Source organism: Zootoca vivipara, chromosome 8, assembly GCF_963506605.1.
Source record: "Zootoca vivipara chromosome 8, rZooViv1.1, whole genome shotgun sequence".
In the NCBI taxonomy this organism is placed as follows: Eukaryota; Metazoa; Chordata; class Lepidosauria; order Squamata; family Lacertidae; genus Zootoca; species Zootoca vivipara.
The window spans coordinates 57,005,648-57,134,463 of record NC_083283.1 but is presented as its reverse complement, the minus strand read 5'-3'; the positions used below and the strand labels follow the sequence as shown (position 1 = coordinate 57,134,463).

Sequence of the window (128,816 nt, the reverse complement as noted above, 5' to 3'; positions counted from 1 at the left end):
GGATTATCTAGTCCAACCCCCTGCAGTGATGTAAAGGCTTGAAAGGATGAATGATATGTAGATCTCATAATAATAAGATCTACACTAATAATGTGAGAAAGATAAAAGCAATTCCTGGGTGCTCTAGGGAGCAGGGTTTGGATTCTAGTAACCAGGAAACATTTATGTATGTCAGCAGATTTACATACAGGCTTCTTTTATGTAACAATGTCCCTTCTTGTGGACTGGAGAGTTTATTTCACACATTCTCCCAAGCTTTATGGATTTATTTCCTCCTCCTTTTTCAGCATATGTCTCCTCTCCTTTGGAAAGCCAAAGATCCACTTAGGCTATGGACTATATAACAACCTTGTAACATTGCTGAGTGCCCCAAATGATGCCATGGGCAACTTGAGCGCACCTTTTTTCCACCCTGGATCTCTTGCTTTAGCTTGAGTTTCTGTCAACTCACTCTCACACAGACAGACACTACATAAGAGCCTGTCAGACAATAAACAAACTGCGAGCTGGGTGTCGCCAGCATATAGACGATACCAAAGTCCAACTCGCCGCCACCACAACCTCCTATGATCAGAGGATATGAGGGCACTCTATGGAAATCCAGGAGCAAAATCCATAGAGGGATGAAGAACCATTATCACTCCACCCTCATGCTGTTTATTTCTTTAAATGTTCATCTATAAATACAGTACATGAAAGGATAGTAAGTGGCAGGGCTTCTCTGTGTAATGAGTCCTCCTAGTATTTTCTTTTCTTTTCCGGATGCTGGCTGGTAAAAATACATTATGTTCCGAGTTTCAGTTTAACTTCAACATAGGAAGCATTAGAGCATAGAGTTCTAGCCTTGATTACACACCTTCGAGGGAATGAAAAGTGCATTAAACAGAACAATCTGCCAGGAAGGCCACTTAGCAGCTCTGTTGCTGGGCAGTAACGGAGTGCACTGCATCCGTAGCTGAGCAGAGTGAACAAATGTCAAAAGCAAAACATCATGCATCAAATGAGGCCGCTGAGTGCAAAAAACTTTCCTTTACTTGAACAAGCTGTTGCTTCTTATCAGCTGCCTCATTAGAAGCAGATGGAATCCTGATGATGATAGAGCTAGTATAATGGGCAGGCCGCTTTGCTTTCCCATCCATCAAGCGGTTTTTAGCTCCTGACCCCTTTTAAAAGAGGCTTTATGGATGTTAAAAGGGCACAAAACACAGGCAGCTAGCTTCTTTGTTTCTTTACATCAAGATACATTTGCACTAAGAATGATAACAAACAGCTTAGTGTCATTGTGAAATGCATTGTGAAATGTCCCTTGCAAGCTCATAAAGACTGGCTCTATCATTAGGCAAAATGTAGATGCCGGCCTCGGGTGGCAGATGAGTGAGGGCGCTCTGCTACTCACATTCCATACCTTGTACCTATTTCTTCTCATGACTCAGTAGACTCCTAATCCATCAAATTGGGATGGATGCTCATGGTCATATAAACTCCCCACAAACAAGTCAGAACAAATGCTCCATAAAGACCAGACATTGCCCAACTGCCGTGTGAGCTTTGTGCAAGCAAATCAGGATGAACGCTCAGTAAACAGGTCGCCTGGCGGAGCCCTTACAATAGCAGCCTGAGGGAGGGGGGCAAAAGAAAGAGGGCAGCAAAGACAGAAGGGGGGTTGGAAAGAAGAGGAAGAAAAAAGAGCAAGTGGGTTTGCTACTGATGCACCTTGAATAAGAGGAGGTGCCTTTTGCTGCTTCACTTCAAGCAGCAAAATGTCTTAGGCTGGCCCTGTCCTTATAAAACTGCATGGCTATGTAAAACACACATAAACATGTCTAATCAGCTTCCCACTGTACTGCAGACTGGTAGGTGTTTCATGGTAGTGGAACAGAAAACAGGAACTGCAAAGCTAGGGTAAAGCAATGCTAAAGAATTTCTGGATTCAAACATAGCTACTGATCTTAAGCTTTGACATCAGGTTAACTTCCTTCTCTTTCTTAAACTTAAAAGTAAAGAGACTCTGGCTGTTTCTCCAAAGTCTTAAGCTCAATACTTTGAGGCTGGTATGGACAAGCTTCAGATGTTTCCTCTAAAGAACTCAACAACCACACAGTGTGGCCTCTTTCCCTAATTTCCAGGTTCCTATTCTATTGCTAGGACGCGGGTGGCGCTGTGGGTTAAACCACAGAGCCTAGGGCTTGCCGATCAGAAGGTTGGCGGTTCGAATCCCCGTGACGGGGTTGAGCTCCCGTTGCTCGGTCCCAGCTCCTGCCAACCTAGCAGTTTGAAAGCACGTCAAAGTGCAAATAGATAAATAGGTACCGCTACAGCGGGAAGGCATAGCTGCCAAGTTTTCCCTTTTCTCGTGAGGAAGCCTATTCAGCATAAGGGAAAATCCCTTTAAAAAAGGGATAACTTGGCAGCTATGGGAAGGTAAACGGTGTTTCCGTGTGTTGCTCTGGTTCGCCAGAAGCGGCTTAGTCATGTTGGCCACATGACCTGGAAGCTGTACACTGGCTCCCTCGGCCAGTAACGTGAGATGAGGACCGCAACCCCCGAGTCAGTCACGACTGGACCTAATGGTGAGGGGTCCCTTTACCTTTACCTTTATTCTATTGTTATTGTTCCACTGGGTACTGTGTTGGGAGGTTATTGGGGAATATGTTTACTCTCTTCTCTTTAGGTCCGTTTTTGGCTTATGCCAATGGGAGAGGTTGCCATTTCACCTTTCTGTTTCAATTTTTAAAATATTATGTAACAATGGACATGCCAATGCAAGTCCTTCTCAAATAAAAATAAATCCGATCTTTAAGAAAACTTTAGCATTTCATTGCCAAGTAAAACAATCCCAAGTTCATAGGCACAGGAGGAGTTTTAAAACCAGGAAGCCTAGAACATTTTGTGTGATTGGTTCCTTAGTAACTGGCGTTTTAAATGTACAGGATAAATTATACTTCTTATGATATCAAGGCTTCATGACAAACTGTTTGAAGACGATACTGGTGAGGTTTCATAGGAACGAGACAGCTGGGGATGGGGTGATTTAAGCAAAATACAGATGGGTAACTTTTCAAAGTATACGCAGCATATCAATATTATTGTAGTCGGGAGTCATGCCTTTGACAAATCATTTAAGCATATTCTTCAAACAATCAGGAGTTTATTTGTTAAAGGCACTGTGATATTTATTAGGTAACCTCTCAATACCAGCTGTGTTGAGGTACTCTCTAGGTGGAAGTCAACATTGCTCTAGAGATCTTTCCATCAATGCAAGCATTTCTATCTCCACCAACCCCCACACCATGTGCTGTTCTAGGAGGAAGAAGCTTGGAGGGAAGAATTGGGAGGGAAGTCCCACTGCATTAGCAGGACTCATGCAGGCATCTGTTAGTGCAAGAACTTAGTTGAATCTGGCCCTATAATATTTGTTTTCCTATTCTCAGTTTCTACGCATCAGTTGTTAACCACCTGGTGGTGAGGCTTGGATCTTCTGATCTCTACACATCCAGTATTGACAAAGCATATGCTAATTCTGCTGCCTGCTTCTAGCTAATATGGCAGACAAGGCTGAATCAGCAAAACTGAATTGGTAGCATATGTGCCAGGGTTTGCTGAGCCTTTGTGGGAATGGCTAGGATACTTTGCACAACTTTGCAAAGGATGTCATGATGCCAAAGCAGCTTGCAAATATACTGGCAGAAACGTTTGGGGTTGGAATATCCATCTTAATAATCAGCAAGTCATATTAATTTGCAGCAGCATGTTCTAAAACAATAGAGCATTGTGCCCTGTGGCATTAATGAATGACATTGGTGGCTTTTTCCTGGCAAGGATCTTGTGGAGCAGGTGCTGCCTCTCCTGGCCTGCAGATACAACAATGTGGAAAACTTGATCAATTGAATTTCTCAGCATCATTTTACTACTTGTTCAAGACACAGGAACCCTGCCCAGAAAAAAGTTAGCAACTCTCGGGAAGAGGATGATCATTTGTTATTACTTGTGGCGACTTATCACTCACTAGTTACTATGCCGTAGGTCTTATATATTTTGCAAAGTTGGTTGTTTGGTTTTCATTTGGACACCTCTTAAGATGCCAGGTTGTATCCAACTCAGTTTTACTTTGAGTAGACCTATTGAAATTAATGGACCTAAGTGGGTCATGTTCATTAATTTCAATGGGTATACTCAGAGTAGGACTAGCATTGGCTACAATCCATCATAACCAATTTTTGCAGGATGGTCCCTAAGATCATGGGCCTGGTGTTGGTCTGTTTGGATACAACTGAACACGATTTGAATCAAGATGGCAGACTAAACTTCTGTTGTTGTTTTTAAGAACTAAAATTTATATGTCAATGATCCTTCGAACAAGTTTTGATCTCCCCTATATCATATATCTCCATGACAAAGGGTTCCGCCTCCTCTGAGATCTGCGACAATTTTCTCCAATCAAAGCTGTTGTGTTTGCACAGCATGCAAAAATTAAATTCCTTTTTAAAGAGGACATTCCTTCTGCAGGTGCAGAGGTAAGATTTGGGATCGCCTAAAGTTCATCATGGTGTGCACACACCCAGTTCTATATTTGTAGTTGTCCTCTGAAGACACCACATATTTACTGATTATAACAGTCTTTTGAACTTTCGTGCAAATACAGAATTAGTAACCAACTTCAGTGTTGTTTACATACACACACATACAAAGTTTTTGCCTTAAATGAAATCTAGCAGCAAAAGTTTTCATCCCAGGGTAAGGAATTGAATCTGGCCAAAGGGCCAGTTCTAGAAGTGGCCAACTTTCCACAGACCACTTTGACAGGTGGACAAGGGAGCCTACCTGTCAGTCATCTGATGTCATGTGATTTAAAATTGAAGGAAGAACCAGGAGCGTACTCTGAAGTGTGTTTCAGTTCATCCTTTGTAGCCACAATTTAAGTTTAAAAAGAATTCAAGAGGGAGGAGAAAATGTAGGAATTGCTTTTTTAAAAAAAATAATAGAGCCTGCTTCTTCTTCCACTACCTGAAAAGCTCCCATTAACCCCTGAAAGTAAGAAATGTGTACACTTTGCCTTCTGCACTTTCAGTTACATCCCTGATCCTATTTTTGGGCCCAGCACATCCACATGCAAAGCACAATTTCATGAAGGGAAGGAATGATTATAACCCTGATCGTTTCCATTCCAGAAGTTAGCTTTTACTCCCTCTAGAGGCAAGAGCTAGCTAAGAAGTGATGGAGGGTTCCTCTCTGTAATACAGGCATAGCTGATCTGGGTATCTCGCCAATCTTTCCCCAGAGGTATGAATACTGCTATCTCGCCACAAATGTTCAGATTAGTGGAAGCCGTCCAGTGCAAACTTCTAGTGAATCCCTTATAACATTAGCTAAGTTGTAGCCAACTGAGTTTTTGAAATCGACAATTACAAGCACCAGTGTTATTTACCTCCAGGAGGACTGCCAATCTCATCTCCCTTAGAAAGCGGCTTACTGGCAGACTGCTCTTCAAGCTAATCTCTTCAATCCCTTCTTCTGCTGGTCATCCAAAATGTAATGCGGTAACACTTCCTCGTTTTCTCTCGGAGTTGTCCAAGGTTTGCCGGGGGGGAGGGGGTTGGGAGGTGGGAAAACCTTATACAGGTAATTATAAGCAACCTGTGGGGAAAAAAGATAAAGTATCCAATGCTCCTTTTTAGGAAACCAATATTGGTTTCATCCTAGTTGTGTTGCTCTCAGCAAAGCAAAGCCCTGAAAGCATTATGAGGCTATTTGTTCATATAGCCAAGAAGAATCGTAATTTGAATGCTTCCCCACAGCGTTGAGGAGCCTTACATTTCAAGCAGCTGGAGGACTCAGAGGGAGCTTCCTGTGTGTCAGTTCCCCAGAGCATTGTTTCTTGAAAATTAAACTTGTTCTTTTGACAAAGAAATCCCAGGTCCTCAGGTCTAGGCTAAGACCACCATATGTTGTTCTCCCAAGATGATTTAAAGCTATTGGGTGGGAGAATAACCTCATTGCAAGGGGATTACACACACCGCCCACTGCTTCCTTTCATTAAGCACACTCTGAGTAATGTGTGTGCTGCACCTCTGAAAGGGGGGGGGGACACACAGTCAAGAATGACTGCCTCCCCATGTTATCTCCTCCTGCACCTCTTCCACCCTTAGTCAAACTCTGCCTCTGGTTACAGGAAAGGGAGAATGTCTAGTGATGGTACTAAGCATATACAAGATGGTGTTACCTAGTAGAAGACTACATGGTGCACTTGCCTAACTTCGTGGCAGGTGAGTAGAGGCTGCCTATTGAGAGGGGGCAGCATGAGGCAGCAGGGAATGCTGCGCAGTGCAAATGCACCAGCAGAACCAAGATGGCTGCCAGCACCCTGCCCATCACCCCAATCTCATTCATGTCTACTCAGAAGCAAGTCCCACTGAATTGCTCCCAAGGAATGGGTATAGGATTGCAGCTTTATTTTCAGATTATTATTATTATTATTATTATTATTATTATTATTATTATTTCTATATCACCCCTCATCTGCAGATCCCAGGGCAGTTTACAATATAAACACACAAAAATACGCAACATAGTAACAAGCAAAAACAATACCATGGTGTAAAAGACCATAGATTGCTTCATTAGCCAAAGACCTGGGAGAAGAGGAATATTCTTCCTTACAATATGTGCCTTACAATATGTAATGAGGGGGTCAGTTTGAGCCAGTGTACAGTGGTCCCTCAGGTTACAAACGCTTCAGGTTACAAATGCTTCTAGTTACAAACTCCGCTAACCCAGAAGTAGTTACCTCGGGTTGTGAACTTTGCCCCAGGATGAGAACGGAAATTGCGCACCAGCGGTGCGGCGGCAGCGGGAGGCCTCAGCGAAAGCGCACCTCAGGTTAAGAACGGTTTTGGGTTAACGGACCTTCGGAATGAATTAAGTTTGTAATCCGAGGTACCACGATGCTGTACTCTTTACAGATCACCTGCAAGCATGAGTGGAAGCCCACTGCCTTCTGTGCAAATGGTTCGATAATCCACTTCTCTGTATCTTTTCTTGTGTTCAACTGAAACTTCAGAAATTTGCAGACAACTCCAGTTGCCATGGTTGCATTCCTCTGTAATTGCCATGTCAATCTTTACTGCCTCCCTTGCTTCTGGTGAAGAAGACCAAAGCAGTGATCCTATTGATCAAAAATACAGAGTCAGATAGGCACCCAAAGTAATCTTTTAAAAAAAACAACCCATCTTGAAAGCTTTTCTACTACACTGATATTCTCACCTAGAAGATGATAGTGCCCTACTTTAATGAGGCTTCCAGGGGATTTGAGTGGTTGTTTCTGCAAATATTTGTAAGAGGCTGGAGACAATTACAGTTTCACTGGGCCGTTGCTGTTTTGTATATTTCAAACTCGATTTAATGGAGAATTTAAGAACGCAAATAATTCGTTGCTATGAAAACAATCATGTGCCTGAAAAAGAAAATAACTTTTTTTTTTGGCCTATCACTGGAAAAGTTGTTCAACAGTGATCCTATACAGAGAATCATAGAATTATAAAGTTGGAGGATCTTCTAGTCCAACCCCCCTGCACTGCAGAAATCTCAACTAAAGCATCCATGACAAATGAATATCCCACCTGTGCTTAAAAACCTCCAAGGAAGGAGAGTTCACCACCTTCCAAGGGAGTGAACTTAGCATGTGTTTAAAGGAGAAAATAATGTACCACCGCCTCAGATTAAGGCAAGGGTGAGCAGCTCTTGGCCCTTCAGGTGTTGTTGAACTCCAGCTTCCAGCAACCCCCACCAGCATGGCTAATGGTGAGGGATGATGGTGTCTCCCCACCCTTCCAAAAAAAATATCTGGAGGACCACAGGTTTCCTCATTCCTGGGTTAAGGGGAGGAACTATATTCAGTGGAAATTAAAGACATTGTGCCCGTGGCTGAGGACAACTCTTTGAACCCTTGCAATGGATTATGGGTGGGGGAGGGGGGGAAGGGAAAGGAAAGGAAAAATGGTACGGGAAATTAAAAAGTGGAAGGAGAGAATATAATGTATGTAAAAATTCTCGTACTTTAATTAAAATCTTTAAAGGGGGGGAACTATCCACAGGAGTTTCTTCTGCTCTGTGCTAAAACTGTTCTGTCTTGATTAATTACCAGAGTGGGAAAAACCATAAGAAGTACCACATAGACCATTCTTATTCTTGCATTGCTTTCACACACACACACACAACATTGCAAATTTCCCTTTAGTGTTTAATGTACTGTACATCTCTATCTTGAGTTGGCATTGGAGCTTTTAAAAAAAAAATCTTTTCAAGTTTTGTTTTTCAAATGGAAAGCTTTGAATGGAAAGCTCCTGTGTTCAAGCTTATTAAAAATGTTTGCTGGGATGTGTCTGTTGCTTCCTGGTTGCTTTCCGAGGGGCCTCAGACCTTCTCTTCCTGTGGAATGCCGAGGTACATCTGCTCCACGTCAAAGCTGACTAGATCTTTCCCTGCCCTCTGTTGTTCTGCAGTATTTCCAGTCCGTTCTCCACTCCTTGTTTTCTTGCTGGCATGGATCAACCATGTCACCGAGGGCACTACTATTTCATGTATTACTAAAACAAAAGGCAGCAAGCCTTTGTTATTGTACCAAGACTATCAGAATCCCTGATGAACTTCCAGCAACCCGGCATGAGGTATGGCCTCCTCAGGCTGTTACTGATACCATTTCCTGCATAACTGCTGTTTGTTTTATTAGCTTTGGGGACCGTTGCTGCAGATATCCAGATGGGTTGGAGTTTAGATTACAAAGGTAGCTTTAACACTGCCAACTGCAAATTTGGGCCTCCACGGTGCCCTGTTTTATTATGAAATATCCAAAGTGCCAAAGTCCACAAAAAGACGTGTGACAAGTCAAAAAAACACTTTGCGCTCCATAATACTGTCGACCTGTAAATCCCAATCAAAATATTGTTAAACTGTGCAATCAAAATATGGTAAAAATGTTGACATTATGAGGCTATCAGTGGGAAATGTTGGCAGGCTATATTGCTAAAATACAATTCTAGGCAGAGCTAAGCAAATTGGATTTCTTATTAATGGGGAAGACCGGACTATCACTTGCGAGGGTAGAATGACTTTTATGGAAGCTAATGCTGTTTTTTTCAACATGCATCCATTCCTTTAGCAATGAGATTATAAGATCATATTTAATGGCATTGCTACTCTTCTTGTAAGAGAAACTGTGTGCCCAAGACGCCTTTTAAGGTCAGATTCATACTGGTGAAAGTGTGACAGCAAGATACAATCTCCAAATGGTTTTGCAGATCTGCAAAAACTCCCAAGAGACTGCGATCTACTCACAGAGTTAAAAACTGGCAGTGATCTACCCCCTTTTTGTGGGTTCAGGTCAAAGTTCTTGAGCTTTTTTTAGGAAGGAGGAAGGCCCATGGGGGGGGTTCGGGTCAAAGTTGTTGAGTTTGTTCTGGGAAGAGGTGAAATGTTGAGGTTTTTTAGGGGAGCCACAATTGTTCAGCTTCTTTGGGGGGAGCCAATGATCCACCAGTGATCTACTTCAGACATCCAGTGATCTATCTGTTGGCCGATCACGCCCCCCTGCAAGCGCGGGAAAACGGCTCCTGCCTGCAACCCCTCCCCTCTGGAATGGAGGAGAGGTCTTCCATTCAATACTGCGAGCCTTGATCTTCTGACCTGAACAGTTAAAAATGCTGTTTTGACTGTTTTAACTTGTGCTGTTTTAATGGGATTTGCTTATTGCACATTTTGGATGTTAAGATGTGGGTGCTTGTTTTCATGTGTTGATTGAGTTGCTTTATTGCATATTTTAATTACGTGTGCTTATAATTTTTTAGTAATTGGTGTTATGCCTGTACACAGCTTGGAAGCCACTTTGGCAATTAAGTGCTATGCAAATGAATAAGTAATGACGGTCGTTTGGGTGTGCTGCTTAATACAGTGGTACCTCGGGTTACAGATGCTTCAGGTTACAGACGCTTCAGGTTACAGACTCCACTAACCCAGAAATAGTACCTCGGGTTAAGAACTTTGCTTCAAGATGAGAACAGAAATCATGCGGTGGCGGGGCGGTGGGAGGCCCCATTAGCTAAAGTGGTACCACAGGTTAAGAAGAGTGTCAGGTTGAGAACGGAACTCCAGAACGAATTAAGTTCTTAACCCGAGGTACCACTGTATATGAATTGGCCTGCATCCAAATCTATAGTGGGAAGTGTATGGCTTGCTTCCCACTCTCCCAAGTAGTGAGAGATCCTAGAGGCTACCTGGACAGGGCCGGCTCTTCATAGACCCCCGGTGGCGCAGGGCACCATGGCGCCGGCCCGCCAGGAGGGCGCCGTGAGCTGCACCCGCCCGCTGGCCGGCCGGTCCGCCGGTCCGCTGCGCAGCTGCGCGCGGCGCCCACCTGCCCACCGCGCTGGGAAACAGGGCGGGAGGGCGCCGGAGAGATCGCGCTGTGCCTGCCCGCCCGCCCGCCGCGCAGCAGCGCCGCGCCCACCCGCCCACCGTGTTGGGAAACGGGGCGGAAGGGCGCCGGAGAGATCAGCGCACCATGGCGACAGGGGCGCTTAAGACGGCGCTGTACCTGGAATTGGTTTGGCTACCTTTGAAAGAGGATATTTATGTTTTATTAATAGCTGCTTTTTTTACAAACAGACAGTAGAGCTTAAGCAGAGCCAACCACCGTGTACAGTCCTCCCAAGATCTTTTCACCCTGCACAGGATTCAGCTAACTTTCAGATTCCTGCATGAGGCTCTTTGTTTCCCCAAACTGCTTCTCCCCTTGTGCCAGGCCTTTCTCTTAGCTGCAGGGTAGAGGCTGGGGGAGAGGAGGGTCATTGTGTCATCTTCTCCAAACTCTGATGGCTTTCCCATTCCAAACATGCTTGTATCAAGGAACTACTGTACGTTCTAACAGAGCCTATAAAACGAGAGTTATACTAGTCATCCCAGTCCACTAAGAAATATTATTTTAGCCATCTTTGGGGCAAATCCCAAACTCTTATCAGCCTTGCTTTGAGGCAAAGCCATGGAGACAAGACTATTCACAGCAAGTTCACAGCAGTAGGAATTTTGCATGGCTAGTTTTAAATCAGCTGGGGATTTGCCGCATAACAGGTGATGGACTAGGTATCTGCTCCATCCAAGCCAACAAACAGTTGAAGAAACGGCATACATTTAAATTGCATATGTACTGTATTAAGTTAGGTGTGTGGGTTTTGCTAACCTCAGGGGCCGGGCGTTAATAGTTGTAACAACTACATAGTTTTTAAAAGTGGATCAAGCCATTATCATTATTCAGTTTGATATTTGAAATTTAAAGCTAAAACCATCTTTAGAGCTGATTGGAGAACTTAAATGGACTATTCCACATTTCTCATGAGTATTGGGCAGCTGTAGTTTTTGTTCCCCCCTGAGAACTTTCAGCCACGCTACCCTGGGTTGGGCCAATGGCATAACTGCCAGCAACATGTTCTGAACTCATCATAGGTTTATTTATTTCACAGGATTTGCTTGCTGGTTTTCAGCCATTCACAACCATAAAATCAGATTTATAGGTGGAAGATACTGCCGTCACAATGGCGGATCCCATAAAATGTATTTGGGCACTGGAGAAGATGCTTTCTGAATACTGCTAGTCGGAGGATTTATGAGGCTGTGGAAAATAGCTTCGTTTTACGCTCCCTGCCTTCAGAATATTAGGTGCTGCCTCTAACAATGGTTTATTTGTAACTCAGATGCAGCCACTTGAAAGGTGCAGCTACAATTGACTGCCAAAAGCTGATCTGAACTGACTTCAGAGCATGTGTCACACAACCTTCTCAGCTCATGGCCATGTGGCTGCCAAGTTGGCATGTATTAACCCAAAACTGCATCTGCCATGGGTTTAAGAGGGTAATGAGAATAGACTCTATAATCTAGAGGGACAGATCCTTCTGTCTTTTTGTCCAGTCCAGGGAAACGCCTGGAGTGGGGGCAAGGAAGGTGAAGACTGATTGTCAGATACAGCATAGCTGCCAAGTTCCAGCCTGAGAAATAAGGGGCTGGACCGGAAGTAGCAGACCGGAAGTAGCGCTGCCGCCATTTTGGAACTGGGCGGAGCATGCTCAGAAGCTACTTTTGATGCTGCTCTGCCCTGTTCCAAAATGGCCGCCACACCAGAAGTCGCACTGCAGCCATTTTGGAACTGGGCAAAGCGGCATCAAAAGTCACTTTTGAGCATGCACCGCCCTGTTCCAAAATGGCCGCTGCACCAGAATAAACCAGGAAAAAAAAATCCGTTTTTTCGGCTGGGAACAGCTGGAAAAATGGGGGTTTCCCGGGGAATACGGGAGACTTGGCAGCTATGGATACAGTCATACCTGTGATACCATAAAACGGGGGTAGCCATGCTTTTCAGATATTCTTGGACTCCCATCTCCCATCATCTCCATCCAGCATGGCCAATGGCCAGGGATGATGAGGCTTGTTGTCCAGCAACACCAGGAGGACACCACTTGACTGCACCTGCCATGAGATGCCAATAGGCAGTGATAACATCATTCCGTTTCTGCTAGTTTCTTTCAGGAGAATCATTTCATGTTTCATTTCCCAGAGGACTTATTTTCTTTTCCCCTATGAAGGCCAGAAAGGCTGCATTGTATGGGATTGTATGCTTGTTTTCCTTCTACCTTTGGGATAGGCTGCAATTGATTGGATGCCATTGCTGGCATTCAGCGGAGCCCATCTGAAAGCTGTTATCATTCCCACCAGTTAACGTTCTGCCGTATGAGATTTGAGGATGAAGCTCGCATTCCTGAGTGAAAAAGAAGTTCAGTTACATCCTGTTTATTCCCTTCTCCTCATCTCTTCTTGCCATTTTTCCAATCTGGCTTTCGCAGAACACACAGGCAGTCGAACTATGCCACCTACAGGCTAGAGGGAGAATCAGAATTTGCAATGTGATTCCCCTCACAAATATCGTTCAATGCCTATGGCTTGTGCAATCTATGAACTCCTGCTGGGGTTAAGTATTTTTCATGTTGGCACGTATTCCCTGCTTGAATCAGAAAGAGCAGTTTGGCCATCCGATAAGGGCTAGGAGGTTGTGAAATGTTCTTTGGAGATAATCAAGAAAAGGCTTGTTGTGAGTGCTTTAGGTTTAGAATGTTTGCTGTGATTTCATTGTGATTTATTCATACAGGGTCTGGAGCAGGGGTAGGCAACCTAAGGCCCGTGGGCCAGATGCGGCCCAATCGCCTTCTCAATCCGGCCTGCGGACGGTCCGGGAATCAGCATGTTTTTACATGAGTAGAATGTGTCCTTTTATTTAAAATGCATCTCTGGGTTATTTGTGGGGCCTGCCTGGTGTTTTTACATGAGTAAAATGTGTACTTTTATTTAAAATGCATCTCTGGGTTATTTGTGGGGCCTGCCTGGTGTTTTTACATGAGTAAAATGTGTACTTTTATTTAAAATGCATCTCTGGGTTATTTGTGGGGCCTGCCTGGTGTTTTTACATGAGTAAATGTGTACTTTTATTTAAAATGCATCTCTGGGTTATCTGTGGGGCATAGGAATTCATTCATTCCCCCCCCCCCAAAAAAAAAGTAGTCCGGCCCACCAAATGGTCGGTCTGAGGGATGGTAGACTGGCCCACGGCTGAAAAAGGATGCTGACCCCTGGTCTGGAGTAAAAGGGGTGGATGTGCAGAGTCTCATTTTTATTCAGAAGCACACACTTGCTGTTTTATGTTTGTATGTGTATGAGAAGAGACTGAATGGTGCGTATATCTGTTCCCAAAACTTACCACAGAGTGTATCTATACGTTTATTAACAGGAACATATGTGAGACTGTGTGTGTAACATGTTATACAGTAACACATATAAGCCCTCTGTGTTAGTCCAGATGTTGGACTATAATTCCCATCAACCCTGGTCATTGGCCATGCTGGCTGGGACTGCTGGGAGTTGGAATCCGACAACATCTGTAGGGTACTAGATTTCCCATAGATGAAGCCCTGGTCCGGGTTAATTCCTACCTTCAATGTTTATATTCTGCAATAATTACATAAGGTGTTTAAAGACTGTCAAGAAGGACCAGCTCTGATATTAGGGTGAATCCACAGGATGAAGACTACATAGTGGGGAAGGATTTTGTCAGAGATGCAACTACAGCAATGGTTCCCAATTAGCTAAGTAATAATAATAATATTAATAATAATTTATTATTTGTACCCTGCCCATCTGGCTGGGTTTCCCCAGCCACGCTGGGTGGCTTCCAACAAAGATTTAAAATAACATTAAAATGTCACACATTAAAAACTTCCCTGAACAGGGCTGCCTTCAGATGTCTTCTAAATTTCAGGTAGTTATTTATCTCTTTGACATCTGATGGGAGGGCGTTCCACAGGGTGGGTGCCACTACCGAGAAGGCCCTCTGACTGGTTCCCTGTAGCTTTGCTTCTCACAGTGAGGGAACTGCCAGAATGCCCAAGTGTCCAAGCAGAATGATGGAGGTGGAGATGCTCCTTCAGGTATACTAGGCCAAGGCCGTTCAGGGCTTTAAAGGTCAACACCAACACTTTGAATTGTGCTCGGAAACATTCTGTGGATTACCTGTTTTTCAAAAGCCAAGCCATGGACCTCCTACTTTTGAAAACGTTGATATCTCTGCAGTCATTTTTGTTAGGTGAATGGTGCCACCATACCCTCCAACATGTCTCAGGGCATAACCAGGACACTTGGCTCCCAGGCTGCACTCCCGCAATGAGTCAAATGAGACCCACCTGAGAGTATGGTGCCCCATTTTTGGGTGCCACAATCTTGAGTGTTTTCGGGTACCAGGCTCTCATGTGACAGCACGACCGCTCAAAACGGGATGTCCTGGACAGTTGATGGGTAAGTGCCATGGACCCCCCTGGGTGGGTTACGTAGACCCCCTAGGGTCCACAGACTGCCAATTGGGAACAGCTGAACTACAGCATCCCTGGCAGATGGCCATCATGCCTCTTCTTAAGGTATGGGGAACCTCTGGACCTCCAAAGCTGCTGAATTTCAGCTCCCATAATCCCAGGCTGCTGGCCATGTGCTGGCTGGGGCTGATGGTGGTTGTAGTTCAGAAACCTTCCTCTCAATGTTTGGTTGAGATCTAAACACTCCTTTACATTTGCATCCGTTTCTTCTTGTGACTAGATAAATATGGCCACTACCTTTTCAGGGAGGCGGCGTCTTAAGAACCAGCTATGTCTGAAACTGTTCGAAATACCCAGCTTGTCTGTAGGTGGCAGCCAGACTTTATTTTCCTCCCCGGTTATGCTGAACTGATATGCTGCTGCCTGTGAAAAGTAAGCAAACAGGTTAGTCTTGGGTGAATGGAGAGGGGAGGGGAGGTGAAGATGTGAAATTCTAAAACAGGTTGATACTCGCTGTCAGAGCAATCCTCTCTTCCTCTGAAACAGCTTCTTCATTCCCGTAATCACAGTGAACAACTTGTGCTTTCACTGACTCTCTCCAAAGCAGGTTCACCACTAAATCAAACATTTAATGAATTGGCCTTCATTCTTTTTTTTGGATCCTAATTTACAAAGCTGAAGATAATTTAAACATTTTTGAAAATGTTTTTCCCCCCCATGTAGGTTTCCTAGGTGTTATGTGCAGCACTGAGAACATAGCATGGTTCAAAAGGCTATGGATCAGGGCTTTATTTTCAGCCAGAACTCACCAGAACTCGGTTCCGGCACCTCTCAGGTGGGCCCCATTGCCATTATCAAAGAACAAGGGAGAAGCTCATGGTGAGCTCCGGCACCTATTTTTCTAGAAAAAAATAGCACTGCTATAGATCATTATTTTTCAACTTTATGCAGAATATATCATTTGAATGAGCAGGGTAGATGCCAGACCTCAGCTGGTAGTAGATGTTGCACTCACCCTGAGAAAATGTATGCTCTGGCATTGTTCCTTGTGGAATGATTGTGCAATTTCGTCACCAAGCACCTGGCTCCCAATTTATCTCCCTGCAATCATGTTATATCACACCACTGTTCAGTGCATCTTTTTTGTTTTGTTTTTTGTTTTGCAAATTGCTGCAGTTAGGCAATAAACTAGGAACAATCGGGAACATGTGCTGGAACAAGCCTCCTGCAGGAGGAGAACAGGGCACTCAGGGATTTTAGTTTTGGCCCGTGTTAATTGTATAGTCGGCATTTATGGACTGCTCCCTGGTGTTTACTTAAGGCTTGATGCAGAGCAGTGACCTGGAGATCTAACTAGCTATCCATTTTGCTTCCTCATAGCTGATGTTCAAAGACCTCTTGGCAGCTTCAGCCCATCTGCCCACATGGCTGAATTCCCAATAGCACTGAAATAGGAGCTTTCCAGATGTGAGATCCCCTCTCCTTTTCAGCTTTGAAAGAAAGATTACATACACAGTCGCAAGAGTGATGAATGGCGTGCTACTATGTATTGAACTTGCATTCTGGCTAGGAGGCGAGCTTGTGCTCATCAAGAAGCTGAAGGCAGAGCAGAGAAGAGGCGAAATTCTCCCAGTTGCCATGTAAACTGTTGCCTTTTTAACAGCAGGCACCCTTTGTTTGGCTGATAAATCAATTATCAGCTGCAACAGCTTCGTTGCAGCTGCATACAGCTTGGCTCGCAATCATCTAGTCGTTATTTATTCCTTCTCTGTTTCTTGGCTGAGTCTGAATAGAGGGGGGGGGTGAGGGAAGTGCCTATGACTAGCTTTTGCATGCTGCGGAGTAAGTTACTGAGATCTGGCGTAAGGGCCCCTGTACCAAGGCAAGGGCAGAGCTTGTCTGCTCATGCCCGCTCTGGGTCGAAGCCCAGACTTAGCTACAGTGCAGCAACTGCCGCATATGTGCTGGGCCTTAGTGTGACACAGCAATGACACACTTAGAGCTTGTATGGTCCCACTGGGAACTGACTGAGGAGCAGGTCTGGTTGAAGAATGTCGGCATAACTACAGTATGACTCAACAGAGCACTTCATTTGCATGAACTGATATAATCAACTGTTGCAGCCTTCCACAGAGTCAGGAGTGGGCCATGGGTAACAGTTAGGAGACTGTCAGAAGCCAGGAGCCTGGAGTTGGCAGGGTACAAGATCACAGGTCGAACCAGGAGGCAGGAATGTGCAACAAGTCAGGAGTCAGGTCTAAAAACCCACAAAGCCAGGAATTTGTAAGCTAAGATGACATACATGCCCAATACCACACCCAAGGAATAAAAGGTAAAGGGACCCCTGACCATTAGGTCCAGTCGCAGACAACTCTGGGGTTGCGGCGTTCATCTCACTTTATTGGCCGAGGGAGCCAGCGTACAGCTTCTGGGTCATGTGGCCAGCATGACTAAGCCGCTTCTGGCGAAACCAGAGCAGCGCACAGAAATGCCATTTACCTTCCTGCCGGAGCGGTACCTATTTATTTACTTGCACTTTGACGTGCTTTCAAACGGCTAGGTTGGCAGGAGCAATGGGAGCTCACCCCGTCACGGGGATTTGAACCACTGACTTTCTGATCGGCATTAACAATAATGTACAACATTTTGACACCTTCTAATACATGAAATCTTAAATAATATGCACAATGCCAAAATAATAATAACACATGCAATTCAGTATCTCAAAGACAAAATGTCCAAATATTCCTGAAATAAGTCCATGAGAACAATTCTCTATGTGTATACTTATGCGATCCCAATGTAACTCTGACAACAAGAATCCCGGATTTCAATCTCTGTTTCATGAATCTTCTTCTGGTTGGCCTGAAAAGGAACTATACAATTCAGTCGTCGTCGTCCCCCCCTAAAAAAGAGCAAATCGCCTTTCTAAGGTTGGAGTTGACCTATTTGGTGGAACATTGAATTGAGTTCTGTTGGGATTGCACTAGAACAAGTATACACATTGAGAATTGTTCTCATGGACTTATTTCAGAAATATTTGGACTGTTTGGCTTTGAGATACTGAGTTGTGCGTGTTGTTGTTATTTTGACATTGTATATATTATTTAAGATTTGCTGTATGCCCTGCAACCAGCAATTATGTTGTGCTAGCGTACAACTTACCCTTCATGCGTCTAAGCCTTTTTTGCCTGATCCTGATCCTTCAGGCCCAAATCCAGAGAGGGAGGACAAAGTGCTTGGTACCAAAGATGCTACACATTCTGCACCTGCATTGCCTTTTGAAGCATCTGAGCCTTACTGTAATGTTAGAGGAATCCTCCTGTGAGTTGACCTATACCTTTTTAATATTACACACCCCAGCTTGGTAGCTGAAGAATAGCAGTACCTGCCAGCACTATAACAGGCTGCCATTGCTGCCTGCTTTCCCCCAACATGCAACTGGGAAGAGAAGAAAGTTTGGTATATTTGGCTGCAGCAAGGTATTTGCCCCTAGGTCAGATTGTTTTGGGACCTTGGGTTGTTCCATTTAGAAGCATTTACATTTAAAGGCGCATTACCAGCTGGAAGTATCCACGTTTTTGCAATATACACAAGGATTAAGGACAAACAAATCAGCCCCAGGTCCAGCAGACTGCATAACATAAGCATTTCTTTAAGAATACACAGTTTCTTCTTTCAGGATCATATGGGAAAGATATCAGGTTTTCTGTGGGGGTTTTTTAAAAAAAGAAAGTCTAATGGTTCCTGTATAATTTCCCAAAGATTTCCTGTTCAAATTCCTCCTTTTCCAGAGCTGCCTTTATTTGAAAGCAACGTCTCCATTGTGCATGAACTCTTTCACCTCTGACTTCACTACAATACAGAAATTCTAGAAATCAGTGTCTTCCTGCCATTCAAACGCTCAGTTTATTAACTCCTGGCATGCTGTACAAGAAGGTACTCTTAGGATCTGGAGATAATGTCTTTATTGTCTTTACTGGAAGTTCAATCTATTAAAAGTACTTATTACTTCCTAGAGGAACACTGAATTTTAGAACAGCAAAAGCAGCTGTTACATGTGAAACATTCCACATGCAGGCTGTATTCTGTGTTTTCTATCTAATTCATTATTCAGTTGGAAATAAACCTGGAGTCCCATAGAATTATCTGGAAACATCAGATGCTGCAGCATTATTGAAGATGACTTGCTAAGCAGCTGGATCACACCAACTCTGTTGACCATTTAAGGTAGCTGGACCAGGACCCAGGTTGGGACCCACAATGCTTTGCATTCATGGTACTGACAGCTTCCAGTGTTCTGGCCAAGAAGAAATGTATTGGGGTGATTGCCAAGCACCTGACATTTAAGATATTTTATTTACAGATAAAGTTTATTTTATGGTGCTGTGGGTTAAACCACAGAGCCTAGGGCTTGTTGATCAGAAGGTTGGCAGTTCGAATCCCCGCGATGGGGTGAGCTCCCGTTGCTTGGTCCCAGCTCCTGCCAACCTAGCAGTTCGAAAGCACATCAGAGTGCAAGTAGATAAATAGGTACCGCTCCGGTGGGAAGGTAAACGGCGTTTCCGTGCGCTGCTCTGGTTCGCCAGAAGTGACTTAGTCATGCTGGCCACATGACCCGGAAGCTGTATGCCGGCTCCCTCAGCCAATAAAGTGAGATGAGCGCAAAAAAAGCAAAAAACAAAAACCACAAAGAACAACAATATTTCTTACTACTTAACATTGTTCTGTAGACTTCCTCGATTCCCCCCTCACTGGGTCCATTTTTAATCCATCCTTAGCAATTTTCATATTATATCTTAAACCATTTTTCTTTCAACACTTGTACCTGTGTACAATTGTACTTGTACATCCAAGCCTTTCATTCCTGGCACAGGATACCAACCACCCTAGCTCATCTTAACTAAAAGCAGATTTGAAAAAGCCTGACAGGCGAGCTCATCATAAGAAAAAATCAAGTTGACTAGAAAAAATCAAGTTGACTAGCTTGAAAGCATTATTATTACTATTATTATTACTATTATTATTTACTACAGGGCCAAGCTTGACTTGTTACTAGAAATATATATATATATATATATATATATATATATATATATATATATATATATTTCTAGGAATAATTCCATTTTCACCCGACTGTTTCTGTACCAACCTTTGTGGAAAGAATCCAGAAAGAGAAAACAAACCAGCAAACACAAGACAGGATCATAATATAAAGTTTAGAACTGGAGTGGAAATAGAGGTCAATATTAGAATGACTCTAAAGAAGCTGCTACTTATTTGTTTATGAAAGTACTTCTTTCGTCAAAAGTAGCATGTTTTCCCTTGGATTTCTGAACATGTGATGGAAGATTACAGTAACCGGAATAACCTTGTCCAATTGCCCGTCAACAATGCCTGACAATAATGGTTCTGCCATCCCCCATTCTGCAGATTTCCCCAATTAACCATGTGAGCAGAACAAAGAACTTCCCAGAACTGAGTAACCACCAAAATCTGGAGCCCAAAAGCTTCTATCACTCCTCACAATACAACTGTGCTCAAGCTAGTCTCCAGTCTGGCATTGTTATCTTGACATCTAGCTTCAGGAATGACCTCAGATACCCATCAGTCATGTTCTGCCTGCACAAAAGAACACATCAAAAGTGTAGGTAAAGAGGATGGAGAGGAAAGGTGTAGGGATTTTTCTGATGCACATTTAAGAAAATAAAGTTACTGTGTTTTTAAGAAAAATAAAAAAATTCCTTCAGTAGCACCTTAAAGACCAACTAAGTTTTTATTTTGGTATGAGCTTTCGTGTGCATGCACACTTCTTTCGTGTGTTTTTAAGAGTGTCAGTAAAAGTTATTTTATATATTAAACCCAACCAACGCCCACTGTCACAGGTTGGTCTGAGCATGAATACTGGGTGGATATAAGTTATTTTTCAGAAGTCTGTAGTAGTACCGTAGTACAATAATTATTATAACAATATGATTGTACCTATCAATAACGTAAACTATAATAATAGATCACAAGAATTTAAGAATTGGATCACAACCCATAGTCCAGCATGTTTTTCTTACTCAAAGGCTCATAACTCTGACCACTATGAGCCTTTGAGTGGTTATTCAGTTTTTGAGTGGTTAGTCAGTTTTTTCCCCACTGGAGGGCCTTAACAGCAGCTCTGAGGGGTGATTTACATTTGGGAAACAAGTGTGTGGAAAAGTTAAACACCTACCGCCCTCATTGACCAAGCAAGATCATAGCTCTCTGCTGCTGCGTTAAAGTTACAATTACTTACAATTGCCCTGCCAACCTATTTGGTATGATATTTGTTTGATCTTCTGTTGTATAAGGATATGCCTGCAGAGGTATTATTATTATTATTATTATTATTATTATTATTATTATTATTCATAATGGGAATGTTTGCATTGAAAGAAATTATAAAAGGCCAAAGAGAAAAACAAATTCAGAACAAGAAATAATATTATATATAGGCGTCTGTTAGGGCAAAATTATGGGTGCGAGAATGCTCAGTCACCCAGCTCATCAGGCAAGGGCCTGTGGTCGTTGCGGAGTATAAAAGGAAGGAGTCCAGCCACGATCTGGAGCAAACAGCAAGGCTTATTACTGCGCAGCAGGTTCAATGCCAGACTGAACACCGTGAACAGGGCTGCAAGAACTTTTAAAAGTTCCCACCACCATCCCATAATGCACATCGAAAGCATCATACATACATCACTTGTGACAGGGTAAAACGTCAGAAAAGGGGAAGGTGCAAGGGGCATTAGCATACAGGTAAACAGGAGGTAAACAGGATTAATATAAGGTAACAATGCACGACGTCCCAGGACATTGATAAGCAAGTACCAGTAAGTATCTGGGAGGGTATCCTTGAGTACCTGGCAGGGAAAAACAATGGATCCAGGTGTGTGTATTGCCTCTGGCTTCGGAGGGTTCACCCTGGCTACGTGACCTCTTCCTTTAAGGCACGGGTGTCAAACACAAGGCCCGGGGGCCAAATCCGGCCCGCCAGACCTCGTCATGTGGCCCGCCGAGCGCCCCAGCCAGCAGGACCCAGCAGCGGGACCTTGCTGCTGAAGCGCCGCGCCGACAAAGCGCCAACAAACAGCTGGGGCCGGGGGGGGGTAGAAAGGCGGCCAGAGCAGCGCCGCACGGAGAGTCCCGAGCCTCTGCGACGCAGAAGTGCTCTGTAGCACTTTGAATCCTCCTCCTTCTGCCACGGCTCGGCACCTGGAAACGGCTGCTGCTGCTACTGCTGCTACTGCAGCACAGACAAAGCACCCAGCAGTGCCCCGTGGAGGAGGAGGAGGAGGATACAAAGTGCTACAGAGCACTGCTGCGTCCCAGAGGCTCGGGACTCTCCGCACGGCGCTGCCGGGCACCGACCCAGCAAGCCGCCTCCTCCTCTTGCCTCACCTCCACCTCCTCCTGCCGCGGCTCAGCCTCATGAACGTGAGCTCAGCAGCGGCTCAGCCTCACAAACGTGCAACTCTGAGGCTTTACGCACTTCTCCTAAAACGGACACCCGCTGCCTCACGCTGCACAGGAAATGCTTTTTGCCCATGGGTCCCTTCGCGCTCTTTTCTGGCGCTGAATCAAGGCGGCGACCCCCCCTCCCCTTTCTTTTCCCCCCTCTCTCTCGTTCTTATTCTTTCTTTCCCTCTCCTTCCTTCCTTCTTTATCTCTGTCTTCTCTCCCTCTTTCTTTTTCTTTCCTTCTTTATTCCTTCTTTCCTACTCTTCTTTCTCTCACCTCTTTCCTTCCTCTCTCCCTCCTGCTCCCTCTTTTCTTCCTTCCTTCCTTCCTTCCTTCCTTCCTTCCTTCCTTCCTTCCTTCTGTCCTTCCCATCTTTCTTCCTCTCCCTCATTCTTATTCTTTCTTTCCCTCTACTTCCTTCCTTCTTTCTCCCTTTCCGTCTTCTCTCCCTCTTTCGTTTTCTTTCCTTCTTTATTCCCTTCCTTATTTCCTACTCTTCTTTCTCTCCCCTCTTTCCTTCCCTCTCTCCCTCCCACTCCCTCTTTTCTTCCTTCCTTCCTCCCTCCCTCCCCTCCCCCTCCTCAGAAACATAGGATGCTGCTTTATACTTCTGGCCCTTAAACCCTGGAACCAGGAGAGCAGCTCCAGTGAGTCAACCTCAGCCAGTCCCTTTGGTGAAGGGTGGTGGCTCACTGGCAGAACATCTTTCCTGCATGCAGAAGGACCCCAGCATCTCCAGGTACTAGTAGCTTTGCAAAGGTCCTGCATGAAACCCTAGCAAGCCTCCACCACCCAGTGCAGTTACCAAAAATCATTTTTCAATAAATTGTACAATAATTGTACATTTGAATATCTACTTGTCATTATTCTGACTATGTTTCTGCTTTCAGAGCTAGTTATTACTTACATTATTACAAAAAACAGTAATAATTGAATGCAGTGACAATAATTTATGATAATAAAGAGTGGACACATAGTCCTACAGATACAACCGGCCCTTTGAGGGTGACTAAACTGCTGATGCGGCCCCCAATGAATTTGAGTTTGACACCCCTGCTTTAAGGATTATGGCTGTTCCCTGCATCCCTGAGAGCCCTTGGTCAGAGTAGCAAAAGGGGGTTTCATTTAGAAATACAGATACATGGTATTCATTCATAAAGAAATATGGTTACATAGAGTTTCAGGCAACAGAGAAAGGGTAGGAAAGGGAGCCTTTATTACACAGGGCTTGATCTTGAGGGGTTCGATCGAGGGGTTCATGTTGGTGCGATACCAGAATGGTGTTGTAGGATCAGACGGGGTCCCCTTGAGGGCATCTGTGCCAATCTTGATTCCCAAATGAAGCCTCGTTTGGGTGCCCCCCCCCTATAAAATTCCCTAACAGCGTCACTGTATTTTGTGGTTCTGGTGAGTGTTATTCTTCAATGAATTATTCATGTGGTGAAAGTAACAAAAGGCTTTCATTGGTAGGGCTGCCATACGTCCGGAATTTCCCAGATTCGGCAGTTGCAAGCAGTGTCTGGACGGAAATCGCTGAAATGTCTTACAGTATTTGTTTGTAGGTCCCATTTTCATTTCCAAGAGCTTTACTGCTGCACAATGTGGCTATACTGGTCTGAATTATTATGCAGACAACACACAATATTTCTGGATGCTATAACGAGGGTTAAAATCAATTGCTGGTAGTGTCTGCCTACTTCTGTGTAGAACTTCAATCCCAAATCGAATGAGGAATGCAGTCTACTAAATACTTGAATCTATACTGGTATAACCCATGCGAGACCATGCAGCAGCAGGAGCAGCAAGCTAAACTGACTCCCTTGCTGCAGAGAAAACAGCCTGTAGGTTAGTGATTTCAAATTATCCTTGAGATTTCTTGCTACCTGGCATATTCACAATTCCAAATTTATATCCTGAGCTCAGCTAGATAGTCAAATGGAATGTACATGCCAGCATTAACTGCTGTTGAACAGATGTTAACCCTGCCTTGCACACATGACTCTGGAATGCAATAAAATTAGGCCGTTCTGGGAAAATATTTTGTCTTCATTTACTTACCGTGCTGACTAGAACAATGGGTTTGATCTTCTTTAGCCTTGACTCATGGAAATAATCCTTAAGCACGAGAAAGAAGTACTGTATAGGGTTATGACATAACTTTTTAAGAGAAGCACCTTAAGGGGAATCTTAAAGAAATCAACGCCGCCTGAATCATTAGCGCAAGGAGGAAAGAAACAGGATGATCATCCACATTTTTTTCCTGTTAGTTAAACACTGCAAAAAATAATTGGTTGTACACTGCAATGGTTAGTTAAGAACTTGTTAAGCTGGAAAATCAAATACAATTGAATACTCTTTTGGTTGTTGGGCCAAAATGGCTATGATGATGGGAGATTTGTGATGGGCTTTCCTACATTTTTTTCTACAATCCTAAAAGCAGCCAAGGGGCACTGGATCAGGACCACTGGAAGTGGGGGACAACCTCGTCCCCTTTATACCAATCAGAACTCCACTGCAAATTGTTGCTTTCTACGTGGGCAGAAAACATAATGGTTCCATTACGGGTACCTGCTTATTTCCAGTGGAGAACAAAAAACCAGCTTCAAAGGAAAAATCCAGAATGGAAAATAGTACCATGGTTCGCCCATCCCCACCCCAGCACCCTAATCGGACTTATCCTTCCCTTCAAACTTCCTTAGCTTCAGCTGTACACATGTAACATATGCCTTCAGAATTCTCTGGGCCAGCAGAAGGTATGGCAGCAGGTTAACAGGCTGTAAAAAGAGGATGTTGAACCTTCCATTCTATGTTGTGACCTATTTTGACCACATCAGATCAGTGGGTATGGACAATGCCGGCATGAACTTGTTAGAGTTGAAATGGAGCTAAAATGAGCTTCAGAAATTATGCTTATGCAAGTGGGCAGCACATCTACATATCCAAAAAAAAGCAGCTTCAGATGCCCCTGTGATTTATGTTTGCCATTATTTCTGCAGGAACCTACATAATTATGATTACTGCTTACGGTGAATAAATTTGTGCTGAGATATCATAAGATTGTCTGAGTACGTGTCCTTGCCTGGCTGTTGGATAAGGCCGAGTCTATGTTTAGTTTCACACAACCTTAGGAATATGATATATTCAGAGAGAAAAGTATTGCTCTCAAAGATTTGACAAATTAAGCTTTCTCAGACCAGTTGATAAGCCCAAGAGATTTACACTGTTAAAAATTTACCGGTACTTTATAGGAAATCAATGCATCATTTTATGTTAAATGTTCAAGTGTCCATTATTTGGAAGTAATATAAACTTAGCTTAAAACAGTAACAGAAAGCAAAGTAATTTATCAGGCTTGTGGCTTACAAGCATAAATGTCAAAGAGCTGTACTTAATTTTTTCATTTGCAAGTTTGCTAACCAGTTTTGAGTCTTAAGGGATGAAAACTCTACTCTGGCTACTAGCTTTGAAGAACCTCCATTGGCTTTAGAAGAAAGCTCTGGTTTATACAGCCAAAGAGTTAAATTTTAAAGGATTTCAGCTTGGTATGCAGTGATTTCTAGGAACATGTAGAAAAATATATTACCTGGTAAAATTAACTGGAGCTTCTGCATGAACAAACTTGATATAAATACTAGATGAGATTTATGGTGAAACAATTGCATTTTACCAGCAATTGTACCAGAGATCCAGCCAGATCCTTATAAAAGTACTGTAGATATCAGCATAAGAAGAACTCTATCAAGAAGGAATGAACTCCATTGAGTCACTGTGCTATATTGAGGTTCTCATTTTATTTGTTTTTAATGATGAAAATAGATATAACCTCCTAAGCCAACTCATCCATAAAAATCCACAGGATCTAGACCAGAACTGCTAATGGGAACTGTTTATTGGTTTGCCAAATAATTTATAAGGTTTGGACACATTAAATGGAAACACATTAAGGAATGATGTCACAACTCTAAATGTATACTGCTGCCATTCTGTTGCATTCACCAGGAATGAACTGATTGTAGCAAGTGCATTCAGGAATGCTGTAATGGTGTGCAGAAATAAGAATGTTTTTTTCCATTTTTACAAGCCATCAAAATACACAGGAGAGTTTTATAAGAAAGCAGGAAACAATAGCCTCCAGATGAGATGCGGTATCCTCAGTGATTGCTTGCAGTCCCAAGAATAACAAAGTCTAACAGTATATTTTCTCAAGGGGCCACTTGTGATTGCAAAGCCTGAAATGACCAAGAAGATTAAAGTACAAGGTATGGCTTTATCTGAAGGTCTGCACAGGATCAATTTGCTTGGTAGAAGATTTGCCATTGCTTATTGCTATGGTCTTTAAGCCTATATAACATTAGAAACAGGGGGTGTTTCTGCACTAAGTTTCCTCTTAGTACCATATTGAAAGTGAAAATATATTAAATCCTGTTTGTTTTCAAATTTGCACTGAAGAAATATACAGTGGTACCTTGGTTCTCAAATGCCTTGGTACTCAAACAGCTTGGAACCCAAACACTGCAAACCCAGAAGTAAGTGTTCTGGTTTGCAAACTTTTTTCAGAGGCCGAAGAAAGCCCTCTTTATTGCACATCTAAGGAATTTTTTATGTGATCATATACCCAGAATATACCCACTCCACTCAAATATCCAAGCCAAGGAGCCAGTGCAAACAGGATGTGGTCTAAACCACTAAGCCTCTTGGGCTTGCCAATCAGAAGGTCGGCAGTTCGAATCCCTGCGACGGGGTGAGCTTCTGTCACTCTGTCCAGCTCCTGCCAACCTAGCAGTTTAAAAGCACACCAGTGCAAGTAGATAAATAGGTACCACTGCAGTGGGAAGGTAAACGGCATTTCCATGCGCTCTGGCACTCATCATTGTGTTCTGTTGCGCCAGAAGCAGTTTAGTCCTGCTGGCCACATGACCCAGAAAGCTGTCTGTGGAAAAACGCCGGCTTCCTCAGCCTGATAGCGAGATGAGAGCCGCAACCCCATACTTTAGTCATCTTTGACTGGACTTAACTGTCCAGGCGTCCTTTACCTTTTACAAACAGGATTCTATTCTAAACTGGCTAAGACTTTAAGATGTCTACTACCCACAAGTATAAAAGCAGCCCCAAGGGGTGGGGGTGGGGGTAGGTGACAAACAGCTCGCTCCCCAATTCCTGGACTCCTGTAGCGATTTGAAGGAAATGCACTTTTTGCATTCACATCTAAACTGACATATTTAATCAGGTTGTAGTCCCAAGCATGCTCACTCCCTCAGAACTAAACCATGGAGGAAATGTGTTTAGAATTGGAGCCTTAATATATAATATAACATTATTATTTCTCTTTCAGAAATCTAACCAACGAGGAAAAAAGCTCACCCACACTTTGCCCTTTTTTGAAGTTTCTCTTTCGGTGTCACCACTGTGACCACAAATTTAAATTTTCTTTTCCACAGTCCAGTCAACTCTGGATCAAAGCGGTAATAACCAAAAAAAAGTTAACCATTACTGAGCTGTCTCTAAGATGTGGAAGGAATGTGAAATCTCTAACTGATTAAAATCACAACAAATAGCTAGGAAATGGCTGAATAAATAAACATAATGGGAGCTGAAGACATCACTGTGGAGGAAATGAATGATGGAAGCAATGACCTGGTGATAATTCCAGTTGCTGATGGAATTTAGGTTCAAGATATCAGACTACTATTGTTTACACTTGGCTTATGGCTTTGGGTGGGTGCCTAATGGCAGTGAAGAACATTCAATATAGCATGGAGCACAACAGAAGCAACTTGTTTCTGAGAGAATAGATCAAAATACCAATTTAACTTTTATTTTATTTTTAACGAAACACTAAGAAATATCAACACTCTAATTGCACTTCCATTGAAAAAAGTGGGACTTCTGAGTAAACATGCATAGGCATGAGCAGATAGCAATGATATTAGGCTAAAAAGAGGACCTAATGGGTTCTGTGGGTGATTTAAGAATATTATTCTTCTGTTTGTAAATGGTTTTCCATGATTTTAATATTCTATTTTTACACGGCTGTGAACCACCCAAGGACCTTATGGTGAATGGTGGGTAAGAAATCTAAAATCCATTATTGTTGTTGTTATGTTATAGGTTGAATAGCAGTGATGTCAGCTTGCTTGTGGCACCATTTCTCAGACTAATAAAGTTGCAAAATCTTCCGTTGGAGGTGGCTCTTAATTAACAAGGGAATAGGTTGCTGCTAAGGCTTGTCTTCTCACTTCCTTCTGGCTAATGATGGAATGTGAAAACAATAGCTTCACCAAGACAGCCATCCCAGAACATGACATGAATGCAGGTGTCAAACTGGTATGGTTGCAGGACTGTGTTCCCTCCTTACGTGGCCTCGGAGCTTTCAAAAATAAAGAAAACATCTCATGTGCCACAAAGTTGAGCTTCATAAAATGTCTTTAGTTTAGCATCTGCTACTCAGGTGTTGGCTGAAGGTCAAACTAGAAACGAATGCAGGCACACACACACCCCAAATACAGTATGCATGTCCAATTCACACGTGACCATGTATATGTGCCGTGCCAGGAAATAAATGAATGAATCGATTGGCTACTTGAAACCATCGCGTGAACACAGTTAACATCACGTTGAGAGTCGTACTGGGATGGTGGCTTCTGCAGTATGGCTTGTCATGTGGTTAGCTGGCTTGTGTAATTGATCTCTAGCGGAACTGGGGTAATGAAGTCTATGTACAGTTACAGGGAGTCGATGACCTTTCTTTTTCTTCAGCTCCTTATGACTCTGCTGTTCCAAACCTTTTCAGCGGAGTCCCATGCATGTTTTACTCAGTTTACTCAGTCCCACTGAACTGAGAGGGGCTAACTCTCAAAGCAAGTAAGTGTAGGACTGTGGCAGAATCAGAATACGTAAAACCAACCACAATGCTATAAATAAAAAAGAAAGAAAAGGCTTATTTAAATCACTGTGCATATTTGTCACTATTCCTCAGCCTGCAACGCTCTGGGGATAAGCTTTAATGTAAAGTAGCCACCATATACCCCACACTTCTGCTTGTCCTGTGCTTAGAAAGCCTTACCCTGCACCTTTCAAAGGAAAAAAAAAACTGCTCTTTAGCTCTAAATCGGAGCAAACGTCAACCAAGAGAAAACCTGAATTGCCATATATCCACATTTACCTTTCCTCTGTGCTTCCTGGGCACAGCCCACACTTTAAAGCTCAATGTCAGTGTGATTTCCCTCCCCCCCCTCCAGAAGTTTCCCAGCAAAAACACGCTCTTTAAAGCTGAAGCAGAGCAAATAGCAATATGATGAAAACCCCAATTGTGCCTGAGCTTTAAAGAACAGGTTTTTGCAGGGAAAGTTCTGGAGGAGGAGGAGGAGGAGGAGGAGGAGGAGGAGGAGGAGGAGGAGGAGGAGGAGGAGGAGGAGGAGGAGGAGGAAGAAGAAGAAGAAGAAGAAGAAGAAGAAGAAGAAGAAGAAGAAGAAGAAGAAGAAGAAGAAGAAGAAGAAAGCATTCCAATGCAAGAGTTTTAAAGTGCAGAACATCTGGAAAGAGTGGTACAAAAGTTAAGTGTGGATAAGTCCTGCGATTAAGTGCTAAAAAGCAGTTTTATTCAGGGGAAAGCAGCAGGACAAGAGGAAGTGTGGATATGCCCACAGTTCATAGGCATCAACTTCCGGATAGGAAAATAAGGGATCAGCGGCGGCACGGCACCAGACGTCGCTTCTACGCATGTCTGGACATGCGTAGAAGCGACTTCCGGTGCCGGCTCTGCCCAATTTCCAGTGGCCAGACATGGCAGAGCAGCACCGGAAATCGGTTCTGCGCATGTCCAGACATGCGTAGAAGCGACTTCTGGTGCCGGGCTGCCCGTGTCCGCATGTTTGGGCACCAGAAATCGCTTCTGCGCATGCTCGGGCATGCGCAGAGGCAATTTCCAAAGCCAAGTGAGCGAGCAGCCAGACAGGAGCCAGGATATGGTCACCGGCTCCGGCAGGAGATGCAAATCTGGGGGATTTACAGGATATTTTTCATTTCGGGAGACCAGCGGGAAACAGATTTAAATCCAGGGGTTTCCCGTGAAAAACGGGAGACTTGACAGCTATGCCACAGTTTAGTAAAAATGTGTTTGTGTTTTTTTAAAAAAAAATCAAACTCCTGACAAATGGAGAATACCAGGATTTTCCTAAGGTGATTCACCTGAGACAGGAACCAGAAAATTGGGATTGTTCTGGGTAAATCTCTCATAATGAAAATATACATTTGGTCCAGTGTGCCTGGTATAGAAGCACAATGCCTTCCACTGCAAAACAAAAAACAAATAAAAAGGCAGTTTATCTTTATTGGTTTATTATACATGGTTGTGGTTGTTTCTGTAAAGTTCCTGGTCCTGAACATACTTGCATAAATATCCTCCAGTGTTAATGGACTTGCACGCCCTCATATGCAAAAATGATCAAAAGGAATTTTGGCGTATTCACTGGAAGAAGAAGAAAAAAGGCATTTTGCATTCACCCATATTATAAAGAGAAAAGTTTTATGTGATTTTTTTTTAAGGAAGCGACTTTATACTAATTAGCGCAGCAGAGTTTGTTGCTTTTTCAGACCTTTGTGCGACACTGCCCACTGTTAAGCACCCCGCCAGTCAGCTAGCTAGCTGAGCAAAGTAAGCAAATATTATCATTATTCTGTCATAATCCGCAAACGCGCGCCCTCTGCCGGCCAGGATGAGCGACGGCGATGACTGCTGCTCTGGGGTTTTTGAAACGGGCGAAGACTGAAAGTGGGAGGGTTTCTGATGGAGGCGGGGCCCAGTCCTTGCTGCCGCAGCCGCCTTCCTATTGAGTCAGAGGCGCGTTGCGAGCTGAAAGCGATTGTAACAAACAGAAGCCCGAAGAGCGAGCTAGGCGGGCGTTCTGATTAGCGCGCTGGGACAAAGTAAAAGAATCTCGGGAGGCTGAACGTTCCAAAGAAAGTTACATTCCAGGGTCGGAGCAGCAGCAACAAGCGGCTGCCCGGGGGGCACTTTCTCACGGAGGCGGTGGATCTTCCCAGCCCTTGTTGAGCGAGGGCGAAGAGGAGGAGGCGAAGGACGAGGGGGGGTTTCAAACTGGGGGCCGAGAAAATGAATCGGAGCTTTAATAAATCTCAGAGTCTGCGGTATTTTGGCTACGGCGCGGTGGAAGTGAAAAGTAAGGTAAGGACAGAAGGAATAGCTACTTGCAGCCCGGATTAACCTTCCTTTCCCACCCCCCGCCTGCCCCTCCCGCTCACCAGTACCTTTTCCCCACCTCCCCTAACTTCTTTTTTTTAAATGAATGGAGACCCCCATCTGCTTGCATCCTCCCGCCCCCTCCCCTTATGATGCTTTGTCTTGTGTCTGAAAAAAATGAGATTGCCCTAGTTTTCCACCGGAGAGAAGAAACTTACTCCGGCAGCAACTTCTTTTTTTCTTTTAAACGTGTCTGCGTCAATTTATGAAAGAATGTAAGGGAATATTCTGCCGCCAGCTCCACCCCCCCACACTTGCTATTAAACACATGTTTTCCCTTCTCTCTCTCCACCATAGGGGACGTATCCCATAGCAACTTGCCCCGAGATCTCTAGGGTGTTTGTCGTGAGGGGTGGGTTTACTTCTCCGCCTGGATATATTCCACAGATTGATTGTTTTAATGTCGCTTTGGGGGCGCCTGGAATCTCCGGCTTCATAGGCTTGCTGGGATCAGGCGGCGATCGCGGCACGTTTCTTGCTGGTGGGCCGTTCACAACAAAAGGGAGCACGCCAGCCTGGCTTTCCAAGTAGGGCGGCGGGAGGTGGGGTTGGGGGGAGCTCGGGTGGAAAGAGAAGCAGGTTAGGCTCGCTCAGATCTGGATTAGTGAACCTCAAAAGAGGGCCACGAGGAGGGCCGATTGGAGGGGGGATGCTGTTGCCGCAAAGCCCCCCACCCACCCCACTCCTCCCCCACGCGCTCGCGGTCAAGTTAAACTTGATCGCCCCTCGCGTGGGAGTGAGTTCAGTTCCAGCAGAACGCTCGGCTAGCTCTGCTTAACGTTTCCCATTGTTCCTCCTTATGGAAGTACTTCGAAACTTTTGTGTTTATGTTTGAAAATATTGCCGTGGACGCGGGAAGGGACGACTGGACTACAGACACAGGGGGATGGGGAAGAGAGAGCGTTATTTCTCTCCCCTGAGTTCTTAAGAAACGCCAGGCAGCCTCCTGTTAAATCCCACATTGGCCCTCTTGAATCTGCTCCTGGCCCTGTTGCTGCCTTGCAGGTCTTGAGCTCTGCGAACTCGCTCTCTTTAATTCGTGTTTAAACTTGTTTGGAGAGTAGTAGACTCCCTTTCTCCCTCTCCCTTTTCCCGGTGCCACCTGATCTTCCAGCCCTTCCTTCGTCGCGGGTGGGGTGGGGTGAGGGGAGGGAAGTGCTTGCCATAGCTGCCAAGTTTTCCCTTTTCTCACGAGGAAGCCTATTCAGCATAAGGGAAAATCCCTTAAAAAAGGGGATAACTTGGCAGCTATGGTGCTTGTGCGTTACCAAACATAGTCTTTACGTTTTTGGTGTTTCCCGCTGAAAGGACACAACTATGACTTTTTATAAGTGCGTTCGGATCTCTTTGCACTACTACACCCTCTCAGTCCGTCCGTCCCGCCCCACCCTTGCTGTCTTTTTGAAGAGGCCTTTAAAGCCTGCCTTGCTTGCCCTAGGACGAAGGTGTAAGCTTGTAATGAGGGATAAATTACACGCACCTGAAGTCTAAGCTTGGAATTCTGCTTCATGGTTCCAAGAGCTTCCGGTTTTCAGATAAATCAGCCAAGGGATGGGAGGGGACCATAACATAATCTACCCAAGGGTCCATCTAGCCCTCAGATGATGTTTGCCTACCTTACACCAACCATTAGCCCCCATCAACATGGCCAATGATGAGCAATGAAGGGAGATGTAGTCAAACAACATTTGGAGGACCACACAGTGGCGTAGCTAGCCGCCTGGCTGCTTCTCCTCCATGGCGGCGGTTGCGTCGTGCGGCAGCGGCCGTCGGAGGTGGTCAGCCCCGTCCAGCCTGCGCCTGGGGCGGCGCGCCCCCCACCCCCTATTACTACACCGCTGGGACCACAGCTTGCCTGCCCCTGATCAGTTCTATAAACCAGCCAAGCAGGTGTAAGGGGTGAAGGCAACAACTTTTACCCCATTTTATGCTCTTAGCCTTTGGTATTCAGAGGCATATTGCCTCCCAACATGGATGTTAAATTTAGCTGTCATTGCCAATACCCATTGATGGAGATACCCGTCATGAATTGTCATTTTAGAAGCTATCTAATGTAGTGGCCATTGCCACATCCTGTGGCAGTGAATTCCGTAAGTTAACTAGGTGTGTGAAATAGCACTTCCTGTTTTCATATGTACAGATAGATGATTTTGGCGAGGGACTCAAAGTTCTAGTAGTATGAAAGAGGGGAGAGTAAGAACGCATTTTGGCTATCCTCTTCTTATTATTCATAATTTTGTAAATTCTTGTTGTTTCCCCCCTTGGACTAATAAGAGCACTTTAGTCTTTCATCATAGCGAAGGTACTTGAACCCTTTGAGCATAGTGAAGACTTGCCCTTTTGTGTGCTTGCATGGCGTTTCTTAAGAACTCAGGGGAGAGAAATAATGCTCTCTCTTCCCCATCCCCCTGTGTCTGTAGTTTGGGGGTGCCTGCTCTAGCCTCACCTTATCTGTATTCCTACAGCTACCTTACTTTCCCGTCCACTTTTCTTTCTTTATTTCTTATTCTTGATTTTATTTATTTGTTTATAATATAATATATAATACTAATAATTTGTTTTTTTATACCCCGCCCATCTGGCTGGGTTTCCCCAGCCACTCTGGGCGGCTTCCAACCGAATATTAAAAACAATACAGTATCAAACATTAAAAACTTCTCTAAACAGGGCCTCCTTCAGTTGTCTTTTAAAAGTAAAATAGTTGCTTATTGCCTTGACATCTGCTGGGAGGGCATTCCACAGGGCAGGTGCCACTACCGAGAAGGTCCTCTGTCTGGTTCCCTGTAACCTCACTTCTCGGAGTGAGGGAACCGCCTGAAGGCCCTCGGTGCTGGATCACAGTGTCTGGGCTGAACGATGGGGGTGGAGACGCTCCTTCAGGTATGCAGGACCGAGGCCATTTAGGGCTTTAAAGGTCAGTACCAACACTTGGCTTTGCCTTCCAAACTTGCCTTGTGCATGTAAGATCCACAGCAATACCTCTGGGTGGGGGTTGTGTCGCCTCTGTGTTCTCAACAGCTTATAGCAAAATGTTTAAATCAGTGTTAAATGGTGACAAGAGTCCTTCTGTGGACAATGCAAGCTGAAATTAGAAAGAGCTGGATTTTAGTTCCTGTTCTGCCACTGATTGAGCAAACTCCTCACTATTTTCCCCACTTTATTTGGTCATTTAAAGGTGGGGGATGCACTAAGATATGCCCATGTTTGTTGGACTCTTTAACACCCATCAGTGTTGGCCAACAAGGCCAGGGGACAGGGATGATGGGCATTGTAACTCAACCTCTGGACAACCACAGGTTCCCCATCCTTGTTGTGAAACCAACAGAGGTCTCTGGGTATTGTAGCTTTTTATGTTCTGTGTTTGGGATGAGTTGCTTTTCTTTGTTTCAAAATTATGGGCGCTTGACTTTACTTTGGGTGAAATATAGGGAACTGGGGAAGCTGCCTTGCATCCAGCCAGACCATTGGTCCGTCTGACAGAGGTACAGTACTTCCGTTCCATTCTTGGAGATGCTGGGGATTTGAACCTGGGACCGTCTGCGTACATAGCAGATGTTCTGCAACCGAGTTGCATGAAATAGCCAGCTGGCTGCCTTTCCCCTTCATATTCCAATAAATCTTGTATTTCTCTCAACGATCTTAGTATTCTACATTTAGAACACGGACTTCTGAGACTTTGTTGCAGTGCAAGCTTTGATAATACAGTAGGCAGTAGAAAGGCCATGCTGTCAGAAGTGTGAGCTGTACTTAGCATCCTTTGAATGAACCGTTCTGAAGGAATGAATTAGTTGTGTATATGTAAATACTAGTCCTTAATCCTTGTCAGCCAGACTAGTTTGCTGGGATTCATACGGACAATCTGATACACACATAAAGTATGTCTATAGGTAACAGACTCTTTTGGCTGCCTTGTGTTACTGCCTGTTAAACCGGAAGTGCTTCATAATGATATAGTAACATTTTTAGTGATACAGTATAGACCCTCAAGGGACGCTGGTGGCGCTGTGGTCTAAACCACTGAGTCTAGAGCAGACATCCCCAAACTGTGGCCCTCCAAATGTTTTGGCCTACAACTCCCATGATCCCTAGCTAACAGGACCAGTGGTCGGGGAAGATGGGAATTGTAGTCCAAAACATCTAGAGGGCCGAAGTTTGGGGATGCCTGGTCTAGAGCTTGCTGATCGGAAGGTCAGCGGTTCGAATCCCTGCGACAGGGTGAGCTCCCATTGCTCCTGCCCACCTAGCAGTTTGAAAGCACGCCAAAGTGCAAGTAGATAAATAGGTACCACTCTGGCAGGAAGGTAAATGGTGTTTCCATGCACTGCTCTGGTTTCACCAGAAGCGGCTTAGTCATGCTGGCCACAAGACCCGGAAAAACTGTCTGCGAACAAACGCCAGCTCCCTCAACCTATAGAGCGAGATGAGCACTGCAACGCCAGAGTCGTTCGTGACTGGCCTTAACTGTCGGGGGTCCTTTACCTTATAGACCCTCAAAGGCATGGTTTGACAGCTGCAACACTGATGGTGTAGCATTCATGTTAGCTCCTTTTCAATAGTATTTGTTTGACCAAGTACCTGAAGTAGTTATTAGCCAACAGCATACCTCCTGTGATATGTGAGAATATTTGTTTTCCAAACACACTCAGAAGTACATACAGGTTACTAGATGTAAGAGAGCAGCACACTCTACACAATCAGTCACTACTGGTGGTATTCTGTCACTTGACATTGATTCCTAAGACCGTTATTGCTACCATCAATTACACTCAAGTTAGGGTAGTAATCATAATATATTGAGTGCCTTGGTGGTGGAATAGTTCCCCTTTAGACATGACTACAGGACTAATGAAGAGAGAATGCTATGGATGTTTTTTTAAAAAGCATCTATGGCATGAGGTTGTGACATAGGCTCTTTGTGATTTACCTGGAAGGCAGGGCAGAAGGTTGTTAGACAGCTAAGGAAAAATGTTGTTTTGACCAAGAGTAGCATACTTTTGGATGATTAACTCCACACAACTACATTTCTAGAAAATTGATTGATTGTGACGATTAGCGTCCATGTTCTCAGGTCTTGCTCTAGGCAGAGGTAATGTTCCTTAGTAGAGTCTTGAGAAATATTTAAGTAAAGGGGCTGCCAGTAAGGAAAATGACATAATAAACAAAGTATCTCCAAAGTCTGTGCTTCCTCTGCTTTCATATGAGAAAGTATTTAAACATGTAGACACTTTCATTGATTAGGATCCTTCTGGTAGTGATGCTTAGAGACTTTACTCCATGCAGTATTAGAAACTCAGATATGTAAGCTAGGCGCCAAATGGCTCCTTAAACCAAGGTTAAAAGGTAAAGGTACCCCTGACCGTTAGGTCCAGTCGCGGACGACTCTGCGGTTGCAACCGAGGGAGCAGGCGTTTGTCTGCAGACAGCTTCTGGGTCATGTGGCCAGCATGTCTAAGCCGCTTCTGGCGAACCAGAGCAGCGCACGGAAACGCCGTTTACCTTCCCACCAGAGCAGTACCTATTTATCTACTTGCACTTTGACATGCTTTTGAACTGCTAAGTTGGCAGGGGCTGGGACCAAACAACGGGAGCTCACCCTGTCACGGGGATTCGAACCGCCGACCTCGGAGGTTGTTATTTTTCAAACAATGGATTGACTGTGATGAATTCTCAGTTAAACATCTAGCTAGTTCAGATGACAACCTTAAGTTAGGTGAAGGATGTTGGGAACTTAAAGAAGAAAAGCCACTTGATCCAGGGACAGTCCACATATACTGTATATTGGCCTAGTCCTGCCTCTTTTTCCTAATAGTGATTCCTGCTCCTGCTCAAGCTGCACAGAAAAAGCAATTTGGTTCCAGAAATTCATTCTGATTGTGCATGTAAAATATAACTGATAGAATTCTACAAGGTGGGCTATTAGTGTGTGAAAACAATCCAGATCCAATGATCCCCAGATGGTGGAGGTGTCAGGTGGCATCCTGGCGCCCAGGCATCTTCACTTGGTCACAAGTGGTTGAAAGCCAGATGCAAAATACGCCTGGTGCCTGGCTAATTTCGAACACAAGACTCTAGGACCATTTGACCAGAGATGGGGAACCTATGGCCCTCCAGATGTTGTTGGATTCCCAACTCCCATCACCCCTAGCCAGCATGGTCAGGGATGATGAGAGTTGCAAGCCTCCAGAGGTTGTTGAGCCACACACCCTGCTACAGAAAAGCTGTGTTAGGCTTCTTTGTACTGAATTGCTGTATGTCTTGATGACTCGCAGTTGAATGTCTGAAATTATTCTCTTGAATCAAAAGTAACGGCATTTGTGGTGATGGGATGGGATGTATCAGCACAGGGCCCATACACACATGCAAGTCATCAAGTGGCAAATATACACTGAGTGCTTAAGCCTGTGCTTCTGAAATCCTTGATTGCAAAAACTAATGTCCAGGAAAGAAGAAAATGGCTTCTTCAGCTCGGGAGCATGTTATCATTAAAGTACAGATGGTTTTAATCCACATAGTTGTGTGTTGGTGGTGTTTAATTCACTGGTTTGGAGTGGCATGTGAAACTTAAATATAGTGCTTATATTTAAAATATGTCAAGGTGGATATTCAGCAGTGATGAAAAGGCTTTTCACTGCTTGGTGTGGATGCCTTGAGAGTTGCGGAAATTTTGAGCTTGTCTTTTTAAGTTCATGTTACTAATTTTGTCAGGTATATAACAGATGGTCTTCCATATGCCAAATGGCAGATTAGCACTGAAATTTACCGCACTTGTGGGAAAACTGTAACAGTTATTTCTTATTTAATTGAGAGACAAAGTCAGCATTTTTGTAGTAGGTGATGAGAAAGTCTCACAGTCTCACTTGGACTGGTTGGGTTGCGGCTTTATTCTGCGCATACTCGCCTGGGAGTAGGTACCAGTAGCACTTCCTTCTGAGTAATCTGACTGTGTCCAGACACGCATACGACTGGGCTGTTCCATCTCCAAAACAAAATGTGAAGTAGAGCATGGTAGTTCTGTAAAATATCAAATATGATAGCTCTCTTGTGAGAAGAGGGCACCCCATCAAGTTTTCTTTCTTCTTAAGGGAGGTGTTCATGTTCTGGAACAATAAACCTATAGTAACTCAAAGGGTTTGTGCTGGGATCATTACTCCAGAATCCTGTTTGGAAGCAGCATTAAGTAGATATGATTGGCAGAAATGTGTTTCTTCTTAAGTGCTTGGCCCCACGTGCATTAAGTGTGTCTGTCTATCTTAAGGTCTTTATTCAGCAGTAAGTTGAGTATACAAGAGTGTTGAACCCTTCACACCCCTTGATTTTCCTGGAGAGTGCAGTTGGGGAGGCAAGAGTTAATCTCCCCAATCCTAGTAAAATAAAAAAATTCCTTCAGTAGCACCTTAAAGACCAACTAAGTTTTTATTTTGGTATGAGCTTTCGTGTGCATGCACACTTCTTCAGATACCAGATATCTGAAGAAGTGTGCATGCACACGAAAGCTCATACCAAAATAAAAACTTAGTTGGTCTTTAAGGTGCTACTGAAGGAATTTTTTTATTTTACTTCGATCCAGACCAACACGGCTACCTACCTGTCCCCAATCCTAAATTCATTGGGGGCACCCCAAGGAAAACCTATGGGTATGTGTTGGTGACCTATGATGTCAAGTTCCCGTTCTTGAAGTCTCAGCACTTTGGCTTGAACTGTATTGTTTGAATATTTGCTTCTTGCTATTGAATTTCTACTTGTACGCAGCACTTTTTAGCGCTTGGGAAAGCAGCTCATAATTTATGAACAAATATCATCCCATTAGGACTTGGCGGTCCATCTGTAAGAATGCATCGAGCTAGTAAGGTATCTGTTGCTCTACATTGCTTCCTGTCTGACTTAGGTGGACATGGGTGTCTTGCTAATGACAGAACAAGTGTGTGTCTCAGCTCCCTTTGGCAAATAACTCCACCTGCAATTATTCTTAGCCCAGATGGCCTGAAAGAGAAAATAGCCACCTCACAGGTGGCATGTACTTCCCTGCCTAGTGGCTATTCTTACCTGCCATAGGTGGGTAGCTATTTGCAAGCATGATCTCGGCCAACTTGGCTAGAGTGCTATAGATCAAATGCAGCTCAAAATGCCACTTGAAATGTGCAAGATGCCTGTGCCGTCATCCTTTTTTAAAAAACATGGATCAACTCATCTTTTATGTTGTAAGTGCCAAGACTTGTGAAAACCTGTCTGGGAACAAGAAAGTTGAGAATGAGAACTCGTGTTTTCTTGTTTATCCTCCAATGCTTTAGCCTAGAAGAAATGGGTATGTGTGGGTGCAGTCCTGCATCCTGGGCCTCCAGATGCAATCAGGAACTTGGTTTATTTGAAATGAGAAGAAATGACAAACCTGGGAAGGGTAGAATGTTTGCAGCACAAAAATGTCGTTTCTGCAGTGCACACCTTGGAGACTAGATTTGTTGCCTCCTCTGCAGCCCCCCCCCCTACCCCCGCCACCTCTATGGTGGCCTCTTGGCAAAAATGAGGCACTTTGGGTCTCCTCCCGACCTTGTTCCAGATGTAGTTATTTATTTCCCTCACCCCCCCCCCCTGTTCCTGATGTGGATATTCATTCACCCCTTCTTCCCTGGCAGGGTGTGGCAGCACCATTTTGTGGTTCGCCTCAGCTGCCAAAAGGTCTTGGTTCATCCCTAGACTGCCTCCATCTGTTTTTAGATGGACACACTGCAGGGTAATGCAAAATCAACGAGCTTTTATTTTCAGAATGGAGCCAGTTTGTCAGGAAGCACTTCTTGGGGTGCCAATATAGGCGAGAGATCTAGATGGTACATGGACTGTGTAGAAAAAGACAAGTACTTGGTCTCCATTGGTTCTCGAATAAGATGTTGTGTGTATGCAGCCTGAGTCTTTTTATCAGGGAACTGGTAAAGGAAAGGTGGCAAAATCCATGTTGGTTTGAAGTGCTTCTTGGTAGAGGTAATTAATACTTCACAGCTGCAATGCTTGGAGAGAGATTTCAGTCACTAACTACAAGATTTCCCAAGTCATGGGATGAGCTTTGTGTTCTGGGGTAAGTGACTTCTTGCATTGTCCTCTGCAGATCTCTTGAGATTGTAGAGAGAGTTAAAGAGAGCAAGATTTCAATCAGTTGGGCTGGGATTTTGGAACTGTGAGTATGATGGGGAAACCTGCGGCTCTCCAGCTTTTGTTTTCCAATGTATATCTTATCAAGTGTGACATGAGCAAATTTTTATAATGAAACCACTGATTTAGATCAACACTGGAGGTCTTACTCAGTGTCTTCTGTGGTTTGCCAGGCTGGCACAAGAGTCTGGGTGTTTAAGTTGCCACATCAGTAGAATGTCCTCCTTCCTGTTTTTATCACTGTTAACTTTTTGTTGCCTGGTGAAAGTATAGCTTTTTTTAAAGGGTCTCACTTGAGTATCCTTGACCCCTTGGACTTCTGTGAAAGAAAGGCAGGGTACAAATCTTTTTAAAACATATTTTTTCCTAAATAGGAAATCTAATTAAGCTAGGGCAGTGAAAAGCATGCACTGTAAGACTACATCTTTCCCAGTCCATGCGGCAGCTTCTATTTTTTTCCCAGCAAGTCATGTATCCTGTATTTGTGTGCCTTCCTGTGATGATAAAAGGTTGGGTAGCTTTGGTATACCTGACTTTGGTTATCTGTTTCGACTGTGGCTAGAAGACTTGCTTAAATTCAGCCAATCAAGAACAGCTTTGGCTGTTACACTAACAAGTTCAATGAAAGATTATCTTGACTTGTTCTTCCACTCTTTTATTCTGTGGGGCCAGTACAGCGACAGCACCCTGAAAATCAGGAAGGTCTAGTTCTCTAGCAGTTTTGACTAGTCCTGTCTTCCACTTTTTTTTTAGCATGTGCTACAACTCACAAAAAGCTAAATGTGTGCCGGGTTTTCTTGAGGTGGGTGGGTGCTCAACTCCCATACTAGCTACTGTTGGAACCAGCGGTTTTTCATCACCACTCTGCTATACTGGTAGCAAAAGTCCTTTTTCAGTGAGAAATTACATCTGGCTACATGTAACTTGTCGAAAAGGGATCTTCCATTCCTACATGTAAGCAATACAATGCACTCTTTAAAAAATGTGCATTGCTATTAGATTTTAAAACCTTGCAGCTGGAGGTGGTTTTGTTTTGCATTAATTACTCAGACAAAGGGTTCGTCCACACTTTTGCTTTGACCCATATTTTGAATTGTATTCTGTATCAATTAATTCCCCTGGGGTCTGAGAGCTTTTCTTGTTGTTCCACTGCTGTGCTTTGCCAAACTTACCCACTGAATCAGATTTCATCAGATGCATGGGAAATCTGGAGAGATTTTGCATAACCGAGTTTGAATTCAGCAGGTAAGCAGTAATAGCATTGCATTTTTAACTCTTTCTATCCCCACCTCACCCCAGTTCCATATCTTTTGCCAGAATATATTTTATTGAGAAAGATAGAATAGCCAAAAAAAGTGCACATACCATTTACATGCTTCTTAAAAGTGATCCACCAGAAAAAAAGCATTTTAGTAGATTCTTGTTGTAGTTCTTTTTGGATTTACAAGCATCATTCTCTTTTCAGATAAAATCATGTATTCTGAAATTTGCAAAGTTCACAAAGTAATAGATATTCCTAAAGGCTCAATAACAAAGTACATACAAATTCATGCAACCGTAGCCTGATGGCCTCCTTTTTAAAAAAGTGGGGGACAATGGACCTATTTCTGCAAGAGTCGATCTGGAGTATTTAACTCTTTGTGTGCCCACCATTCCCTTTCTTTTCTCCATTTTTCCCCCTTCAGGTGTTTCATATGTGCACATCCTTGCATTTGACTGTCTGCAGTGGGGAAAGCTGCTTTGCGGGAGTAGGGAAAGCCTTAAGCATTCTGCTGCTGCTTCGCACCATTCTCTCCAAAAGCTGCATTTCCTCTTTAAAAAGAGCCACCACTCTAAGGTGCATTATATTGCATGTAATGTACCACCTGGCCCTAAGGAAAACACTTAGCTGTGTCAACCTGGGCTTCAGTTAAGCACTTGTTTGGAACATGCAATTTGGTTCCAAGGATGTTGAAACACTGTGTTCTGGTAGCATAACCTGTTCAATGTGAGTTGTTTTTCAAATGTTGACCCACACTTCAAGCTCCTATCACTTGTAGTCTTGGGGCAGACACATCAGTGAGGTTCCTGTGAGAAGCACATGGGATACACAGCTGAATTAATATGCTGAACTGTCACGCTTCTTGAGGCATTGGAATTTTGTTAGTATTTTAGATAACGTGTTGCATTAGTTGGACATTAGCTGATGCAGGAAGGGAATTGTGAAAATGGGCAAGATTTAAGTATTGCCTGTAGAATTTTAAACTGAGAATACATGAATACATTCCCCCACACACACACACCTCTTTGTCATTGTATCTTTCTGTTGGAATTATTGTTTGAAATGGGCAGAACCAGAGGGTCTCATAAGAATTACCTTGTGTTTTTTTACCCAGATAGGGTATTTGGAGGAATCTCCTGCAGCAAAAAAAAAAAGTCCTTTAAGAATGCCTTTAGAATAATTAATGCCTAGGTGTACCTGATAGAAGCTAGTCTTCTGAGGATAACTACCATGTAACAGAATAGCCTCTAATCATGTTTAGGTGTAACAGGCTGTTGCCACATCCCTGCCTGTTTTAGTAGCACGATGTTTTCCATTTGACAAGTTGTTTGCTGTTTTGGGGATATGACTGATGATCTGAAATGGGAAGGAGATAATGTCTGAAATTAGGCCAACTCCCAGCATGCAAGACCTGTCAACCCACAAGCTTTTGGTTTGTTTTTGTAAGGTATAGAAGGGAAGTACAGTGGTACATTGGGTTACAGACGCTTCAGGTTACAGACTCCGCTAACCCAGAAGTAGTACCTCGGGTTAAGAACTCTGCTTCAGGATGAGAACAGAAATCGCATGGTGGCGCAGCAGCGGGAAGCCCCATTAGCTAAAGTGGTACCACAGGTTAAGAACAGTTTCAGGTTAAGAACGGACCTCCAGAATGAATTAAGTTCTTAACCTGAGGAGTTCTTAACCTGTAGAATTCTGAAGGTGCCTTTCCAGCCCCTCTTTTGTTCCACACCATTCTATTCTATTCTGTTCTGTTCTATTCTATTCTTTTTAAAGGGACTACACTTTATAACCAGGGCCTCTTACCGTGTTGGTGTCAGGGATGAGCAAATCAGACTATTTCTGGTCTGCATCACTTCAGCATTTGTTATCCCATAAGTCTGTTCTGTCCCATTCCTGCATTCATTTAATCTGCATGTACTGTAATCTTAGTTTTATCTTTATCTATCTATCTCTTTGAGAGAACGGCATTGAAACCATGGAAGTTTATTGGGTTTATTGCAGGCTCTGGTACCAGTGTCCATGTTAAGTCTGGTGGTTGTATTATTGTGGGTGAGGAGTTGTTTAAGATTGGGTGGCTGTCTGTAGGCAATGAAAGGTCTTCCTCCCAGAGCTTCAACTTTGCTGCCACATACACCCGGACAACATCATTACTGGCCCCAACAACATCCAACATACCATCTCAGGACTATTTAATTGCTCATCTTCTAACATTGTGTATGCCATCAAATGCCAACGGTGCCCTTCAGCTCTCTATATTGGACAAACAGGCCCAAACCCTACGCCAAAGGATAAATGGACATAAATCTGACATCAGGAACCATAAGACTGAAAAACCAGTAGAACACTTCAATCTCCCAGGACATTCTATACAAGATCTCAAAGCAGCTGTTTTGTTACAGAGAAATTTCAGGAACAGACTGGAAAGAGAAGTTGCTGAATTGGAAATCATTACCAAGCTTAAAACCATGGAAGCACCTGGGATGAATAGAGACATCGGATTCTTATCTCATTATGCATGATCAAGCTCTCTTTAGCACCTCAGCCCAGGACTAATTGCAGCCATCAGCAGCCATTAACAGCCATCTCCAGGTCTACCACTCCCATCAGCCCACCACCCATTCCCACCCCCCCCACCCTCTGTATATAAATAGGGTCTGACACTTCTGTTTCTAGTGTATCTGAAGAAGTGTGCATGCACACGAAAGCTCATACCAAAATATAAACTTAGTTGGTCTTTAAGGTGCTACTGAAGGAATTTTTTTATTTTGCTTCGACTCAGACCAACACGGCTACCTACCTGTAACTAGAGTGGAGCAACACTGAGAAAGCTTGTGTCTTGTCTTGCTTGATAGTGTATTATCGTGAATACGCTAGCAGAGCCTGCTAATTTATACCCTAATTTTTGAACCATTACCATGCGGATGATACATTTGTAAGTGTCTCCCATTACCTAGCCTATATTCCTTCTCTGCAGGCAACTTTGGAAAGTGTGTATACTTTCTTGAACTTCTAGTAATTTAAACTTCTTCTTTTTTTAATAAAAAAATGGAAAAAATTTATTTTCAACTGCAATAGTTTTCGAATACAAATCCCAAAAAAAAGTATTTAGCTTGAGCTACTTAAAACGTTTGGGAGATAGCCATTGCCTTTTACAGTTTGTGTGGTGTCAGACTCAGAATTAAATAAATAGTTTTAAACAAAGTTTCTTCCCTCGGTGTTCAATCAATGATGTGCTGCCAGAAATACAAAACCTTTGGCTAGTGGAGTGTGTAAAACAATACTTTGCTATACTTTGCCATCTACTCTTCCCCCCCCCAGCTCAAAATCATAGAATTGTAGATTTGGAAGGGGCCACAAGGGTCCTCTAGTTCAACTCCCTGCAATGCAGTCATTTCACTGGTAACTGATGAAAATCCTTCTAAAAAAACCACTGCATTTTAAAAACAGCAACAATAAGTTGATTATTCAAACCATAAGGAATGGGATCCAGACATAAAAAAATAAAATAAACCACATTGTTTATATTGCTGCTGTTCATAAATGAAGACTTGGTGCCAGATTTCAGTCAGTTCTGAATTTCTTGGGTTTACGGATTGTTGTGGAATTGCCTAAACAATCATTGTGTGAGCAATTTTGGCCAGAATTTTTACATTCCCCCTCCGGCATGAGGAGCATATTTTAAACATGTCCTCTTGCTTATAAGCCTCAAGTCTTTTAATAATGGAACCAACTACCGTAGGAAGTGTTAATAAGTGAAGACACTGTAACCAGTGTCAGGGGGAAGATGGTTCTCTTGGAGAGAAGGATCTCTTGAGTTTGCCCATCTTGTGTTGTGCTGATGATGATAGGTTAAATGTATGAGGTGGCATTTGTGTACTGTAGGTCATGCCTCATACATTGGGCTTTCCTTGTAGGGCTCTTTCCAGAAATGTTGGTTACTACTGCTGTAGAGGAACACAGGTGGCACTGTGGGTTAAATCACAGAGCCTAGGGCTTGCCAATCTGAAGGTCAGTGGTTCGAATCCCCGCAATGGGGTGAGCTCCTGTTGCTCGGTCCCTGCTCCTGCCAACCTAGCAGTTCGAAAGCATGTCAAAATGCAAGTAGATAAATAGGTACAGCAGGAAGGTAAACGGTGTTTCCGTGCGCTGCTCTGGTTCACCAGAAGTGGCTTAGTCATGCTGGCCACATGACCCGGAAGCTGTATGCCGGCTCCCTTGGCCAATAAAGCGAGATGAGCGCCGCAACCCCAGAGTCGTCCGCAACTGGACCTATTGGTCAGGGGTCCTTTACCTTTACCTTTTACTGCTGTAGGAAACTATGATGAGTTGATGTGTCTGGGAGCAGTGTGGGGTTATTTCACCTCTTTATTGTCAGGAGAGTTTTGTCAGACATCACACCTTGTTTATGGAAATCTCTCCCCCGTGTTCATCAGTTAAGCTAGCGTCCTTCTTCATTCTCAGTTTGTGATTCTACAAATCTTGCTACTCAGTCATTCTCACTTGATTTGGCAGCAAGTTTAGATAGATCTGTTAACAAATTCAAAATAAGCGTCTCCCTTGGTCCAGCATAAATCTTGCAGTACAATACATAATGCTGTAAAAATTCTACTGCAGTGCCTTCTAGATGTACCAACACTTCTCCATTGGAATTCTGAGGTGGCATAGTTAATAGTCTTCTAATGCTAAAAAGGCCTTATGCAGGGAGCTTCATGTTGACGCATGGAAGTAATTTCCCCCAATATGTGTTACATATTTAAAATTAAGCAAGTATGGAGACTGTAGTGAATCCTGGATCAATCCCACTAACTTCTGGCAGGTTTCTCCCACAGTTAATTTCAGTGACTACTAACGGCACCAGCTCTTTGGGTTTTGTGGGTCCATGTCAAGCAAGTGCATTCTATTCTCATAAAAATGCAGCACTTCTTTACATAACTTGAAATAATATTGAAAACAACTGTGAGAATATGGGCTTTATTGACATAAACACACAACTTCAGCGCTCATATATGTTGCCCGGGTTCTTGAAGGGATCTTCAGAGCAAATGAAATTCAATTTTCCCCTTTCAAAATCTATTTTTTTTAAAAAAGAACAACTCACAATTGCTCATAAAAGATTTGGAAATGTTCACCTTTTGTTGCAGTTAGAGGAGTATTCAAAGTACCTTGTTTCTGAAAACCAGTTACTAAGAAAATTGTAGCTTCTAACTTGCCCTCGCTCCTGACCATTGCACAAGCATTTGTGGTGCATAGCATGAGCTCCAGAAATAACTCGGTAGTTTAGTATAATTGGCATTTCACTGTTCCTTTTGGCAGGCCATGTCATAATTTCTGAGGAGTCATCGTAAACCAACTTCTCTTCATGATGACAAAAGCATATCATCTGCCAGAGTAAATATGGGTGCTTCATTACAACATGTGTGCTGCTAGAAAATGTTCTGCATGTTGTAATTCTGAGTGTCCCACTAATATAATAGGAATAGGTCCATCAAATATCTGTGTTGCGCACACACTAACTGGAGAATTTTTTCTAGAAAGCTGGACTATCCCCCCTGCGCTTTCAAATACCTAAGATCCCCATTGAAGCAGATCGACGGCTCTTTTAATATAGCTTCCTATTTCCCACAATGGTCAAGTAGATATCTCTAGTAAACCCATTGCTGAATCCACGAAGAGCTTATGTTTCACAGTTTAAACCATAAATACATTTTTGGTCCATTCTGCCAAAGGCTGTCATGAACTCCATGAAGGCTGCATAAAGCTGTTTGGGTTCCTTGGCATATTTGCCAATTAAAGGACTAAATAAGAAGCCCTTTGCCTAAAGCCTGCCTGTTCTTTTGAGAGAATATTTCTTCAGCCCCAGTGTTAGAAACTCAGATATGTAAGTTAATCACCAAATGGCAACTTTATTTTTATTTTATTTATTTATTTAATGTCTAGGCACCTTTTCCAGTGAAATTTATTGTTATTTATTTCATTTTTATACCACTTTATATTTTAAAGTGGTATAAAAATAGGGACATGGGTGGCGCTGTGAGTTAAACCACAGAGCCTAGGGCTTGCCGATCAGAAGGTCGCTGGTTCGAATCCCCGTGACGGGGTGAGCTCCCGTTGCTCGGTCCCAGCTCCTGCCAACCTAGCAGTTCGAAAGCACGTCAAAGTGCAAGTAGATAAATAGGGACCGCTACAGCGGGAAGGTAAATGGTGTTTCCGTGCGCTGCTCTGGTTTACCAGAAGCGGCTTTGTCATGCTGGCCACATTACCTGGAAGCTATATGCCGACTCCCTCGGCCAATAATGCGAGATGAGCGCCGCAACCCCAGAGTCTGTCACAACTGGACCAAATGGTCAGGGGTCCCTTTACCTTTACCGTATATTTTAAAGTTCAAATCTCAAAGTGGTTTACAACACATTAAAACATCACATAAAACAATCAGGAATAAAACAAATTCAAGCTTCGAGGGAAATATTTCAGATGCTTCTCTAAGTGACATTTTGCTTTCCTCAGTCGCCAACCTGGCATTATGTGATCTCCGCGTGGTCGCAATTGGACCCACGCCAGTCGCAAATTGCGCCTTCTGCCTGGCTAATTTCTAACGCTGAATTCAGCCCAGTATTTGAGCTTATTCAGAAAGAAGCTTGTACATGATTTTTGAGACAATGTTTAACAGATTTAGTAGCTTGTAATTTTGGAAGCCATTTTAAATCACCCTCCTTAAATTTTGGAGCCGTAGTATTTCCCAACCTGGTCCTTCTAACCAGTTTCCTAAGATTACGTATTGTGCCCAAGTTTTAGTTTCTCTGTAAATCCTTTTTTAAAAAGTTTGAACAATTAGCATCATTTGCACATGCAGATTATTGTATCTAAACCATCAAAACCATTCGGCAGCTGGCATTCATATCACATGAAACAGAGAATTTGCCTTCGTACAGTACGTTCTCTACCCTTTGTATTGTCCCCGATGTTGATTTTAATACAGGAATAGATGAGATTCACTGTTGTGCTAGGACGGGATGGTTCCTTAGACATCTTTTGCTGCCTGTATCTGCAAATCGACCAGACGGTGACTAATATTGAGGAAGATTCTTAGAACGAGGGGTCATTGTTTGAAGAGCAAGCATGTGTAATACTATTTTGTTAGTCACAGTTCTCGCAGCACTGTCAACCTAAATTACCGTCAACCCTACATTGCCCTTCCTTCCCTTGCTTTTAGCTTTGCAATGTCAGCCGAGATGTTTGCATTAGGCAAGTAGGCCAAAGTAGATTACTGTACTTCATTATTCAAAAACTGCTCTAATAAGTAGATTAGGTTCCCATAATGAAGGATTGTTCTGTCTGCTGTCTTAGTGTGGCCTGGGTGATAGACAAAAGAACACCCTTCTAAAAGCCATTTAGCACTCTAGTGATAGGAAGGTTTAAAGCAGTTGAGGAGACTAGTCTGGAAAAGGCCTTTAGAGATCAATACCAACTATGAGGTGTTCTGTTTCTTCTACTACCCAGTGCGCTGCTTAGTAATCTATCGTTGCTGCTCACCAGCCTTTAATTAGGGAAGAGGGGAGTGGAAATAACCTTTTTAAAAATAAAAATAAGTGAAACAGTTGGGATCCAAGAGTATGTAGCCTGAAGAGAAGGGGTGGTTAACTTAACAGGCCACTGTGTTCTCGCTTGCTTTTTATTTTTAGCTTGCAGCCTTTATGAAAACCCTTCAAGCCAAATAGGACATTTCTACTATGGTTCTGCTCAGTCTCTGCGTCAGACTTTGTAAAGTGGAGGGGGGGCTCTGTGACTTTCACACAGGGCTGTAGGTAGGGGGTGGTGGGGTGGACTCCCGCCAGGGGCAAAATGGGTGTGTGTGTGCGAAAAATCAGCTAAAAATATGTCTGTAAATAGAAATAGAAATATTGATTATTGCCTCATAGGAAATGGTTTTAAATAGAGGGTGAATTGACTGGGTGGAGGGGGGGGGTTGGAGGAGAGGCAGAAAGAAGAGCTAATTTGTCTGTGGCTAGGGGGCGCAGTCTATACGATTCTGCCAGGGGCGCAAGATCACCTAGCTACGGCTCTGCCTCCACATGTGTGTTTGGATGCAAAGCTCTAAATATTTACTCCATCGGTTGACCTAACTTCTTAATTTCTAGGTTCTTATGAAGGGTTACAATGGTGTCTGCCCAAAAGAATGAGACTTGTGTTGCTTTATTTATTTATTTAACCAAGTTTCATTGTGATGGTAAGCAAGCAAACTCTTTAAAAAACAAAACCCCTCAACATTTCCCTAAAACTCTTCAGATAGGAAGAGTTATATTGAGGGGGGGGGAAACAAACAAACTTTCGTTTCTCACGTTTGTACACGTGTTGTATGATTGTGATTTTATATATGAGTTGCAAAAGTCACAGGACAAACTCTTACAGTAATTACTGTACTCCTATAAATGTTACAAAGGAAAATCGTTACAAGGGGGTTATTGGGTTGTTTTTATTTTGATTATATATTTTTGTAGTTTAATATCTTGATTTTGTTCTGTGACTGAGACCTCTAGGTATAGGACAGTAAAATAAATGAATGAATGAATGAATGCACAAGTCCATTCACTGGGATTCCGCCTCTAAACTCATTTCATTTCTCTTTTAATTTGTATACCGCCTTTCTATATTACCATACACAAGGCAGTTTACAAGAAAGAAACAACAAAATAGGTGTTGCTGGATTCCTACCCCCCCCCTCTTTTGACACTGCTGTTTGCATCATACACAACCCTTCTGCATGCATGGCTGTGGGAAGATTTATCTGCAGTGTTTGGATTGGCAATATTTCATCAAATCTTTTGCAATGAGCTGAGGGTGCTTATCTGCATCCCAGTTAACAGTTTCAAATATAGCCAAGGCAATGAACATGGAAATTATCTTTGTAAACTTTCTTCCAAGTCTCTTAGGGCTACATGAATATTAAAAGGCCTGAATTGAATTGAAATTAGTGTTTGTTAAGAACAATTTAATTCCACCCAATTTCCCCCTATTAAATTAACCTTGTGTGTTCCACATCTGCATTGTTTGAATGACTGTCTCAAATGTCACCTAGTGACTTCAGTGGAACTGACTTCCAACATATTTTGAAGGATGTAAGCCCACAGGTGGGGGAGCCTTTTGGTTCCATGGACTAGATATTTTTCAGGCCCTGGCCCCACAGTCCAAACTGGACAGGTGAGTGAAGTTGCCCACCCATCAATTATCTGGTGTCACAATGATATAAGGTAACTGGGTGCTTTGAAGTCCCAATGTCAGGAGCCCTGCATGTTGCTTTAAAGCTCCTGAGGCTTTTTCCCAGGCATCGGTCATGTGAGCAAGTTCCATTGCAAGGAACTCTCTTGCACATGCAATCTTCACAGAGGAGAATATAGTGTGGACTTTGTAGGCTTGTAGAGTACTTTATGGTCATCAACAGTCTTGGGAGTCCAAGGCCTCTTCAACATCAGAAATCTGTCATTGGGGATTCTGTTTTCATCAGTAACCAGAGTTCTTCTGTCCCTCAAAAACCTGGCAGGAACTGATCTTGCAGAGTGGGCTCTGGATTTCCCAATTGTTGGTCAAATTAGTTTAAAATGAACTTCTGGAAGACCTCTCAAGCAATTTGCTGAAATCATGAGGTATAGTAAGTAGCAGGAGAAAACAGAAGCATTGCATTTTGGTTGACATATTCAAAGCAACTGTAGGCAAAGGAACGCTGACAGGGTTGTCTGCTTTTGATAGGGGGAAGGAGAGAATAAGCAAATTTGTTCTAACTGGTTTGGTGTGATGTTTTGAATTGACATACCATAGTTATAGCCATCTGTCTGCCTTGAGAAATTTGCTGTCCCAAGGACATTAAAAGTGCGGAAAGAATAGTGTTTTAGAAGTTCAAACCATGATTTGGATTCTAAGCTACAGCTAGTGCAAGGCACAGTCTAGTACAGTGTTTAAATTAAGTTTAAAAAACAACTGACCTCTTCCATCATCTTAATATCCTGTATAATTATAAGGTTGCAGTTTGAAGAGCACATAAGCTATTTAAGAATAAGAACAGCAAATGTAAAACTTGAAAGCTTCTGTCACCTTAAAAACCCAGACACCCATTTATCTGCTCTTTCCCCCTTGATTCCAGTTTGGTGCAGAATTTCGAAGGTTTTCCCTGGATCGTTACAAACCAGGGAAATTTGAAGACTTCTACAAACTGATTCTTCACATCCACCACATATCCAACATGGAGGTGATGATTGGTTACGCCGATATACATGGAGATCTTCTTCCTATTAATAATGATGACAACTTCTTCAAGGCTGTTACAAGTGCAAACCCATTGCTTAGGATTTTTATACAAAAGCAAGGTAAGATTAAATGATCTGCTGAAAACATAAACTCCTCACTTTTCTTACTGATTTCTAGATTTTGAAAACCCCTGTGGAGAGTAGAATCCTGTTTGTATTGGCTCCTTGACCTGGATATTTGAGTGGGGTGGGTAAGTTGTTAGGGAAACAGCAGAAATAGGCACAAACGACTGCAGTGCATCAGCATATTTTAACAGCATGCACTCAAAATAATTTGCATATTCCTTTCATTAATACGACAAACAACAAGCTGTCGTTAGAGATGCTGCTCGTGTATTACTGTTTGGAAATTATTTCCTTTGTATGTAGAAAATGTAAGTTGGCCCTTAAGAAATCTGAAATAATGGCTGAAGATCAAAGAAGGCCAACAAGATCTGTTTTGCTTCTTTCACGGTGCATCAGCTCATGAGAGATGGGGGTGGGAATTCAAGCCTGCCAATACTCCAACTTCTCCCTGCAGACATAATATTTGGGGGCAAAATGTATGCTAGGTGTCAGAGGTGCTGATGTGACTACTCTAGAGTAACGACTCCTCGCAGCATAGTCTTTTTAGACTTTTATTAAGTGCTGATTATTTACAGTGCTCAGAACGATCTATATACATGCTTACGGTGAGGTGTCAGAACCTCCGAATGGAGATTGGCGCGTTTTCTTCCAGCAAAGAAGCTTTGGGAGACCCAACCTCTTCCCCCTACGTTTGCGTCGCAATTCCGGAGTTGGGGGAATTGGCCTTCCCCCCGTGCTCACACCTTCCTGTCCCACCTGGGGCATGGGCTCCGCAACCTTGCCTGAGCCTCGGACACCACTTCCTGACTCTCCACTGGAGGCAGAGCTCTCCCTGCTCTCCCCAGCGCTTGGGGATGGGCTGGAACTTAAGATGGGAGGGACTTCCCTGTATCCCTTGTCCCTCACACTAGGACTCCTTATTTTTAACAGGTGTCTCTACCTACCAGAGGAAAGAACCATATATGGAGGCTCTGTTTTGCCCTCTTCTGCATTAGCAGTCCCTACTCTGCATGGTTTGATTGCCTAATTTATCCGTTCTTACAATTTAATTACGTAACAGGGCAATCCTACACACACACACACACAATAAGGGGCACTGAGTTCAATAGACCATACTCCCAGCCATATAGGATTGCAGCTTAAAGCATGTTAGCAGTTTGAAACAGGATTGCTGAAGCATATTTAAGCTGCTGTGTTCCAAAGCTTGCTTAAGAAGCAAGTGACTTTGAAACAGAGCCAAAGGCAGGCAGCCCTGAAATAACTAATGTAGTAAGAAAAATGAAGCAGCACAATGGAGAATAAACTCTTAAAACAGAACAGAGTAGAAATAGCAGGAATAACTAACAAGACAAATCACTCTGGGGGCCTTCTTACAAATGCTCATATGTTGGAGACTGGCATTGTGCAGCCTGGGGCCTGACAGGCCTCATAAGGACTTCTGCTGCTGCTCAGCGAGGACTGGGGTATTTGGGAAGAAGTTTCATTGGAAGTTTTTACTGTTGTTACTGATATTAACTTTTTGTATCTTTATTTTTATGTGGAAATTGTTCAGTTTGGTTATGTAGTTTTTTTATGTGTTTTATTTATTTTTATGACTACTTTGCTATATTTGTAACCAGCTGTTCCCGGCCACGTGTTGCTGTGGCAGTCATTTCCCCCCCCCAAAAAAAACCATGTGTGTTCTGTTAAATCCCCCCACCCTGCCCCAACCCATTCATCCTCCCCAAAGGCATGGCCCTCCCCCACTCAGCACCCCCGTTCCTCACACCACCCCCGTTCCTCATTCCAGACGTCACAACACCTCTCTGTCTGGTCCCCCCCGTGGCGTGATGTTCCCGGCCACGCATTGCTGTGCCAATCATTCAAAACAACAACAACAACAACAACACGCTGCCCCGCCCCGCCCCATTCATCCTCCCCAAAGGCACGGCCCTCCTCCATTCAGCGCCCCCGTTCCTCTCCCCAGCCTCGTTCCTCACCCCAGACGTCACAACACCTCTCTCTATGGTTCCCCCCATGCGTGACGTCACCTTTCTCCCATGTGATGGCACCCATCACCCCCCGACCCCTCTCTCTCCCATCCGGACACCCCATGTGCATCTTGGGAAGGGCCTGGCCTGTTCCCCTGGCTGGACAATGCCATGTTATTGTGATGTCACATATACTCTGTAGCCAATGACAGCAGCTGAGACATCCTCAGCTGTGCTGCTTTGACATCCAGCAGATAGTAATACAACTACCGTAACTTTGGAAGAATTTTTTTTTTCTAAAAAAGAAGGTCACAGGTGAGACATCTATGTAATCCAGGTATATAAAAAACACACCCGTATTAGAATGCAACATTGTGTCAAAATTTCAAAGCAATCGGTCAAGTACTTTCGGAGAGCATAGATTGGTAACGAACGGACAGTTACATTTTTATTTATATAGATTATGTAAATATTTTCATATTGTAAGCTGCCTTGAGCATTGTTTTAACTGTGGAAAGGCGGCATACAAATAAAATGATGATGATGTCAACCTTTACTCATACAGATTGATTTTGGTGTAGGATAGTCAGACATTTTGCAACCGGAGTGTGCAAAAGTTTGTATTGGTCCAAAACTATTGCAGTTTTATTGTATGATGATACATGGGGTGCTGGTTTGGGTACCATTATCCTGGATTCTGTACCTTCGTCACAAGTGACTAATACAGGTATGTGTCTGTGTTGGCAAATGGGCCAGTAGCTTTGAATTTATATGCAAACCTTGAATCATAAGGAATTGTATCTAATTTTCCTATGCCAGCACCAGTTCAAATTTATCTCTCTCTGTGTGTGTGTGTGTGTGTGTGTGTGTGTGTGTATCTCAATTCTCCTTTGTAAATAAAATAAACAAAAAAACAAAATAATAAAGCAAAACAAAATAAAAGTGGTTGTTACATCTTAGATACGGGACTGATAAGTTTAGAACCAGATGACCTGACATGGAATTGTTACAATGTTCCCATTTTTAAAAAAAAAATGCAGAAAGGGAGTGGTTGGAGAAAGTAACTTCATTGCTATAGAGCCCAGAGTATAAACACTCCTGGGTTTCATAATCATGTTTTGGAAGAGGTGGAATGTTATACATAATAACAATCCATTGCCAATATTAAATCTGCTTGGTTGGGGGGGGAAATAAAATGTATCTTCCTCTGTTCCACTTTCCTATTCCTTTACAAGCCAGTATAATATTACAGTTGCAGTGTCCCAACTTTACAGGTCAAATACAGAATCTATTAAACTTTGGACTTTTGTGTGTGTGTGTGTGTGTGTGTGTGTGTGTGTGTGTGTGTGTGTGTGTTTTGAAGGGCAGGTATTTTGCACTGGCCTGCAATAGGCAGTTTGCTCTTTGTGTCTGAGGCTAGAGGACTCTAAGACTGCACGGCAAGTGGATGTTTTCTCTGCAATGCACATCACCACCTTGTCGTTATGGTTTTTGGCACTCTGGTTGAACAGGTTGTGGCTAGATTGCCATCTTGGACTAGTATCCCTCTTTCTTAAACATCAAGGGAAGGGCACAGCTGTTCTGCTCTAGGCTTCTCTCTGCTAAGCATGCTGAACAATCAGTGCTGCAGCTAATCAAAAGGGAAGCATTTTTTGTTTTGTTTTGTTCCCCCCACCCCACCCCACCACAGGTGGAGAAGTGAATATTATGTGGCACTTGGGCCTGGGTTTAAATCCCTCTTGAGCTAGTTTGGGTGGCCTTGGACCCATCCTATACCCCTAAGTCTTTGTCCCCTCTCCCCCCCCCCTGCAAAATGGGGGTGATGTTTTGCCTTACTGTGATAATAAAGAATGAAATGTAAAAATCGGCCATGGGCCTTGGGAATAAGAGCAGGAGGCATGAAATAATACAAGGAATAAGTGAGTTATCCTCCATTGGACCCTTGCTAAGGGTAGAAAATACCTGGGTCTCTGTACACCAGGCATCCCCAAACTGTGGCCCTCCAGATGTTTTGGCCTACAACTCCCATAATCCCTAGCTGACAAGACCAGTGGTCGGGGAAGATGGGAATTGTAGTCCAAAACATCTGGAGGGCCGAAGTTTGGGGATGCCTGCTGTACACCTTTGCTTTTGGTTTGCTTCCACCTAGGCAGGCTGTGATGCAGGTCATTCCTCTTTTTCTAGATCAGGCATGTCAAACCTGCGGCCCTCCAGATGTTTTGGACTACAATTCCCATCTTCCCCGACCACTGGTCCTGCTAGCTAGGGATCATGGGAGTTGTAGGCCAAAACATCTGGAGGGCCGCAGGTTTGACATGCCTGTTCTAGATTATCACAAGGAGATTTTTCAGTCAGTGCATTGGTGACGATAGGGAGGCTCTGTCAAATCACTGGCTGGTAGACAGACAAGTGCGAGCTAAGAAGTTTGGTCACTGAAATGCACAGCGTCTACCTCCGAAGCCAATATACAAAAACTGCTCCACTTGTTTCAGATGCTTCTCCTTTCCTTCCTTTTTCCTTCTCTCCTCCATCCACCCTTTGTCGCCAGCTACCAGTAGTTTATCCCAAACACAATCACCAGTCTTTCAGTGCAATGAGCACTTAATCAGTCTTAAAAGGTAAAGGTAAAGAGACCCCTGACCATTAGGTCCAGTCGTGACCAACTCTGGGGTTGTGGTGCTCATCTCGCGTTATTGGCCGAGGGAGCCGGCATACAGCTTCCAGGTCATGTGGCCAGCATGACAAAGCCGCTTCTGGCGAACCAGAGCAGCGCACAGAAACACCGTTTACCTTCCCACTGTAGCGGTACCTATTTATCTAGTTGCACTTTGACGTGCTTTCGAACTGCTAGGTTGGCAGGAGCTGGGAGCAAGCAATGGGAGCTCACCCCGCCGCGGAGATTCGAACCGCCAACCTTCTGATCGGCAAGCCCTAGACTCTGTGGTTTAACCCACAGCGGGACCCGCTTCCCTAAATCAGTCCTAAATCTATGCAAATACTAGAATCTCTGCCGAAGCTGCTTAAAGTAAGTTTTATTACTAAATTGGGTGCTGCAAGCTGTTTTTCACATCCCCTTTCTTATCCCATTAATGGCTTTCTTTACCTGCCACAGCTTGGAATAGTTCCTATGTGTATCCTGTCCCGGGTACTGGCCAGGCCAAGATTACTTTGCTCTTTAGGCAAAGCCACAGCAGATGGCTTCAGGCTACTAATGGTAACTAACTACTGGTATTACCCACAAACAAAGAGCAATGTTTTAAGTGCAAACTGATACTTCTTGTGTTCAGCCTGGATGAGGGGTATGGATGAGGGATATTTTCTGGCAGCATCTTCTGCTGGTACCTTGAGAGAGAGAGAGAGAGAGAGAGAGAGAGAGAGAGAGAGAGAGAGAGAGAGAGAGAGAGAACTGCAGTACCAAACTGAGCAATGGGAAGTACCGGTATTTCTATGAAAATGTTTTCCCCAGGCCATTTCCATGCTCACTGTAGGATACCAGCTGGGTGTGTACTCTCTGGCTGTTCTCACACTTGTCAGCTGATCATAGGAGAGCGTGGGGTGAGGAACCCGACATGTTTGTACTGCTGGGATTGGCAGTGTTGAAAGAATGTTTCCTGTTTCTGTTGTTTAGATCAGTCTGAAAGTGTCCTTAGATGTCCAGTGGGAGCCAGTGTTGAATCTGGAAGAAGTAAAGCCCTTGGTAGTGTAGGGGCTGCATTATTGGCATGCCATACAAAGTGGGATATCCACAGTGTGCTGGGAGAATCCAGAAGTACTGTATTGGTCGGGCAACCTGGGTGTGGGTGTGTAAATATAGATACAGTATAGACACAGACACTCATATACATGCACACACATACAGAGAGAGGGTGATTCAGTAATGTCTTCTGGCAACCAGCACACCAGTTTAGCGTCGGTTTCATTAGCTTCTCCTAGTTGTCTATTTCAAGCATTGATAATAGTGTACAGGTGCTTTGTTTTTCACAGTAGCCTGGAGGAGAAATCTGGATGACCAATTTTAAGGGAATGTTTGCATAATTGAACACCAAACAGTCAATAAAAGGCAAGCGCTAATTCTGTTGACTTAATTTTCCTCAGCTGAAATAGATATTTCCCAATTGCTTTTTGGAGAAGTGGTTTTAAGGACTAGGCCATCAGCTAATATCCTTGTTCTCTAGACAAAACTGTTTGGGATGCTTTGCTCTTGTAACTCTGTAATTTAATATCAGTTGGATCAAAAACTTTTCCTATAGAGAGAGGTGTCTGCTGCATGAGAAATTTATGACCTCATAATTGGGATAGCAATGTGGGAAACTTCTTCTTCTGAAGGCACATGTCTTTACTTCCTGATCTAGGTTAAACTAAAAGAAGGGTTGAGAAAATAATTGAATGCACAAATCTTGCTGCTTATTCCTTCTAGCTGAGATCCCAAAAAGCACATTCCCAGTAGAGGCTTCAGGTACACTTTTTTTTAATAGCAGTTGCTTGACAACCTCCCATCTACCCCCCCCCCAAGAAAACGCAAATAGGATGGTATTGCAGAGGTCTTCCACAAAGGTCTTCCTTATGTTGCATAGGTCAAGAGAAGAAAGTGAGATGTCCCCTTGAACATGTATGAGGCCTTGTTCCTCTTCTTTGATCCTGGCTTCTCTGTGTTATGAAACCTGAGATTTCTATAATGTATCATTTTTCTGGTCACCTTGGTATGCTAATTACAAAGGAAGCTTGGCGGCTGTTAATAAAACACCTTCCCAGTGCAGGGAAGCAAGACCACTTGTTTGTGAGGTTACCCCCACCCCCTCCAGCTGTGTGCTGTGTAAAAATGCAATTGAAAGGAAGCTGTCTGTAGGGAACTGTCATATCACATGGGAGGGTTACCAAGTCCCACTTTGTGTACTGTTCTCACTCCAATGTCTAACACAGAGTTTTCCAATTTTGGGTCTCTCTCCGGCTGTTTTTGGACTACAATTCCCATCATCCCTGATCGCTGGTCCTGCTAGCTAGGGGTGGTGGGGGTTGTAGTCCAAAAACAGACAGAGACCCAAGTTCGGGAAACCCCGCTCTAACAACACCTGACCCAGACATTGTGCAGGTGAAAACTTTTTCTGGCATGGTGGTAAAGTTTTTGGGAAAGCTTTACCTGCTTAATCTCGTGTATTAGTTATAAAAAAGGAAGTGGTGACAAGCCTAGTTCTACAGCAACCTTACAAGCAGATAGTTACAAACATCACAGCCACTTCTGGGCTGCCCTGTGTGCTCTTTGTTCTGCATGTTTGAATCCGAATTATGTGGTATTCATGGGCAACAAGATTATTCAGCATCATGAGATTTGCCAGAGCTGAACTGACCAAGCTGGATGCCTTTTATGGGCTGCACAGTTAATGGTGATAAAAAGAGAAACTGTAAATTCAGACATTTTCCCTGGCAACACAGAATATCATACATGCTGCTGCTGCTCCTGCTGCTCCTGCTGCTGCTGTTGTTTTTCTCTTTTAGCATATATACTTTGGGCTGTCACCTGAATGAAGGCAATAGTTTAAACAATTGGTAAAGGTAAAGGTAACCCTGACAGTTAAGTCCTGCGGTTGTGGCGCTCCTCTCGCCCTAAGGGCCGAGGGAACTGACGTTTGTCCGCGGACAGTTTTTCCAGGTCATGTAGCCAGCATGACTAAGCCACTTCTGGCGAAACCAGAGCAGCGCACGGAAACACCATTTACCTTCCCGCCGGAGCGGGACCTATTTATCTACTTGCACTTTGACGTGCTTTCAAACTGCTAGGTTGGCAGAAGCTGGGACTGAGCAACAGGAGCTCACCCCGTCGCAGGGATTCGAACCGCCAACCTTTCGATCAGCAATCCCTAGGCTCTGTGGTTTAGACCACAGCGCCACCCGCGGCCCAATTGAGCCACTTTTAATTGAAAACCTCATTGAGCCCAGGAAGCTTCTGCTTAGGGGAGTGTATTTCTTTGAAGTGGAAAGGTTACCAGTGTCTTACGGTGGTTATAGATGGGGGGAGCACAGGAGTGGTTGCCCCAGGTGCAGAATTGTTGAGGCGCAAAATCTCAACACTGGGTGCTGCCTCACTGCAGCTTTCACTGGACTCCATTGGAAACAGCTTCTCCATGCAAAGCAGGAAGTGACACCTCCAGACTTTGGAACTTCTTTTCTTATCTCCCTGGCCATGAACTCCTGGGTAACACAGGACACAGATGCCATTAGGCAGTTGAATGTGCATGCATATTCCATCTGTTTCCCTCCCACCAACCCACCCACCAAATCCTGCACAGCCCCGGGCACTGGCAAGCCACGCAATGCCACTGCCATCATCCCCCAGCCACCAGTTTTGAGGGAATAAATCCTTGCATATGTTGAAATATCATGTACTTCTGTAAGTCTGCAAAGTAGCAATGGGAATAATTCAGCCAGCCAGCCTCATGAACAAAAGATCGAAGCTATAATTACTTATACTTAAAAGTTGCTCACTCTCAGCTGCTCCTGTGAGATATGGGAACACGTTTGATCAGCTCCACACACCCCCCAGCCTAGTTCATGCCACATCCTTGGACTACCAGCTTGAGCCAGCACAACCCCAAACATCTGGCAAAGCACTAGGTTAGGAAAAGTTTTTTGTGTTATGTGCTCCTGCTGCTGCTGCGGGAATTATGTGCAGAAGTAGTCATGCAGTGCCTTTGGTGTTTTCTTTAAAGCAAAAACACAAAAACCCTCCCTGCTAAAACTAGAAACTTAACACAGGAAATGTAGTAAATACTTTTGAATTAACCACCCGCTAACGCTCTGCTTGGAATAAACGGTGCAGACAGCATATGGAGATAGTCTTTTCATCATGATGCTAGCAAATGCTTAATGACTGGAGTGCATGTAGGGTTCCTAATTGAGGTTTTGCCACTGCTTTCATCTAGACCAGGCGTTGCCTCTTTCAATAGCTGCATATGGAGTTGGGTGCAGTCGTTCCCCCCCCCCAATCCCCAAGGATCTCTTCTGACATTGCCTTCCAGCATGCGAGCCCCTTCCTGTGCTGCTCAGTTATGTTTGAAGTCTGAGGCTATGTGGGAGAAGCCCAGGACATCCCTCCTACTTCTCATGCTGCAGGCATGGTCTCTTCCCAGGTGACATGAGTTTCTGGCAAGTACTGCTAGAAAGATACCGGAAAGAGGACTACTTTTTTAAAAAAATATTTTCTGTGGGTTTTTCCTGGGCTTTCACATCTCTGAGCAAGTCGTACACCTTCAAAGGTACAAGAAAAACTATTTCACCTTGTGGTAATGTATTGCAACACTTGCCACTAAGGATTTCCACATGTTAAATTTTCAAAACAATTTTGAACCCCACCCCACCCCCACCCCAATAGCTGTACCTCTGAATGACCAATATTGCCACAGGGTTTGCAAAAACACTTTCTTTAAAGGGCTGTCTAGGGTCTTACTCCTTCACAACCAAGAGTCTTGGTGGCAGTTCTTTCTGCATATTGGCTCTCTGAGATTCTAAGGACACAAACTTCTATCAAAGCTAATGCACAAGTATAAATGGAATGCAACAGCCTTGCTCAGCTTCAGCTGCAGTTTCAAATGGCAGTCGTGAATTATTTTCTGCCTCCGAATGACCAAGATTTATTATTCAGGAATTTCATTTTCCATGCTTAAAATACAGGACATTATTGACTGGGGAAATGCAAAAAAGCCACCACACACTTGTTTAAAACCCCAGCATTGAAAACATTTCTCTCTGTGTATGCCTGCGTTCCACCCCCACCCCCCTTTCATGCTGATCTGTAAAGCTTTTTTCAAAAAACTTTCTTTGCAGATTCTTCAGTTCAATAACTAAGCAGAGTGAAACAACAACAGTTGTGTGTTAGAGAAATATGAGATTGCAGACACATGTTAAGAATTTTTTATAGAATTCCTATAAAATGGAGGGTGGGGGAGTTTTCAAAATTCAGAACATGGGGCTGAACCCTCCCAGGCTGCACTTGCTTTTGAGGCCCCATCTTCTCCCCACACCTCACTCCACCAACATTGCTTTTCTCTCCTTGAACTTAGATTTAAAAGTAACCACTACTAAAGGAAAGGCTGGAGGGGGAGGGCTTTGACACCCCCTGCCTAGGGCTGTGCCAAAAACCTTTTTCCCTCTCAAAAACCTTCAATGCGATTTTGTGGGTTGTGAAATGTTTTGGCAAATATTCTTATGGGGTGAGGAGAAAGATATTAAATTTTCCAATTGTTTTTCCTCAGAAAGCTCTCTTCTGAGAAAGTTTGGCTGACTCGGCATTAAACAAAACGATAAGACTCCTATGAGTTCAAACGGATGATGGGAAGGGAGCAGTTTATATACATGAGTTTTGTGAATGGCAAAGTCTTCAGTTGCTCCAACCAACATGGCCAATGGTTTCAGATTATGGGATTTGCGACATCTGCAGGGGGACAGTTCCTCACCCCAGGCACACTGAAAACAACGTGGAGATATCCTCCCCCTCCACGGTTCACTTTAGCAGTGCTTAAGAAAAATGTTTTATCTGGGATATCTTATCAGACCCTAAGACTCACACTCTCCACAAAAGGATAGTTATTGCAAGGCTTAAGCCAGGATTTCATAATTGGCAGGCTGTTGTTGCTATTAGCGTGCTGACTCAGGCTAGCCACTCTAGCTGAATTATCTCATGGAGGGAACGGGATGTTTGGAAGGGCTCGGACAGGACTGGAGCAACTTATTGCATTGTCCTTTTGTTGCTGGTGGCATGGGCTAAGCAGGCCCATTGCTGTGATTTTTTTTGTTTTCTCTCAGATTTCTGTGCTGGCCTGCAATCTTCCCACCCCCACAGTGCGAGGGGGAAAGCAACCCTTGCTTTTGGTGTGTTGGCAAAACCGCCCCTTGAATTATGGCCATGAGAATTGCTGAAGGGGGCCTGCAGGAAATAGCTAGTGCCTTTTTGCCAATGGGTTATTTTTGGTGGCTTCAATTACAGCCCTCTTTCCTCCCGCCTCCTCTGGCAACCGCACGGGTGTCATATAAATGGATGGTGCTGAGTTGCGACAGCAAAGCCACCAAGGGACTCAATGAGCTGAGTCTGGAGAGAAGACTCAGCAGTGTGTTTGCAGCAGTGTGCTTTCCATTCCTCCTCCTCCTCTTCCTCCTTCCGTCTTCTTTTCCTCAGCCCCTTGTAAGCTCTTGAGTGCTTTCTTCGTAATGTAAATATCCTTGGTCAGAGATATTTTGACTTCAGAGTTGCGAAGGGAAGTTTTGCTTGGAAGATGCCGCCTAGGAGGCGGGAGAGGGGTTAGGCTTTCAAATGCTGCCTCAGAGGGAAACTATGAACATGGTTAGTGCTGAATTTGCATTGTGTTGCACCTCGTATCTTGTACTAACAACGGTAGTTAAAATTATAGCCATTTCTGAGCACTGTGAAGGAGAGCTTTTGCATCCTTTTAAACAGCGTGTGCTGTAAGAAACAACCTTCCCCCTTCTTGCCCAATAAGGCTCGGGATTTATATACATGAGTTTTGTGAATGGCAAAGTCTTCAGAAGTCAGGCACTGTTTGAGAAGCATCCAGGAGTGACTAATGCCCCTTAATCCAATTTATAACAGATTTTCTCTCTTTGAAAAGCAAGATGCTTTCTTCTGTTCTCATCTCTTCTCAGTAAGGAGAAGACATGGAGAGGTCTCTGATGACTGCTGATATTTTTCAGATAACTTGTCAGTTTCTTCTAGCGCTCTAGTCCTTATGTTATTATTCTGTTTTACATATATCCAAGGGGGTGTGCATTGCCTTCCTCCCACCCTGTTCTATCTGAACAACAATCTTGTGAGGTACAACAGGCAGAGAGACGGTGACTGGCCCAAGGCCAACCAGTGAGCTTCATGGCAGATCAGGGATTTGAACCCTGATCTTCCAACCAAGAGTCCAACACTCCAACCACCACATTACATTGGGTCATAGCACAGATATAGGCTATTTTTTTTGCTTAGGTTCTTCTCCTACCATGAACTCCCCTTACACAGACATGGCACAGTCGCTGTGTATTATATAAAGATGGCTCCTTTACTCTCTTTCTCCCTCGCCCACTTTCTCCCTCTGCTGCTTTCCAAATTGGCTTTCTGTTGGATAAGCGCTGTTTCACACAACTTTCTCTTTTCTCATTAGGTTCTTACAGTAAGAAGTTTTTTGTTATAATTTTGCTGCGTATATAAATAGAACCACCTAGGTTAAGGAGCCTCGGAACAAAAGCTTCTCATCCTTTTATTTTCATTACATCATCATCCTGTTTCTTGGCGTCTAGCGGCTCCCATACCTGGGGTAAGTAGCCTAAGCTTTTTAACCCAGGTACTGCCTAGGACATGTGAGCTAATTTGGCCATCTGTCAGTTGCGTGGCTTGGATACTTTCTACATTTCTCCCTATACCTCCCCCCTCTCCCCAGCAATATCTGAGCAACAGTTACGCACCTTCGATTTTTAAAATATTTGTTGAGGGCAAATATAAGATTTTTACCTGAGAGGTACACAGGTCGGTCTCACACTGGAGAAAAGCTTACTCTGTCCTTATACCAATCATTTCTCTTTTACTTACATTAGCCCATATTTTAATTTGCTACTTCATCACTCTTTTCCTCTACCCTGTTTCCCCGAAAATAAGACATACCCATAAAATAAGCCATAGCAGGATTTCTAAGCATTTGCACAATATAAGCCATACCCCGAAAATAAGACATAGTGATAGGCGCAGTTCTGGAGGGCGCCAAGGAAGAGGCAAGGCTGGACGCGCAATAAAAAAATAAGACACCCCCTGAAAATAAGCCGCCGTGTCGTTGTTGTTTTTTGAGGAAAAATAAATATAAGACAATGTCTTATTTTCGGGAAAACATGGTATATTGAAAGATCCCTCACTACATCCTTTAGTGTTCTAATATGACTCTGAACCTTTTGTTCTCTTATTCCAGGCCCTAAACTCAGGGATAGAGTAAGATATGATAATAATTTATTACAGTGCACTGTAGAGCTTCCTATTAAGTTTTGAGCCTAAAGTAGGTGGTGATTACAAATGCAGTAGACCTTTTGTGAACCTACTTTCCTTTCCACTCTCCATTTCTTTCATTATAATAAGTTACACTGGCAATGTGGACAGTCAGTGTGATGTAGCAGATTGAAGTTAGACCAGGGAGAGAGGCAGGTTAAAATCCCTGTTCAGGAGACACACCGGGACCCCATCTGCACTATACATTTAAAGCAGTATCATACCACTTCAAACAGTCTTGGCTTTTCTCAAAAGAGCCCTGTGAACTGTAGTTTTTGTAAAGGTGCTGGTAGTTGTTAGGAAACCCTTGCTCCCCTCACAGAACAGCAGTTCCCAGAATTCCCTGGGAAAGAGGAATTGATGGTTAAATCAGTCTGGGGACTAGTCAGCCTGCACAAGGACTTCTGCTTGGGCAACAGGGCTTTCCCTCCCTCTCCCTTCCCCTGCATGCACCCCAAATCTGCTCCAGAGGGTTGTGGGGGAAGCCCAGAGCAGATATTGCCAGGTTGGGGCAGCAGGGGGGGGAGAGGAAGGGGAAGATTTATCATGTAGGTGCACTGACATTGTTGGATTTTACCCTTCATTAGTCCAAATTTGATGATGATGATGATGATGATGATGATGATGATGATTTATTTTATACCCCACCCATCCGTCTGGGTTGTCCCGGCTATTCTGGACAGCTTCCAACACATATAAAAACATAATAAAACATCAAACATCAAAAGCTTCCCAATACAGAGCTGCCTTCAGATGTCTTCTAAAAGTTGTGTAGTTCTTTATCTCCTTGACATCTGATGGGAGGGCATTCCGCAGGTAGGGTGCCACTGCTGAGAAGGCCCTCTGCCTGGTTCCCTGTAACCTCACTTCTCACAGTGAGGGAACCGCCAGAAAGCCCTTGGAGCTAGACCTTAGTGTCCGGGCTGAACGATGGAGGTGGAGATGCTCCTTCAGCTATACAGAGCCGAGGCATTTAGGGCTTTAAAGGTCAGCACCAACACTTTGAATTGTGCCCGGAAACGTACCGCAAGCCAGTGTAGATCCTTTAGGACCAGTGTTATACGGTCCCTGCATCTGCCCCCAGTCACCAGTCTCGCTGCCGCAATCTGGATTAGTTGTAGTTTCGGAGTCATCTTCAAAGGTAGCCACGCATAGCTACCAATCCTTAGTTCTGAACTCAACGAATCACTTTCCACAACCTGGGAAAATGCCCACTTTGCCCAGAAGCGTGTATTGAAAGAATGGGAAATTCCAGTTTTACTGCTCTGTAGGTATGCTGCTGCTAATGGCACAATTTTCTCTGCTACCTGGCAGATTGAGGAGTGAACCTACCTGGCTGGGAGTTGCCTGTGACACCAGACTCCACACCCTGCCTGCCTCTTCCTCTTGAGCCTATGGTAGCTGCGTTGACATAACTCCCCTTATTTGTGTATGGGCCTTTCTCAAGCAGATGTCTGTCCAGAGGCCACTGCCAAAATCCAAGCACAAAGCTTCTGTGGGGGAATTTATTTTCCTGCCTGTACTGCATGCGGTGTGCCGGCAGCATTCATCATCCCAAGCTATGAATTGCTGCGTAGGGAGGGAGGGTAACAAAACAACTGTCGTCAGCAGTCCCTGCACTAGTAAATTACACATTCCATTTCCCTCTTCCCACGCAATCCACACTGGCCTTTCAGAGCACAGCTACATGCACTTGACATTGTTGGGTGGCTGGAATCTTCTGCCTGAAATCCGTGTGTCTTCTTCTGTAGATTGACAACTGCCAGCAGTCAGTGGATCCACTAGTGTTCACACCTCGCTTGCAAATCCATGGGCACACACACACTGCAAACATAATCTTGCTTCCCATTTTCTTTTGAGTGTGCCTCTCCTAGTGCTTTCTGGCAACCTGCTGTGTGTTTTTATTATAGTTTTATTGGCGAGCCAGCTCTGAAGGGTTTTCTTAAAAAAAAAAAACCATGGCCCTGCTTATGATGATAAAACACACCATCCCTTTCCTCCTGAGCCGCAGTCACTTTTAAGCAGCGCTCAAATGCCGTGATGACAATGTGAGTCCTCGTTAAAGTGCCTCTGGCTTTTATAACCGACAGGTTGGCAGAGCAGGCTGAAGTTAAATCTTCGGCAACTTGCCTTTTATTCTTCTGGGTAGATAATTTGTAGCTTTGCATTGCCCCATGTTAAAGGGAGTCCTGTGTAGGCCCATGGGATAAAGAGTTTTGGAGCTGAATGGTAGGATAGGAATTCAAGTTTTCTCACATGGGGCATGCCTCTAGCTCTCTGTCAGTGTTCAAAATTTGTCAGGTGCCATGTGCATTTTCCACCTGGCTATCGGCCACTTCTGACCATGTGAAGATGCCCAGGCAGCAGGGTGGTGCCTGATGTCTCCACCATTGGGAGATGCATGCCTGGGGATAGAATCATAGAATCATAGAATTGGAAGAGACCACAAGGGCCATCCAGTCCAACCCCCTGCCAAGCAGGAAACACCATCAAAGCGTTCCTGACAAAGGAGACTCCACCACTCTCCTTGGCAGCAAGTTCCACTGTCGAACAGCTCTTACTGTCAGGAAGTTCTTCCTAATGTTTAGGTGGAATCTTATTTCTTGTAGCTTGAATCCATTGCTCTGTGTCTGCTTCTCTGGAGCAGCAGCAAACAACCTTTCACCCTCTTCTATATGACATCCTTTTATATATTTGAACATGGCTATCATATCACCGCTTAACCTTCTCTTCTCCAGGCTAAACATACCCAGCTCCCTAAGCCGTTCCTCATAAGGCATTGTTTCCAGGCCTTTGACCATTTTGGTTGCCCTCCTCTGGACACGTTCCAGCTTGTCAGTATCCTTCTTGAACTGTGGTGCCCAGAACTGGACACAGTATTCCAGGTGAGGTCTGACCAGAGCAGAATACAGTGGTACTATTAATTCCCTTGATCTAGATGCTATACTCCTATTGATGCAGCCCAGAATTGCATTGTCTTTTTTAGCTGCTGCATCACACTGTTGACTCATGTCAAGTTTTTGGTCTACCAAGACTCCTAGATCCTTTTCCCATGTACTGCTCTCAAGCCAAGTATCACCCATCCTGTATTTGTGCCTTTCTTTCTTTCTTTTTTGCCCAAGTGTAGTACTTGACATTTCTCCCTGTTAAAATTCATCTTGTTTGCTTTGGCCCAGTTGTCTAATCTGTTAAGGTAATTTTGAAGTGTGATCCTGCCCTCTGGGGTATTAGCCACCCCGCCCAATTTGGTGCCATCTGCAAACTTGCTCAGGATGGCAACTAGACATTCCATTTTGGTGACTGTAATCCTGGTTTAAGGAGCCATTTGGAGTCTAGCTTATGTATCTGAGTTTCTAGCACTGCTCTTGGCTTAATTTATACCGCAGAGTGAGTGTGAGGATACAGTAGATCTGTGTAGAACACTGTACAGTGGAACCTCGGGTTACATACACGTGGCAAACCCGGAAGTAACAGGAAGGCTTCCGGTGCCTGTGCAGAACCTCTGGATATGAATGTTTCGGGGTGCACACGGACCCCCAGAACGAATTTAATTCATATCCAGAGGTACCACTGTAATTTGGCAGAGCTGTTGCCTAAAAAGGGGACACTTGAATGGGCTTTCAGTGTACTGTTTGTGTGCATGCTTTTTTAAAAGGCTAGATTCTGATGAAGTATTTTGGAGTTCATTGTGTTTGTGATTGCTCTTTTATTTTCTTTAAAGTTTCTGGCTAGTGCAGGCATCCCCAAACTTCAGCCCTCCGGATGTTTTGGACTACAATTCCCATCATCCCTGACCACTGGTCCTGTTAGCTAGGGATCATGGGAGTTGTAGGCCAAAACATCTGGAGGGCCGCAGTTTGGGGATGCCTGGGCTAGTGCATGCGTTTATATGTGCCGTAGACCATTTTGATCAGCCATACCTGTATCAATAGGCCTGACACCTGAGGAGTGTACAGCAGACTTTCTTTTAATTGCCTGGACTGTTTAGCCAGCTTTGAATAAACCTGGAAGCTCTTCTACAAAATGGTGGGTCCCTTGGAACCAGCTCCAGTAAAAAGTTTGCGTTGGAGATGAATCCTTGGAGTTCTCCACCTGGCTTGAGGAGACATCTCTATTTTTAACTTCCTTTTTTTCCTGAAAGACAACAATATATGTCATCTCTTCCTTTCAAAGCAGCCAAATGTGTTTGGCATGAGTTGTGCCTTTTTCCTTCTCATTTTGTGGGGAGTAACAGATAGGAACATGGCCTCTTCAGTTTTGAAGCAAATAATTTCATTTGATAAACCACCTGCAATGCTAGTTTAAAGTAAATGCATGCTTAAGCCAGCTGTGTAAGAGTGTTAGCAAGACTGGCAGCTAGCCACGAACTCCTCCACTCCCTTTTAGCTATCAAAAGGTCCTGATTTGAAAAGAGTTCATGTGTCTCATCTCATATCTCTAGTTTAAGAGCACATAATAGACTATTCAGCCTAATTCACCTTCCTCCTTCCACATTCATGTTGTACATGCAGGGCTGTATCACTAACATCCACTAGGTATTTAAGTTTGAACATGTTTCATATCTGACCTTTATATTCTGTGTTCTTTTAGATATTTATGACAGGGTAAACAAATTAAAATATGCACAAGCCATATAACAGTAGCTATTGTGCTTAAATTATTGTTTCAAGATTGTGGATTTACAGTTGTTCCAAAACCAAATGACTAAACAAACAACTACAGCCAAATATATTTTGAAAACTCAAAGGATTTTGAAAGGTTTCGCTAAGGAGCTTGATTCTGGGCCTTCATGCTTATATTTGGCAGTTACTTCATACAGCCTTGCTAGGAGCAATTTCAAATGCCCAGAAAAGATACTTGGTACAGGCCCCATTTTAAATGAATACACTGCAGGCATCCCCAAACTTCGGCCCTCCAGATGTTTTGGACTACAATTCCCATCTTCCCCGACCACTGGTCCTGTTAGCTAGGGATCATGGGAGTTGTAGGCCAAAACATCTGGAGGGCCACAGTTTGGGGATGCCTGGAATACAGTACAGTGGTACCTCGGTTTACGAACACCTCGGGTTACGAACTTTCGGTTTACGAACCACCGAAACCCGGAAGTAAGTAACCCGAGGTTTCCGAGGCCTATGGAGGCCTCCACGGAGGCATCGGAGCGTCCGCGACTGGGACGCAGCCACAGAAGCACTCCGATGCCTTCACAGAGGCTAACTGTGTGGAAAGTCGCAGGAGCGCGATGGTGAAGGCCCGGCCTCGCGGAGGGGTCAAGAGAAGCGAGGCCGGGCCTTCATTGCGCCCCTGCAGAGTGGAGAGGCTCGGGCTTGAGAGAAGCCGCCGCTGCTGCTGCCGCCGCCACTCCAACCAGAGCCAGGCGCACCGCGAGCCACCCCAGCCAGTCCTGGCGCCTGGTGGTGGTGGTGGCTGCTCTGAGGAGGAGAAAGGTCGCCCGGCTGGCACCACGTAGAGAGGGAAGGTGAGCTGCGAGCGCCACCGCCGTGCAGCCAAGCCTCTCACCGCTGTTTTCTATGCGCAAGGTAAGCGCTTCCAAAGGGACCCCCCCACCCGCTTTGAAAGAGACGCGGCCGCAGCCGCAGGGCTCCTTTCCACACAGTTAGCCTCTGTGAAGGCATCGGAGCGCTTCTGTGGCTGCGTCCCAGTCGCGGACGCTCCGATGCCTCCGTGGAGGCCTCCATAGGCCTCGGAAACCTCTTGGCAGACAGTGAAATTCATGTTAAATTGAAGCTTTAGGGGGTGTTTTTCATCGTCTGGAACGGATTAATCCACTTTCCATTATTTTTAATGGGAATGTTTGCTTCGGTTTATGAACACTTCGGTTTATGAACAGACTTCTGGAACCAATTGTGTTCATAAACCGAGGTACCACTGTATAGGAAAGTGGGACGTTGAATGAGTCCCCATGCATTCCTGCATTTGCACAATCACCACATCCTAACACCTTGTTGCAGTGAAGAACACGGGGTTCATTAAACATGCAATCTCTCCTGTGCAGCGTTAGAAATTGGCCAGGCGCCGGGTGCATTCTGTGACTGGCATGGGTCCAATTGCAACCACACAGAGAGCTCTGGATGCCAGGTTGGCAGTTGAGGAAAGCAAAACATCACTTAGAGAAGGATCCGGAATATTTTCCTTGAAGCTTGAATTTGTTCTGTTCTGGATTGTTTTATTTGAGGTCTTAATGTGTTGCAAACCGCTTTGAGATGTGTTCTTTAAAATATAAAGCGGTATAGAAATGAAATAAACAACAACAAATTTCATTTAAAAATGGCACCTAGTTATTCCACTGTGGTTTAACGTAGGTTTAAGTTGCCATTTGGTGATTAGCTTATATATCTGAGTTCTAATATATCTGAGTTTCTAACAGATGCTGCTATGTTCTTAAGATAGTATAGCTCAGATTAAGGCTGTGCATATGCCTCTTCAAAATGCCCAAAGCTTCTCTAACTGTGAGCATCATTTCTACCATCAATAGTAGATAGGGATTCCACCTTCCTTGTGCTTCAGTGTAATGTAAACAATATAATGCCGGGCTCCCGGTATCAGCCAGCAGGCAACAGAACCAACAGATCATTCTGCACAGGTTCCTTTGTCAAGATAAAGGATGAAAGGCTATCTCAAAAAGCAGCCTTTATGGATGTCTTTCTAAATATATCATTACTGGCAACTTTTTCCAGCTCCGCTGGGGTTACAACCCAGAACTACATTCCACTAGCAATGTAAGTAATTCAACCCAGGTTTGAACAAAAGTGTTTTGATTTTAGCCTTGGGTTGAGCTGTGCATGCATATTCCTTGTGGTGAAGGCACTGGCCTGTGTCTAAATAGGAATATAGTGATGGCAAACGGCTTGTGTCCAGCTCCTCGTTTTTGTGAAATGTCGGGAGATGGTTAATAATAGTTCCTGAAACTTTTTCAAACTGCGTTTAATCTCGTTCTCTCAGCTGAAATGCTTTGGGTGAGGTTCCTCAAACTTTTTATTGTAGCAAGCATTGCTGAGGTAAACGAAGAGAAACTGTTTGATAGTCTCTGTGCAAGATTTTTATTTTCATAAAAATGAGAGCACGTTTTAAAAAGGGGGAACGAGCAATAAACCTCATTAAACTGAAATAACAAACTATGATATGAGTAAATAGATGCAAATCTGCTTCTTGCAATGTTCTAACTTTATGGGAAGTAACAAAAGGGGGGGGTATTGGTTTCATTTTTAAAGGAAAGCCTTGTGCTGTAAAACTGTTCCTTCCGTCCTTGCATTCTCTTCTGCTCATTTTCTGGCTTTTCTTCAGTGTTGTGGATTTGCTTCTCTCTCCTGCTTATCTTGCCTTTTCATGGCTGCGCTTTCTTGGACCAGAGCTCTCCCCAGCAAGAGAAGTTGTGAGCATCAGTACCTAGCAAAGGGTTTTGCTGGCTGGTTCTCTGAAGGGATTACAAAGCCAGGAGTCAATTACTTTTGCGACAGCGCCTGGAGTCTTTATTTGTTCAAAGCTGCCATCAAAATACATGGGTTAATGAATGTCTGCTAGATTCTTTATCCCCCAGGTAAAGCACATTCCTTCAGGAACAACTACGGTGATCAGGAACAGGGAATGTGTGTCTGCTTGCTGTTTTTCTGTTAATAAAAAGCACATCTGTTTTTTCAGATCTTGCTAACGGGGGTTACATGGACCTCTTAAGAATCCCAAATCTTATCTCCAGCATTGCACAACTAAATCCATGCTAGTATTTTGTTTTTAGGGCTGTCTCTAGGTTTCATGTGTTTTCTGCTCATATGTGTGTTGCATTCAAGCAAAATCCCAAAAGTTAGCTTTGTACTAATCCCTAGAGAGTTGTTGTTTAGTCGTTTAGTCGTGTCCGACTCTTCGTGACCCCATGGACCATAGCACGCCAGGCGCTCCTGTCTTGCACTGCCTCCCGTAGTTTGGTCAAACTCATGTTCGTAGCTTAGAGAACACTGTCCAACCATCTTGTCCTCTGTCATCCCCTTCTCCTAGTGCCCTCAATCTTTCCCAACATCAGGGTCTTTTCCAAGGATTCTTCTCTTCTCATGAGGTGGCCAAAGTATTGGAGCCTCAGCTTCACGATCTGTCCTTCCAGGGAGCACTCAGGGCTGATTTCCTTAAGAATCAGAGAGACCTACAGCCAAACCCCCTTGACTTACGTACTTCACTGTGTACTAGATCCTGACCCACTGGAGAAATTTTACAGAAATGGAACCCTTTTAGTTGCTAATCTCCTAAATAATATATTTCTCTCTCTGATCAACACAGATCTCTGGTTGGTTTAGGACCAGTGCAGAAATATCCTGTCACTTGCGCAACCACGCTTAGAGGGAAACTTTATATACCGCATTGGCCTGAATATAAGCCACACTCCCCCCCCCCAATTCTGACAGTGAAAAGTTAAAGTGTGGCTTATATTCGCGACCTTGCGCCGCCGGTAAAGTGGTGCAGCTCCCCCCCCCCCCGAGAGCAGCCCGGGGGTGCGGGGCAATGGCACGCAGCCCACCCGCCACTCCCAAGCCTCCCCGCCACTCCCAAGCCTCCCCTAAGCTACCTAAGGAAGGGGGAAGGGGAGGAAGGCCCCCAGCAAAGCGCTGTGGTTCACCCCCAGGAAGCAGTCCTTCCTTCTCCTCCTCCCTCCGCTTCCCCCTCGCCATCACCCGCCTCCCTCTTCCCACAGGGCAGGCGGGCAAAAGAGAGAGATAGAGAGAGCTGCATGCCAGCCAGCCATATAGTTAGCGGGGCGCAGCTTCCATCCTAAGCCTCTGCAGGGATCGCTCTCCTCCTGCGGAGGCGTAGGAGACAAGCTGCACGCCTGCCAGCCACATGGTTAGCGAGGCACAGCTGGCGGATGCAGGGAAAGGGGAGGCCGCCGGCAAAGCCGTGCAGCTCCCCACTCGCTGGGGTGCCCCTGAGAGGCCAGCGCCCTGGCACAACAAACCACTAAGCCCTATGGGAAAGACGGCTCTGGTTCCAGTGGCCTGGAGACCGTCTAAGCAAAACTGTTCATGTAAATTCAGTACTTGAAGTGGATTGGGATACAGGGTGGTTTGGATAATATAAGGGAAAGAACATTTAAGAGCATGAAACAGTATTATAGGATAGCACGACAGCAACCTCCGGGGTTGAGTTTTAGCTGCTTGTGTGTAGATGGGCTTACAAGGTTTCTGGGTAATTGTTAAACTTGTGTAACTAAACACATGAAAGCTTTAATCGTTTACACAAAAGGATGACTCTTCAGCCTCCGGCAGCAAGGCTGGTGGATCCAGCCTGGTGGATCGGGGTAAATCAGCCAGCTGGCACTCATCTGACTATTATGAAGTGCACACTTTTTAAAAAAGTAGGCTATGTCTAAGTGCCTGGGCTTGAACAGGCATGCTTTTAGCCAAGGGTGTGTAGCTGTACTAGATTCTTGCTGGTCTAAAGGGTGCAGGAGGAGATCTGTTGCCTTCGCTGCGCTTAAACAAGCTTAGACTGGAAGGTGTTTTTGCAAGGCTTTCTGTGATCTTTCAGAATGGAAGCTGCAGCCCAGCCCAAAATACCTTGTTTTCTATCAGCAGAAAGCACAAAAAAGATAACAGGTAGCAATTCTGAACTGTTTCAACGTGCAGCATCAATTTATCGGTGGCCGTTCCTCGGATGAGGCTAGGGTGCTCTTAATCTTGAAGGGATGTTGAGGAGTGAGGCCTAGTGACTCAATTTTGTTGGACATTGATTTAGTCATTCATTAACCACCAGAGGGGTGTGTGTGTGTGTGTGTGTGTGTGTGTGTGTGTGTGTGTGTGTGTGACTGACTGCTGCAACCAGAGTGAGCCTGGAAGGTCACCAGCAAGAGGAACTGGGAAGTTTCAAAAGGTGGAGCTTGCGGGCAGGGACTTGGACAATGGGAAGGCAGAAGGAAATGGGAGAGGGGCATGAGACACTGAATAAATATATCCTCATAACCTGTCCACCCAGTTTCAGCTCTCTTTCCCCCCCCCATATAATCATGAGGACTTGAAACTTGCATTCTTTAAAAACAAAGATATGTGAAGTAGCCACGTAGACTGATAAATAGGAATGTAGGTGACGTGGAAGCTTTGGCCAAGCTGAGACTAGAAAAACAACCTGGGTGGCTAAGTATTATACCCAGAAGTAAACATATAAATTGATTTGTACATCTCTTTATAACTTCTTTTCTTTTTTGCCTCCGCCACCACAAATCTGGTGGAGTCTTTCGGAAAATAATGATAAATTGTAATGAGCATTTTTCGCTGAGACATTTATGTTCTAGAACCTGGATGTGAATTGGAGCAGCAGAAAAAAGACATTGGGGGGGCAACATGCCTGTGTAAATCCAGATATTCTGAAGAATTGCTTTAAAATTATGTCAAGGTAGCAATGAACTCTGATTATTTGCTTGTTGACACTGCACTGAAAAGGAAAGTGGGTTTACCGTAATCTTGGATTAGGTTTTATAATTTGTAGAACAAACATTTGTAGAACAAATGTATCTAAACATTTTTTCAGTGTTATGGAGAAATGTTAGGGTTTATTTTTTAAAGCACTACTTTCTTGATACATATAAAAAGATTTACTTCCACAATCTGGAGAGTTTATGGTTAACCAGTATGTGCACCAAGCTTTTTATACGTCTTAAATTCTATACTCTTTATTAACATTGAACTGACTCGCCTTCCCACTGCAATGCACAACTCAAAGTTGCCACCTTGATACTTGTTTTCAATTTCTGAATTGGGACTTCAGCAGACTATTTTGGCTGCATTCCAGTAACCATTTTGGAATGCTCTCTCTTCCTTTTAAAAGAAGATGAATTCTCCAGTTGATTTGATTTGCAATTAAAACCACATGTTTGGTGCTGGACGCTTTCAAGCGCCCTTGGGGTGGCGTGTGACATATCCTAGGATCTGTTTAAGATGTGCTAAAGTGTGAAGAGACCATAATCATGCATCCACTGCAGCTACAGCCAAATGACATGAAATGGTTGAGCATCATAGCATAGAATCCTAGAATTGTAGAGCTGGAAGGGACCCTTTCCCAAAATTTGGGTCTCCAGCTGTTTTTGAACTACAATTCCCATTATCCCTTACCACTGGTCCTGCTAGCTAGGGATGATGGGAATTCTAGTCCAAAAACAGCTAGGAGACCCAAGTTTGAGAGACACTGATCTAGTCCAACCCCCTGCAATGCAGCTGTCCCATGTGGGGATCGAACCTGCAACCTTGGTGTTATCAGCAGCATGGGCTAACCAACTGAGCTATCCAGTGGAAGCTTGTGGCAGTGTGATTGGGGGCTTGTGGTAGGTGAAGACTGGCTGAGTATCCTAGCAATGTGTGTGTGCGCGCACACATGTGACGATGTGGCAATGAGAATAGTGCTTGATAAACCACTGGACCAAAAAGGGTGGACAACTAGACCTAGGACTTTTGCCAACATACCTAACTGGCCCCATTCTCCACCCAGCTTTTGGCATTGCAAACTCCCTTTTCCTTGAGAACTTGAAGCTCTCATCTCTTCTTAAGCCGACGACTCTGGCCTGCAAACCACAATGACAGTCTTGCAAGCTTTGGTGTTTTGCTTTACGTAAGTCTGGGAAGCTGAAATCTTATCCATTAGGGCAAAATGGATTTTAATTGCACTAACATATGTTCCTACTTTTCTCTTATGGTTTACGTGGCCTAGCAGGATGGTTGGAGCCTCGTTTTATGCATTAATCTTTGCCCTGCTTGCAGCTTTTTGGGGGCCTCTAGAGGTCAGCGAGTGACTTTGCTGTGCTGAGCTGGATGAAGTTACTGATTTATAATAGCTTGCCATGCCGTGCTCAGTTCAGCTGTGAAACATATACAGGGGTACCTCGAGTTACAAACACCTCAGGTTACAAACGCTTCAGGTTACAAACTCTGCTAACCTGGAAGAGTTACCTCGAGTTGAGAACTTTGCTCCAGGAGGAGAATAGAAATTGTGTGCCGGCGGCGCCTCTAGTTAAGAACAGTTTCATTTTAAGAACGGACTTCCGGAACAAATTAAGTTCGTAACTAGAGGTACCACTGTAAATGTATAAAAAACCAGAGTCCTCAGCATTGCCACCAAATTGCTATTGCATGCCAAAACGTATCCCTTTGTTTGATTAGGGTGTTGTTGTTGTTTTGCTGCTGTTGTCATTGTTCCCTGTTGCTCAGCATCTCCCACACTGCCATTAAATCCTGAACAAGGATCTGTTCAGCTTCTGTAGGTACTGGCTGCACCAGGACATATTGTATAAAGACCACATTTCTGTGAAAATGATCTTGAACCTTCATTCAGCCCAAGGTATCTCTCTCTGCATTTTAGGGAATGTTCTTACTTCAGAGTAACAGGGTCTTGTCTTAGACATTTGACAATTGCAGGTGTCATGGTCTGAACTCTCTGATCAACAACTAGTGGTTTTGGGGGGTGCTCTGAGAAGGGTGAGTGTAGAGGGTGGATGGACTGCCTAAAATCCCCTCCCCAAACAGATCCTGTTACTGCAGCCAACATCCCCACTTTCATTCCTCTTTAAATCTCTGAATTGGCCAAGCATCACTTCTCTCTATGGCTCAGTTTGGCATTCAGGACCTCTGAGTGCTCATCCTTGGCCCTGTTCTGCCTTACTAAGTGCCAAAATAATATTCTGCTACTTCAGTGGCTGTAACTGGAGCAATATTTGCTTTATCCGTGCTATAGACATAATTTAGGTAATTGACCAGGGTGGCGCTGTGGTCTAAACCACTGAGCCTCTTGGGCTTGCCAATTGGAAGGTTGACGGTTCTAAGTTCCCTGTGACGAGGTGAGCTCCCGTTGCTCTGACCCAGCTTCTGCCAACCTAGCAATTCGAAAGCATACAGTGCAAGTGGATAAATATTTACTGCTAAAGTGGGAAGGTTAACGGCTTTTCCATGCGCTCTGGCACTCGGCACGGTCCTCCGTGCGCTAGTAGCAGTTTAGTCATGCTGACCACATGACTTGGAAAGCTGTCTGCGGACAAACGACGGCTCCCTCAGCCTGGAAGGTGAGATGAGCGCCGCACCCCATAGTTGCCTTTCACTGGACTTACGGTAACCGTCCGGGGTCCTTTATCTTTACCTTATAGACATAATTTACTTGCTTCGGCCTCTTGAGTAATACTAAATCATAATTCCTGCTCTCTAGATCTTTCAGGAACTAGGGCACTTCTTTTAAAAACATAAATAGACTAATTGTGCTTCATTGAACCATCTATGGTTCTAATAACCCACAGCTCTGTAACCCTCTTTCAAAAACACTTTTTTGAATGTACCGTAGGTACTCACTGCATCCTGGGAGTAAGTGTACTTGGAGTGCCAGCTCCAGGGTGCTACTAATGGTAGATCGGAGCAATTTCTCGGCTGCAGAGAAAAATGTGAGGAAATGTTTATAATATGTGTAGAGCAGGAGTCTAGTGCCCTGCTGTCAGATCATCTGTGCAAAATCCACATGGGTTTTGCATTACAACTCATTTTAAAGAGCATTCCTCCGTGGAGGAAAATAGTTACGCTGGAATCTGCCCCATGAGCCTTGGGACCTGACTGTATATGTGTATGTGTGTCTGCAGGATCCCCTGTGGCTACAGGCATTAGTTATATTTTGGCCTGGTTCTCGCTTTTCCAAAAGTTTTATTAGGTATTCAGCCCATTAGAAAAGGGTAAGCTAGGACTGGGTTTTCCTCTTAACACTGATGAATTTTGATAATAAAAGTTATCTCCGGACTCTTTGCGGCCATGAGTGTTATTTTCAGGGTTTTGTACGGTCAACTACAGTTTTATGCATCCTCAGCTGGTTCTGTGGCAACAATGAGCTTTTCTTCTTTTCATATACCATATTTTCCCAGAGCTCTGGCTGGCACAGGTCAGCGTTGCTGGTGGGAAACATAAAAATGTTTTGGCATGACGTGGTGACTGCAGATTTTTTTAAAAAACAAAAGAGCCATTTGTTAATGTTTGAGCCTTCCCCAGAGAATGAAGCAGAAAATCCTCTGTATTAACCAAATGACAACCAATCACGTGCAAAGGGGGTAGCTCTTCCCCCCCCCCAGCCATTCAAGAAACTTTTGAATGGGTACTTCTTCTTTCTTAAAGTACATTTTCAGTTTTTAAAGACCAACAATCAACCCAAATATTTTCACAGCTGCCCTTAACATAACTAATTTATTTAACTGTGGTTATATTTATATGTGGAACAAGTTGAGAGCCAGTGGAAGAGGATAGAGTGTCTTAGGCTACTATACCAAACAGCCTTTACCTTATTTTTGCGTACAGCCATTAAAATTTTATCTAACAGCACATTGTTTTCTTTTTCTTTTCTTTTCCAACTTACTTTCTGCTTGAACTGATCTGTTGTGCCTTGAGTTCTGTTGAGATGAATTGCCCCCATAATTGCAAGAACTTTGCAACTTCTACTTTACTCTAGTTGATTTTAGTTCGATATGTTTTAGGTGGTTTTATTCTTCTTAATTCTGTTGTATTTTATTGTCCTGCTGTAATGTTTTTGTAATATTATCTTTCTTTGTGTGCAACTTCTAAAGGCTCTTTTTCGATGAAGAGTGATTTGAAATAAATACACAGCAAGAATTCCTACTATTGTTTACTGAGTGCAAATGATAAGGAGAGGGATCCAGTGTCAGCCATACTTCAAGTACCTATTGAAATTAGTGGATAACTTTGTTTCATTGAGTTTCTTTTGAGCAAGACTAACTGGATTATCAACCAGGGGTTTTAAGTAGCTAAACAATTCTCGATTCTAATTTATATAGGTTTCGATTTATGCACTTTTTGTGGTGTGGGTTGTATTTTTAAATTTTCTATGTGAGTTGCTCGAGCTGTTTTTCACGGGATTGTGATGATTCCAGCACGAGTATTAGCTAACATTAATAATATTACACAATAATGTTGACTCGGTTCCATACTTTCCACTCAAAAGCCTGTTTTTCTGCCCTAATGGGCTTTGCTGCACCAAGTGTTCCTCAAAATCACTTACTTCAGCTTCCCCTGTTTGTTTTGCATCATATCTCTTAACAACTTGGCTTCGGAAACTGTAGGCGTCCTATGTGGTGAGCTCGCCAAGTTAGCCCGGGTTAGTGGCTGACTTGACAGGAGTAAGCCTCCCTCCTTTCTAGTGCAATTCTCAGGTGGGAGCTGCAAGCTCCACACACCTTTGGGCATGCTCATCGCTCCACTATGAACTGTGCATCTCTTTATTTTCTGTGGTCTGCCATTAGCCCTGGTGGTCGTTCTTTTGTCTGGCAGAGAAGTGGCATGATTCCCACCCCCTCACCAACACAGCCTTTTCCCAACAGGTTGACCCAGAGCAGGCATCCACAAACTGCGGCCCTCCAGATGTTTTGGCCTACAACTCCCATGATCCCGAGCTAACAGGACCAGTGGTCGGGGAAGATGGGAATTGTAGTCCAAAACATCTGGAGGGCCGAAGTTTGGGGGTGCCTGACCTAGAGGAAGAAAAGAATATCATGGTGGGATGCCCCGCTTAGCACACTTGTCAGGAAAGCATGGCTAGGGCATGGCCACAATGCCTCACGTTTGAGTTGCTCTGCTGTCAACTTAGATGCAAACCCAGCTGGAAAATCCAGTGATGGAGGGGAAGGGATATGAAGTGTAATTTTGTGTGTGTGTGTGTGTGTGTTTTGAGTTCCTGTTGTGGCGCAATAGTGCCTCCCAAAATGTGCTGTAAATACATTTCATGTGCACAGTTGCTTTTATCATTTGTCAATCCTTATTTCTGAAGTGACATAAGTGGGAGATTTAATCCAGGATAGAAAACAGGCTGGGCAACAGGCAAAGAAGAGGGGTCTGGTTGAATTATCGACACTTCTGAATAACAAATTTCTTGATTTCCTTTGCCTGTCCTCCCAATTTAGTTTGGTGTTTTTCATCTTCGTTTTCCACAAAGTATTTCTACTTTTTTTGATCCAGCCTCCCTGTTACATAACCAGGGCAGATAAGAAGCTGGTTTCTCTCTCTCCCTCCTCCCACTTTTGGTGGTTATAGTGTTGGACTTGGACTGGGGAGACTCCAGTTCAAATTCTCACTTAGCATTGCCTCTATAGGGTTGGACTACAACACGCAAAGACACAAGACCCTGCAGCCTTAGTGGAGGCAAAAGAAAGCACAATGTCAGCAGCAGCCTTTTCCCTTTTTCTTTTTACACAGAGCAGGTGTGCTGCTGTGAAGTCAAAAAAGTTCCAGAAAGTAGCATCTGCTGTCTTCATTTCCCATGCCATGGCTCTGGGCCATGAAGGTGGCAGGACTGGCTGACTGATGGGACCTTTTTTGATCCATAGGAACAGTGTGCCGCCTTCTCTCTCTCTCTTTAAACCCCCCCCCCCCAAAGTCTCTAACATTGCAGCTACCTAGTAAGGCAAGAAGGAGGAAGACTGAGCTGGTAACAGGAAGGGAACAAATAGGTCCCTTTTTCTTAATTTTGTTTTTGGTGGGGGAAAGAAAATAAACCTCTTCATTCCCTTTGGGCCTCATATAACAACCCAAGGCAGAGGGGATGAAAAGGAATGGTTCCATGTTTTCTTTCTTTTTCTTCCACTAAACGAAACAAAAAATGGACCTGCCCGCCCTCTCTGCCCCATTACTAGGCAGAGAGAAGGGAGCAAGCAGATCTGCTTTCCTTGGCTTCCACCCTCCCTGAAAAACAAAAACAAAAAAAGGGAACCCATTTGTTCAATCTCCCCATCACCACCCTGCTTTCAAGAGAGGGAGGTAGTTGGCAGCACAGGGGAGAAACTGGTGCAGGGACACGGAGGGGCTCAGAGGACATCTTTCTCCAGGTAGGGCACTGTTCCCATGCAGCTTTGAAGCTTACTTGGGTGCTCTTTGGCCCAGTCATTCATTCTCTAGCCTACCTCACAGGGGTGTTGGGAGTAAAAAAGGAGGGGTGGATCTTGTATGCCACCCTGCTCTCCTTGGAGAAAAGGGGTGTATATATGAAATATCTAATAATTTTTAGGCCAATGCCTGCTGTACAGTATATGGGTAGGATTCTCTAAAAGCTTTCTCGCTTTAAGGACCTGGAAGACAAAGATGGTTGATGTAAAAGTAGCACATTGTCTGTCCTTGTTTAGAAGTTCAGGGAATTATTGGCAGCTTTTTGTTTTGTTTTGCTTTTTAAAAAACGAAAACACAAAGCACGTTTTTGCTAATAAATCTGTGCTGTATCCAGTGTGGTCCCTTCTGTTAATCAGAGGTTCTTAAATCTAGCAAAGACTTCCGTGAATGGAAGATGCAACATTTTGCATAGTCTCCCTATGCACCAATGGGGATCTCCCGCACTGTTCTGGGGATCTCCAGCCCTGCAGAGTAGATTGGGGAAAGGCAAATGAGAATATCGCCTCCCTGATTTCATTCTCAGAAGCCTCTGCTGGATGTAAGAGCCATCAGTGAACTCCTCTACCAGAAAGAGTTAAACTATATTCTCATGCTAGATACATGGTGATTGTGTGTGTGTGTTTGTGTGTTTGTTTATTTGGAGTTTTGACTGCCTCCTCAAAAAAAAAAAAAGTTCCTAGGGATATGCATGCCATAAATATTCTGTGAACACCCATATTATTTCTTATGATTAGGAGCACAGCTGATTGGCGTCCAGGGAGGTTGAGGATACAGTCTAGCAGGTACTGCTGTTGAAGCTTCAGTTGCAGTTCTGTCCACACAACAGTCAGGCATGAATAAAGGTGGTGCCGTAAATGTCCTGAAAGCCAACAGGAAATCCTATCAATGTGTTTGTGATTAGATGGTATTGCCATCCACTGTGGCTCCAACTGGGAAATTACCCAGGATAAGAATTGGACTGTGCCCTTGCTTGACATCCCTGCCTCTCTTTCCCACACCTGAGTCGGTTATGCTGCTTAAGTTGGACTGTCCCCCTACCAGGAGTTTCTTGAAATGCATCTGTGAGGCTTTCCTCCATTCCATTTCCATTAAACTGGGGGTGGGGAATAAATGTGCTGCCACTTCCCCCCCCCCATTGTGTCTGATTGCTCTTGGCATCTCCGTAGTGGCATTTGTTTGTTTTGGGGGAGACTCGCTATGCAGAAAAACATTTTCAAACCCCCATTTTGAAAGCATTTAAAGTCCTGATCTTCCAGATATTTTCTTCTGGCACTGGAATAGCATCCTTTCCAATGATGGCAGCTTCCTCTGTAAAAATTCCTACAAAACTAGACCACATTCCTTTTTCCAGAACCAGTTCCAGGTGACTCACATTTCCTTGCAACCCTAAATATGCCTGCCTACCTTGGGTAATATTCTCTTTGTTAGCAGTTCTGTTCTCGTTAATCTTTACTGGTATTCAGTAATGATACCTCACCTGTTTGGAAGTATGTCTATATTGTTGTTTGGCCAGTTATTTATCCTTTGAGTCTTCTCATAGCCTTGTGCTGGTTCGAACAGGGAATCCCCACCTCACGAGTTTCCAGCTGTATTTCTCCATTATCGGCACAAGTGTTTGTTGTGGGGGAGGAAGGGAAAGGAGATTGTTAGCTGCTTTTTAAGACTCCTTAGCATAGTGATCCCCTTCATGGATCAATGCCTTGTCGTGGCGAAGGGGCTTGAATAACTCAGAGAAGCTATGAGCTATGCCATGCAGGGCCACCCAAGATGGACAGGTCATAGTGGAGAGTTTTGACTAAACGTGATCCACCTGGAGAAGGAACTGGCAAGCCACTCCAGTATCCCTGCCAAGAAAACTCCATGGACAAAGACAACAGGCATATAAAAGTTATGACGCTGGAAGATGAGCCCCTCAGGTCGGAAGGCGTCCAACATGCTACTGAGGAAGAGCGGAGGACAAGTACAAGTAGATTCAGAGCTGATGAAGCGGCTGGGCCAAAGCCGAAAGGACGCTCAGTTGCGGATATGCCTGGAAGCGAAAGGAAAGTCCGATGCTGTAAAGAAAAATATTGCATAGGAACCTGGAATGTAAGAACCATGAATAGAGGTAAGCTGGATGTGGTCAAAAATGAGATGACAAGAATAAATATCGACATCCTGGGCATCAGTGAACTAAAATGGAAGGGAATGGGCGAATTCAGTTCGGATGACTATCATATCTACTACTGTGGGCAAGAATCCTGTAGCAGAAATGGAGTGGCCCTCATAGTCAACAAAAGAGTGGCAAAAGCTGTAATGGGATGCAATCTCAAAAATGACAGAATGATCTCGATACGAATCCAAGGCAGACCTTTTAACATCACAGTAATCCAAGTTTATGCACCAACTACCGGTGCTGAAGAAAGTGAAATTGACCAATTCTATGAAGACCTACAACACCTTCTAGAAATGACACCAAAGAAGGATGTTCTTCTCATTACAGGGGACTGGAATGCTAAAGTAGGGAATCAAGAGATAAAAGGAACAACTGGCAAGTTTGGCCTTGGAGTTCAAAATGAAGCAGGGCAAAGGCTAATAGAGTTCTGTCAAGAGAACAAGCTGGTCATCACAAACACTCTATTCCAACAACACAAGAGACGACTCTACACATGGATATCACCAAATGGACAGCATCAAAATCAGATTGATTATATTCTCTGCAGCCAAAGATGGAGAAGCTCTATACAGTCAGCAAAAACAAGACCTGGAGCTGACTGTAACTCAGATCATCAGCTTCTTATAGCAAAATTCCAGCTTAAACTGAAGAAAGTAGGAAAAACCACTGGGCCAGTAAGATACAATCTGAATCAAATCCCTTATGAATACACAGTGGAAGTGAGGAACAGGTTTAAGGATTTAGATTTGGTGGACAGAGTGCCTGAAGAACTATGGATGGAGGCTCGTAACATTATACAGGAGGCAGCAATGAAAACCATCCCAAGGAAAAGGAAATGCAAGAAAGCAAAATGGCTGTCCAACGAGGCCTTACAAATAGCGGAGGAGAGGAGGCAAGCAAAATGCAAGGGAGATAGGGAAAGATACAGGAAACTGAATGCAGATTTCCAAAAAACAGCAAGGAGAGACAAGAGGGTCTTCTTAAATGAGCAATGCAAAGAAATAGAGGAAAACAATAGAATGGGGAAAACCAGAGATCTGTTCAAGAAAATTGGAGATATGAAAGGAACATTTCGTACAAAGATTACCATAATCAAGGACAAAAGTGGTAAGGACCTAACAGAAGCAGAAGACATCAAGAAGAGGTGGCAAGAATACACAGAGGAATTATACCAGAAAGATATGGAGATCTCGTACACCTCAGGTAGTGTGGTTGCTGACCTTGAGCCAGACATCTTGGAGAGTGAAGTCAAATGGGCCTTAGAAAGCATTGCTAATAACAAGGCCAGTGGAAGTGATGATATTCCAGCTGAACTGTTTAAAATTTTAAAAGATGATGCTGTTAAGGTGCTACACCCAATATGCCAGCAAGTTTGGAAAACTCAGCAATGGCCAGAGGATTGGAGAAGATCAGTCTACATCCCAATTCCAAAGAAGGGCAGTGCCAAAGAATGCTGCAACTACCGCACAATTGCGCTCATTTCACACGCTAGCAAGGTTATGCTTAAAATTCTACAAGGCAGGCTTAGGCAGTATGTGGACCGAGAACTCCCAGAAGTGCAAGCTGGATTTCGAAAGGGCAGAGGAACCAGAGACCAAATAGCAAACATGCGCTGGATTATGGAGAAAGCTAGAGAGTTCCAGAAAAACGTCTACTTTTGCTTCATTGACTATGCAAAAGCCTTTGACTGTGTCGACCACAGCAAACTATGGCAAGTTCTTAAAGAAATGGGAGTGCCTGATCACCTCATCTGTCTCCTGAGAAATCTCTATGTGGGACAAGAAGCTACAGTTAGAACTGGATATGGAACAACTGATTGGTTCAAAATTGGGAAAGGAGTACGACAAGGTTGTATATTGTCTCCCTGCTTATTTAACTTATATGCAGAATTCATCATGCGAAAGGCTGGACTAGATGAATCCCAAGCCGGAATTAAGATTGCCGGAAGAAATATCAACAACCTCAGATATGCAGATGACACAACCTTGATGGCAGAAAGCGAGGAGGAATTAAAGAACCTTTTAATGAGGGTGAAAGAGGAGAGCGCAAAATATGGTCTGAAGCTCAACATCAAAAAAACCAAGATCATGGCCACTGGTCCCATCACCTCCTGGCAAATAGAAGGGGAAGAAATGGAGGCAGTGAGAGATTTTACTTTCTTGGGCTCCTTGATCACTGCAGATGGTGACAGCAGTCACGAAATTAAAAGACGCCTGCTTCTTGGGAGAAAAGCAATGACAAACCTAGACAGCATCTTAAAAAGCAGAGACATCACCTTGCCGACAAAGGTCCGTATAGTTAAAGCTATGGTTTTCCCAGTAGTGATGTATGGAAGTGAGAGTTGGACCATAAAGAAGGCTGATCGCCGAAGAATTGATGCTTTTGAATTATGGTGCTGGAGGAGACTCTTGAGAGTCCCATGGACTGCAAGAAGATCAAACCTATCCATTCTTAAGGAAATCAGCCCTGAGTGCTCCCTGGAAGGACAGATCGTGAAGCTGAGGCTCCAATACTTTGGCCACCTCATGAGAAGAGAAGAATCCTTGGAAAAGACCCTGATGTTGGGAAAGATTGAGGGCACTAGGAGAAGGGGACGACAGAGGACAAGATGGTTGGACAGTGTTCTCGAAGCTACCAACATGAGTTTGACCAAACTGCGGGAGGCAGTGCAAGACAGGAGTGCCTGGCGTGCTCTGGTCCATGGGGTCACGAAGAGTCGGACACGACTAAACGACTAAACAACAACAACAGCATAGTGATAAAGCGGGTATCAAATCCAAACTCTTCTTAAATATGATGATGATGGTATTCATACCCCACCCATGGCGATACATGTGTCAAGATGGGGGGTGGGAAGCAAACAGACCATTGCTACTTAGAGATACATTTGTTGTTTGGAAGATATATAGCTGTAACATCCCCTTTGTATTGGACTAATTCACACAGCCAGATCTTATTGGTGGTAGTGAACATGAATGTGCTTATTTTTGTCAGTCAGTCAGTCCTGTTATTACCAAGGATGTAGCAATACTGCATGTGGTTTGATATCGGTGTTAACTTCCTACTTGCTGTAGAATATGGTAAGAATATTCCTGGAAAGTTTTGGGCACTATATTGTCAGGAACAACAGAAGTGATGTCTCCCACAGTTCAGATCCTGCAACTGTAACAGAATAACTTGCTGTGGCCTTGCTGTGGGGGGTGGGAGCAATCCTTTGCCTCTAATTCCTAATCACAGCTGCTGCTGCTGCTGCTGCTGCTGCTGCTGCTGCTGCTGCTGCTGCTGCTGCTGCTGCTCCTGCTCCTGCTCCTGCTCCTGCAGTGATGTAGTGGAGAGAGAACGCAGGCAAGCACAACTCCCGGGACTCTTTTTTTCAATGATTGATGCTGCCAGAGGTGTAGTGTCCTTCCTGTGGCGAATGAATGATGTAATGAGGCTTTCCCCTTCATTTATGATAGATTAGCATAGAGGAAATTGGACTATGAGGAAAATAATCAGATATTCAGCACAACTTTCCTTTCCTATTGATGGGCTCCTGCTTCACAATAGCCGTTTAAATGACAGTGTTTGTTTGCAATCTCATTTGCATTTCTAATTAAAAGCTAGAGAGGTTGCATTTCAGCTGCCTGAATATCTTTTGTTAAAGCTCAAGGTGTTTACTACTACTACGATAATAATAATAATAATAATAATAATAATAATAATAATAATAGTTTATCTATTTATTTATTTATATGCCACCCATTTGACTGGGTAGCCCCAGCCACTCTGGGCAGCTTGCAACAAAAAACAGTAAAAGCACAATACAACATCACACACTAAAAGCTCCCCTGAACAGGGCTGCCTTCAGATGCCTTTTAAAAATCACACAGCTGTTTATCCCACAGGGAGGGTCCAAAGTCAGTACCACAGATTCAATGAAACTTATTCCCAGAAAACACTGCCTAATTGCAGTTACTCTGAACCTTATAAATCAAGTATTTTGTTATGTACTGCTGCTCTTTGGCTGGTGGGTGTATGTATAATAGAATATATAATGGATCAAGACAGCTGTCTGCATTTTTGGACTCCTTTGGGGTGTGGCTCTGGGAACTGTCACAAATGCACTCTTACACTTCAGAATTCACCATTCTACTGGGCCAGTAGTGCTGAAATCAAACTATATAATAATAAGCACTGTCTGGACAGTTATGCGCCAAGGTTTTTGCTAGCTGAACTGCTAACCTTTTGCTTTTAATTGAGCAGCAGTTTAATTGCAGCAGCAATTCCCTGCACCGCCACCGCCCCCCAAAACCCCCTAAGAGCTATTCAGGATAAGACTACAGAGTTCCAGATTAGTTGAGCCATGTCTCCTTGGGGGGGGGGCACTTGTGCATTTCCTGGTTCTTAGGGGGGGATTTGGAAGTGGAAGCTTTAATTATTGAGGAATGGCGGTGGGCTCTGCAGAAATGTGACTAGTCTTCCTACTCTGTCCAAGTGGCAAAGTGCGGGAGGATGCAGCTGTGATTGCATTTTGCTCAGGGTGCTGGATCAGAATAGGGCATGGGCACATTTTAATTAATGTAGCAATCAGAAGAGCTGTGCTCAGCTTAAATTGTGTTGTGCTGTCATTTGGGGAAGGGAGTAAATGGGGACTGCGGCATGTTTATGCTGCCCTGGCCTTTGACTGCAGAAGTGTAAAAGCAAACAAGTCCTGCATGTTTTCCCAAGCGCACAATATCTCACTGGAAAAATAAACCGCATCATGCATGCTACCAAGAAATACTGTACAGCAGTGCTCTGTACACCAGTCACTTAATTTCACCCTGCCCCGCCCCGGACTATGTTTTGCCCAAGCAGGCATTTTATTTAGTGCCTCAGCACTATTGGGTTTTCTTTAAAAAACTTATGATCTCCATGCAAAAAGCCTAGAAGCAAACCCTAACAGTATTGGGTGTTGTTTTCCTTGCGTTTGGATCAAATGTTGCATCTCCAAGATCATGTTTTCAGCTATGAATAGCTACTTTCCAGACTCTGCAAGGGCAACACTTAACCGGGGTTCATTCATATCCATTCAAAGTCAGGGCAGCAAACAAGATGTGGAATGTGGCTTGGAACGGGTTGTCAAACTATGGTTTGCATTAACCGTGACAAAGTATTGCACTGGCACTGAGCAAACCATAGTTAAGTGGTTTCCCTACTTCTCTTGCCTCTACAACATAGGGTGTACAGGGCTGTGGGGGTGCACAGGCCATAGAAGGCCTACCACCCCCAGGAATATTGGTAAATTATCACATATGATAAGTTATACAATAATTTCAGAATGCTTTTACTTTTTCTCTGACACACACCAAAGATCAACATAAAACCCACAATATATATAAAATTTGTAAAAAATGAATTTGTTGCCATGTTATACAACAATTTTATCATGTAAAATAATGTTACATATGTTTAGTCTCACCACGAAATAGCTTCCTTTTACCCTCTTTTTGCCTTTTAATGCAACAGATAGGAGCAATTCTTGTCTAGATACCTGTAAGTACAGTGGAACCTCGGTTTATGAACACCTTGGTTTATGAATTTTCGGTTCACGAACGCCGCAGACCCATCTGGAACGGATTAATTCACTTTCCATTACTTTCAATGGGAAAGTTCGCTTCAGCTTATGAACGCTTCAGTTTATGAACAGACTTCCGGAACCAATTACACCCATGCTTCGGGTTAAGTACGCTTCAGGTTGAGTACTCCGCAGACCCGTCTGGAATGGATTAATCCACTTTCCATTACTTTCAATGGGAAAGTTCGCTTCAGTTTATGAACACTTCAGTTTATGAACAGACTTCCGGAACCAATTGTGTTCATAAACCGAGGTACCACTGTAGTTTCACCCTATCTGTGTGCCCACTTTATATTTATATGCTAGTGTGTGATTTTGGCTTAGGAGGAAAATGGCTGAGGATTACATCCATATATCCTGGTCAAGATATATACTAACTATCTCAGGCCATTAAACCAGTTTTATAGCCTGGTTAGTCCTAGCAGGGCTCACATCTGAACCAGGAAACTGATTTAACACGACACCATGGTTTAAACAACCCACCAATTTATCATAGCTAAAGAACAGTTGGTTCCAATTATTCTTTCTGCAGCACAAAGAATTCATGCACAGATGGGAACAGCTATAAAAGCCAGTGAGTTCCAAAAAGAATGTTTCTGATGAATCCTCTTTAGGTTTGTTGTTTTTTAAGTGGTCTTCAGTGACCAAAGATTATTCCTAAGCTGTTGCTGGCACAACCTTTTTCTGTTTCTTAAAACCCCCACAAAGGAGGAATTCTATGTGATCCCTATCTACCTGATTCCATTGTCTAGCTTCTCTTTACCTTAAAACTCTTCTTTAATTTTTAACCCCTGTCTTCTTCTTTGTAGCATAAGCATGTTGCTTCTTGACCTGCTCTCAGGGTCAGCTGAGAACAATGATCCTCTAGTCTCTTTTTATTGCAGCTTTAAAACAATATTTAAGTTTTCCTATTCTCCTTAGTCTCTCTCCCTTCCTTCCCACCTTGGGGGTGTTGTTTGAACTACCTTGCTCTGCTTTCGGTGGAGCAAAACACACTGGTAATTTCACACACAAAAACCTATTTTGAATCCTGCTGTTCCTGTTGTGATTGTTGCTTTACATAGGATTAGAGTTCTAAAACTGGTTCTAAAATGATCCATTCCAGACTAGAATATATTTGAGTTGTCTAATATATATAATAGATATGTTGCCTTTGGAGAAGGGGATATTTCAGTTTAAACTGGTTATCTTGTACATTCCAGACATTTTTGCTACAAGGATGGTTGTGCATTTTCCTCCTGCAGCGAAACTAACCCTTTATAGTGTTTCTCACAAAGATCAGACCTTCCTCAGCCTGGTGCTGTCATGAAGGCAACAACTGCCATCAGCCTCAGACATGCTAGGGAAGGCTGTCACAGTATTAAATACTGAACAAATCCTTTATTTTTCTGGTGCTTCCATATGTAGGCTTTTCTATATCTGAATATATTTCAATGGTTATTATGGCAAAATTCAAAACTTGGCTTAGTAATGGGCTCACTGCGCTCTAAGCTGATTGGCACAATTTAAAGGGGACATGACCCACTCAGTTCTGTTCTGGGAATGATGTGGATTGTACAGCATTCTGTATAGCAGACCACAGATATTAATTGACATTGCAAATTTTTTAATCAGTAGCCAAAATTAAGTAGGTCTAAGAAGTAATTTGCTCTAGGGTGCACTATCTCACTGATGGATAGCCTTGGCCGCTGTTTCATGGAACATTGGCTCATATCTCATTCCAGCTTGGCTGCTGTTTTAAGGCAGTGGTTGCCAACATTTTTTGGCCTTGGGGCAGTGGTTGCCAACATTTTTGGGTCTTAGGGCACCTTTGGCATTTTGAGAAAGTGCCAAGGGCACCAGTCAGTAAATGACTGTTGCCAGGGGTGAGGCCTAACACAAAAAGACTGCTGCCTCTAAAAGAGCAGAAAAAGATGAGTCAGGAACATAAAATGGTTCAAATATTGGGGTGGGTGGGTTCCTATTGCATTATTTTCGTGAACAAAAACATTTTTCTTTGCCAGACACTGTGGAGTCTTTGCTGTTTCATGTTGTAGAATAGCGCTAGAAAATAAAATATAACTGAATCCAGGAATACAATAAAAAATCATGGCAGTCAGCATATCTGCTCTCTTAGAGGTAAACTGACGTTTACAGGGTAGGGATCAGTCCGTCCAGTTTCTTTGTCTAAACTAAATAATAATAATAAATTCTTCCAGTAGCACCTTAGAGACCAGCTAAGTTTGTCATTGGTATGAGCTTTCGTGTGCATGCACACTTCTTCAGATACACACTGTGTGCATGCACACAAAAGCTCGTACCAATGACAAACTTAGTTGGTCTCTAAGGTGCTACTGGAAGGAATTTTTTTATTTTGTTTCAACTACGTCAGACCAACATGGCTACCTACCTGTAACTGAATCCAGAAATAATTTTGAATTGCTACAGCCAGCTGGACACATGCATAGACACAAATGATCACTTTTAAATCGTTGGCCTCTTCCTGTCATTGTGCAATACTGTCCTTGCAAGGATGGTACCATGTGGGAATAATGCTTTGTGGACTGGACACTGTTGCTGCTAAGGTCTTGGTTCAGAACTTACCCCGTTGCTGAGAACTGGGGGTGGGGAGTGGAATCCTAGAGTTGACAAGACCTCCTTAATTTCCATTCCATTCCTTTATCTGCAGTAGATTGATGACGTCAACTGAGAACTACTTGGCTTTTGGGCCATTCTCAAATTCTGGAAATAAAATTGAGGAGCAAATAACAATTTTAAAAAGATGGGAACTCCGCTTGGATCAAGGAGGTGCAGTGTAGGCAAGGTGGATGTCCCTCCTTCCGTGTTGACTTTGTGGCCCTTGTTTCTTTAAATGCTGATGATTTCCTGTTCTCTCATTCTCTACACACGCCCTGTCTTAAAGGCCCTAGGTTGCACCAGCCTTTTTTCCTAACAAGGCATGACTGTCTATGAGTCTCCTTTGGAACTCCTTGGTGCCACTCCTTGTTATGCCCTGCAGGGCTGCTCTGAAGTAATTCCTGGCACTCCCACCAGCCGGCCTCTGGAGTAACTCTGTTGCATGTGAACTGAGTGGCTGGGATCCGAAGCTGAGGTACAGAAGCCGATGGACTGAATTCCTGTTCCATCTTGACACAGGCGGTTAAATGAGAGCCTCAGCCCATGTGTCAGTTTAGAGCAAAGTGCTGTTCTTCCTTCTGATGTACAGGTGGACATGTTGGCCTGCCAGTTTGGAAAAGATCGTGATATCCTGGATTGCAACTGTGCAGAACTGATTAAAGAGAGCATGCAGCTGTGTTCTGACCCCGATTGGTGTTTATCTTGTGACTAACTTAAAATCTTATCCAGCAATGCTCCCAAAGGTCAGAACATGAAAGAGTGTTGAGGTTTCTTGTATCACACACTCTTATTCGGATGCCTTTTTGTTTAGATTCACAGATGTGGAGTACCTTTCCACTGGTGATATTTGCCAGCTTATTGTCTAGGCTAGAAAACTCTTGGTGGCTGATTATATTTTTCCTTTATGACCTGGAACAGCTACAGCACAGTATTCCAAAGCCGGTCAAAAAAATCCCCAGGGAATCATTGCTCTTTGGTGCACCTAATTTGTTGAACACAGGGTTTCTCAAACTGGGGTCTGCAGCTGTTTTTGGACTACAACTCCCATCATCCCTTGGGAAACTCTGGTTTAATATCAAGTATACATCCCAAAGCATAATGTAACCACATTCCAGTTAAGCTCAAAGTGAGAAGCTGATTTCTTCAGGGGTTTTTTTTTTTAAATATCTTGTTAATTTTAGCTTTTGCAGTGCAATTCTATGCGCCTTTACATAGACATTCCACTGTGTTTGGTGAGGCTTATTTCTAGGTAAGTGTGCTTAAGATTGCAGCTTTTAAGTACAGTATATTTTATTGGGGGGGGGAGGAATTCCCTCTGCTATACATGCATCAATTCACCACCTAAATTTAAAAACTATAACAATCTGCCAGTTGCTGGGAATCACAAATGGAGAGAGTGCTTTTGCACTCAAGTTCTGCTTTCAGCTTTCCCACAGCCATCTGGCTGGCCACCAAGAACAAGATGCTGGGCTAGATGAGCCAATGGCCTGATCCAGCAAAGCTCTTCTTATGTGAAAGGTCACAGTTCCCTTTAACCACCTAATGAACGTTGCATAGTAATGCTGGAATATGATAGGCTGGAATCTAGAAATCATGCCCCTCCTTTTTGGTGCTGGAGAGAGACCTCATATTTTATTTTGGGCTGAAAGCCTATTACAGTTGTACCTTGGGTCCCAAACACCTTGGTACTCATCCATTTTGGCTCCCAAACACCACAAACCTGGAAGTGAGTGTTCCAGTTTGTGAACGGTCTTTGGAACCTGAATGTCTGACGGGGCTTCCCTGCAGCCAATCAGAAGCTGCGCTTTGGTTTCCGAACGTTTTTGAAGTCGAACGGACTTCCGGAACAGATTCCGTTCAACTTGCAAAGTACAACTGTACTTGTAACTGCTGGAGATACATGAAAATTACTCTCCCACATATCTAGCCAGGCCTGGGTAACTACCCCCACACACCCTGGAAGTAATCTGAGTGTGAAGCTGCATAGTAGGTGAGACCAGAGCCCAAAGGTAGATAGGACCATCTCATACACAATTCTTTCTTGAGCACTGTGGCGGAATAGTGCCTGGTGATGATTCCGGTTCATCATGGGTTAACCTATCACTCCCATGATAGGCAAGTGTTCCCTGGGAGGCGGAGCTAGACAGCATTCTAAATGGAGGGGGAACAATCGTTAAAAGGCAGTTGGGGGTTGGCAGTTGGGGAGTGGAGGGTTAGAGAGGGAGCAGGAGCTTAGGTTTGGGTGGATGGGAAGAAAGGTTATAAGTGTTGTTATCAAGATCCAGGTGATGTAATAACAAAGTCTGTATTATATGAAAAGAAGATATGCCCTTTTAAGAACCAGAGAAATCCATGTTTTCAAGTTAAATACTAAAGTTAAATGTGCCTAAACATTCGTGGACTCGGGCAGTGTCTCAGTACCTTCAGAGGTGTGACTTAAGAGGCCAGAACAAAGCTTTCCTGTGGAAGAGGAAACTGTTTGCTTTTTCTCCTGTCATACAAAGGGCTGGTTAGTGAAGCCAAGGGAGCCACATAGTTGCCTAAGGAAGAGGCAAATTGTAGCAGTAGGGATCCATGGGAGGGAGACCCCACTGGTGGCAATAGGTCTCGAACGCAGAGCCCTGAGGTACCCTGGAGACAAGTCCAATTTGGACACTCCCGTTTGTATGGAAGCACAGGGAGAGCCTCTGTTGTTGAAGCCGTGAGGGGTGGGAACCGGGGGATCCCTCACTTTTATACTCTTTTTACCAATAAGAAATTAGGCCAGGAACCAATTGAAATATGTGGGAGATTGCAGTCAAACATAACAATTCACAACTGTTAGTTAGCACACACAGAGTTGTGTTGCTAGGTTCCACTTTTAAATTTTGATTTTGCATTGTGTGTGCAAAATCCATAAAGCCCTGGAAATGCTTCTCTGCTTCAGTAGGAACAGGGCACGCGATACCACACCAGTAACCCAGCCAGCTATTGGGGAGGCTTTGATACTTGGGCAATGCCAGGCTGCTCTGGGAATTCAAGGAGATCTGATTTGGAATGTCATGTGTCAGGCTTAACAGACTTGCAGAAAACCACTTGCAGCTGTTTGTTTGGAAGCTGCCTAGTGTCAACTGAGTTTATTAAACTGGATGTTTTCCTTTAACAGAGCTGTGGGATTCCCCAACACAGCAGCCTGCTTATTTTGGATGTACTTTCACTAGGGAGATAGTGACAAATATTCCAGAGAAGTGGGGGGGGGGCACTCTCAATCCTTGTGTTTAACTGACAGGAAAAGGAAATAGTCATGAATGCTTTCTCTCTGCCCCCCTCAGAAAAACAAAAACTAGAACTTGCCTGCATGACAGCCTTCTGTGTCCCTGATAACCACCTTCCGCTTAGTACTGCAGAGGAAGATGTTATGGGCTCCAGTCAAAGGAAGCGCTACCTGTCTTGAACCCACCCACCCTTAAATAAATCACCTGTGATAGGCAGATGGGAAAGAAAGTCATTCAAAGCAGAAGCAGCTCCCTGCAATGCAGCTGGACTGTATACACTGCACTTGGCAATGTTTTTATACATGGCAGTTGAGGGGTGATCATGCCGCAGAATAGTTGCTATCCACTATCTTGTATCACTATCGTCCATAATTGTGGACGAGTCTCTAAATTCCAGGAAACTGCAGATTAGGGATGTGCTCTCCCGCCCCCCGCCCCAAATGAAAACCATAACTAGTGGGTGATTCCCCTTGCATTGTTTCCATAGATTGCTTTCCATCCCCACAAACCTTTTATCTCTAGTTCTGTATAATCCAACGCCACAGATTTGAGACTGATAGCACATGTGGATGAGCACTTTTGAGGAATCTAGTGAAGGCAGTGAAAGTGAGAAGGGAAGTGTTGGTGCCAAGGGCCCCTTTACTGAAGCCCTTGCATTGAACTCCTCGTCTGGTCGCCAGTGCCAACCCAGGAATTCTCTCCAGGTGACTGAGCAAGCTGGCAGACGGAGAGCAAAGCACTCTGTCTCTCTTGCCAGCCTCTGTTGCCGGCTTCTCTTCCTCGGCACCCATTCTGGAACGGCAGACTGCCAAAGGAGACATGAGGGTCCCTTCTTCACTAGCCTGCTGTACTTTTAGCCGGCAAAATAAAGTAACAGCCTGTTTTTTACTCATAAGAGCAGCAGTCTTTATCTACATCTTTATCTATATGCTATTGATTTTTCTCTAGTTTCCTCTCTGGCGCTTCCCCGCCTCCCCGCAATCTTTATTTTTACACATTCTCAGCTTAGTTCAGAAGGTTTTTCTTAAATTGCAAAAAAATGACAGCAATTTACTGTGTATTTCTCCGAATACACACATTTTTGCAAGCAATTTTCTCAAATATGAGGCATTTTTGTTGCTTTTGACTGATAAATGCTTTCCCCCCTAACACAATACACATTTTTGTGCAAAATACTTTCTCGAAGAACAGCACTGCAATTTGGAAAAGTGCACATTTTGAAAGATAGCTGTGCCTCAGTTCATTTGGATTACCGTAGGTAATGAGAACCAAATCTACATTCGTCCCATCCCTTCACTTAACAATCCCCAATACTGCACTGGAAAATTATAGAAGCTGAGCAGTGACCTCTGGTGGTCACCAACTGGAGCTACAGAGAGCAAGACTGGAATATCAGCCAATACTGATTTTCTCAAATGTTTGAAAGTCTGAAATCTTGTCTGTGTATATAGAAAGGGATTAGGTTTAGCTTTCCTAATGCAATTTAGTTTAGCTTTTCTGATGCAATTAAAATAGCTCAAGTAAAAGTAAAAAAAATTACTTGGCATTCCTCTATTTAAAAAAACCACCTGCTGGTTCTAATAGACCAGATGAGAGCCTATGCATATCAAGGCGAGCAGTTGCTTTATTTTAGGTTAACCGATTGTCACCTTTTGACCTGTGAATTTGTGTGCTGAACACAGGTTTTTGGCCTACTCTCATCAGCTGGATAACTTGGTTGCTGCTGACTTGATTTCATTGGTTGGTTGGTTGGTTGGTTGGTTGGGTTTTTGGTGTGTGTGTGTGAGTTTATTTACATTTGGTTCTTAATGCTTAGCCATCTTGGAGGTAAAAAAGGTGGAACAGGAATAAGTAAGTTAAAGGAGCACCTCTTTCACTGGATGATCAGGGTAAAAGAGCCAAGAATTGGAATTCAAGATAGAATGAACAGAAGAGGGGACAGTTTCTGAGATAACCAGAACATCAGCATCACTGTTTAACAACAACAACAACTTAGTACAGTGCATGTGAAGAAGAAAAACACAAGACTTTATTGTGTACGAAATTTGATCTGCCAGGATTTTTTGTTTGACCTTGCAGCACAGATTCCCCTCCCTAGGGGTTAACTGGGTAGGATTGTAAAAACAGGTAACTTTAACCCAAAAAGCATAGCAGCCTTTCAAACAATAAACTCAGCCCGATTTTCTTTAGCATTTCTTTGTTCAATTGCTATGCTTGACTGCAGCACAAGTAGGCTTTGGTTGGGCATTGCATTGTGTTTTTCTTTCTTTGCTCACTTGTATCTGAGCTGGGTAAAGGAAGCAGCCTAAGTCAGAGTTCACAATATATCTGTTTCCTTTTTGAATCCTTCTGTATCTCTCTGTGTTCCATCATTTTATAACAAACGATGGAGTAAGTTCCCTGGCCAGGCTTTTATCACTTTCTGAAACCACTTGTGTAATGTTTCTCTGTAGGAAAAGGCCACGTGGTGCAGATTTTTAAGGCTTTAAAAATAAATCACTGAAAAGTTGTTCTGGGTGATGAAGTGAAGGGCTTAAAGCCCTCCCCAGTTTTTAAGTTATCCTTCTGTTTACTTCTGCATTCCGTAATTGAGGTTTTTTTTTTTTGGTTGAGGGGCACCCCAAATGCTCTTAATGAGTTGTTGGCTTCCTTCCCAAAGTTGCCTGAAGTGCTGCTCTCCTTAGTGGAAGTAATTCTGTCTTTGATGTAGTTTCCAGAGCTGTCGACTAAAGTTGCACAGTTCCCAGAAGAAATAATACCCTAGGAGTCTATGCAGACTAGAAATGCAAACTCCAAAATGAATTCTTCCTATAGGAGTCTGGCAGTCTGGTTCTCTGTGGAATCTTGCTTGTTTACATAATCTTATCTGGCTACGCTTTGGTATTTCATCTGCCAGGCAGTTCCTATAAAAAGCAGCTGTCCAAGCAATGGGAGTGGTGCTTCTGGTTATAGGGATTTTGTGTGGTGGTGATGGTTGTCTATAATACCTTGCTCAAAGTATACCTGTTTTCCTCCTAAGACCAGATGCTCAATATTTACATTCATTTGTATAAGTGTCCCTCATGACTTTTCTTAAAATGAAAAGACTACTAAGACTTAGGGGACTTTAAAGTTTAATATTGAAGGTATTCTTTACATCTGTACTGGATCTCCCCATCCCGAAATACAGCTGGTTGGTTGGTTAATTAATTAATAATTAAATGCACTATGCTTAATTGTGTGATGACCAGAATATGCAAAGCTTTAAAAAAAGAGGTGGCAAGAGGAAAAGGAAATCCCAGTTTGATAGAAGGTGCCATCCTATTTTTCTAACACTCTGTGCTCAGGAAATCTTGGAATGGACATTATCAGTCTTTGGGTTCCTCCAAACATTTGTTTGTGTGTGCTGTTTTAATTTGAAGAAAAGTCACTGTCAGAAGAATGACTCAAAAGATAAGCAGAATGCAGCTGAGGAGGTTGAGTGAGTTAAAACAAATAGCTTTTTCTTTTCCAAACGCGGTGGAGATAAAGCAGTAACTTGCAGTGGCTATTCCGACCACAGGCAGGAGGCGGCACAGACGTGTCCCAGCTTCATGGTTGCTTAACTGGAGCCATAAATCAAAGCAGCTTTGCAAGTAGTCATCAATTCATCAACTCCACCCACACAACCAGTTGCTATAACTTGTCCTGGCACTCATGGCTCATTTTTGGCATCAAGGAAACTAAGGAGCAGTAACAGGAAATGCCTGTCCATGCTCCCTTGTGCTTGACATACTTTTTGATGCCAGGCTTCTGGGGAGAGGGCACCAATTTTCTCAGCTCTGCCCTTGTTGAAAGACCATGACTACTTTGATTACTTTTTGCCTGCACGTCTAATAACATACTGTACCTTTTAGAAACTGAAAACACAAGTGGGTGTCTTCCTGCTTAGCCTCACACTTGCCCAATTTCCTGGGCTTTCCAGAACCGTATTTAAGACGGCCGAGTGTGTGAGCTATGCTGCAGAATTTTCGCCATCACTTTCCATTCTTGGTTAGCTCTGGTTGAATCGTTTTAAATCATGGTTTCCTAAACCATGCTTACGTAGTCCACAAGTCTTCTCCTGTTTGCATAACTCCCATTTTTCTTCTGAAGACCACCTTCCGATTACTTGAGTGAAGGGAGAATGGGTTCAGAGTGTCAGGGCTGGAGTCAGGTGCAGGTCAGCATGAAAGACACAAGGCTCCGTTGTCAGTGAAGTTAACTCTTTATTCCAGGAAACGGCATACAACACTTCCCAGCATGTCTTGCCCCTGTGGAGCAGTTGCCAGGACTGAAGGTCCCTGCCTTCCACTCTTTCTGAGGCTCCTCCTCTCCCAGATGTTTCCCAAGCAGTCTCAAACTGCACCTGCACACTTCTGGTCTCTGTTCGGCCCTCGTTATTCTGCGTGTTCTTGGAGACCAAGGAGGAGGGGAGCTTGTTGCAGCAGGAGAGGGAGGCTCCCTGGATTCTGCCTTAGCTTCAGAGTCTGAACTGCTCTCAGTCACTGGCTCTTCCTGTCCACTGACTGCTTCCTCTGACCTCTCCTCAGTGTGCCACTACCAATCCCCTGGCTCTGAGCCTTCTTCCTTTGCCATTTCACTTGGGAGATTTCCCGGTGCTTCCCACCACTGCAAGTCCAGCCAGTCCAGTAGCCACATTGTTGCTTGTGGTACCACCAACCTTGCCATTGGGCTGCTCTGGGGCACGATTAGTATAGTGTGGGCTCCAAGTAGCCTGGGTTTATTGATTCACTCTCCTACCCTGCACTAACAAGCCACTGGGCACAGAAAAGTAGCCATCACCATACCCTGCTCCTAGTTCTGTATACCTTTATCCCTTTCTGTAATTTCTGCCAATCCTCCTACTAGACGGCGTGGGGGAATAGGATATGTTGTGTATTGAATTTGCAGGCACAGCTCAGTAGCAGAGCAGCCAGGAACTAAGTTAAGGGAGGTAGTGACTGCTTTTAATTAACTTCACCTGGGTTGGGTAGGCTAGCCCAAGTAAGTGCTTATATATAGCAGCAGGGCTGGGGGTTTTGTGTGTCTTTTTACTTGCTTGCTGCCATAAATAAAGATGTTGCTATACTACCACTGGCTGGACTCACTATATAACAGGACTAGCTGGCCCGGCCACGCGTTGCTGTGGCTCAGTCTGTTAAATGGACCCTCAGAGCCCCCCTTCAGACTCCCCTCACCTTCATTTTGTTTGAGATATTTTGACCCCTCCTCCCCCCATCCCCCGGTTCATCCCTGTGAGCGGCCCCACCCCCTCCCTGCACTCCCCCCTCCTCCCCCACCCCTCAGCTCATCCCTATGACTTCCCCCACCCCCCTCCGTGGTCCCCCCGGCTCATCCCTGTAAGTCCCCTGGTGTCGGTGTTGGCGTATCCCAGCCTGTATGTCAGGTATTTGGCATTGGGGGGGAGCAAACAGCAGGGCGTGGTCTGCTTTTTGGTGTGGTGTTGGTGTGCCGTGGTCTGTCTGTGACGGTTGGATGTGGGGGGCTAGGGGCAGGATCCCAGTGTCGGCCTTTGTGCAGGAATGGCCTTTGTGGTGGTTATAGCATGTCGGTTGGTGACATCATGATCTCGGCTTGGCCTTGGAGATGGAGCTTCTGGCATCTGTTTCCCAGTGTGCACTTTCATCTGAGTTGTGAGTTCTGGAACACTAGGTTTTACGTGGCCAAGGTGTGACATCTGTCTACGTGAACTGTATATGGTCACTCGCATATTTGCTTGGGACGTTGTGTAAAAATTTGAACGCAATCGGTCAAGCGGTTTCAGAGAAAAGTAGAGACACACCCACATGGCCAGTTTACATTATATATATACATATATATACATAGATAGATAGATAGATAGATAGATAGATAGATAGATAGATAGATAGATACTTGCTTCCTTAAAGATGTGCTTGCTGAAATGGCCAGGTTGTCACCATTAGAGATATTTATGGGAGGAGAAATATCTCCCTTTGCCAGGAAAACCTGAGCTCCCACCAGTTCTTACTGATGGGATTTTATAACCTGCCCATCACCAAATGGTCCCAGGGTAGAACATAAACAAGATAATTAGAACAGTGCAATAAAAACAAGCTCAAGTACACATGCTATTAAAATCTTTATTAAAATAAACAAAATCAAGCAAAATATCAGGCTGTGAATAATCACAGCTAAATAGCTCATCGCACTCTCCAGCCCCTCCCAAAGGCCTGGCAATTTGTTTGCTTGGCATATATACCCAACTGAAATAGCTTTGGCATATTATATGGATAAGTGACTTTCTTCCTTGATTTTTTTCATATAATGTATATTTGTATACTGTTGTATGTTGCCTTGGGTCCACTTGAGAAAGAAGTCTGAAAAAATATTTAATAATAACAAATGTCCCTCCATGATGGGTCTGCAAAGTAGTATTTAACTTTTGGGAATTTCTGTATGACGGATTTCATAGGTGTATTTGCAACATAACCCGATGTAAAAATTCATTAACTGTTCTTGTCTACAGATAACACAAGAAGGGCTGCTTCTGCATTGCACAGCAGCAGCCCACGTCCTCCTCCAGTCTCACAAAATCTCTTAGAAATTATGGTTTGTTGCTAGCAAGAGTTTATGCTGGCTGGGACTGATGGAAGTTGAATCCCTGAAAAGTGGGGTGGGGAGGAGAAAGATGTTCAAAGCAAGAACAGTTTGCAGCATGGGCAAATGACTACATTTTATAAATGTTGGAGATGAAATTCCATTGCTTGCTGGAAAGAGTTTATGGCTCAGTGGCATGTGAAATTCAACTCTTCCTTTCTCCTCTCTTCTCAGATGAAGCAGATTATGGTAACTTTGGTTCAAACACCTTAACCAGGAAAAAGAAAGCTCTGGTGACCCTCCGGAATGACAACCTTCGCAGACGCCCCCACGTTAATATCAGCATGCCTCAGGATTTTAGACCCGTGTCTTCCATCATTGATGTGGACATCCTACCTGAAACTCATAGGAGAGTGAGATTGTATCGACATGGGTGTGAGAAGCCACTAGGGTTCTACATTCGTGATGGGACCAGTGTCAGAGTAACTCCTCATGGACTGGAAAAGGTACCTGGCATTTTCATCTCTCGGATGGTTCCTGGTGGTTTAGCTGAGAGTACAGGCTTGTTGGCTGTCAACGATGAAGTCCTGGAAGTGAATGGCATAGAAGTGGCCGGGAAAACTCTTGACCAGGTAACGGACATGATGATCGCCAACAGCCATAATCTTATCATCACAGTCAAGCCAGCAAACCAAAGGAACAATATTATCAGAAGCAGTCGGATGTCTGGGAGTTCTGGCCAGTCTACAGACAGCACTGCAAGTCATCACAGTTTGCCTTCTTCTCATGTCCTGCAGAACTTCCACCCTGATGAAATGGAGAGTGACGAGGATGCTGACATTGTAATTGAGGGCTGTCTGGAGCCACAACCCATTCCGAAATCGCACAGCCTTCCTTCTGGTAGCCTTTCCAGAATTAACGGCAGCAGTCTTAGCCAAAGACTACAGAGGGACCTGGTACTCAACAACAGCTTGGGACGAGAAAGCAATGGCAATATTCACAAAATTCTGAGTTCCTTAAAAACTGACCCTCGTCATAGCTTGGTTATTCCCAAAGGAGGCATTGAGGAGGACGGAACGGTGATCACACTTTAGTGGGTGCTTCTGAGTGAGTGTGTGTGTGTTTCTTGTCTGAAGTGCCAACTGGAACAAATCTATACACATCCCGAAGAGAGGGAATCTTAATTCTCTTAGACCTTCTGAGGTGTGAAACACATGTTACTTTCCGGACATGGTGGTATTCAGGATTATACATAAAAGTGCTGCCTATTGCAACCCATGAAAAATTGTAAATATGGTTTCTGCTCCCAGGGTCAGAATGAGGGAAAGTAAAGATTGCTGCATTTTAAAAAAGAATCCCATCTATGAAAGTATGTCTGCTGCATGTATGGATTGTACGCTGCAATATATACATGTAAATGGTATATATTTTGATGATTAATAACAACAGACACAGTAAACATGGAATGGGCATTCATAAATTAGTCTTTGAGGGGAAAACTACTATTAAGGATTGCATCCAACAGGGTTGCTCAGTCAGGTTTGTCTCAGCTGAGCAGGAAAATCCTTCCTCTTCCTTTGCAACACCCCCAACCAAGTCTGCTCTGGCAGGTTCCCAAGTTCTCTGGAGCAGAATTAGGAAAGGGAAATTGCTGGAAATTGCTGACCACTCCAGTACATATACTGACCAAAGCCTTACCATCAGTTGAATAGCATGATTGGATGCAATGCAATGTGTTTAAATTTTGAAATTTTACTTTCTGCCATTATATACTGCTTCCTAGTTTGTTTACACAGAAAATTTACTTGTCTTGCCCCTAAATCTGGAAAGGGCTAACTGAAAAACTTTCTATCCTGAAAATAGCATTGAGGGAATGCTGCATTTTTTTTATTTTTCATTTTTTTGGAACAAAACTTTGACCAAATGATTTTGTGTTTTATATGTATATTTTTAAAGTGGGATAGTGTCATGTTGTTGCCATAATTTCTTTTTGATCAGCACCACCTGCTGGTGACTTGTAGTACTGTTGGAATAAACTGTCTTCATATGATGTGAAAAAATAACAGGCAGCATGTAGGTTGATTTAATTGATGCACCATCAGGATATGTGTTCTCTTTTTATTGCTAAAATATTTATTAGACAAATACTCAAATTTTAGTGACTGTTGGTTTCACTTTTTTATATTGATAACAGTACTGAATTTGCAAATAAAAAATAAGATTGCTTGGACTGCATTTTACGTCGCCACAAGAAGCTCATCTAAGGCTGTAATGCTAACTCCACTTATTTGGGAATAAGCCCCATTGAATTTAATGGGACTTGCTTCTGAGTAGAATTGGTTAGGATTGCAGCCTAAAATTGTCTTACTGTTTAGAATTAACTTGAATCCAGAGTCTTTAATAATGAAAGCTGGTTCCTCTTGGTACATACTGATTTCCTAATCTAGAGTGTTATTTTATTTTATTGTCCCTGGAGTCTAAAATGCTACAATTCAGCAGCATATCAAGTGTTTCAAGTAAAGTTAGATTGTTGGGATCATGATTAGTTATAAAGCAAATCAATAATAGGCTACTCCAAAAGAAACGGTTTTGCTCCCAGGCTCTGTTTTTCTGTTCTATAAAACACCACAAGCTGTTACAATGTTTAATAGAAAAAAGGTTGACTATATTATGAAGTGTCTAGGAAAAAATATAATTGTGTTACAATGTATTTTTCTACTTTTAGCTTTGTCATTTTCTTTGTTTTTTACTGTGTAGTTTTGTGTATTAAAGCGTTTCTAAACAAATGAAAATTCTTTATATAAATTATATCCCACACCTTCCACACCCTTATTTTGTACTATAAAGGGCTCAAAACACTTTGGGGTTGTTTAATAAAAAAGCCTTTTATTGTTCTGCTTGGAATAAAGTTATGTATAAGCTTCAATATTTCTTAACTGAAAAATGCCACCATCACCCCAAACCCAGGTCCTGGGCACCAAAGCCATCTCAATAAAAAATACCTTTGGTGCTTCAGAAGAAGCAGGGAGTGGGAATATGTTGCCATCTATGTTGTTTGGACTCAATTCTCATCATCCCTGGCCAGTTGCTGTGCTGCCTGGGGCTGATGGGAGATGGGAGCCTAGTAACATCAGGAGGGCTACAAGTTCCCCACCTGTGCTACTGAAGAGTGTACGGGAGTGAGGATTTTAGGTACCCATTGAATACCTTGCCACATAGAAAGAAATTGATTGTATGGAATATTTGGAAGAGTGTAAATATGTTAGGAAACTAGATGCAGGGTTATTTTACCTATACAGAGTTGCTGAGATCTGGATGTGGCAAAAGCAAATACTTGAACTTTGTGTTGTAGAAATGGAGCCAGTAAAAAGACCAGACACCGATTGCCATTGGTGAACAGATAACGTCAAATTTTTAGAGGCCCCAGTATTTATGCAGAATGGGATCCCTATAGAACCACTTTGTCAAAATCACATGGAGTTGGCTTTTGATCAATCTCACGTCTGTGTAACAAACACTTCATGATCAAAAGTATCAATCACATAAATGTTTTAAAGGGAATACAGATTATGTTAACCTCTTCTGAAAAATTAACCAGACTACAATCTGCAGTCTTTGTGTCATTAGTCCTCCTGAGTCATTACAAATCGGGGATAAGTCTCCATGCTTCTCACTTAAGGCACATAACTGCACGTGATTTCGTAGGTGACTGAAACAACGATTGTAGATAAGTATTTATTTGTGCTTTCGGTGGTGACAGGCCCCCTCTTTTCTTCCCAGCCCTATACTGCATATAACACCAGTGTCTCACAATAAATGTAACTGAAGAAAGAGACAATGCATGTGTTTTTGAAAAGAGGGGAAATTATTATTTTTTAAAAAGAGTGTGCGCAGCAGTATTTAAAGAGCCTCCACCCCTATTACATCATTAGAACCAGAACATAAACCTATGAAACTAGAAAAGCGCGAAAAATATCAATGTTTGGTCCAGAATCTAGGTACTACACCCTCACTAAAGGAGATTGTATGAATGATTCACTAAATGATGACGTGTGTACCTGAGCTTATGGCCTCAAATTCTCTTTATCTTATATGTTGCTTTATTACAAAAATGATGACTAGACTACTGATCCTAAACTGAATAGTTGCCCAACCACCCGTTCCAGAACCCACTGCTCTCAACTGCCTCTCAACTGCCTGACATTCAAACTCCCCTTCAAACCCTCATCCAATCATCACTCACCACCAGAATCCCACACTCTCTTTTCCCCTCCAGTGGCTTCCAGCAAGAGCTTGCATCTTCCATAGGACTGGAGAGAGGCAGGCCAGAACAAGGGGGGTACGGCTTAGAGTTCAGGTAGGTGGAAATGCCAATTGAGTGCCCTATATTATAGGAAAGCTTCCTTCCCATGTCCCCCGCCTCATGCGCCAGACTGGTGCTAGCATGGCTGAGAGCCAGGCACCTGCTGATTCCTCCTTTTTCTTTTCAGGGAGGGAGCCTTTCCCCAACATATACTTTGTTCTGGTCAAATCCCTGGAGAGATGTGACGACCCTCAGGTACTGGGGCAGAGGGAAGGAAGGGGTCCTTGTGAAACACGTTTGGAGAGTCTGTGGCTTCCAGCAAGTGCTTTTTGGAAGCATTGCTCCCTCCAACAGGGGAGGCTGAGTCATGGCTAGAGTTGCCTTTGATAGGGCTCTCCATGCAATTGTCTAGTCCTTTTAGAAAGCCATCCCATCCAATATGTTATTGTGGTGCATCTGATTCTCTTCTTACGCTTCCTTGCTCCTGCAAGGAGATGACTATTGTGAGATCCTTTGGTTAACATCTATCTGGGCTGGAAAATATTAAAGAATCAGAGGAGTGGTGAGCTTCCCTTGAACCACAACTGATCAAAGGCAAGGCAGATCTGTTAGCATCTTGATAAAGATGCTCAAACAACAAAGGATGGTGGTATACCCCGCAAGCGTCTCAGAAAAAGCCCCCAAGCTGATGGAGAAGAGAGCCCTTCCAAGTTGCCAAAGAAATCAATGTCACAACCGTTTTTTCCTCGCACCTCTTCCCCATGATCCCTCATGGGACCTTCTCAGACATATGCTGTGTCTGAACCAGCAGATCCCACCAAATCAAGTAATCGAGGACCTAGTCAGAAAAGGGGTGTGTGCAGTCATACCAGATATAAGCAAAATAACTAAACAGGTACCAGAAGTCACCCCAGAACTGGTGCTACTGAACACCTTCCAAGATAACAATGCCCACTCACACTATAAAGAGCTCACAACCCACCAACAACATACAATTCCAAGGAAACACCAACAACATACAATTCATTACCAAGGAAACATAACAAGTGAATAGAAAGAGAACTTCCCCAAGTGATGCTGACAGAAAAACCCCAAGCATACACTAAATAAGAGCTTAAGCTTTGCCACCCCAGTCCCTCTCTCCCATCCCCCCCCCTTACAGTCCCTACTGTGGCTGTACAGACAGAAACGGGAGAGAGAAATACCAATTGCCGGAAACCGCAGGAAGGAAGAGTACTCTTGTGCTCAGGTCCTGCTACTAGTTTCCCAAAGGCATCCAGCTGGCCACTTTGAGAATAGGATGCTGGAGACTAGATGAGATGAGGCACTGGCTTGATCCAGCAGGCTCTTGCGTTCTTAATTTCAATCCGTCATATGCAGGTAGGGCTGGAACAGACTTTAATGTGAAACCCTGGAGAGCCACTGCCAAGTGAGTGTAGACAATGCTGAGATAAATTGGCCAATGATCTGAGTCCATATGAGGAAGTTTCCATGTAAATGCAGTAGCTCCCCAATCTACAGTCATGGAATTTCAAAATTTGTGGGATGAATATTTATTTGAGGAAGGCAGGTGTAAGGGCAAGGAAGAAGTGCTAGATTCCCCCTCTTTCCCCCCCCCCGCAAGGGAGGAGTGATTACTTGCTTCTTTGTCCCAGCAGCCCAAGATAGAAGCTCAAAGCTACAAAGTGCTTAATATAATTAAGTCAAAATTTTTGTGGGGGGGCAGGCTTTTGCTGGGGGCGTCGGAACCTAAGAATTTTATTGTTTATTAAGGGGGCAGCTGCCCCCCCCCGCCTTGGCTACACCCATGTCGGCGTTTCTCGTCCCAAAATATTTTTTATTTTTTAAAAGACAGTGGCTAAAGAAACGTTTGTAACTTCACCATTAAACCAGGTTTTTCTCTCTCGTTGGGCGGGCGGTTGACATCTCAGCACAGAATGTTACTATTTCGTGGACATTTGGATCGGCCCTACTCTGCTGATAGACCACCGTGGCTCCGGCTGCAATTGTATACCTATTTACCTGTTAGCAAGTGCTATGAAACTCCATGGGGCTCCTTTCCTAAGTTTGCTTGGCGCCTTCCTCTACCTTGGAGGTGCTGAACAAAACAAGGGAAGATAGAGGCAGCACCTCGCTTTTAAAAGGAATCTGCGATCCTAAGTTCACAGGGCGGGGGAGAACAAGGGAAAACGAAAGCGGAAGCACCTCCCTTGACCCTCTCCAGCCTAGAACTGAGGGAGGGAGGGAGGCCGCTCTCGGGGGCCAGGCCTGAGGCGGGGCCTCTAGTCCCAGGAGACCCAATCACGGGCTCCGTTCAAGAGAACGCCACGCCTCCGCCACGCCCCTCATGAGATTTAACAAACTGGAGCCTTCCCTTTGCCGTGTCCCCGCTGGGCTTCCGTAGATGAGGAAAGGCACCTTCCCTCCTCCCGCTACCCCTCCGACAGTTGACGGGCCGACTGTTGAAAAGCGCTTCGTCAGGTGACAGGCGGTTGGCTTCCAGATGCGCGCGGGCGGAGAGTAGTAGCGCGAGGGAGGGGGCCAAATGGATGAGGCGGCAGTTGAGGAACCGCCGCCGCCTCCGCAGCTGAGCGGCGACAGCGGCAATGTCTCTCAGAGCCACAGCAGCGCCTCCGGCATCGGGGAGGAGGAGGAAGAAGACGCGGCCGAAGGAGATGCCTGCGGAGCGGAGCTGCTGCTGGCCGCGGCCGCGGCGGACTACGCCGGGTACCTCCTGCCATCGCCGCTGGGAGGAGTCGCCCCAACCGGGCAGGTGAGCGCAATAACCCGCCCGCGTCTCCTGGGGGGGGGGGCGCCGCTTAACCCCAGCCTCTGAGTGGGGGGGGGGAATTTTGTCGCGCCGCGGTGCTTACCTAGAAGCAAAGCTCCCCCCTTAGTTCAGTGGGGTGGGGCTCCCAGGTAGGGGGACGTAGTGGGCTCACCCCTTTAGGCTGGACTCCGCCACCCCATGGGCGTAGCGAGCCCCCCCCCAAAAAAAATTTTAATTAAATAAATAAAGCTTAACTAAAAGTAGAAATTGTAGATTTTGACAAGATTTTTCTGAGCACTTTGGGTCAAAAGAAAGCAATTTGAAACAACCGTTGAGACATTTAGTTCAGAATCTGCTAGACACAGGATGACAGTTGGGTGTCCCCCCCCCATAAATTATGACTATGCCCATCCCCCCACCCTCAGTTTTATGCAACTCAGCAGCTGTAGGACTTTATGGTCTTACTGGCCTTGGACTTTGTGAGGAGTTTCCTTCTTGGAGGTTAATGGGTATTGCTTCCATTGTTCAACAAAATCCTGTGCCCGTTTACTCAGAAGCAAGCCCCATTTTGCCCAGAGTTTCTTCCAGTCCATGTATTATCATTATTTCTTAATTTCTAATATTGCCCTCATCCGAGGACAGTGTTAAAACAAGAAAAAAGAGACACAACATAGTAGCAAACAAAAATACCCCCATCACACACACAAATGAAAAAGGTTATCGTTTGTTTAATTAGCCAAAGGCCTGGGAGAAGAGGAGTGTTTCTGGTGCCAAGAGGGCACCAGGCGAGCCTCCCTAGGGAGAGCATTCCACATAAGAATGCCCTGTGACATTTGTAATTTTTTTTTTCTTTTGCAGATTGAAACCTTAGACAAGAGTCTGGAAGATTTGCTGACCAGGGTAGATGAGTTTGTGGGGATGCTAGACATGGTAAGTCTTAAGAACACAATAGATACAACAGTTGAGGGTCATCCACTGAAATCAAACTACCTTTAGGCATGCTTTCACACCAACATGAAATTAATAATCTGAATCTAGCTTGTTTTAACATGTAGCATTCTAGTTTTTGTGGCATCCCAACAATTACCCACAGGCATGTGCAGATTTGCTCAGATCAAACAAAAAATGAAATAGCCTTCGTTCTGAGCCAAATACAATTTTGTTTAGATTATGGGTGTTCTTTATATGAGCACTTAAGACGCAAATTCCTTACTTGTAGTGGCCTGTGGGTTTAAATAACATTTTATTCATTCATGTAGATAATGTTTGAGATCGCAAGTAATCTTAATGCTGTTGTTTAGAATTTTTGTCTGATATTTTTCTAGATTCGAAGTGATTCCTCTCAAGTAGTAAGTGAAAGTGTGCCTCATATTCATGCAAAGGCAATGGAAATGAAGCAACTGTATAGAAAGATTGACAAACTGGAGGTATGTGTTTCTAATGTCAGTATCACAGCCCTTTTTTTTACAGGATTACTTGGAATTAATCTTTGGACTATTTTCTTTTTGATCCTGTAACATAAATATATTCACCCAATCCAAACGATTGAGCTCCAGAATTTGCGTAGAACTTCCCAGCTGGAAAGGAGGGAGAAGTTTCCATGTCCATTCCTTTTCTTGTGTGTAGATGATCTTGTAGATTGGGCACATTGCCCCTTGCTGTTCTTAAAACTTAGTTCAAACTGCCACTTTTTCTTAAAAAATCCTTGCTCTGCTCCTGTAAATTTCAAATAAAAGAGGAACGTGGCTTTGTAGTGTAAATCAGTGTATCCAGGCACTCTAGGGGAAGAGCTTGCTATGCTGTCTTGGCATATACAGTGGTACCTTGGATTTCAAACGCAATCAATTCCAGAAGACTGTTAGATTTCCGAAACATTCGGAAATGGAAAACTCAATATGGAAGCCTCAAAACGGAAAACTCAATATGGAAAACTCAATACAGAAGTCACGTGGCATATTCAACCTCTGAGGTGCATTCAAAAGCTGAAGCATTTACTTCCAGGTTTAATGTACTGTATTTGAAAACTGAAATGTTCGTCAACGGAGACGTTCAAAAACCAAGGTACCCCAGTATAGTCATCTTACATTCTAAAAATTATGACTCACTCTTCAGAGATTTCAAAGGAGTTTAGAAGTTCAACATATAAGAAATCTTGGGATTCTTCATTTCTGTTGTTTCCCACCACCACAAAAAAAAACCCCTACTGTGCTTCCAATACTTTTTTGTAATTATGTAGTTAGATCTCTTGACATAGGTAAGAACACTGCCTCTCAATTATTTTAATTTAAAAAAACAACAATTTTCCACAATCTAATGCATAGTTAAATGTGCTTTAAAATGCATTGATTTTTATGTACTTTTAAGTCTGAGTTGGAATTTGGAATGAGGCTGTTGAATTTCATATATGCCAGTGTATTTCAGATGCCAGTATAGTTTCTGACATGCATACAGAAAACTTGGCTTTTTATATGACCAATAGAACTATTTGGGCAAAGAAATATCCCTTTAATATTCTCCTGTATTGCACCTATTCATTGCTATTGATCTGTTGTCTTTCAACCAGGCCTTTGTAAAAATGGTTGGAAAGAGTGTGTCAGGGATGGAAGAACAGATCACAAAGGCAGAATCAGACCTTGGAGCGTTTCCAAATACTTTCAAAAAATTTCTACACACAATCAATGTGCCATCTTTCCTTAACGTAAGTTTTCTTCCTCAACTATAGAAATGCTTGCTATAATAATGCACTTGATATCCAATATCATGAGCTTTTGTTATGTTCAGATCATCTTATTAGATTAGTTAAGGCTTTCTGAACGTTTGTAAGCCCAGGAGAGCAACTTTGGCAAATCTCCCCACTGTTGAGATTATGATTCATTAAATAGAGGTGTGGTTGGTTGATCCTGACAATCAACATATGGATGTGTGGATTTAGATACATAAAAGAGAAACATATAATGCAATCTAGATAACTTTCATGGAGTGTTATATCCCTCACAGACATTTGCTTACATTGTGCTGCTTCCCTTCAAGGATTGCCCCACCACCACATTTATCTGAGGTGGAAAATTGGTTTTGGGGGAAACAGGAATTAGAACATGCTATATGTGCCATGATTGCAAAATACTGTTTTATTAAACTTAACCCCTAAGTACTCAATTGTTAACAAAACGTATGCCCACAGTGGCCAACCTACCCAACCAACCAACAGAAAGATTCATACATGTTTCACCTTGCTATCTCAGATAAGTCCTCCGCAGGTGAATAGAAAAGTTACTTGCTTCCATGAGAAATGAATGACAAACTGTCAGCTCCATTCTTTGAGTTCTTTTGGATCTTGCCTGTTTTGTGCTTCAGGGCATGAGGACTCATACATCTTTTGTCTTACAAGTTCCTATGAATTACAAGTGGAGAGAGTACTGTTGCACTTGGGACCCGCTTGTGGGCTTCTAATCTAGTTTGACCACTGTGGGAACAGAATACTTCTAGTAGGGCTCCTCTTAAGCTACCACCAAAATTCTGGGGAATTCATAATTTATTTCTGTTTATTTTGTTGTGAGCAAGTATTTTAACATACAGGTTTTAATTCCAGAAATCATCTTCCTCAAGGCAGAATCAAACAGTTTATGAACCTCCTGATCTCTTCAAGACAGAAGACTACTTCCCTTCCCTTGGTGAAGCACAGTATATGTGATTTAGCTTGACAATGACATTATTGAAAAGAGAGTGTTATCTAAGTGAGTTCAGTGCTGGTCTTAGGTAGTTGCAATTCTTTGGAAATTATGTCCTGCTGCCTCCCATGTGTCCCAAGGCCTCTTCAAACATACTTCAGCTTAGTTTTGTATAGAATACTGTTTTTTCCAGTCTTCCAACAAGGTGAACTATACACTCATGTTTGGCAGCTAACCTTTGCAAGTAACCCATTTTGAAGGCAAGGAGATGGGGTTGGGCTGTGAGTCAAGCACACAGTCATGCCACATGACTTTTAAGACATAAGCAATCCTTCTTATTTTATGTGTAGGAAAGAGGATAAGAGTGTGCAGAATGGGCTTCCTTATGACCAGCTCCCTACCAAACACCTTTTTTACCTCTTCAGGCCAGAAAGTGTCAGGGAAGGCAAGTGGGGAAGTTAACACACGAGTTAATACCTTCCTTTCTTACACTAGCCCCTAAGGATGCCATAAACACACACACATACCTGCCTTTTTTACTTGTCAATATTGAAAGACTAGGTAGAAGCAGGTATACTCTGTGTTCCTTAGATCTACAGCCCCTTCTTTGGGCCTGAAATGACTTGTGTGGAGATGGAAGAGGCCAGGCAATAGAACTCATTTTTGTCTTCCTGTGCCCAGGAGTGGATTGGCATATGGGCAACCAGTTGCCATACTCTCTTAATATTTTCTTGGTTATTCTCATTTCAGAAATTGGAATAAAAAATGTATAAATACCCATCTGCAGTTAAGAGATTAAGTAGAGGGGAGAAAACAGGAAATGTATGCTTTTGCATCTCATATTTTTATTTGCTGCTGATAGTATTAACCCACATACCACAAGGATATTTTTTAAAAATTATTCTGTGGTACTTTTAAGTGCAATAAGGACCAAAACTATACATTCATGCCCTTTTAATGAATGTATCTGGATTCAGTTCAACGTATTGGGTGGAAATGCACTGTTTAAACAAGGAGAGGCAAAAGCTCCTTTGTTTTTTTAACTACTGCAAAGTAAAGTAAAACAGCTATAGGTGCTGCCTACTACAATAATTCTGGGGAACTGTTGCCAACAAAGCCCTTTTTGATGAATATTTTAAAATGTTTGTATATAAAATGCCAAAAGCAGTGGCCAAAGCTCTTATAACTTAAAATCTAATTAAAGTTTAAATAAGATTCCTTAGAGTATGACATTTTTATTTTTAAACTATAAATATGTAAGGTTGCACTCATAAGCCCACTTGCTTGGGATTATGGCCAATGAATTCATCAAGATCATACTCTCTAATATAGTTATGGCATGCCACCCCACCCCCCCACAGCAGCCTGTTAACTCTCAAAAATTGTGTGCACTGGTTCAAAAAGATTGCCAACCCCTCATCTAGATATTCAACTCTCACATTGTCACAGAAACTAGGAGGTATTTTTATTAAAACAGGATTATGGAATTTGGATTTTTCCTCTAGCAGTGAAACTATTTTCAATGCTGCCATATTGAGAAACCTAGCCAAAGGCTTTTGCAAGCACCAGTACTTTCTGCACCCTCTTGATAATGCTGTAAAAGGGATACTGGTGGGGAGATAGAATGTGGTTCTTTTCGGGATAGTAGTTCTTAGTTATGTATGATAATCCTGCCCAAACATGAGATGACTAACATAACTCTACAGAATCAAAGGGTGCACAGAATGTATTCAGCAGAATGCAGTGGCAAACAAAGCATTTTCTTAACTCTCAGTCTGAGTGGGCTGCTACACGATTAAATGGAACCATGTTTCATGTACCGTGTTTCTCCGAAAATAAGACACCCTCTTATATTTATTTTTGCTCCCAAAAAAACCACGCTGGCTTATTTTCAGGGGGGTGTCTTATTTTTTTTAATTGCATGTCCAGCCTAGCCTCTTCCTTGGCGCCCTCCAGAACTGCGCCTATCACTATGTCTTATTTTTGGGGTGTGCCTTATATTGCACAGCTGCTTAGAAATCCTGCTACGGCTTATTTTATGGGTATGTCTTATTTTAGGAGAAACAGGGTACTTACCTGTCAGGAAAGAGGATCCAACCTAAGTGTCTCACTGATATACACAGCCTGCATAGGCAGTGCCCCTTCACCAGTACATATCCAAACCCCCAACACACCTGTGGCCTGAAGTAGTGCTGCCAGGGAATTTTACAGCTCAAGCCTGCCTACAGGGTCAAAGACCAAGTATACAGGAAACAAAGAGTTCTCTAAGGGCTGTGTGCTTGAATGCTGCTCCATTACGTCACTTAAAAAACTTCTATACACACCTAAAATTGAAAACTTGGGTTTATTTGAAGTCAACAGATCAATTGCTCACATGTAACAGACCAGGCTCTCTCCTACTGTAAGGAGTAGCTCAGGCTTTATGTGCTCCTCTCACTCCTTCATAATCCTTGGCGTTTAGAAAAATAAAGAGGAGCTGTTCACGAAAGCACCACTAATGCACCTCTAGTCACTTCCATTCTTGGCAGATCATACATGCAGTATTCAGACATGTGCTGTAGTGAGAACCAAGCATAATAATTAGCACTGTCATATAATTTATCCTGCAACTTAAAATAAGCTCACATATTAACTTTGGCCAAGTTGAAATGCAGACCAGTTGGTCAGCACTGAACACAGATATTTGCACTTCAGTCAGTTTTGATTTATAGGTCGTCATTTCCCAAAGCCAAGTTGCTCTTCCCTTAACGTCTGCAGTGACTTTTGTTTTGTACTTACTGCCAGCATCTGGGTTTCAGGTAAAAACAGCTTGCTTTTGCCACTACTTTTACCTCCTAGTTTTCCACAAAACAGCAGAGGGAGGCACTATTCCACATTCTCTGGGCATTCTCACACGAATGGATGGATGTCAAAGTTAAAATAGTAGAAGTAGTAGTAATCACCACTTGGGTGGCCAGTTCACTCCTGAATCAATTTCTTTCACCAAGTTCTAGCATATACATAACCGTTAAGTATCAATGCTGAAACAAATGTAAATAATCTACCTGTGCCTACAGAACCCCCATTGCAGTATTTATTTTTTTGAACTGGCATTATTCACTGTCAGATGAGATTGTATTATAGAATAGAACCAAACCAAAAAGCCCTCTGAACAATTTTCTGACATTTATAGAAATTGAACAGCCTATAATACAACTGCTTAAATTGCACAAAGTTATTTACATGCAGTTTCACCTTAACAAAAATTCTCTTGCCATAAAAGACACGTTAGTAACTAGAAAACAATGTCAAGTCAGCACACCAAATATATCATTTTCTTTTCTTGATGCTAAAGTAATAAGGTGTCCTAGTCAAGTTCAACAGAATGTTAAATGTTAGTAGTTAAAACTAATATTCTGTAGAGATGTCAGAACATACATTGCTGAAAAGTAAGACAAGAGAAGCAATAAAACCTGCCCCTGTTCTCAGGCCTATTTGTTTTTAAAGAGTATTCTGCTTGTGCAATCTCTTGCCTAACTTTAGACATGGTTGTCATCTGGGTGACACAGGAAATAATTCAGCTACTGTAATGATAGCAAGTGCTTTCAATAAGCATTGATTCAAATGCAGTGAGAAAACTGAATAAACTCAGGGCCTGCACTAGGCTAGTATTGCTGAAGTCTTTGATCTCTTGCCCCAAGCAAAAGTGGCTTGGGATTATTTCCTAACATAGAGCAGAGCAGCTAGTGAAAAGCCTTCATAAAGTGTACATAGCCAAGTGCTGCTTGGAACAGTATGCTATGTCATCAGAGCTCCCAGCAAGCTATAGAGCCATATGAAAAGATCCCTAGGTTGTCATTATAGCTCAATATCAAATGGACAGCTCCTCTCTTATTTATTCCAAAATGCAAATCAAGGATTATTAAACCCAAGTGTTAACTTCAGGGGAGAAAAGTTGCCATTTTTTAAATGTAAGCCTTCATAATTTCTTACTGTAAAACAAATAGTTTAGAAACAGTGCTTGCAAAACCTTGGCTTACGTGTTTCATAACTAAAGGCAGCCGTTAGGTCCAATTAATCAAAGAGTTTCTGAAATTGTTATAGCTGTCACTGGTAAATTTATTATTTTGGAGAGCAATATGAAGATTAGGTTACAAGTTAACCGTATTAATTTTAAAGACAGGGGAGGTTTCTTTAAATTATGGCCCTCCTAATAGTTTTATTATTTTATCAAACATATACACTTTTAGAAACAATTTGTACTTTAAAAAAAAGCCAGGAAAATTGTTACACAATTGTATAAAAACCATAGGCAGAGAAAACTACCCCATGAACAGCAAAAAAGAACAAAACAAAAACCCAGAGCCTCAGGTATACTATACTGTACCCTACTGCCACAAAGAACACACAGCCCAAATGAAAGCGGCACTGCATACTAATCTTTTAATAATCACAAGAAACTAAATCAGTGAGACAATTCAAAGAATTATCGAGTTGGAAGGACGCTGAGGGTCCTTGAGTCCAACCCCCTGCAATGCAGGAATCTGAACTAAAGCATCCATGACAGATGCCTGAATATGCAATCTTGATTGCCTTATATGAGTTTTTTAAAAAAAAATTTTTACACATCTTCAGATTCACATTTTAAGCTCAAACTGTGCTTCACATTTTTAAGTTCAGACATATTGAATCCCAAAAGCACAGATGGCTTAAGATTTTTTATTGCCTTTAGGCAGGTGTGTCTCTTTCTCCCAAAGAATGATGCAATGTCAACTTTGTAAGCACACAGACTGGATGACAGTAACTCTAACTCCTTTTTAGTGGGATACGGCTTCTCATGAAAATAATCTGTAAGAAACAGTTTTTGAACTTCATTTGAGCTCTTTTGGAATGGCTTTGGATTTAATGCTAAAATGTGAAGATTCTCAACGGAGGGCTGGCCCTTAGTTTCAGACTTATGATCAGTCTTTTGTCTCTTGGAAGGCACAAAATTCATTTCCTTAGCTGGAACTTGGGCTGTGCCGCTGTCTATAATCAGGAATGGCTGGTCATCATTCATTTGATCCTCTGCAACAGAATAAAGGTGATCAGATAGTTTCCTCTTTGTTGAGAGAGAAGGATCATCATGATTTTCACCATTCACAACTGCCAGATCTTTCTTCTCATCGAGTTCAGGCTCCATCTTCACAGCTGGGGTGCTGTCTTTGGGAGCACTCCGGCAGCGAAGCAGATGCACAGCAATAGCAGTCAGAGTCATGTTGCCAGTATATACACCACAGCAGTGGATACATTTGAAAGCTGGAGTCTTTAAAATGGTGTGCACAGTTGGCATGATATGGTGCCTGTCCTTCAAATGGAACTCGTAGGCTTCTGGGCTAGTGAAAACACCGTAACAAAAAGGGCAAGTTGATACTTTCTTATTGCCATTATTCATATCAGCAGTCTCATGTTGCAGCTTCATGTACAGAGGAATAAGTGTCCTTGAATTTACCCCAGCGAGTACTGCTAGGTGTACTTCTTTTTCACAAAGTTCTTCTTTTACAGTTATGCTAAAGTCAAAGTGAGGAAACACCAGGTCACCTTCCGAATCACTCTCGAGTTGAAAACCTTTGTCATCATAATCTGCATGTAGTTTCTTCTTCCCCTTATGTACAGTTCTAGTATGATCCACAAGGCATTTTAGATCGTGGAAAGTACTGGTGCAAAACAGGCAAGCTAATCCATGTATGAAAATATGTTTTATAAGCTCTGCCTGAGAGAGAAAACATTTACAAGAAAAACACCTGACCGTCTTATCTTTTAGCCATCTCAGAAAAGGTGCACAGGCTGCAACTTTGTCTGTATCAAGCTTGCCCATCTTCCCTGAACTGCATTTGTGAGCCACTTGCATGTGCACCTGATAGACGTTTGATGGGAAAAGCTCACTGCAAACAGGGCAAGTCTTCCACTGCTTGGCCTGTTTAAGGGCTAGGCTCATTGCAGAGGCAGAGACAGAAGTCTTGGCGAGGGTATTCGTGGAAGAAGTTACTACTACAGAGGAAGGCACAGTAGCTGGAGCCTGAGACTGCTGAGTAACTGTACTAGACTGCATCAGCTGAACAGGCATCTGAGGAGGTGGTGGAGCTGTTGTCACCCCACCACCCGCTGGCACAGGCAAAGCTACTGAAACTGGGGCAAAGGTGTACGTAGGTATCCCATTAACTTGTCTGCCAGTTGGAATTAACTGTCGAAGGATAGGTCCCGCAGTCAGTAAAGTAGCATTCTGAGAAACTCCAGGTCTGACAGATGGGTTTACCGGAAGTACTCTTGGTGCAACAGGCTGATTGAATTGGAGAATCCCAGGTCCAACTGACTGGTTTACAGGAAGAACTCCAGGTGAAACAGGATGATTAAACTGGAGAACCCCTGGTGGGAGCGTCTGGGTGACTGGAAGAACCCCAGGACCACTGGGCTGATTCAAGCTACCAACAGGTCGGTTTACAGCAAGGACGCCAGGTGAAGAAGGCCTGTTTACCGGAACAGAGCTAGCTCCAATGGGTCTGTTCAGAGAACCAGCAGGCTGAGTAACAGATTGATTAGCAGGAAGCAGGGTAGGCCGGACAGGCCGAGAGAATGAAAGGACTCCTGGAGGAACAGTTCGACTTATGCTCCCAGGAGGCTGCTTCACAGGAAGTCGATGAGAAACAAAGACTGGATGAGGAACTGCAGACCGAAGAGTCACATTATTCGGACCTGCTTGGCCAGGCAGTAGTGTATTACATGACTGGGACTGGGCAACTGAAGTTGACGATGATGGATGTGTCAGGCTACTGGAGGCACTTGGTCCAACTGTGTTTGGGACTGCTTTTGTTGGCACCACATTCTGATTCTGATTCATTGATGGAAGTGAAAGTTGGATACACGTAGAAGGTGAACCCACTGAAGAAGTGGTAGGTATCAGTGATGGTGTGCCTCCAACTGTGGAAGGCTTGGGCGCAATACTGACAATATGCAGGGACTTTGCTTGTCCTGATTTTTTAGGCTGCACTGAAATTACAGGTCTCAATATATTCTCCAGGTCTTTGTGTACTTCAGATGTCAGGACATGGTATATTAAAGATTCCCGACTGTTTGCAAAAGCATTGCACTTTTTACAGTAGTGATCAATAAAATTCTCTTCACTTTCATCAGGCCTCTCCTCAAGGTATGTGCTTATTAGGCTTTGGAAGTGGGTTACCAACACATGTTTCTTCGTATTATAGTATAATGTGTCTGTAAACTGACATTTCTGGCATATGAAGTTTACTGCATCACTCCGGAATTGTCTCATGCCACCACTCACATTATAGTTTTGAATTTTTTTCTTAGAGTGAAATATACGAAGGTGTTTTCCCACTACTTTGGAATGAGAAGCAAATGGACATTCTGGGCAAGGAACAACCAATTCTTGATCAACTTCATCTTCATGGTAACGGTTCAAGTGGTTTTTGAAAGAAGAAATAAATTTTGATGAGAACTTGCAGAGGCTACAGCAGTACGGATTTGTTCTGTATCTCTGAAAAACAAGAAAAAGGGGCAGTTACTTCAACTGGCATCTACAAAAGGCGTATTTATGTTGACTGTCAAATAAAAATACCAAAGTTCTGAAAGCCAATACAGTACAGTGGTACCTCGGTTTGAGTATACAATTGGTTCCGGAAGTCTGTACTTAACCTGAAGTGTACTTAACCTGAAGCAAACTTTCCCATTGAAAGTAATGGAAAGTGGATTAATCCGTTCCAGACAGGTCTGCGGAGTACTTAAACTGAAAGTACTCAAACCAAAGCGTACTTAAACTGAGGTATGACTATATACTAATTTCAGTCAACATAAAAGTTTCTTCAGGTGATCAGAACTTTCCACATCCAAGAGAGTATTAACAAAAAGCCAATATATTATGCATTTATATGAACACAACTTTCTCATCACTAATATGCTTGCATAACAACACAAACTATGCAGAACAAGCAAAATGATGTTTTACGTTGCTGTGCTGGCACACTGCAGATTATTCCAGCAAGACAAACCAGAAGGAAAAGGGGAAAGGGTGCACACTGTCATGCAATAATCTAAAATCCTGTTTCTCTTCAAGTGGAAGGGAATGGCAATTCCCAGAGACATATATGAGTGAGTAAATAAAAAAACCTCAGATATCTGTCCAAGTCTATGGATCAGCAAATTAGTCTGACAATGTAAGGAGGGGACATGTGTCTTCCCCCACCCCATAGCCCCATTTAAAAATTGGGTGAAAATTTGGATTCTAGCCAACACAGAAAACAATGGGGGAAAGCTACTGCTTGGTGATCAGTCACCAGAAAACAATAATACAGTTTCTTTACTCTTTGAGATCATCATTTTCAAGACCATAATTTTCTTTTCATCTTCTAATCAGTCATTATAATGGTGTCCTAAAAAAAATATACACCAAGTTCCATGTGAACTTAAGAAAAGCATGCACACCTCTTGCTATATTGCAATCAGCTTCTAAGATTGATAGCCATCTCAGAAACAGTTTGCATTCCACAGTTGATCCCATGCTGTATCACAAAGGCTAAAAAAAACCCACTACGTATTTACAAACCAGTGGGCTCAAACAGCATTCTGAAAACTGTAATGAATAAACATACCCTTCTTCTGGTCACAGACTCCCAAAGAGACACATCACTCCACGAAGTGTTGCAGAAATATTTTTCTCCTGGGTCAAAACTTTTCAGAGTCTATGAAAAAAAGATTTCTATGAAAAAGATTTCTAAAAGAGCATGCAACTAAAAGAAAATCCTATTTTATACAATTCTAAATCAAGAATTTAATTATGTTGGATATAAACTGCAGGCTGTATCCAACGCTTCTGCTCCATTCACTCACAACACCTCCCTTGCACAACAGGACCTTCAAAACTCGAGCAAAAACTGCTCCAGAGAGTTGGGGGACCCTCTGAAGCAGATTTTAGGGGCAAGTGTGTAGGCTCAGGCCCGAGGCCTATGTCAGGAAGCCTTCTCAATGATCACAGACGCAGTCGTTGGAGAAATAGAAGTTCCAATCTCCAAACATCTCTCTCTTAAAAAAGAGTCAATATGCATGCTACAAGTAAATCCCCAAATTGAATCCTATAAAAAGACCTATGATCACTCACACAGTGACTAATTGAGGTTTTACTCATGGACAATTGTGCTGGATTTAGTTTTCCACTCTTTTTCAAGCAATATTTCCACATTTATAGACTCATGAGCTCACTTAAGAAGAATGACAATAGAGAACTATAAGGGTCTTACGTGAAGTAACTCCTGGCAGCTGTCAAGCCCAATATCCTTTAGAATACCTTTTACTTTCTTCCGAGCCTTCCTTATATTATCAAGATTTTGCACAGGAATTTGAAGCATGTTGAATTTTGCCTAGAAAACAAGGTGACACAATATATACACATCATTTTGTTAAATGTAATATTTCAAATTATGCTTATGCATTTAGAAAATTCAGATTAATCTGACTTTCAACAAATGAGTATATTTGTAGATTTTACACTTTCTGTGGCAGACAACAAATAATACATATGCAGCTATATTTATCACAGGAAGGTTGCAATTCCTATGCACACTTCCCTGGGAGTAAGTGCCACTGAACACAATATTACTTACTTCCAAGTAGCATGCATATGATCACAGTGTCAAGCATCATTCCATGAATTGCTGCCAAGATCTGAGGATTTTAAAAACACAGTACAGTGGTACCTCGGTTTGCGACCGCCTTGGGCAGTGACCGCTTCGGTTTCCATCCACCGCGGACCCGGAAGTGTTTACATCCAGGTTCCACAGCGCTTGGATGCGCAGAAGCACTCTATCAGCGCTTCGCGCATGCGCAGGAGTATGCTTCGGGGAGCGACCGCCTCCCCGGAACCAATTGTGGTCGCAAACCATGGTACCACTGTAGCACTACCTACAGGTAGGTAGCCGTGTTGGTCTGACATAGTCGGGGGGGGGGGAGATAAGTAGCACTACCTGTACATGAATGCTACTGCTCAAGTTCTTTATTACTGAAGAGGTGCCATTCTGCTGTTCAAACATTAGCAAAACAACCCAAATAAAAAATTGCAAGTGGAGACCACCACAAAACTTCAGTATTATCCTTCCAGCATCTATTTGTCTGAAAAAGTTGCTCAAAGTACTAAATTACTGAAATGGAAGTAGTAATCTGTATTAAGAGTTTAGAAGCCAAACTCAAGATGTGAATTTCAGATACACACCTCTTTAGTTCGATTGCCATACACTGCCAAGTGATACGTCACAATACTAACTGACAAAAATAGCTACATTTTTCAAGACATATGATGTGCACGCTATGCAACACCACCACCAAACAATCCATGGGGTAAGCACAGTTACAGCCAGAAAGCCATACTACCTCACTACCCACTGTGTTCCCCAATGGGCATATACAATCTTCTGAGCCAATTGCTACTTGCAAGAGCAAAAATATACCAGGTCCTCAGTGGGGACCCCCCCCAAACACCCCCAGCTTTGAAAACAGACTATGGTAAGTATCACATGCATTTCCAAGTTTCCACCTATTCAAGAGATATGTTAAGAGATGTTAAGAACATTCAAAATGTTGTGACAAGGTCATTCATTTGTTTATAGTACAGTGGAATCTTGGTTCTCAAACTTAATCCGTTCTTTTGTAGGTAAAGGTAAAGGTACCCCTGACCATTAGGTCCAGTCGTGACCGACTCTGGGGTTGTGGCGCTCATCTCGCGTTATTGGCCAAGGGAGCCGGCGTACAGCTTCCAGGTCATGTGGCCAGCATGACAAAGCCGCTTCTGGCGAACCAGAGCAACACACGGAAACGCCGTTTACCCTCCTGCTGTAGCGGTACCTATTTATCTACTTGCACTCTGAGGTGCTTTCAAACTGCTAGGTTGGCGGGAGCTGGGACTGAGCAACGGGAGCTCACCCCATCGCGGGGATTCGAACTGCCAAACTTCTGATCGGCAAGCCCTAGGCTCAGTTGTTTAACCCACAGCGCCACCCGCGTCCCTGCGCCACCCACGTCTTTTGTATGTAGTGACTTCTAAAAACTGATAAGGGTGTCATTTGAAAGCTTAGTATTAAGAGTGTCGCTTTATATGGATGTTTCAAGCACTTCTTTTTCCAAAGAACAGAGATTGTTCAAGGATGCATTTGTAGTAGCTGCATTAAATATTCCAACCAGAATGTCATCTAGTGTCTAACCATCTTCTCTAACTCAATGTGATGGGCATGGTAACTTACTTCCTGTATAATAAAGCCAGCATATGATTCTTCTCTCATAACTGCTTGCCTTTAACCTTGTAACTTCAAATTTATTGTACACAAATAAGATATAACCACCTTGTATTGAATTACTCATCATGGGTGACCAGGAATTCCATGCAGGCACATTCATGGAACTTCATCCAGGTGAGCGAGCAGGCTGGTGTGTGCCTCTTCCGTCAGCTCATCCGTCTTCTATGCTAGGAAACAAAGTACCTTCCTCCCAGGCTAGCATGGAAATGCAAGAGGGTCAGAGAAATGGTTCTGTCCATGCTCCATCAGCACACTCAGCCTCCACAATAGCTGTGGAGTGGAAGAAGCAAAGTCCCTTCCTTCCTGACCAGCACAGCAATGAAGCTAAAAATATGCACAGTCCAATGAGGAAGACATGAATTGCTCCAATCCTCCAAAAAAGCCATCGCCACATCTTATTTTTAAAAACTTACATCCTATGCTTCTATCGCAGTCACAATAGTGTGGCAGTGAATTTGGTAAGATGTAACATGTTGCCTTAATTATTTACTGTTTTACCCTCAGCCTAGTAACTAATCAATTTCATCAGGTAACTCCAAGTTCAATTTTCCTCACCATTTCTAATTTTATAAGCTATCAATGTTCAGGTTTTTCATATTTTTGTTCAGAGCTAGCCACAAGCTATTCATTATTCAGCTAACACATTTTTTTGCAAAAGCCATAATCAGAGGATAAAATGCACATACAAACAGAAGGCTGCAATGCCAAATAGCCAGTGTGGTGGGATTCCAACAGGTGGAAGAAGCAGGCAAAGTTTCTGGTGCAACTGGATGCAACCAAAGCTTTCAAAACATATCCAGCACCATGCATGTATTTCTTCCCTTTCTATCCCCTGAGCATGCTGTGGCTACTTAGAACTGTTGTCTAAGAGAACAACACATTGCGTTGGTACACGAGTAATTGCCATGCATAAGCCAGTTAAGTGTGCTATGCACAGCTGCTTACTTAGCAATATCCGACTGGAGCTGACAAAGGTCAAAGCAAGGAACCTTCCCACAGTGCAGCCCACCACATACATGCCTGTTCTCCATCTTGAACCATGTGCCAGGCTCCTCTTGAACTCTGTTCCTTGGTTACATGCTTGGTGGCTGAGCTTTCATAGGTAAGGAGACAAAAGTGGCCTGGGAGCACTGAGATGGAAGGTAAGCTGTGCCTACTGGAATGAAGAACTTTCTCCTTTGTTTCTCTTGTCTGCTTTTATTTGGAAAGCATGTGAGATCAAGTCATTAGACAAAGATCTCACCTTCTTCTGACTCAGGGTCTTGCCTCTGATGTAGCCCCCTAAAATTGTGGACCCCTGAGCACATACAGGGAAAAGCCCACCATATATCTGCGTCTTCAGCTGCTTCAGAACCAGATCTCTCTAGAGCAGGCATCCCCAAAACTTTGGCCCTCCAGATGTTTTGGACTACAATTCCCATCTTCCCCGACGACTGGTCCTGTTAGCTAGGGATCATGGGAGTTGTAGGCCAAAACATCTGGAGGGCCGCAGTTTGAGAATTCTTGCTCTAGAGCTTGAATGCAAGACCTGGACTGGAGCTGCTCCTGACCCTAGTGAACTGGAAAACGTAATTCCTGGACTGGACTGGACTGCTCCACTTTATACGTGATACATAATTTGGTTTGGTCACCACTTTCTCATGTCAGAATAAGGTTTTGCTAACAACATAGTCAACATGAGACAGAAAATATCCCAGTGCTTTATTTTTCCATGAAAACTGTTCTGCTTCATAGACTCAATAGTAACAGTTACCCCTTAAAATATAATGTTAGGCAAGCAAAGTTTTAACCATTGTTTACATGACTAAACGACTAAACAACAACAACTATATACGTTCAAAGTTTTAAACCATTGTTTACTATATATGCAGAAAATAAACAACCATACTAAATGAGATCTCTTTAGGAAATCAGAAAAAATGCTATGGAAACTGAAAATATTCCAATACAAATACCACTATGTTAATTAGCCACCGTAATTTGCATTGGAATAAATTCCATTCCAAAACTTTCCAGAAAAGCTACCGTACATCACTGAATATTAAGGGCCAAAGAACTGACAGAGCTAAATGACATAAGTTAGTGCACATGAGAGAACTTCACTTCACTCAAAGCCTTCCCTTGGCTACAATTCCAATTGCTGAAACTATAATCTGTCATAGAACATGAATGGTGTTTTGCCTCTTAAGCAGCAAAATTCCAGGCATGACAGATCTCTCCTGCTCTTCCTTGTTTTAAGATCATGATCTAAAGAACAATTCTGTGCACAAATACATTTGAAAGCCTCTCCACAGTTTGAGCTTAAAATGTAAGGCAATCAAGATTGCATATTCAAGCCATCTGTCATGGATGCTTTAGTTGAAATTCCTGCATTGCAGGGGGTTCGACCATATGACCCTCAGTCTTTCCAACTCTTCAGTTCTATGATTAACCTGATGTCATTCAGCATATCTACTCTGGACTAAACACTCAGGCCAAGACAGCCATGACAACACTGCTGACTAGGAGAGGCAACAAACACACAACACACAACAAACACTGCTGACTAGGAAAGGCAACAAAAGTTTTCTTAAAAAAGACTACATTGATACACCTGCCAGAAATACCAAGTTTCCACATAGAATTTATGAGCTCCTGAAGAGTTTACTACATCAGCTGGAAGAGAAGGGCAGAGGCTGGAGAAATAACTTTGAGTGGATGAGTGTCCCTTTCCCATCATCGGCATCCCCTGGGAAACCTACTGCACCTGGATCCAGGTGCAGAAAGTGCAGCTAACTGCTTAATGAGACACAGCTCTGGGCAGCCTGAGGAAACTCCATCCACCTTGGTGCCTGCCCATAAATGCATGCCCTGCCCAAGAGACAGTAAAGCAGCTGCAGGAGAAAAGGCAGAGGCTGGAGAAGGAACTGAATGGAGGGGTGGCTTATTTGTATCAGCAATGCATTAATGCAATTATTTGTTAACTGTATTTATTGTTCATTGCTGTTTCAGTTTATAGCACTTCACTTGAGATATTTTTTTAATATATTAAGCTGCATATAAATGGAGTAAAGAAAAAAATAATAATAATGCGGACTTCCGGTCTGTCACGCTGGCGGAGAGGTGCAGAAACCTCGAGCTCCGAGGTTTCTGGCTCCATGGAGGGGGGGGGAATCCCGTGAGGGCCACGCGGATCCCCATAAGAACCGTGGGTAGAGCGTCCCGGGGGGCGAAGCAGCCTTGCAGAGCCCCAAGGCGACTCCTCTGCTGCCCGGTAAGCTCGTTAGAGCCCCGAGAGTCAGCGAAGTGGCAGTCACGGGAGCCATTTTGGGCGCCATCGTTACCTCCTCGCAGCGAAGCTCCAACCTCCAGGCTGCAAGCGGCGGATTCTTCCCGTCAAAAGATCTGATCTGGACTAAGTAAGTCAAAATCTGTGATTTGGTCTGAGAAATTTGGTGCTGGGAGGAGGCTTAAAAGGGAAGTCAGCCCCCCCCCCAATTGAGTAATGGACAATGCAGTAAAGCCATGGAAAGCTCAGAAATTTTGCTTTAAAAGGAAACTTTTTCCTGATGCAGAGTAAGGAAAAAGGAAAAAGTGCTTAAAAACTCTGTAAAAGACTGCGGTTTGTTAAGGGGAAACCCCCCTGTGAACCCCCGGGTCAAAGGAAGGACCGGCTAGCCGTCTTTATGACGTCACAATGGAAAAGAATGTGGCTGCTTGTATGAGACTGAGAGCTGCAGACAAGCAAAAGAGGAAGTTTTAAAAAATAGACTTTAAGGCTACTCGGTGCTGAATTTGAGACTGAATAATAAGAAAAAAGAAAAGAAATAGAGGTTGGATCCAGTTCAGATGGGACTTTATTCTTTTTATACTTGGGAAATATAAAATAAGGACAATAACAACAACACCTCCTGCTCTGCAACAAATATGGAGATGGAAAGCATCAACAGGAAGGAAGAGAAGGTACTGGGCTGTGAGAACAATAGTACACAGTGGGACTTGATTTTAACAACAATTTTGGAAATGACAGAGGAGATTCGTAATCGTAATCGCAAAGGTGTTCTAACAAGTATGGATGGAAAGACTGATGAATTAACAGAAAAGAATCTTCACCTAGATGATCCACATGAATTTAGAGAGGAAGAAGAGGGAGAAGACGAAGAAGGACCAAGGGATGGACTAGAAGACACATGCTGTGATTTGACTATGGGAAAAACTCCGGAAATGACAGAGGACAACTGCAATCCTGAAGGAGGAGAGAAGTCTGCTGACTCAAA

General features: G+C 43.5%; 3 protein-coding genes and 1 long non-coding RNA gene across 5 annotated transcripts; 3 read left to right on the top strand and 1 right to left on the bottom strand.

Annotated features, from left to right (window-relative positions):
* Nucleotides 1-31,226: 31,226 nt before the first annotated feature.
* Nucleotides 31,227-105,321, top strand: PARD6G (par-6 family cell polarity regulator gamma). The gene is made up of 3 exons (XM_035125162.2): nt 31,227-31,566; nt 52,179-52,401; nt 102,739-105,321. The coding sequence occupies exons 1-3, from the start codon at nt 31,495-31,497 to the stop codon at nt 103,596-103,598; spliced, it is 1,155 nt and encodes a 384-aa protein (XP_034981053.2). The 5' UTR covers nt 31,227-31,494; the 3' UTR covers nt 103,599-105,321.
* Nucleotides 52,420-54,066, top strand: LOC132592553 (uncharacterized). The gene is made up of 2 exons (XR_009558039.1): nt 52,420-52,892; nt 53,319-54,066. It is a non-coding gene; the product is annotated as an uncharacterized LOC132592553 (long non-coding RNA).
* Nucleotides 105,322-109,190: 3,869 nt separating the features above from the next.
* BLOC1S4 (biogenesis of lysosomal organelles complex 1 subunit 4) lies at nt 109,191-120,698 on the top strand. 2 transcript variants are annotated; one of them, XM_035124922.2, is made up of 6 exons: nt 109,191-109,580; nt 110,436-110,507; nt 110,903-111,004; nt 112,141-112,275; nt 113,167-113,311; nt 120,572-120,698. In XM_035124922.2, exons 1-5 carry the CDS (start codon nt 109,353-109,355, stop codon nt 113,266-113,268), a joined length of 639 nt encoding a protein of 212 aa, XP_034980813.2. In that variant the 5' UTR covers nt 109,191-109,352; the 3' UTR covers nt 113,269-113,311; nt 120,572-120,698. The 2 variants fall into 2 exon arrangements, with proteins under 2 accessions (XP_034980813.2, XP_034980812.2); XM_035124921.2 differs by lacking the exon at nt 120,572-120,698 and having other exon boundaries at nt 113,167-114,022.
* Nucleotides 115,571-122,628, bottom strand: ADNP2 (ADNP homeobox 2). The gene is made up of 3 exons (XM_035124920.2): nt 122,515-122,628; nt 121,870-121,959; nt 115,571-120,758 (listed from the first exon to the last, which is right to left on the bottom strand). Exons 1-3 carry the CDS (start codon nt 122,620-122,622, stop codon nt 117,846-117,848), a joined length of 3,111 nt encoding a protein of 1,036 aa, XP_034980811.2. The 5' UTR covers nt 122,623-122,628; the 3' UTR covers nt 115,571-117,845.
* Between the last annotated feature and the right edge of the window lie 6,188 nt (nt 122,629-128,816).

Excerpts from the sequence above, each read along its gene's own strand:
- PARD6G (XM_035125162.2), top strand. The coding sequence starts at position 31,495 with ATGAATCGGAGCTTTAATAAATCTCAGAGTCTGCGGTATTTTGGCTAC. Across the intron at positions 31,567-52,178 it reads CGGTGGAAGTGAAAAGTAAG|TTTGGTGCAGAATTTCGAAG; the intron begins GTAAGGACAGAA and ends CCTTGATTCCAG. Across the intron at positions 52,402-102,738 it reads GATTTTTATACAAAAGCAAG|ATGAAGCAGATTATGGTAAC; the intron begins GTAAGATTAAAT and ends CTCTCTTCTCAG.
- BLOC1S4 (XM_035124922.2), top strand. The coding sequence starts at position 109,353 with ATGGATGAGGCGGCAGTTGAGGAACCGCCGCCGCCTCCGCAGCTGAGC. Across the intron at positions 109,581-110,435 it reads GAGTCGCCCCAACCGGGCAG|ATTGAAACCTTAGACAAGAG; the intron begins GTGAGCGCAATA and ends TTTCTTTTGCAG. Across the intron at positions 111,005-112,140 it reads GAAAGATTGACAAACTGGAG|GCCTTTGTAAAAATGGTTGG; the intron begins GTATGTGTTTCT and ends TCTTTCAACCAG.
- ADNP2 (XM_035124920.2), bottom strand. The coding sequence starts at position 122,622 with ATGCTTCAAATTCCTGTGCAAAATCTTGATAATATAAGGAAGGCTCGG. Across the intron at positions 121,960-122,514 it reads GCTGCCAGGAGTTACTTCAC|ACTCTGAAAAGTTTTGACCC; the intron begins GTAAGACCCTTA and ends TTTTTTTCATAG. Across the intron at positions 120,759-121,869 it reads AGTCTGTGACCAGAAGAAGG|AGATACAGAACAAATCCGTA; the intron begins GTATGTTTATTC and ends CTTGTTTTTCAG.